Here is a 142,540-nt window from a genome sequence, read left to right on the forward strand (position 1 = left end):
CTCCTGAAGATCTTTTACTAGAACCTGGTTGTTGTTCTAGTTTTTGAATTCTTGTTTGAATATCTTTTAATATTCCAAGAATTTCTTCCTGGTTTTCAAGGATTTTTTCAACTCGTTGCGGTACAAAATATAGCATATTGCCATAGTTTTGTACTGTTTTCTGAATTTCTCTAAGATCTAAAGAGAGCTTAGAAGAATCTGGTATAATTTCCATAAACTTATTAGATTGAATCATAAGTTTACCTGAGGGTGCTGATGCTTCCCTTTCTGTTTCTGATATCTAACAGTAGTTAGATTCCCTTGTTTATATTCCAAAATATTGGAATAATTCTTCTAAATTATTTTTGTCGAACCTAAGTTCGGATTCATAATTTTCGAAATTCTCCTTCTAAAACATTTCGTTTCTTTGTAACAATAAATTTTGTGTTTGAAATAAATTAACCTAAAGCTCTGATACCATTTTGTAAAGCGCGGGGATCAATAGAAGAATTTTAAGGAAGAAGGGGTATTTTTGTCTTTTTTAAACTTTTAAGGAGTTTAAACAAATATTTTTAGGTGTAGAGAGTTGGAATAAATTTGAGTTGGGTATTAGAGATTTATTTACAATTTACGGTTATAATAATTTATATTATTAAGAAAATTGAGACCCAAACATTTAGTTATAATAATAATAACCGAAAATGCCCTTACTGTTCTCCATTCTTCTTCCAATCTTCCACCTCTGTCGAACAGCATCGATTTCTCGCTGATTCACCGATCGAGCAGATACAATCTATTCAGACATGACGATGATGAATCCTCAGCCGTTGCATGTAACTCCGCTCTCTTCTTCTTCGCCCCCGTTTCTCATCAAGTCCCATTTTCAATTTTCAACGCCGTTGTGTTATGTGTGAGCGCATGCAATTTTGTATTTTGTAATCTGTGATAAGAATTCTCAATTTGTTCTTTTTTCTTTTGCTTTTCGTGCTGGTCTGTGGGGCCTGAATGGTTGTGATCGACTAGGGTTTTGAGTGACTGGGAAGGGAGGTTTTAAGTGATTGACTTCAATTTTATCGAGTTCAACAATCGAATTTAATCTTTTTATTGATGTTTTAAATTGGGAAAATGGCTTGGGTTATTGGATCAGGCGTGTTATTTTTATTTTCTTCTCGTGAAACTGTAGCAGCAGCAGGAGGATGAAGAGATGCTGGTACCGCACTCTGATTTGGTCGAAGGTCCCCAGCCTTTAATTGAAGGCCCTCAGCCCATGGAAGGTGATCTTTTTCCATCAGTGCTAGCGTTTTTGCTATCTGTCTGTTTGCTTTTTATTAAGTACTTTCCGGGTTTTTTCTTTATTTTTAGTGAGATTTTTTATGACTTTCATTCCGACATGCTGCACGTGGTTATTGGGTTTTTCAGATTCCAGTATGTGGTTTAACCATAGTAAGTGAATTTCATTGTGTTTTGTTGTATGTATATCTTAAGCGCTTTCACTTTCCCAGTGGCACCAGCGGACAATGCTGAAACTGTGGAAAACCAGGCAAATGATGAACCTCAGGCATCTCGCTACACGTGGACCATAGAGAACTTCTCTCGATTGAATGTGAAGAAGCTTTATTCTGATGTCTTCGTTGTTGGGGGATATAAATGGTATTTAATAGCTGAAATGCCACTACCTCTCTTCTTTTATATTGGTTCGTGTTTAGAAGGAAATTTATTTTGCTGATCTAAACCTAATAAAAGAATGATTCTTTAGCTCTCTGTCGCTATGCACTTTAAAACTAGATTTCGTGTTTATGTTGCTATGCGTTCATTAAATGTCCTCGTTGCCTTTTGACATGCATTGGTTTTTGCAGGCGCGTGCTTATTTTCCCAAAAGGAAATAACGTTGATTACTTGTCGATGTATTTAGATGTTGCTGACTCAGCAACCTTGCCATATGGGTGGAATAGATATGCACAATTTAGCCTGGCTGTAGTTAATCAGGTGCATAACAGATATACAATGAAAAAAGGTATTTATGATTAATCACCTGTTCATCTGTTCTTTTTGCGGCCTATTGTGTTTGTCTATTCACATACAAACAAGCACTCTCGCATACTTCTGTATATGATTGTTGATGTAGTTTTTTAGTACTTGATTGTTTTCATTGTGAATTTTATTTTATTAGTGTTTGTAATCGGTGTCCTAATCAAACCATCCTTTTTTTGTACATATATTCTTTTGTTAGCTAATTGATTCTTGAAATGAAAACTGGAAAATAATTTCTTATTTATAATTGACGTTACTTGTTGGTTAAGTATTTTGTTTGAATTATTTGCTCGGTTGTTATACCATGGAACATCAATATTGATTCAATTTTCCTCTGGAACAAAACATTTTCTGCCTGAGTTATGATTGTTGTGAACCAATCCTTGTTTGTGGGTATCACAGACACACAACACCAGTTCAATCAAAGGGAGAGTGATTGGGGTTTCACATCTTTCATGCCGCATAGTGAGCTCTATGATCCGAACAAGGGATACCTTGTGAATGATACTTGTGTTATCGAGGCTGATGTTGCTGTTCGTAAGGTCATTGATTACTGGTCCTATGACTCAAAGAAAGATACAGGCCATGTTGGATTGAAGAACCAGGGAGCAACTTGTTACATGAACTCTCTCCTCCAAACTTTGTACCATATTCCTTACTTTAGAAAGGTATTAATAGACTTTTATCATTTATCTAATTCTGATTTCCATGTTTCTTAATTGAATGGGCTTGTTATTGGGGGAGTCTTAATAAGCCTCACCTGAATGATGTTATATCAGGCTGTATACCATATGCCAACAACAGAGAATGACGACCCCACAGGGAGCATCCCCTTGGCTTTACAGAGCTTATTCTATAAGCTACAATATAATGACACCAGTGTGGCTACCAAAGAATTAACTAAATCTTTTGGATGGGATACACATGATTCCTTCATGCAGCATGATGTGCAAGAACTTAACCGAGTTTTATGCGAAAAGCTTGAAGACAAGATGAAGGTAAGTGGATCTGATGTGACCACCTTTCTAGATTTTTATTTTCTGATGTACTATCTATAAAAAGGTATGATGTAGATATAGTTGTTTTACTGGAACAGGGAACTGTTGTTGAGGGGACTATACAAAAGTTGTTTGAAGGGCACCATATGAATTACATTGAATGTATCAACGTAGACTTCAAATCCACACGAAAGGAATCATTTTATGGTATAATCTGTTTGTTAGAGTAGCTCTTTATCTTTTAGTGTATTGTTTATTAAATGTTATTGTATTTGTGGCAGACCTTCAACTTGATGTAAAAGGATGTAAGGATGTTTATGCTTCCTTTGACAAGTATGTTGAAGTTGAACGGCTTGAAGGAGATAACAAGTACCATGCTGAAGAGCATGGTTTGCAGGTTTTTACTGATCTGATTGATAAATGTGTAATCCATAAATGTTACTATTTATCTTTTGTTGTCCGGGACTATAAATTTTTAAATTTTTAAAAGTGTTATAAAGAGGAGTTGGAAAGTTGACTTGGTGCTTATAAATTAGACGGTGGCTCGAAGTTATGTTTCTTTAGAGAAATCTTCTGTTCTGCTGTTTGAACATTTTTTTCCAGCAGGATGATTTTTCATTGGTGACATACCAATCATGGATGGTTGTTGAAAAAGCATAATGAATTGCTATTTAGGATTTTGGCTTATCTAATGAACATTTATTCGAGGTTTATGTTTTATGTTTATGATTGTTCTGAAACTTGATCAACTATGTTATTTGTACATAATTTATCTCTACAATCAGTACTCTTTCTAAAACATGAGCTGAAAATATTTTTTGGACATTAGGATGCGAAGAAGGGGGTGTTGTTCATTGACTTTCCTCCAGTTCTGCAGCTTCAGTTAAAGCGTTTTGAGTATGATTTCATGAGGGATACAATGGTTAAGGTTAGCGAATATAAATTTTGAAGTTTCATTGTTGTTTTATCAGTGTTGATGTTTGATTATCTTTTGCTTGTTTTTACTTTTTAGAGTAAAATTTGTTGCTTGTGTTTTCTTCATACAGTATTGTCTTGTTTACCTCTTATGTTATGTGTACAATTATTGGCTTCATCCATGAAATTCATCTAAGAGGGACATGAACAGTTGTCGGTTGTCAAGTAATTTCATGTTCAGTAGTCATGTCCTTGACTCTACTCATTGATTGATCCCTGATCTCTCCCTCCCCGCATTGAGTATTATATTACAATACTATTTCAGCCTCAGTTTCCTGGTTGTGCTGGTGGCTGGTGTTCACTATATATTCCCAAAGTAATTTCAAATGACTGTTACACTTAGCATCCATGGTTGATGCTGTCTAAATCTTACTATCCAATGTCATTTGATGCGATTTGTGTGAATGTAGTTTGACCATATGTTTTTCCCATCTCCTTTCTGCATTTTTTTCGAGGCAGATTTTCTCTGAGAAACAAGCTTCGTCAGAAGTTTCTCTCTTTTTCTTATCTCATAGATGTTATCTTAATTTGTTGTCTATTAGATGACTGATGATATAATTACACAACTTTGGATTGATTTGATTTTAAATTTTTCCGTGACATGATGCTTCCCTTGTATGCAACTTCGGAAAAATTACTTCATGGTTGCAGATAAATGACCGCTATGAGTTTCCATTGGAACTTGATCTTGATAGAGATAACGGAAAGTATTTGTCTCCAGAAGCAGATAGGAGCATACAAAACCTCTACATGCTTCATAGGTGGTTGTGCCTCCTTTGTGTTTTATCTGTCTGACTAACTTTATCTATGTTTTCAACCTTTTCGCTCTCTCTTTTCTTGTGGGTATCAATTGCAACTGCTTACTTGGCTTGAGGAATATGTTTGAAACTCTATAAAAGTCGGCCTTCTCCTTACATGAACTGTATTGCATGATGTCTCAGTTTCTCATTGCTTGTCCTTGCTGCCTGTAGATTTTTTTTGTTTGTTGGCTATTCCAACTTGAATTTGGGTTGGAGTTACTGGTTAATGACCTCCATTACCTACTACCTAGTCAATTATAGCCTTTGGTTATAGATCGCAGACATGAGTTTTGTGTAAAATGATTTAAAGTTTATTCTTCTATTCAATAGCCATATCTGGTAAACATTTTGGGGCAGCCTTATTGACTAGTATATCGTTTGGTGTGTCAGTAAAGACTTGCCCAACTTTGGCGTTGCATCTTTATGTACGACTTTTAACGATATTTTACCTTTTCAGTATTGATATCATTTCCTTTTAGAGTGAAAAATGTAATTACATTAGTTGATAACTTGTCAGGTATGCCATCAAATGGTAATATTACTGGTCTTTGAAAATGATAATTCTGTATTTTGGCTCGTGTGTGACTAGGCCCTGGTAAGGTCGTCCATGACATTAGCTACAATAATTAGGCTGTTACTTGTTTGGATTTTGAACTTGGCCTTACTTATCTTTTCTTCTCACTTTTTTCCTCCCAACAGTGTTTTGGTGCATAGTGGCGGAGTGCATGGTGGACATTATCATGCTTTCATGAGGCCGACACTCTCCGATCAATGGTACTGCACGTGCTCGTGAAAATTTTTCCCACCTCACCCTACCCCACCCCTGCGCCCACACACACACACACACACACACACACACACACACACTTTTCCATCTTTATTTATTATATGGACACAACGTATGTGCAATTTTTGTAATTCATCCATCGGTTCACCTTGTCTAAGTTGCTAGATGACTACACTCTCTTTAGTTTGATAAAATTTTTAGGCATTGAGATTTGAAACTGCATGGTGATTCTCCTCATAGGTACAAATTTGATGATGAGAGGGTCACCAAGGAAGATGTGAAGAAAGCATTGGAAGAGCAATATGGTGGTGAAGAAGAGGTGATATTTCTCTCTCTTTATTTCAACGTCTTGCTTTTCCTTTCTGATCTGTTGCTTATCTTCACTTTTGTCCTCCAGTTGCCACAGACAAATCCTGGATACAATAACACTCCATTCAAATTTACAAAGTACTCAAACGCATACATGCTGGTGTATGTACGAGCGAGTGACAAGGATAAAATAATTTGTGATGTGGATGAAAAGGATATTGCTGAACATCTGAGGGTAATTTTTTCTTTCGTGAAAATGGATTTGTCTCGATCGAATAATTGTTCTGCGTAAGTGTATCACTAAACATGCCATAATGTACTTTCCCCAGATAAGGCTGAAAAAAGAACAAGAAGAAAAGGAGGACAAGAGAAGATATAAAGCTCAGGCCCACCTTTTTACTATCGTTAAGGTTATATTTTCATTCTTAAGTAAAATTGACTGTGGCATTTATAGGGACGGGTTGTTGAAGCAATTTATTCATGTTTGCAGGTTGCTCGTGATGAGGATTTGAAGGAACAGATTGGAAAGGATATATATTTTGATCTTGTTGACCATGATAAAGTCCGTAACTTTCGAATTCAGAAACAATTGCCATTTAACCTTTTCAAGGTACCTTTTTCTCATGTTCAATATATTGAATAGTTTATTAGTGTGATCTATTTCTTTTAAAACTTTTGAAAATGAATATTTGGGTGCAATTAAAGCTTTTAGACGGGCATATAGCATTAGCATATGTGGTTGCACTCTTTACTTTCTGTAAACCTTGAGGGAGGGGTCTACGAAAGATTACATAAACTGAGGTGAGGTTGTTCATTAGTATTAGTACCTCCATGATTTGAATTCAAAGATAAGTCTTCATTGACAGGATGGAAATATAGACGAACCCAAGCGAGATCTGTGGAATTCAGTTGAGCGAAAGAGAATCCCACCATGTTTTAGAAACACGGGGTCGCGCACACAATTTGTTGTGGGATGCTATTTCTCTATCGGCTGCTGAAAATATGGAAAAAGAAAACACCATGCTATAATGTTCATGCCATTCTAATTTCTACAGTAATTTGAAATGCATCTTGACATGTTTGTTCTCGGCACTCCTTGTCAGAGCTAGCCACAAGTCCACAATCAGCAAATATAGATTGAGTTTATAACTTCTTTGAGGAATTTTGCCGCTTCAATTCTCAACCTTTTATGTGTTTTCTTATAAAGCTGCAATAATTTTTATGATCCTGAAATGAGACTGCCAGTGTATTAATTGTTTTTTTTTCACTTTTTTGTTATATTTTGTATACCTACTTTACTATTGTCAATATATTTATATAATAGAACAATGCTAATGATCTGATGTTAATTTGAAGGAGGAAGTTGCTAAAGAATTTGGTATACCAGTTCAAGTCCAGCGCTTTTGGATTTGGGCCAAAAGGCAGAACCATACTTATCGCCCAAACAGGCCATTGACGCCACAGGAGGAGGCACAAACTGTAAATATCAATACAATTTATTTTCTATTTTACCACTTAATAAAATCACAGAGAAAATCCTTTCTGAGAATTCATAGTGTGATAATATGTTAAGTGAATTCAGGACTTTAAATTGTGAGATACGTTTATGATATTATCAAAATCCAATAGGAGCGGAGCTAAATGGATCAGACCCAATGTGCAAGTTTTGCTTAGAAATTATCTGGGTGGAGTCATCAAACTCTACCAGTCAATGTTACCTGAAACGGCAACCAAATTATCCACCCCTGTGAATACTTAAAATCACTAACGGTTGAATTACTTATAAAATCTACCTTGAATTGTGTGCTAGATGTCCAAACAATATTCCTTTAGTCTGATGGAAGGACAGCAAACTATTCTCTTTCTGCTTTTGACTGTCTCTTAATTCACAAATTACCCTCACTTTCCACAATTATAGTTCGTCAATGATAATGTTCTATTTTCATTGCCTTCTTTGTATGCAAAGATGCAACCTACATCTCTCCCTGTTTCTTACCCTAATTCATCAAAGTGATGCCACCTGAATATATTTTATAGGATGAAGGGCATTATGCACGTGTGAACGTTTTGAAAAGTCCTGTTTCAGCTTTTTTATTTTGATGGTTTTGATTCTTGTTCAACTATCCCTCGTACCCATGTGGATGCCATCACTGCCTTGATATGCGATACATGTCGGAGATGGTTTTTATTCCTAATTTACATTTAATTTTACCATGTTTCATCTATTTTTGTGAGACAAACACTCTGTAAGATACTTAATTCCACTTTCCTTTTTTTGTCAATCCTCTAAAATATTATTCAACGTTTTCACAATTATGTTGTACAGGTGGGAGCATTGAGAGAAGTTTCCAGTAAGGCCCACAATGCAGAGTTGAAGTTGCTTTTGGAAATAGAGGATGGATTGGTATCTTTTTTACAACATTTTATATGACCTTGATTGTTGGCATTTGCATGTGAACGTTGAAGGATATTTGTTGTTCCTATTTCACGCGCATTTCCGTTGATGAATTATAGGGTTTACATCTTGTTCCTCCACCAGAAAAACATAAGGATGACATACTGCTGTTCTTCAAGTTTTATGACCCTGAAAAAGAAGAGCTTCGGTATTTATTTGAATGTATATGTTGTTTGTAATTTTTATTTCATTAGGGGTACCAATTTAAGTTGATTATCACAATTTTCAGATATGTCGGGAGACTTTTTGTGAAAAGCTACAGCAAACCAATTGATATCCTGACAAAATTAAATGAATTGGCTGCATTGGCTCCTGATGTAGAGATTGAACTCTTTGAGGTATTTCTGGTCCTCTATTTACTCTGTGCCATTGGTCATATGCTTTGCCTTTTGCCATTTAAGAGTATTGAATTATACTGCGCAACTAATGTTGTTGGTTGCATTGTCTCTAGGAAATTAAATACGAGCCATCTGTTATGTGCGAACGCCTTGATAAAAGAGCTTCATTTCGGTTTAGTCAGGTATTTTATGTTGTACGCTAGTGGTTTTTTTTACTCAATTGGGTTCTGTTTTTTTTATTGTTGTTATGGCTGTTATTTTCTTACTCTTTTTTCCTCCATATCTCCTCCCTAGATTGAAGATGGGGACATTATTTGCTTCCAAAAACGACCTATCTCCGAAGGTCAAGAGAACATCAGATTTCCTGAAGTTCCAATGTTTTTGGAATATGTGAAGAATCGCCAGGTCAATTTTGTACATTTTAGACGAAATTTTATTTATTGATTGCAACACAGGGTGGCACAATTTATGTGCGTTGAATTTTCATTCTGTTCTGCTGCTTCTGTGCTGTGCAGTGTTTCTGAAAAGCTACTTCCTCTCCCCCTCCCCTTCTGAAAGAAGTATTCTACTTCAATCTGTAGTTACTTTTTGCTTGAGCTAATTTCATTATATATTTACCCTTCTGCAGGTTGTTCATTTTCGAGCTTTGGAGAGACCCAAGGAAGATGATTTTTCCCTGGATTTGTAAGTTTTTTTAGACCATTGTATTGACAGTTGGGACTGCAAATTTAAATGTTTTGATTTATTCCTTGAAAGCTTCAGATAGAATTATTATCATGTTTGGCTTAAATCGACAGAGCGAAGAATCACACTTATGATGATGTTGTGGAAAGAGTGGCCAAGCACCTCGGCTTGGATGACCGGTCTAAAATTCGGCTTACTTCTCATAATTGCTACTCTCAGCAACCAAAGCCCAATCCTATCAAATATAGATCAGTGGACCATTTGCTAGACATGCTTGTTCACTACAATCAGGTAGCTCAGCAGTAAACTGTTCTGCCCACTTGTATATATATTTTTTTGAGGGGGTGGTGCTGCTGCTGGGGATTCTGAGACTGGTTAGACACTTAGACTGGGTGTTTTTGTTATTGTTAATGGATCGTTGGTGTTTGATTTCTCGTGGTAGATCTCTGATACACTCTATTATGAAGTGCTGGACATCCCTCTTCCAGAATTGCAATGTCTGAAAACTCTGAAAGTTGCCTTCCATCACGCAACAAAGGATGAGGTGCTGATATTGCTGTGCTCCTTACTGATAAAGTCATTTGTCTGCTTAGGTTTTAACAAATCATTAAACTTTACTACATTGTCTTTTTCAGGCTTTAATACTCAATATTAGATTACCAAAACAAAGCACTGTTGGAGATGTTCTCAACGAGATTAAAACAAAGGTGGTTGTCAGAGATTGCCTTTGCATAATATTTGTTTTTGTAGCGGCACTATATTGATGGGATCTCACATCTTATGCATCCAATCATAGGTAGAACTGTCTCATCCAAGTGCAGAACTTAGGTTGCTCGAAGTTTTTTATCACAAGATTTACAAGGTAATTCATCTACCCTGATATTTGCAATGACTTGTTTAGAAAAGTTTTTGTATCTTTATCATAAACTAGTCAAGATATTTTTCAACAACTGATCTGCATGGTTCCTGAAATTCTGTTTAGAAAGTTCTCCTTGATTTGCATTGGCTTGAATAGATGTTCCAGTCACTAATTTTCTGGAATTCTTAATATCACATTGATTTTATTGTCTTTCTGAATTTATGTATCCTTTGAATTTATTCTGGGTTCCGCTTTCTTAATTTTGCAGATCTTTCCTATCAGTGAGAAAATTGAGAATATAAATGACCAGTACTGGACACTACGTGCTGAGGAGGTAAATTCACATCTCAAAATCTCTAACTATTTTGTTTTCACATTCTATTTGTGCAGTTGCCTGCACTGCTGTGAATCCTATTTTTAACTTTCAAAGTTGAAGCTTAGCCTGCAACATTGAAGATGAGTTATTCAGTATTATTTAGCAGATGAATTATGAACAATGTCTGATTAAGTGTAGGTATACGCAAGCACAACTCTTTTGAAAAACCTGCCATGTGTTTTTGGAGATGTATCAAGTCTCATTTGCAGTTTTTTTTGCTGCTTTGGTGAAAAGACTGACATTGCCTATTGTTTTTTGTTTATTTATGTGGTTCGTAATTTCTAAATTTTGTCCTATTTCAGATTCCAGAAGAAGAGAAGAACCTTGGGGCCAATGACCGGCTGATCCATGTTTACCATATTACAAAGGAGAGTGCCCAGAATCAAGTGGTACTAAAGCATATCCTGCAGTAGTTGCCATATAATGCTGTTTGGTTTTTTCTATAGAGAATCATCGATCTCTGACAATAATGATCTTGAGTGATGCTAATATGCAATTTTATGCATGGATGTAGATATTGAACTTTGCAGCTATTTAATTATTTGTTTGCATTATATGGAACAGCAAGTCACGAATTTTGGGGAACCATTCTTTCTTGTCATCCATGAAGGTGAAACATTAGAAAATGTTAAAGTACGGATTCAAAAGAGGTTACAGGTTCCAGATGATGAGTTTTCTAAGGTATGCCCTTTTTTTTTCTAAGGTATGCCCTTTTTTTACATTTGAACTACAGAGATATTTGTTAAACAATTGTACGTGATATACATTCCTTTTTTTCTGAGAATGAATTCCCTTGGTTTTTTCAATTGCTAAAATACTATTTCTGAAAATGGGATTTCTTCCTTCAGTGGAAGTTTGCCTTTTTGTCACTTGGACGCCCAGAATATCTCGAGGATTCTGACATTGTATCCAGTCGTTTTCAGGTAATTTTCATAACCTGGTCTTTGTTGCTTGATTATCAGTATTTTTTGTTAGTGAATTATTTGACTTTTTCCTGGATGATAAATCAAGACTAATAAGTTTTGTTTTTCTCTCTTCCAGAGGAGAGACATTTATGGCGCTTGGGAGCAGTACCTGGGGTTAGAGCACTCAGATACTTCTCCTAAAAGGACTTACGCTGCAAGCCAGGTAATTTCGTCGGACTGCTATAGCTGACAGATTTTATACGATTGTCGCTTACCTTTTGTTTTATTATGATTGTGTTTCAAGGCTATAGACAAAACTATAGAGAAACTTCGTGTGTTCGTTAATGAACTATCTTTTTGAGTTTTGAACTAATTCAACGTTTTCCCGTTGTGATATCGACATATCGTTAAACTGATAATATTACCCAGATTATGATATGAAGCTGATATAATATTTTACCCTTGTGACCATCACAGAGCCGCCATACATTGGAGAAACCTGTGAAAATATACAATTAAGTGGGAAATGCACCTGAAAATATGCTTACTTCGATACTGAAACAAGAAAGCGAAAATCTTGAAGTGTGGATATTCAATGGAGGAAACAAGCAGAAAGATGCATGATGCTTGTTCCTTCTTTTCATCTCCAAGGGATCATTGGTTCTTTTCAGTATTATCTTGTTTCTGAACAGGAATTGGATGAAGGGCTTAAGGCTTAGATGTACTTTTATTTTTTGGTGGTGGGTAGATATTATGGTGCTTCGTTATTAGATTTTGATTGATGGGGTTGTATAGTAGTTATAGGTAGGCCTCCATTAAGTGCTTTTTTCCTTTCGTCAGAGTTTTAAATCTTTTTGTTTTGATTGTATTTCATGTTTTTATAGAGGACGGTATCGGTATATGTACAAGAGACAGTTAATGTTGCAAATAGAGAGAATACAAAAATTAGACCCTTTAATGCTTAGTATATCTCCACTCTCATATTTATATAATCGATATCCACTTTCCCTGGTGAGACTCGGAAGGTATTTCTACAGTGGCCTTTTGATACCATTAAGGCACGAGCAATGTTTCAAGAGATATCCAGGTGGTGGACAAATCGTGTTGTGTTCCACAAATTTGGTTGGGATTTTGAGTGATTTACTCTCTAGACCATTAAATTATACTCCATGAGCTAGCTCCTAAATTGATGAGTTCGATTTGCACGAGAAGATATTTGATTTGTGAATGAAATTCAAATTATACTTATTTTTAATGCATTCGAAATCTATCATAACAGCTATCGCAATTGCATAAAGTGGATTTGAAAATCACATTAATTTTGTTCAAATATGAAATCAATAGATTTGAAAGTCAGTACAAACTAAAATCTATGGGACTTTTTGCTCTAAAGATAACATAATGATTGCTACGTAATCATGGCTCGTTTAGCGCTTGATTTTACGAAAGCCTGATTTGATTCGAGCATTGTATTTAATTGAAAGCATGAGAATTACACGCGAAACTCATTCTGCATGTAGTATTTCCCACATAATTTATCGTGTTTGATAGATGTAACTAATTATTCACAATATTTTGTAACATCTGATAAGTGTGCTTTATTTTCACTAGCAATAGCATTACCTACACGTGATACACATGTATAATTTAATATATTGTTTAATTGTTAATTTTATATTTAAAAAAGATTTTTCTCAAATATTTGATTTGCTTATGGTTTTTTTACATCTAAAATAACATTCATATACATATAAAAGTAAAATTTAGTTATCTATCTATAATAGTTTGTTGGGAAAAATATGAAAAAGTTGATGAGAAATTCTTGTAATTAATAAATATATATAATTTTGATACACTAATAGATTCAACTATTATCTATATTCTATTATTAAGTGTGAGACTGTTAGAATAACTCCCTTAGAAGAGACCAAAATATTTAATTTCATAATTACCCTTGTTACCCTACTAAAAACCTCCTCAAGTTACTCCATATTTTACATAGAAAAAAATATAAACAAAACTTCCTTTTTAAATCGAACAACTCTTATAAATTGAAAATAATTTCGTGTTAATTGTTTAGTATTATTTGATCAAATTAAAAATAATAACAACACATGCAACGTGTATGTATCTTTTATTAGTATATTATATAGATATCGATTACAACTAGAGATGCCCCTCAATAAAATGGATAGATCACATAAATTTTCAAAAATAATGGTGATAAAACCCTTTCTTGCTAGAGCAAAGGAATTTTAAATTTGAAATTATCCGGCATCAAATCGGGTATCATCGGGTCGTATTAGTTGGGTCTGGTACCCGATTTGGGCATTTTTATGATTACATGTATATCATAATTACCACTGGAAATTAATCTGAACGACTCGAACAAAATGATATACTTATTAGCAAGGTCGTTGAAGGTTGGCCAGAATTTAAAAACAATATATTATATATATAAATATAATGTCAAAGATTGTGTACAAAGCGCCTGTAGCTCAGTGGATAGAGCGTCTGTTTCCTAAGCAGAAAGTCGTAGGTTCGACCCCTACCTGGCGCGTTTTATTGCACATTTCCCATTTTATATATATTTTAAACTCGAATGGAATCCCAGGACTCAAAATCAACAGAAACAATACATTGCGATAACTTGAAAAAAATGGATGTAAACATAAATGAACTGTCCTTAATCCTATATTGCATTTTGTAAACATGGACACGAACTTTCTACATCACGGGACTTCTGTTTACTGTGTTGAAAGGAAGAAGAAGTATCTTGCCTTTTTCATTATCCCATCATTACTCACCTTTGAAAGACCTCTAGTTTTCCCCCGATGAAGTGTCAATTAAGTAATCCGAAGGCATGTAAAACACGAGAAGATTCCAAATTCACGCATGCAGGAAACAATGTGGTTCGCAAAGGCATTTGATAGCATGCAACAGCTTTCTCCGTGGGTCAACAGCATCTGCACCTATGTCTTTAAGCTTTTTCATGTTAAGATTTGCCAGATGAAATTTTCCAACACATTTCCCCTGAAAAATATTAATAAATCTGCTTAGCCCAAGGGAAACTAGCCAATTTTCCAATCCTCGGTCTTTTCAGTTTTTCCCGAGATACGATGCTCTCATCCTTTGATTTGGTAACACTCTACTTACATCATACATCATAAAGCCTTTACTCGCTTTTGAGGCTGCACAAAAGCCGATATTTGAGCCTTCTCCAAATCTATGAGGTGGTGAATCGTCTAAGAAAATTCTGTGAGATGGAGTTGGTGGCTTTTGGGGTGTTAAAGTGGGTTCAGAAGGATGAACTGTTTTTGTAGATGGAATGGTATGCTCGGGAGATAATGTCATGGGTTTCTCTGTTTGATTAACTAATTGTTTTGCCGAAGGGGTCAATGATGGGCATTGTGACTGGGGATTTCTTTTCTAGGCGTTTCTTGTAGCTTACCCTCCCTGCAATAGGAAATTTGGACAGCGTCTTAATAGGTAATGCTGGGATTATAATTGTGACTCGCTGTTTCTTGACCAGTGCCCAATTGCCATGATCAAGTGGATCAACTTCGGACACACCTTGAATTTTCTTATTCTTAGCAACAACTTGAACATGTCTTTGTTTTGGCTTCACCATTGGTTTTGACCTGCATATATTGAACCATGTCAGGAAACAATTTCCACTCGAAGAATAACAACTCATAACTGAAAATATTCAGATGACTGGTAATAAGGCTGTACAGTTTTATTTGTGTTAAGCGGTGAGTATAGTGACCATCATGAGCACAAGGTCATTTTTAAGGATGAAGAAATTGTCATCGTTCAATATTGTTTGGCCCAAGTTGTATGGTTGTTGGTCAATTTATACACTCCCTTTAATGTACGAATTTCGGGCAATATACTCTGAGGGGAACCCAAATCTTCAACACTTCATTATATGTGGGAGAGAATCCCAAGCTTATCAGTTACCACATAATTTATTTTGAAGGTTTGGCCTTTTTAACTGGACAAGCCTCCAAAGCTTGTTATTCTCTTCACAGTAGCCTGTGCAGCCGATGTAAATGTAGTGCATGTGCAATGTTAAGAAATACTTCCTCATGAAAACTAAATATAAAACAGGTTTAAGTCATGCATTCAATCTGTATGGGTTTTAATCAAAGAAAGTACATGTTTTCTTTCACAAACACATCCCACGTCATAAAACAAAACAACGTTTCTATCAGCATCGAATGCACACATTATACCAAAATGGTTAGCAATATCTGTATCCGCGTTCCGTAAGCAGAACTGCAATCGCCAGACATATTTTATACCTGGAAAGGAAGGTGCTCCAGAGCGCCGATAATCACCGGGATAACGGTGGAACAGCCTTTTCTCTGGAACGGAACGTATATTAGCTCTAATTGGAGAGGAACGGCCGATTTACCCAATTTTCATAATTTTGCCCTAATTTTTCCGCCGTGGCCCGTGGCTGCTTGTGCCTATAGAAAGAGGCGTAGCTTAACATACGGGAAAAGTGCAATTTTTTAGTTTTATATATTTGGTATTTCACGATTTTGGTATTCTTTCTCTATTTTAATTTCAATTTTAGTAATATATTTTCAAATTATTTTAGATATTTTTAATTATAATTACTGACATGACAATGCACACAACCACGTAAACATTACAAATATGTCATATCAACGTCATATCAAAAAAATATATAAATTATCAAAATAACAATGATAGATTACCTAAACTGCAATTTGATAATTTAAAATCAAAATCGCAAAAAGACAAATATAAACAAATTTCTCATTATATATTTTGTTGAATAAATAGAGCTATTAAAAATATGAGATTAAAAAAAACCTATAATCGATAGTTTGAATAATGAGTAGGTTTCTTGTAAGATGGTCTCACGAATCTTTATCTGCGAAATAGGTCAACCCTACCGATATTCACAATAAAAAGTAATACTCTTAGCATAAAAAGTAATAATTTTTAATGGATGACCCAAATAAGAGATCTGTCTCACAAAATACGACCTGTGAGATCGTCTCACACAAAATTTTGCCTTGAAAAAATATGTTAGATCAACTCATCCACGAAATATTATTAAATAATTAAAATAATGCCTAATGTATTAATTGGGTCAAAGTGCCTTCTCCAAATAAAACGGGAAAAGCTTTTTTCATGGTGAATAAATTACTTTTTTGTTGGTTAAATATATACCTATGGAATCAATTTATATACTAATTTGACGATTAACCAAAAAAAAAAAATTTACACCCCAAAATAGTTTTTACACCTGAAAAAAATATGAAAGTAAATTTTAAACGACAATCACATATCATAAATAAAATATAATTTACCTGGTCAAAGACAATGGCAAAATCGCACGTGTACGAGGAAAATCTAGTCACGTGACTACTCCAACACCCACGTGCATTACATGCAAAAATAGTGAATCCCTCATATATATATATTCTCCGTCGCCAGCCGAGAATGCCGGACGTTACTTCTCCCAGTTCGTATCAATCTCTACTTCCCCCTCAATCATCTTCCGCAAAAAATTCTAAGGGTAAAAGATAGAACCCGATCGAAGCCAATCAAAATCTTTTCGGAAATCTTTGTTTTTGAATCGGACTTTGGAATCTATAAATTTTTCTTTGAGAATACAATGTTAAATAATCTGCCAAGATGAAATTTGGGGAAACGTTTGCGGAGTATTTGCAGGCGCATCAGGAGAGATTTATCGAGGAATCGACTCACGTTGAGTACAAAAGGCTTAAAAAGGTTCTCAAAAGTTGCAGGAGATGCAGGGATCACAAGGATTCTTCTGAAAATAATGGAGAAGACGATGCTTTATCTCTGTGTTGTCAATACGAGTCTTGCCCATGTTAGTAATCTCTCGATTTTCCTGATTTATCGTTAATACTTTTTAATTTATCGATAATTTTGTGTGTAGAAACATGTAAATTTTGGGTTTTGAGTTTATTTGCTGGTTTCAGTTCATGAATGGGGGTTGTGAAGAAGAATAGATGGACATGAAATGCTATAGATATGCTGCTAGTTTATTTCTCGTCCGTGTCACCTGAAAAGCAAACGAAAATAAAATCGAACGCACTACTTTTTATGTTGTTCGGCTCGTCTCCGAGTTAGAATTCCTTGAACTTAATTATCGGGCTCTGTTGCAATCTAAATTGAACTCAAGCTCATGTAATTTTAGGCATATTTGAAAATATAATTTAAAATGTTGAAGCTCGGCATGCTTTCGGCTAGGCTCAAGTTTGATAATTTCAAACATGAATCGAGCAAGACTTTAGCGAACTTGAAAAACTTGTGAACCATTTAGCGTTACTATGCCACCAAGAATTAGCTGCGTTTTCGGATTTCAAAATTTTTATCAACTCATTAAATATGAAAACTGTAAAACGTAACAGGGGAAAGAGGGATTTATTTTTCACAGAGGTCCTTCCAGATAAACTTGGATTTGTCAGACGAATTACAGACATGACTTGTAGTAGCTCATTGAGCTACAACTTGGTTAATTTACTTAACTAATGACCAAGATTGAACTTCCTTTTGATGACCCATGTTTTTTAATATTGCACTTCTAATATCTCATGATCAAAGGTGCTTCGGTCGTTTATAAGCCATAAGCGCAAAAGTAGGACTTAAAACTACTGGCAAATTTTTTATCCTCTTATATGACTGAGGTGATTTTTTTTTCTTTCTGAGCAAGATTGGAACACTGGACTTTAAGAACTGATGGAAAACAGAGTAATGAATGGATACCCTGCAACAAAATAAGAAGTTACAACAGAGCCACTGACCTGAAACACAATTTAACATTCTCCCCATGTTTTAGCATTTTTTTTCATGCCCAAGGCTTGTAATGAGTTGGATATCACATTATTTATTGTTAAATATACATAAAAATGCTTTTAAGAATTTTTATTCACTGATTGTGTTGAAGATAGGAAACATGCATGTGTTTCATGGTTTATGATGTCAATTTTTTCCAAATTTTGCATATTTGGCTTTTTTATTACATGATTATTTTGCATCTAAAAAGTTTAAATAACTAAAATTTTTTGTCATCTGTAGTATGTGACCAGAAGTTCTTTTCTGAATTGACAAAGGAGGTTTCGGACATTGCTGGGTGCTTTAGTTCGAGAGTTAGGCGCCTTTTCAATCTTCAAGACCATGGAATGAAAAGATACATCACAAGCTTCTGCCGATGTTTTACGAGCCCCCATAATGGCAAGGCACAGGAATGTCAAATGTTAGTCGAATATGTTATGATGAATGCTGTTGCCATGCGGAAAATCCTCAAGAAGTATGATAAAGTAAGCAAGAATAAGTGTGATTTTATATACAGAAGCAATAAGATTTAAAAAACGTAGAGATGATATCTAATTGGGTTCTGCATTTCTTCTATTTCTGTATGTCCTAATGACTTTTGTGTAGGTACACAGTTCTGATAATGGCAGGAAATTCAAATCTAAAATGCGGTCAGAGCACATGGAGATTCTGCAATCGCCGTGGCTGATAGAACTTGGGGCTTTCTTTATCAATCTTAGTGAATCGAACAATGAAAAGCTTGATGAACTACTTAATCCATTCTCTTGTGATTTAAGTTCTTCAGATCCTGTTATGACGCTGACTCTTCCAGACAATGTGAAATTAGAATACAGTCTAACATGTGCTATTTGCTTGGTAAGGTTACTTTCTGGATTAGGATTTTATTGATAACGGTGAAAATAATTTCTTTTGCAGTAACCCGAGTTTCAATTTTTATAATGTATAGGAACTTGTTTTCAAACCATATGCATTGGGATGTGGGCATCTCTTTTGCAAATTATGTGCTTGTTCTGCAGCTTCTGTAATGATCTTTCAAGGCCTCAAGGCTGCAGATTCCAATTCGAGATGCCCCGCCTGCAGGGAGGTTAGAAATGTGCATACTTGTGGTATTAAAATTCTGTTTATATGTCTGTTTAATTATCATTTCCATTTTACTAGACACTATTAACTTCGCTGGACTGCACTATTTGATATGTCATTTATCTCCTTATTGGTCGACTAATCCACATTATTTCTTTATTCTTTATGGCATCTATGCTGGATGTAAAATATATGTATTCTAGTAATAAGATCTTCAATTAGATATCTGGGGAATAATAATCACCTTTACCGCTTGTGCACCCATCAATATAGCACGACAGTTGAATCTAGGCATTTGGTTTGCTTAACAATTCAGAAGATTAGAACTCACACATATTTTTTGCTGTAGCTGCTGGTATAACGATAAACATTTTGTACTATAATTGTTGTAAGAACCTAAATTGGGCATTAGATTTCCACAAATTGTAAGTTAGTAGAACAATCGTCGAGGGGCTCTTTTGTGTAGCAACAACTANTTATCGTCGTGTTTGGCATCGCTTCGGGGGTGTAATTCCCCAACACTACACCTGTTGTCATGCAAGGATAAGCAGTGGCGATTTAAAAAATTGGAGTTGTAGATGATATCAACAATAATTTTTGGTACATCATCGGTACTGGGTTCCTACAATTACCTACAGTTTTTAAGCCATTAAATGTCGGACTATAATTTTTGGTACAACGGCGCTTGGTCCTAGAATTTTGAAGCCATAAAATGCTACTCACCAGGCTCGTTTTGAAATCTTGATTCTTAATGCAGGCGGGAGTGTATGGTAACGCGGTACACATGATGGAATTGTCTTTGCTCTTGAAGAAACAGTGAGTACTTGAAACCTCACATGGAGTACATATTATTTCATTCTTTTTGGTTAAACCTGACCCATTTTTATGCATTCAATTGTGTAGCTGCAAGGAATACTGGAATGAGAGATCGGTTTCCGAACGAGCTGAAATGGTGAAGCAATCCAAGATCTACTGGGATTTGCAATCCAAGTATATGATTGGATATTAACGTTTTCACAATCCATCTATTAAATTACAAGCGGATTCCAAATATTTCAAAGAAAATACACCGTGGATAAATCTTGTTACAAAGATTGTTGAAGGAAAAAAAAAAAGGCGCAAGTCATTTATCTGTGATTTTTTTGGTGTGTGAGATGAAAAATTGATTACACACAAGATATAACTTGAAATTCTTTGACAAGTTTTCTGACGTTCATTACTGGTGGTTCTTGAATTATATTAAATAAGTTGGCCTTGCTGTGTCTATATATATTCCCACCAATCCTTAGTTCCTTAACATTTTACCATTGCAACCCCTTTTTCTTTTGAAGGAAAAAGAGTATATATCATGTATTTGTTGGTCTCACATGTAGCAATTTGAGATAATAAATATGAAATTAAAGAATAAATTGGACACCGAGATTTACGTGGAAAATCCTTAAAAATTATTAGGATAAAAACCACGGACAAGATGAAAAGAATTTCACTATAATATTTTACGGTACACAACCACTCACTGTGTTTTTAAATAGAACATACACTCTTAATACAGGAGAACAAAACACCTCACAAATATTTATAGAGCTCCTTCATAACTGTGGAACGCGTTTTCAGAAACATGTTCCGTTCAGAAGCAAATAACATGTTCGAATTCTCCACTTTCCATTCAAAGAAGTCTGCCCCAACTTTAATGTATTTAATGCATTGTATGTGCTGTCATTCTTTGTCGACGGTATTCACAAACCAAAAAAGACTGTTGTTTGGTGAACTTGAAACATTATATAGTATTGCACGCACTAAATTATTCAATTTTATAAAATCATCAATAGATTATCATATCAAACAACCAAAATTAAATTTTAGTTGAGACGTAGTCGGAAATTAAAGAGTGAAAAAATGATACTTATGATGCATTTAGAGAGATAGCTAGGTTTAAAATCCACGGATTTCAATTATACTTTTATTGATAACAATGAAATAATAAATCAAATCTTAAATTCATACATTACTTATTTACACATTAATTACACAAAGTAGAATGTATTTCAAACGATGAACTTAAAATCCATCATAATTAACATTAAACACTATATAAACATGTAATTGTGCATTTGAAGTTTATATTTTTATTTATCTAAAACAATAAAAATATATTTGAGATCCATTAATCCAAATGTAACGTAAGAGACAATAATATTAATTTGTACATACTGAACTTGAGTTTTGTGGTCTTGTAATGATGTGCATTTGGGGAAGAAGTTTGTTAAAATCGAATTTCGAATCTGAAATGTCAGTCCAAAATTTGAGATGAAATAAAACCACAACAAAGGAAAGTCATTACAAAACTAGAAGAAACTAACCAAGCAAAGACCGTATGGGCCATGATCGCAATGTGTTACTAGGTTGAGTGGATTTGAAATTGAAATATAAAAAATATTTGGTAACACGAGATATTTCAAATTTAGAGATCTCGTTTTAATTTTGAGTCAAATAAATATAATTTATTTGAGACGAAGATTTGACACGAAAACTATATATACATCGAGCTAGTGACTATATAACCAATAGGGGGAAAACAACAAATAACTAAAATAAAATATATTGCCAATTACACTATTTAGTTATATCCTAAGATCATGCCCAATGATCCCACATTTTGCTGATTTCTTCAATTATTATTAGAACGAAGTGTCTCAGAAAATTTCAGTCATTTCTGCACTCAATATCCTCATAATCCACGAATCACATCAAGTGAATTCGAGGATGTTTCAATCAATAAGCTCTTCTCTTTCTTTGCCTGTGTGTTTTTGTAAGCTTTGTCCAGCTCTTCACAAACCAAATCAATTGTTGGACGACCTGTGCTTGAATTCGCCACACACAGCACTGCTATCTGCAGTATGGACTCAAAGTCCACTGTGATCACATCCCCTTTCATCCTTTGATCCTGGAAATCTGTTATAGGCCGTTTCATCATGTTCACATCCTTTGCCTGCACAGATTTTCAAGAATCAGTGTCTGTAACAAGGGCAACAATCGATGGCTTGGCCGGAAACTCGATCTTGAAAGAATATGTATTTTGATGTAACAAATTAAAGCTACCTTTCGCGTGAGTTGGTCTCTTGCATCCAAGTCTAGAGCAATCACTCTTTGACCGGACAAAAGTTGGAGAATCACAATTCCAAAGCTGTATATATCACTAGCACTAGTCAACTTGGCATTGCTCATGTACTCTGGATCCATATAACCTATCGTCCCCCGAACATCTGTATACACTTTGCTCTCTTCCATTCCTAGCATCTTTGCCAGTCCAAAATCTGATAGCTTAGGATCCATATTATGAGTTAGCAGGATATTTGTAAGCTACAAAGGCAACATTGTCACTAATCAGATCCGAACGAGCCCAAATGAGTTTTTACTAAACCTTCAGAAACAACAAGATGTACCTTTATATCTCTATGGACAATGCAGCCATCTGCGTGAGTATGAAGGTATTTGAGAGCGAATGCACAATCCCTCAAGATTTTGACTCTTAATTCCCATGTTAGGACCGTGTCTTTCCCTGAAAGTTCATCAACACTTAGCGCTCTTATATTTCTTCGCGCAAGATTAAATATCATATGAAATGTGAAAAGAAATGTACATACTCAGGAGTCGCTGAGCTAGATTTCCATTAGAACAATATTCATACACCAAATAATGTTCCCCATCTTCAACGCAGTAACCAAATAAGCACACAAGATTTGAATGCCTCACTCTTGAAAGACCTTCGATTTCTCTGGTGAAGGAATCTGAGGTGTTACTCTTGTATATCTGCTTGATTGCCACTATTTGTCCACTGGGTAGCATACCTTTATACACCCTCCCGGCACTACCTCTTCCCAGACACTTCTTCTCGGGGCTATAATTTATCGCGCTCTCAATCTCAGCTTTAGAGAAACGGTACAAGCCGGAACACGAGGTCGAAATATCTTTGATCTTGAGAGGTTTTTTCTCTTTTTTTCGGTTCTTTATCACGTATTTTATCAGGGTGATGACCGCGGTTAGCCCAATCAACGCTAGAACTATGGCTAAGAAGGCTTTCGCTAGACTATCTGAATCAAATAGCAAGTTTCGGGTCAGATTTGCTGTTCCATTAGTTAGAACTTTCTGATTACAAGTATAAGCTCTCGTGAAATGAAATGAATTCTTCACTTACTTTTGATCTTGATATAGTCCTCTTTTTCTGCTCACAAGCAAACAAGTATGTCAGATCAGCAATTAATATAGAAACCTATAGATGAACACGTTCGTGTTCTTGGGGACGGATCGAATAATTCGGGAGAAGGGAGAGAGATGTTAAGGGAAAGAAAGAATATTGAGTAGCGAATCTTGCAGTTTCAGAAAAATTATATACAAAATTTGGAAGAAAAGAAAAAGAAAATTATATCGTCACCCAATTCCACTCGCTGGATCCTCGCAACATGGGAAAGGAGGATTCACCTGGTAAGGCCAACGCAGGCAGGCATCTACTGAAATCATCAGTCTCAGAGGAACCATTCAATTTCTCAGCTATTACTGACACAATAAGAGCAACGAGACAGGTAGCTCTCTCTGTATTATTTCTTCCGTCGGCCTTCAAATCACCTAATAACGAATTCGTAGCATTTGATAACGCAGACGTACAGCTTTCACAGGCATGATCAAATGATAATGAACTGAAAAGGGAACATTGATATCTAATATATTTGTCGAAAATCCGCAGCTGAAGCGTGGTGCACAGGCCACTTCCATAGTAGAAACCATCAAAACCACAGTTATCCGCCGACACGTTTGGCTGTTGCTTAAAGGGTCCGGAACAGTCATTCCAGAGAACTTCGTCGACGAAAATGGCTCGCGATGGATTTTTAAGTGCTTGATGGGCTAAGCCAAAGGAGAGAACGATGAGAGCATTTTGACAGCACGTTGATACAGGGAAGCCATTCCAATCATCGAGATTTTCTTGAACTTGAGAGCATCCTCCGACAGGTCGATAGGGATATGAAGAGAAATCAAGGCTACAACCTGTAGTATTGATCTGGAACGAAGGGAGCGAAGAAGATTGAACATACAAGAGAGTTGTGAACAAGATATTAAGAAGCCTAAATTTCAAACAACTTTCTTGCATTTTTTTTCAAAAAACAAACGTAATTGATGGACTTGATATCACATCATCATAAATGTGACACGGAATTTCAAGAAATGCTCTAACAATTATGGCAAACCATTTTCTTTTTTAAAGAAAGAACAACAATGGAGACACATTTTTATAGGCAATGTGTTCCTCGTAGAAATCGAGGATGGAATTTGGATATTCTGAATTGATTAATATATCATTGCTTAGTGTTGTACACCTGATTTGGTTGGCATATGCAATTTAAGATCGATTCGCGTCGATATGTAATCGTAATTGTAAATGTAATATCTTAATTATAGAAAATAGAAAACAATTAGAGAAATGATGAGTCCTAAGATTTTCTTTTGGCATGGCTAACAATGTGTGATACATAGACACGCATATAAAATGATATACTCTCCAGTATAATTCAAGACTAGGCTTGCTTGAAATCGAGAGGGTACACGATCTTTTCGAGCTCGCTCGATTAACATTTGGTTTGTTTTCAAATTTATCAAACTCAAACTAAAATTATTTGCTTCGATAGCTTGCAAATTTTAATATTTTATTAATATATTTATCATTCTCTTGCTGTAGTTTGTAATTGTTGTGATGGGTCGCACGGTACGTAATTTGATTCAAAGCTTAATTCGAATATAAGATACAACTGTTTTGTCTATGCTATGCCCAAATTAATATACAATATATAAGATTTTAGAGATTCTAAAATTAATTTGCTTTCATCCAAAACTCTCATATTTCATTTGGATGGATTAAATTTAAGAAACAATTTGAATAATGAATTTAAAATGATATGTATATTCGATGTACATGAAATTCACCGTAATTATTATTAAAATAGATTATCTTGATATAGAATAAATTTGAAATTCACTTGAATTTATCTTGATATAGAATAAATTTGAAATTCGCTTGAATTTATTCTTATAGCTTCCATTTTTAATATTGTTAGTCTTTTGGTTTGAAATTTTAGTCGTTTTCCTATATAAATGCTTACATGACACTAAACACACAAACGATGTTTTACAATCGCAAAAACAATCCATGTCTTCCAATATCAAATACACAACAATTTTTTAACCAGTTTTTCTGCTAGAAGATACAAATTAATATCACAAACTAAATTATTCAAACTCACATTATCAATCTTGACAGGTTTCATTTTCCGCTGCATACAAATTGTATCAAATGAACACAAAACATAACAATTTCTCAACGGAAGTAGCAGATGAATGATGCGCTGCCAATGGGAATGTAAAGTAATCTGGTAACCAAAAGTCCAAAATATGCACAAATACGAGACTGTTAATATTTTGGGGGAAAATAAATTTTTTTAGTCCATTAAAGTTTCATATTTTGGATTTTAGTCCACTAAATTTTCAAATATTTGTTTTGACACACTNTTTTTTTTTTTTTTTTTTTTTTTTTTTTTTTGCTTTGATCCTATTTCGTTATAGTATTGATTTGACACTGGAAAATGACGACGTGAAATCGTAAATTGGAACTTGTTCGATGTCACACTAACAATGTATATACTTATCTACTTACTTATAAATATACCACTTTAATTGTAAATTTCCTTATATGTCATTTATCTGGCTTAGCAAGTTGTATTTTTATATGTATTAACTTGTAATTTTTTTGCTTATCTTAAATAACTATGACTAATTATTACTTATTATTAATAATGAGCATTAATATTTATTGAAAACATTGAATTTATTCTTACTTTTTCTGTCTTGCGGTTCTACATGACTTCTTTTTGTTTTTTTCCCCAGGGTTCGGTTAATTCTTGTCATTTTTCACAAAATTTGAAGATTATATCCCGATAAACCAAATTTAACAAAGGTTTAACTTCAAAACCATCCCATAGTCCTATGTTTGGTTTAAATAAAAGCATTGTATCCAAATCCAAAAAAAACCAGCATTTCTAATTAATAACCTCTATCTTATAACTAGGCATTCTAAAATAGTTAGTTCAAAAAGAATAAATTTATATATACAAAAAAAAGGAGCATTAGAAGACAAATATACTAAGAAAAATAGATGGAAATAATGCAGTAGAGAAAAATATATAAAACATATTTTTATAGGAAATGTGTTCCTCGTAGAAATCGAGGGTGGAATTTGGATATTCTTAATTAATTAGTATGTCACTGCTTAGTGAGCCACTCTTTTAGCAGCCCATCAACCCCAAAACACCTAAAACAAAATAAAGTTAGAGATAATCACACTACCACTCGGATATATACAGTTGCTTGATTCTTGAGTCTACTCACTTGTAGTGGCTAGAATGCAGTAACTTCTACTGCATGTAGTTGTGTAGTACTCGAGTGAAGTGAAACTCTATCTGCAGCCGTTGATGGAGAGGCGTTGATTTCATCAAACCTTTCTTGATATCAGCTTCAAGTTCTCTAATCGGTATAGCAGCCAAGAAACTTTTTATGTACTCTTTGCAGGCCTCTTTACCTAGACAAACAACCTCGTTTTCTTGTTCGATCGAAGATTTCCCTTCTTCCGAAACTTCGGTGGAGTTAATAGGTTTATCTTCTGGTGATTGACCAGCACTCGCCTGTTTATAGATGGCTGTGTTCTTGTCAAATTTCAGTATATAAGCCTGGTTGCATCCCTCATACAGTCGCTCCCCTAACGTGTCGATAATGTAGTAAGCATCTGTTTCAACCTTTAGAACGAAAAAATGATCGTTCCAACTAACTATGAAAACTCTAGCCTCGGCGTCACTAGAGGAATGGTTAATCTCATCCCATATACTTTCAAACGACATTGCACCTTGCAGAAAATCGAAGTTTCCTCCCTCCACCCCATCTGGAAGGAAAAACCCGATAAATGATTTCGCAGGAACTACACAAAGATCACGGACTTTGGCTTCAATGACAGTATCCAGATCAAAATGCTTATCAGGGAACCGTTCCATGTATGAAACATTGACACAAAGATTTCTCCATTCCAAGGAACCTTCTCTGATCAAAGAATCAAACTGTGATTTAATGGGCATGAGATTATGGTTGTTCTGTAGCCAATCGGCAATAACAGCAACAAGAGCTGTACATGCACTTTCTCCAGCAGCTCGTTCGCTTCTCTGATCGATGGAGGCAAAAAAGACTTGTGTTTGAATCTTCATATGCCCATCCCTGCTTGTTATTTCTTTCTGCTCCCATGTGCCAATGGTAAAGCTATCATCACCGAACTCAGATACCGATGATCGATTTGCGTTGGAGTCTTCGTCAGATTTGTGCCACTGCAAAGAAAGTGCATAGCTATTATTTGCCTTGACAATAGCAAAAAATATTTAAATGTCAGATAAAACCATAAATTTCACATTTGTGCCTAGAAACGTACTTCTGAAGCAAAAAAATAAATAAATATATGTCCCTAACACAAAATTTCTTACCCCAAAAGAAAGAGATTCGTCCGAGCTGAGCTGCCGACGGTCATAGTCTATATCATCTCCACCATCTTCTGCATAAGCCTTTTTAAGTAATGGCTCCTCTTTTGTCTTAGGAGACCTAAAGCTCAGCTTCCTCTTCCTCCAAGGCAAAATGCTACGTTTGGGGTTCTCTATCGATAATTTCTCATGTACGGAAAAACTCGAATCCTCTATGCGAGAGCAGCCGACATCTGACCTACGTCTGTTGCTGTAGTAAATCCAATCCTCAGCTTCGTTACTGATTCTAGAACTGGAATAATATGATACGCCAGCGTAATTAGCATGTGCCAATGTCCCATAGCTAAATGACTTTCGAACCATGGATTCTTCCTTATTTTCGTCAGTTTCCCCGTCCTCAAAATCTTCAAGAGAATCGGAGTCAAAAGGGTAGGCATATTCACCCTCACTCTTGACTGAGCGCTGACCGTCACTACCCTCCTCATGACATGCCTTTTTAGCTTTACGAGTAGAAACATACTCGGTAAATAATTTTACCTTCCTAAAACCAGCTTTTAATGCAGAAACCTCGTCTTTCTCGGCAGAAGAAGTTTCTGCAGATGCTGCAGGAGATGGAACAGTTATTATTGGACTTTGCAACAGTTCTGTCGGTTCATGTGTGGCTCTAAGTTCCAATAAGCCAAGAGATATCTGAAACATAATTGAAGATTAGTTACTTACATGGGCAAATTTCAGATCATGATTTAGTGTAAAAAATCAGTTACTTACATAGAGGAAGGGACAATGCTCGACCTCGCCACCAGATAATGTCAAGGGAATTTTGATGTCAATGGCTTGCTCAGTATTCCTAGACAGACAATCAGCAAGATTAAGGACTGCTGATCCAACAACAGAATATCTATTCTTCACCCTTTGATACATCCCCTGATAAAAATCCAAAGAGGTTTAGTTTTCATATCCCCAAAATTTAATTTTTTAAGTTGGCTATCATTCACTCGGTAGCCCTATGCTGACAAGTGCACGTAAAGAGAGAGAACGAAACAATCTGTAGGTTCCATAACCATTGGCATCTCAGGCCATTTGATCATGCTTTAACCAAACGACCAACTAAATTAAATGGTAAAAAAATGATAAAAGAAAAAAGCACAATGCACAAGATTTTGGCCTCAGAGATTTCGATCAATGAAAAGCATTATCCAATTGCAGAATCTACTATCTCGAGATAGATAGATAGATAGATAGACAGACAGACAGAGAGATAGATAGACAGATAGATAACCACCATTTTAATAATCATCATAATTCATCTTTCAAATAAGAAATATATGTGACAAACAATACAACAAATTTGACATAGCAAGATCCATAAAGAATTAATCAGAGTCACAAGAACAAGAGCATGAAAGAGATATACAAGTAAAATAGCAATTGAAAATATTAAAGAATGAAATACAACCAGAAAAGATCATGGACCCTAATTATATATATCCTCCTATGATAACTGGAGAGAAATAACGAATAACCAAAACCAGAGTCACGAGAATGAGAGCATATGCAATATATACATTGCAGCAGTACTACACGCAAAACCAGTCAAAACAAAAATAAAAATTTATCGATATATCTTAAACCAATTAATTAACCCCATAGCAAGTTACTTTTTTTTTTTCTCACGTCTGTGTGTTTCAAAGAAGACAGCAATTTCTCAAATCAAAGCATCAAATGCAGATGCAGAGGAAAAAAGATCAAAACCCCCAACTGAAGTTGAGGGATTACACAAGTAAAATTACAGAAATTAATTAATCACACAAAAAAATGATAATAATAAGAATAAATAAATAAAATCCATGAAAATACACTGAAAGGCAAGAGAAAATAGCCTACATGCAAAACAGTGAAGTTGATCTCCCAAGGATGAAAAGCATTGTCCTTGTAACCAGAAAGGGTGCAAATGGTCTGAAACTCCTCTCCCCACTCCACCAACACGGCACCGTTTAGCTCATCAACCCTCCTCACATTCTCCTCGCGAGTACAGTTCCTTTTCACACTTCTCCTGAACGAGCCCAGAGAAAACTTCGGACCCTTCCATCTGATCTCCACTGCGAGACTACCATTCTCCTTCTCTGGACTCTCCTGCACCCAATCGCCACCCTCAAACCTCAGCACCGCAAGCTTCACCTCATATTTTCTTGAAATCAGCGGCGGCCAAGGCCTCCACCGCATCATCTTCACCACCATATTGGTCAAATTTCAAGAAACAGAAAAGGAATCAAGAAAGACTGAAACTTTGGAACCAAGATTCCTCTCTCTATGTGGATTTGAAAAAAAAATCCTTTAGAAAAAAGGATGATCTGCGAATAGCGATGGATTTTCTTTCCCAAGCAGAATGCTGGTGGGAAAGAATGGTTTTTTTAGGACTCCACAATAAATTATTTGGAGGATTTCTCTCCGGAATTAACGAAAAGATGGAGAAGAATATGCCGTTATTAACCTGGCTTTTCAAGGTATAATAATCGCAGCGTGCCTATACATACATGGAGAGAGAGAGAGAGAGAGAGAGACATAGTGGAAATGCGAGGAAGCAGCTAAGTTGACTTGGTTACCGAGTTTTTGGATCATTGAAGATCGCATTCAAGATTCGGATTAGTTACGGGCTTTGCCAAATCTTCCCATTTTTAGGAAATGATTATGATAATAATAATAATAATAATGATAATAATAATAATAATAATAAATAAAATGGAAAATATCGTCAGAACTTCAAACACAAGATAAAGAAAAAATAATTAAATTTACGATCTAATGAGTATTTTCCTAGTTTATTTTAGTAAAATGATAATTAATTGTAAGGATGGGGCAAAAAAATTAGGACATATATTGTAGTTTTCTTCGTTGTTTAAGCAATCCATTTTACAGAATTCTTAAAATTATTGAAATATCTTAATCTATATTTGAATTTTTAAATAATTTAATACAATATCTAAATTTTATAGTGTGCAAAAGGACAATTTTTTGTATTTCAATTTACTCAATAGGCTCGATGATAGATTATTCAAATATAATTGATATACTGACTACTTATTATAAAAATATAAAGGAATAATTATATAATAATCCCCTATTTTTTTTTATCAAATCCAGATTCAATTATTTTATGTATTTTACGATATAATGAGCATTGTAATTACAGGATCACCGAGCCATTTATGATTTATTATGAAAAATATTATTACATATTACATATATAAAAATATATAAGAGCGCATGCACCCTATAATGATAATTGCCTCAATATTTTTAACGTGCCATAATTGAAAAGTGTGTTGCTTGTATTTTTCCCCAAAAAACAAATTAGAAATTCATACTTATTGGAACAAAAAAAAAAAAGACAAATTAGAAAATTTTCATATTTTTGACGACTGATTTATATATTTCCCAAATCAAATTAATAGTGCAGGAATTTGATTTGTAGACCTCTCAATTTGGTCTGAATCTTGAAATTCTGAGAGCACGAGGTAAAAATAACATGAGAAATGAAATTTTGATGATAAAATCAAGGATTGAGTTTGGGAATGATGTTCCAAATGTTCAACTTAATTTTGTTTTTTAATTATATTAAGTTTGTGATATAAACGTTATATCACAAAAATTCCAACGAAACCGTCTCGATCCGATTCATGAAAAAATATTATTTTTTTTTATAACAAAAGTATTACTTTTTCAATATAATTATGAATCGGGTAGACCAATCTCATAATATAGATTCATGAAACTATGTCTCACATGACATATGCTGATATAATATAGATGGAGCTTTTCATTTGTAAGAAATAAGTAAAATATCATAATCCCTTGTCCACTAAAAAGATGCAAGAAACCTACCACAAATTACACCTATGACTAGTCAATGTAGTATGCCGACCACCGATGAACTCGAATCAATCTTGAAATCAGACACATCCATAAATTAAACCAGCTAATTATTGTGATCGAGTGTCAAAAGTTGGAAGGATTGACTTCTTCACGTGCACATTATTTGGAAGCACACAAAACAAGGGAAAGGGGGGATATTTGCATGTGTAATGTGTATAAGGATAAACATATATATTTTACACGTCCAACGAGAAGCACACGTTCGAGCATACGAAAACACAGCCTCGCCAGCTTTAATTTAGAGCCTTCGAAAGTGGGGAAGTTTGTGTGGTGCGATTGTTTCGAACTTGTCACGTTACTAGCAGATTTTTTTGGTGAGGTTTTAATGGAGGAGGGCCCCTTCTATTTCAGTTCATTTTAGGCCGTGTACCAACATACCAATCTATACTGTCTTTCACCTTATTATTATTATATATACTTCTCTCGTCTCGTCTCGTCTTGTTTTTATCTATTTTTCTATTTAATTTATGATTATTGAAAGGACGATTGTACATTATTAAGTGGTTATGAGTATTAAAATATTTTAAATGGTTTATAAGAGTAATTTTTAAAAATATATAAATATAATACTAAAAAAATTAAAAATATTTCGGAGAGATTAATTATCCAACAATAAGATTTTCAAATTCTAAAAATAGAAAATAAATGTCAATATCAATTTCCCATAGAGTAGAGTATCCGTATCCTGTCTTTCTTGCATATCTCTCCTTTTGTTTTGTGAATACACAGTTTAAATATCTTAATAAGATATATCGGTTCATCCAGCTAGCTGCATGTCGTTTGAGTGAAAACGTAGATACAAATCTTTAACTCAGCCCGATATATGGGAAAAAATTTATTTTTATTTGTAAATATAGATCAAGTCAAAATGTCTCACAAATATAGATCAATAAGACAGTCTGACAATAAAATAAATTAGTAATTGAGTTTGTAACAAATATCAAATTGGAGTAAGTCGCAACGATTAAAAGAAAATTCGAACAAGAATGGTGCGTTGGAGTTGTAAAAATATTAGTATGTAACAATTTAATGAAAAAGATTAATGCGTTGTTTGATCTGTTCAAGTGAAATAAATAATGATTATAAATTGGAAAGTAGCCTTTGCGCATGGTGTTGGGATCTAAGAGCATTTCGAGAAACACAATCGAGAGCACCAAAATAAAAAAATATTATTAAATACAAATTGGCTTGTACGATTGTGACATTAATGCATGCCAACAGCCACATGACAAAATGTTTGGTAATTAATTTAATAGTTAAGAATGAGACCGATACCCTAATCCTCCAGTATCTATGTTCATTTTACAAAAAAAATTAAATTATTTACCAAGAATTTGTTTATATATAATTTTTACATATCTTACGTCGGTTGTATTAAGACTTAGATATATAATTTTAAATGGGCTTCTCGTCATCGACATTCGCCATATTACCTTATATAGTGGGTTGGGTCAAGTAAATGGGCTAGCTACTAGACCCAGTAAATCCAATATTGATTTCATAAATAGGCTAGAAATATTATTACACTGTCTGTTATTAGGGTAAAGAACAACATCCTAACTAGTATTAATGGAGTCAAGAATTTAGCTTAGTCGGCTGGAATAAGATGGAAGTGGAATCAGCATGCCTTCCCACATCAAAGTGAATAAAGTTGAAAATTGAATGTATTAATTGATACTAATATATGAATATTATGTATGGTATACACGTAAAATATTTAAAAATTTTAAAGTATTTTGATATAATATGATGTTTAATATTAAAGAACAGAGATCTCAAAATTTTATATTTTTGTCACAAATTGTTTGACGTTACATAATCAAAATATTAATTTTATTCAATAACTCGGTGAATGTTTGCAATTGTGAATATTACTAATATTCAAAAAATTAAATTAAAGGTTAAAAAAAGATTCAAATATTTATTCAAGATTATTTGAACCTAAATAATCAAATTAAACCCCCAATGAGAATTTTTTATTAAGCCGAACTCTAATTGAAATTAGAAAATTTTGAAGTTCGAGTTTTGAATGTTTCAAGTCATCAAATCTTGACTAGTAAATAAATAAGCATGGATAGACTGTCGTAGTCAAATACAGTAAGTAATATACGATACCAAATGTAAAAGTATATTTTTAAATTTGAGTGGGTTTTATATCGCTAATCTTGTGATCATACTACAAATTTGCTCGGGTTGCACGAATCAAACGAACAAGAAAAACACGAGGAATGTGTATATATATTATTCATGGATCACACACCAATGCTGGAAGTGTCACAATCAACAATCCACAAAAACAAGAGAGACGAACATTTTATGAAAACAAAGTGAACATGCATGACACGCAGACACATGCAGATGGAGAGGAATCAACGTCAAAGACTGAAAACAGTCAATGGGCTGTGTGGGAGCTGAAAAAACCTCGAAGGCAGTTGCTCAACATTTGAAAGAGGTTGGAGAAAATACGGCGTTTGACTCCTCCTCGGACGGGAACCTGCCCGGTGCGCCTAATATTCTTCCGTTTGCTGCAGTCTGTGGACTGCAGTGGCTTCACCTTGTTCTTGCTCATCTTCTTCATTGATTGGGTTAGGTACCGAGGATGATTGAAGAGACGTGGTGTCGTATTTATACATGGAGAAATTAATAAGGATGTTAGAGATTAGTTTGTCTATTTCTTGGGAGATGTCTGCGGAGGTCAACGATGTTGGTTTCTGATGAATTTCGGCTTAGAATAAACACAACGAGCCAAAAATAGTTCCATAGTTGCAAGCACAAAGTAGTCGACATCACAACCGCCGACCCCTAATCATTCCTCCTACTTGTCCATTCTATTGCCTTTTCATGTTTGGTTTTGTTTTCGATTTGTTCTATAATTCTTTGGTTCTAATTGCCTGCGCTAAAAATCTTGTCGGGGTGATCCTACTATTCTAAAACATCCATCTATTGGAATTATTTTACAAGTTATTGGAATCTAAAATGGGACTNTTAATGTTTCAAGCCCATTATATTGAACCACACTGCTCTATCCATATACGTGTTAGGTAATGATATTGATTTTTTTTTTTTAATTTTCATCCATGAAAATTTCTTCTACACATAAAAAGGAACCGAACATGTGATGAAAATCGTCCATAACTGTTTCAAGTGGGAAGTATTAAAATTCTTTCCTTATTTTTATATATGGCCTTAAGTTCATGAGATCAATTTACTTGGTGCAACAAACGGCTGGGAGATGATCTTATTTTTGCATTCCTAGAATGGTTTTTTTGTATTTTTATTGGCGAGTTCTTTTCCCTAATGTGGAGGTGGAGAATTTGGCGTTATTTGACTCCGAGCACAAACCAAGTTATTTGACTATACAACCAGTATCTAACATAAATTTGGCCAGGTACCAGAAGCTTTGCCTTCGAACACAAATGGTTATTGGAAGACGACTTCTCAGATCACTTCAAACAGAGTTGGGCAGGTCTTAGTGGAGATTTCAATTTCCCTGTAAAGCTCCCAAGATGTAGTGGAGATCTCAAATTTTGGACAGGTGACCTTTTCAATCAGTTGGGGAGGAAAATAAATAATCTTTGTAAGGAACTTAATCGTCTAATAATGTGTTCTCATGTTGTTAAAATTAATATAGGAGTTACATTCTATTCTAGAAGTGTGTATAGAAGGTTAATTTTGTCATTGCACAATTGAAAAACAATGCCCTTCATCCACACATTTATAGATAACTAGGTAAAGACACGTGCGACGCACGTGAAAATAAATTTCTGTTGTCAATAATTGTTGTTAAAGAAATGAGATCGGAAGAGATTAATTTATAGAAAAATATATATTAATGATTTTCATGTTATTTTAGTTAATAGAAAATGAGTTTACAACATGTACAACCAAATTTGTACAATAATTCTTACAACACAAAAAAATCAATACAAAAATTTTATTTATCAAAATCTCATGATAATTTAAATATAAAATCTCATTAGACAATAAGAAAATCTCACGATATAATTGTTGTAAATATCGCAGTAGGATATATTGGTTGTTCTTTTAACATTATCCGTAGGAAATTCAATGTAATATAATTTGTACAACAAGTATTATAAAATGAGTGCAAAAGATATTTGTTTAAAAATTTTGTGTTATAAATCTAAGGTTATTCTTCAATGGAAGGATTTCAATACATGCAAATGTATTTTTGTTATTTAGTGAAGTGACATCGTAAACTTCAAATCTAGTCATTTCATGTGTATATAGTAGTATTTCATGTTACTTATGATAAATTTCAAGTCCACCCAATAATGATGTAATTTGAAATTCATTCTACTTTATATAAATAATAATATGTAAATAAGTCATGTGTATATTCAATATTTGATCTATTGTTTCATTGTTAACAATAAAATTATAATTCTAATCCATGAAGTTGAAATCAATTCATCCAAGCGCAATCTAAATAAATTAATAATTGTTGAAAAACATATTAGTAATAATCTTATAATTTTGTATAAATTAGACACTGAAGAAAATATAATATAGAATTGATATCATAATAATAATTATAATTAAATTTGAGAGAAGAAAAAATTATAATACATACTGTTGACCACTTATTTTACCACGTGTTACTGATTTATGAAAAATAAAAATACAATATAGATAATATATTCTAAATCTTAAATTAAATTATTGTGTCAAATGTTTTCTTCTTTTATATTTTCAATTTTTATTGCTTTCACGATTTTTTTTGTCACCAGCTTTTTCTTCTTTGTGAAAAAAACAATATTCTCATTATCTTCATTAGCAAATCTTATGGTGTTGTCGACATCAATCATTTGCATTTTCATATCTGTATTTTTTTATTCTTTTGTTGGAAAACTTTTTTTTTTAATAATAATTTTGATGCTGAAAATCTTTCTATGCAATAATTTAATTATCCTCAATATTCATTCTTGTGTTGTTATCGTCTTCTATTACTTATATTTCAATATTTTTATAATTGAGACAATTGATGATCGTCTTTTTTCTTCTTTTAACTTAATCTACAAGCAAATAAAACCAATAAATTTTGGTTATTTCTTCATCTAGATAACTGAAAAATATGATTTAATTAATATGATATTAATTTATCAAAAAGTGTTCAACTCTTAGTGATATAACAGATTTATGCAATATATTATTTAAATATAAAAATTCAAAATTACGATCAACATATTTTTTTTATTTCATACTATATTATTGGAAGTATTAAATTTTTATATATTAATTTTTTTCTTGAGAAACTTCTTGCATATATAAACTCATTCAAAAGATTATAGATTTATAAATTAAAACAAATCATATTCAATTTTATAGTTTGTGAAAAATATATGTTCACTTCATCTATAAGCAAATAAAAACCAAATAATTTTGACATTTCTTATTATCAATCATAAATATTTATTAGGTCATCTTTCTTCTATATCCGATAATACTTCGTATCATTTTTGTGAAATGTAATTAACTGTCGAACCTTCTTCATAACACCGACCCACATGATTTAATTATTTGGCATCATTATTTTAATTGATCGTTTTAAATTAAATAATCTCAATTAATGTAAAGGATATTTAACATCATGTTCTTACACAAATTATGTTTTTTTTTGTGGAAAAAAATTCAATATATTTACAACTAAATAAAACAAAAGAATTTTGGTATTTCAATATTGTACAAACTAACTGTTTTGGGAAAAAATTATTTCACTTCATCTATAAACAAATAAAACCAATGAATTTTTGTTTTTATTAATATTCTCAAATTAATATTTTATGGAAAAAAATATGTTCAATTCATCTACAAGAAAATAAAAACCAAAGAATTTTGGAGTTTCAGTCTTCTTGGCAACTTGATCCTTACCTAACATACGTAGATTGACAATTTTGACATCATCATAATAATTGATTTAAAAAAAAACATCCTCACCAAATTAAAAATAAACTCCTTGCATATATAAAATCATTCAAAAGATTATAAATCTACAAAATAAAATAAATCACATTCAAACAAATATTTTAGTGAAAAACATTTGTTCACTTCATCTACAAGTAAATAAAAACCAAATAATTTTGACATTGTCTATGGAGAAGTAGTGAGTAATGCTAATGAATAATTTTTATAAAAATTTATTTATCGTAATTTTAAAAATTTACATTCAAAGATATATCTTTTAAGTTTACAAAAAGCTGTAAATGTTTTGTCAATATATATCTCTTATAAAAATACTTATTCGTTAATTGCAAGAATATTTCATAAAGTAATTGTTATAGTTTATAGCCTTTAAAAGAGTAAAAAAATAGATAAAATTAATACAAATATATTTATGCAATCTTATATCGTTAAATTTTAGTAATAAACCAAGACTTTGAAAAATATTAGTCGACTTTTTTTTGATAAAGAAATAGAGATAGAATAAATACCCACGAAATATTTATTAGGATTATCTATATTTATATTTGATAATTCTTGTATTATTTTGTAAATGTAATTAAATGTCGAACTTTCTTCATGACACCAACCTTGGTAAAACAAAATGAAAATTAGTTTAATTATTTGGCTTCATTAGTTTTATTATTCGTTTTAAAATAATTAATCTTAATTAACGTAAAATAAAAGATATTTAACATCATATTCTTATACAAATTAATTTTTTTTGTGAAAAAAATATTTTCACTTTATTTACAAGCAAATAAAACCAAAGAATTTTGGTATTTTAATCTTCTACAAATTAACTTTGTTTTTGTGAAAAAATCTACAAATTAAGTTTTTTGTGAAAAAATTCTTTTCATTTCATCTATAAACGAATAAAACCAATATATTTTTGTATTACAAAAAACCCAAGAATTTTGGTATTTTAATCTTATGCAAATTAACTTTTTTTTGTGAAAAAATCTACAAATTAAGTTTTTTGTGAAAAAATTCTTTTCATTTCATCTATAAGCAAATAAAACCAATATATTTTTGTATTTCAATCTTTTCAAATTAATATTTTTTGTGAAAAAAGTTTGTTCAATTCATCTACAAGAAAATAAAAATCAAATAATTTTAGAGTTTCAACTTTCTTGGCAACTTGATCATTATCTAGCATAAATGTAGTTTGACAATTTTGTCCTGATCATAATAATTGATTTTACAAAAATATCCTCACTAAATTTCTCCTGTATGTACAAACTAAGGACAAAGTTGATAATACACAATAGAAAAATTTTGACCTTGGTTCACACTTTTATAATATGTATAGATATATAGATATAGATATAGATATAGATGTGGTAAATTCTTATCAAAGATAGTAAAGGAGGATTTTGAATTTGCACTATTGGCAGGACTTGAGTGTAGACCCGATACTTGTTTATCTCGTACAAAGAGAATACAAAAAAACAACTAAATTTATCTAAATGAATTAGAAAAACTATCCGCAATCAGCGAGACTCGAACATGAGGTCAACAAGTATAGTAATGTTTTCCATACATATAAGATTCAAAATGCTTTATTTAAATTTATCAATTCTAAATTTTTATCTTTTGTGGTTTCCAACTAGTGTACACATTCAACATAATTCAGTCAATTTTGAAAATTTTAATAGCACTGATCAAAAAATTAAATTTTATTAAATAAATGCATAATTTTATTAATGTAGAAAGTCAGGTAATGTAATTTTGTTACTATTGGCTGACTCTAGCAGCTCGTAGCTAGTATTTTTGCTTAAATAAATAAATAATTAATATACTCAATTACATAAAATAAGTCTGCAAGTCATACGTAGGTGCATTATTATACCGTACACCGTACATGTCTATGATGCAAATATCGACCTTCCGTATCGATGTAGGTTTGTGGAAGCTAGGAGGTGGTGGGTGGGTTGACTAATACTAATTAATTTGAAAACTCACTTAATTTATAAATTATCTCAAAAATATTTTTTAAAAAATAATATATTTTATTAAAGGTGCATGTTCAAGATTATTTTCCCCAACTAAACTTATACTAATTAAAAACAGTTACTTTTGTAAATTTTGAATTTTGATTGGAGTTAAGTTTCAAATTACAATTCAAAGACATTTAGGTTAGAATTTGAGTGTTAAAAAAGGGAAAATTATATTTTGGATCATGTAATTTATACGTTTTATAATTTTTTTTGGGTCATATTATCGCTTAATTCATAGTCTTAGTATGCTAACTTGCATTTTTTTCAATTTTATTCATAGTTTTAGTCTGCTGTTTGCACTTTTTACAATTTTAATCATTTTAAACTGAATGCTGACATCAGTGACGGAGTCAGGAATATGGCTCCACCCGTGCTAGAATTTTAAACTCTAAAATCTTTTAATATTTTAAATTGATCTACCCGATCTAATATTATATTAATCCAAAATTATACAAAATTTACATATAAATTTTTTTAAAAAAAATTGGGCCACAGTGGCTCCGCCCCTGGCTGACATAACATTTTTCGATGACTTCATAATTTTCCGATATCAAGTCATCATTTTCTGGTACTACGTCAAACGCTATGATGAAAAAAGAAAAAATCGAAAAGATGCAATTGATGGATTATATATGCCTCTAAATCGACCAAAAAAATAAAACAAAAAATGAAAAACATGTAAGTTACACAACTAAAAATTTAATTTATCAATATTAAAAAGTGAAGCCATTCAATAGAGATTGGAGACTAGTTAATATACTATGACATCAAATGTTTTAGTATCCGGTGACCCCGATCTTGTTATGTTATATATTAGGTCGAGTTGCAGAGATCAGATGAACAACAAACATTAGGACTGTACAAGTATGTATATATATCTGTGTGTGTGTATATGAATCACAAAAGACGTACGAAACAAACGTTAGCAATTTACAATCCAAAGAAACTGCAGGCGAAAGTTTGAAGAAAAAGAAAACACGCACACACAGAGAATCTGAACAAGAATCGACATTAAATTAACGACATGAAAGGGTCAATGGCCTGTGACGAAGCGGACATAGCCCCGGAAACAGTTGCTTGACATACGAAAGAGGTCAAGGAAAATTCTCCGTTTGACGTCTCCTCGGACGGGAACTCGGGTGCAACCAAAATTCTTCAGCTTGTACGTGAGAAGCAGTGGCTGCTTCGTCATGTTCATGGAATTATCACAAGAATCAAGCATTCTTTGGGGAGAAATGATGCAATATGGGAAAGTTGGGTTTGGTATATGTGACGAGGAGACATGGTGTTATATTTATGCATGGAGATTGGAGATCGAATTGATTTCTCAGTCAATACGTCTATTTCTTATGATGTTGATAAATTTCTGGTGAATTTCGTGGCTTGAAATATTGTGAAATCTATTGTTGAAGAGGGGGTCGGTGTGACAAATTAATTAGTAAACATAAGGCAAACCCCTATACTTTCAGAAACATTATTTTTCTTAGTTTTTTTCGAAGGACAATAATAATCAACGAGCATATTTTATTGGAAGAAACTTTATTCACATTCAAGATCGATTAGCAATCGAAGGGATGTGATTGGGCGATTACCGTTCAAAATAATTTGTAAAGAAAGAAATTTAAAGAAAAAAATCCCGTCTAATATATTCATTTACAAGTTTTGATATTACATGTTGTCAAATTCAATGTTAATATAATATATATATGGTAATTTTAGTTCTTTTTACGATGACATGAAAATTAAGTGGGTCCTACTATAAGACTTTAATGGCAAAAACTTGTGTGAGACGGTCTCACGGGTCTTATTTTGTGAGACGGATCTCTTATTTGGGTCATCAATGAAAAAAATATTAATTTTTATGTTAAGAGCATTACTTTTTATTGAAAATATCGATAGGGTTGACCCGTCTTACAGATAAAGACTCGTGAGACCGTCTCACAAGAGACCTACTCGACTTTAATATATGCAATGACGTATTAACACTCATGTGAAAAAATTACACGAATAATACTCAAGTTTGACAATTCAAACGACCAAAATCACAAAAAGACAAAACACATGAAACCATCTAATTTAAAATTTTAAAGATATCATGTTAACAATATTAATTTTTTTTAATTTGATGTAATTAGGAGAAGATTATTGCCTCTTACGATCGATGTCATCATCACAACAATCGGTGTGGTTAAATATCACGAGTCCTCACTATCAATGGCTTCGACGAAGCAATCCGAAATTTACTGTTTTTTTTTTTTATTAATTTAGCTTCGATCATTATTGGAGTAATCCGTCAGCATGCTTATATGAGCTTAAATTGGCAACCGGCAACCTGTATGCTTCAAGTATATATATTAATTTTATTAGAAATGAAATATTTTATTTATTAATAGATTCTAATTTGTGTTGTCAATCCAAACACCAATAATAATTATAATATCCTATGTACGTTTGTCTGAATTGAATATAGTTTTTTTTTTATTATTTAAAAAAATGCATGACATTCATGTGAATACGTCACACTATTGCTGTCAAAAAATTATCATGATTATTTTATAAGGTTTAAATAATGACGCAAGAATAAATGTATAATTTCCTTTTATAAACATTTTAATAATCTTAATTAATTCTAAACACATTAGTTAAAAATGATTAAATAATCAACAATAATAGGAACATAATAGATAGTTAGGCGCCAGATATTTGCAGAGAGTATTCAGGTTTCTAATCAAGGTATCAATGCTTACATTAAATTATAGATATTCAACATAGATATTTCTCCAATTAAATTTGATTAGTTCTTAATCATCAGCTATTTTTCTTAAAATATCAGCTGTTAAATTAATTCAGTGGAGTTAAAAGTGCCCTCAATTCCTCAAATAAATGGAAAGGAGACTTGGCTTTATTGGGCCTACAAGTGGTCCTGGGTCTCCCAATTCTTGTTTTTTTTTAAAAGTTTGATTGAAAAATTTGAGTCTTTTACATTGCGATTCTAAAATAAACAAACGTGGGATTTGATTTATTTTAATTTCAGAATATGAAATTTATAGAATGCTTAAGATATATATGTATAAATATATGATGTATCTACTATTTTATACCATATTTGATGTCCAAAATCATGCTTTACTTTGTCATAATGTTGGCAAATAATTATTTTGACTATTTTATAAGGTTTAAAGAATGAATTAAGACCGCGTTTCCTATCGCAAATATTGTAATAATGCTAAATTTTTTTAAAAAAATTATTAAATAATCAATAATTTCATTATTTTGAAAACAACTTAATTTTGTTGTCATATAACCGGAAGCATGATTATTAGTTGAAAACAAACTCCTTCAACATATATAGACCCGTAGTTTTTTTCCATTAAAAAAAAAATTAGACCAAAGAATCATGCATGTTTGACGGCCTGCCTTCTTTTGTTCAATCTTTATTTAGTGCAGTTTTCAGTAAAGAAATGAAGGGGAACTTCTGACTTAATCTATCTAAAGCTTAATTAGGTCTTGATATGCTCAAGACAAGGCGGAAGAAATTGTCACTTTTCTTGGAAATTTCTTTCAATTCAAGGAAATCCATGAAATAACAGTTAATGGATTGGGGGATGATCTTGCCGAAATGTCCCAAGGAAAAGCACGTGCAAACTGTCTCATGTCTGGGAGATCCTCAACCCACTCCAACTAGTCCCAATTTGCGGATTGAGAAAACCTCAACTCAATCCAACCAATCCGAAGTTGCCGGTTAAGCGAGCTAACTAGTCAAAAATTCAATTTTTAGATAATCGGGAACCGAACTGTGTCCCAACCCTCAACCCATATGGACTGACCCGCATTCAAAAGAGTTGCTAAAATTGTGATCAGTCCCATGTGTATTGTGGCCAATGGAAATGTGAAGATGGTCAAATTATGTGACCCAAATGGGAGTTTTTCATTGGATGACTTCAAGTCAATAAATTTGTTTGAAATGGTATATAAAACATCTATATCACATTTATATGAATCAGTAATGTACGTGATCAGAATAAATTTATTTAAATAAATTGTATGAACACTTACCTCATATATATTACGACGTAATTATTTTTTATGTCTATTAACTGATATCATATATCTATGCTAGCTCCTATGCATCATCTGATGTGAATCTTGGCGTCTATATCATTGATCCACTTACATGCAGTAAATATCGTGAAACATTTCTAGATTTACCCCATCAGTACCCTCTGTTTTTCAATTAAAAACGGGAAAACTGAAGTCGCGCCAAGCCGATCGAGGTCTATACCCATCAATGAATGTTGATTCAGCATCGACTTTCGAGTATACTTAAGGTTTATATATGCCTCGGTTAAAGGTTTTCACCAGCGTGGCGATGGATATTTAAGAATCAGACAGAGAGATTATTAATTTTGATGATTCCAGTATACATTAGCTTTCTGTGAATCGATTTGACACAAAAACACGAGGACTGTATTATTATATATGAATATTACAGAACAGCTGGCTAGCTATGTGCAAAGAGCGGTATGACTCGATCGATAAAACATACATGACACTTGACACAGAACGAACAACCACACCTCAAAGTACCGGAAAACCCGAAGTTGTAAGTATACGGAAGCAGCCCGGACATTTAACGTGCATGAAAGCACAACGTCGATCATCCATAACTTACAACTGATAGCGTCTTCAATCTCGTCCTGTGAAGAGACGAACAAAACCCTGGAAACAGAATCTTAAGAAACGAACAAGTTGGGACATAATCCGGCGCTTTATGGCTCCTCGCCGTGCATAAGAATACGTAGTGACTTTCTTGATTTTGGTGATATCCATGCCCGTAGAAAGCAGTAATGCTACCGACTTCTTCTTCTCGTCGGAATGATCAGAAACAAACATTTTGTTGTCTTTGGAGCCAGAAAAGGTATTCATATTTTTATATATATAGAGATGATATTTTGATCATGGGTTTTCGAAAGGTTTAGTACTGAATAGGTTGTGATGAAAATGTAAAAATGGTGGCTATATTTAACGAGGGCCGGGGAAGGGATAAAGGTACTCTACCCAAGTTTTGGTCCTACTTCTACGAAGTTTCCTCAATGATATTTATTACCAGATCATTTTTTCCAACCCGGCCACTTGCTGATTTCCATGTAAAAATAACATTATAGAAAACTAATGACAAAACAATAACATAATAAGACATTAATGACAACGACGTTTGATACGATATCGAGAAAGATCGACTGGCTTAATAATCAATTATTCAACGAGTATATAGGATAATAGTGGAATACTATGAGCAAATAGGGGTAGTATATATTATAATATAGAGGTTGGAAAATTTAATTGCAATTCACGTATATACTTGTATAAATATTGTAAACACAACTTAAGAAGAGAATTAATGAAAGATTATAAGTTTTTATACTTGCAAGAGAAAAAAACAATCTCGAGAGGCTGATTATAACTTACCATAACAGAATTTAAATATATTTGATCTCGAACTGATCTTTCATCATTAGTCTCAAATCATGATTTGTTCATCCTCATTTAATTGATCTTTACTCTTATATGGAGAGGGAGATTATGGGATGGATGTTTAGAGAAACACTCAGCAAGTGAGAATCGATCGTACACAGCAAATACCAAAAATACATATACATATCAGAAACATAATTTCGATTATAAGCATGATGAATCTAATACGAACAAAATTACAAACATAACACTGAAAATCGTCTCATTTTCAATGGTTTACTGATAAGTCCTTTATATGTTACTCCTCCAATGGGTGATGTCAAATAAACAGTTATTATATCTCACTGTACCAGGGTCATATCAAATCAAACAACGAAATTTCATTTGTCATTTTTAACTCAAATTATCGAACAGCAAACAGATTCAAAGATACATTACAAAAGTCCTTTTAAAACTGTTGTTAATGTATGAGAGAAAAATTTTAAGTGTTGTGAAGTGGTGTGGAGAAAAATGGACTGAGAAAGCCGATATTTATAGACAATTGACGACGATTTTTGTGCGACGGTTTTAAAAATTCGTCGCTAATTTAAAAATTGCAACGAGATTGTTTAAAACGGTCACCGTCGCTAAAACTTAAACCGTCGCTAATTCAATATTGCGACGGTTTTGTTTAAAACCGTCGCTAAATAAAGCAACGGTTTAAAATAAACCGTTGTTGTTTGTTCAAAAAATAAGCTAATGGACAACGGTTTTTATTGTCCAAAAAAAACACGCTAATAGACACCGTTGTCTTTGACCCTAAAAAAACGCTCAAAGACAACGGTTTGACCCAAAAAAAACGCTAAAAAACAGCAAACCGTTGTCTTTTGCTTAAAAAAATGATCTAAGACAACGGTTTTCACTAAAACCGTTGTTAAAAAGTATACGACAACGGTTTTAGTAAAAACCGTTGTCGTATGTGTGTTGTTGATTAGGAAATTTCTTGTAGTGATAGCATATCAAATAGAAACAAATATATCATATCGATCGAGTTTTTCACAAACACACGTAAATGATTTTTGAAAAACATTAACCCCACTTAACTGATTAGTTATTGAATTCAAACATTCAAACTCTATGCCTTCTTGGTCATTCAAGTTTCAAGTTCCAAATTATTTGCTCTTCACATCCCTCCATCATTATTAAAAGTTTCGTTCTTGGAACTTGAGTTATCTTGCACTTCAAAGAGGTCAGAGTATTTCTTGGCATTTTCTCTTCGAGTTCTCAAGTAGCTTCTCTTTCAGTATTGTTATATCATTGTACTTTGACATATGGAATGATTAATTGTCTAAGTACTCAGTCTTTGGCGTCCGTTATTCGGATAAGAAATTTCTCATACACTACAAGAAAAAAAGCCTACGACAACGGTTTTTTCCCGTTGTCGTAGGCCTTTTAAAACCGTTGTTAGAAGCCATGTGGTTAAAGGGTGTGCTCAAAGACAACGGTGAAAAACCGTTGTTGTAGACGTCAAAAGACGACGGTGAAAAACCGTTGTCGTAGGTATATAAAACCGTTGTTAAAGGTCCTGTGGTTAAAGAATTCGTTAAAAGACAACGGTTGTGGAGGGTAGTGGTAGTTACAATTTGCGACGGTTTTTTAATTAGCGACGGACATCATCGTTAACCGTCACTAAACTTAGCGACGGTCGTAATTTTAACTGTCGCTAAATAGCGACGGTTTAATACATCGTCGCAACATTTAGCGACAGTGTTTTATAAACTTCGTCGCTAATTGTAGCGACGGTTTTGTATGCTTTCCGTCGCTAATTTATTCATTAAAATAAAAAAAAAATTTCACTTTTAATATTTTAATAAATATAAAAAAAACTCACAATCTAATATGCAAACTATATTTTTTATTTAATGTCGAAAATACTATATTTTTTATTTTAAAAATTTATTAAATTTTAAAGAGAAAATCGGAACTAAAATTGTGTAAGGGAGAAAAATTTTAAGTGTTGTGAAGTGGTATAGTAGAAAATAGACCGAGGGTGGGGATATTTATTGACAGTTTGTGACAGTTTTGACTTTAACCGTCGCAATTCGCAACGGTTAATTTTCTAACTGTCGTCGATTTAAAATTAGCGACGGTTTTACATAAACTGTCGCTATATTTAGCGACGGATATAAAAAACAGTCGCTAAATATAGTGACGGTTAGGTATAAACCGTCGCTGATTTTAGATCAGCGACGGTATTACCAAAATTGTCGCTATATTTAGCGACGGTTTACAAATACCGTCGCTAAATGTAGCGACAGTTCTTGTAAAACCGTCGCTAATTGTAAATCGACGACGGTTTTACTTTAAACCGTCGCTAAATTTTGCGACGGTTCTACTTTAACCGTCGCAAGATTTAATAAATTAGGGACGGTATATTACAACCGTCGCTAATTTTAGCGACAGATTTAACTTAAACGGTCGCAAAATGTAATATTTACAACAAATTTATAGAAAAACCAGTTGAAAGACAACGGTTTTTTACAAACCATTGTCGTAGCTTGAAGAAAAACACTAATAGACAACAGTTTAAAAACCGTTGTCGTAGCCCAAAAAATAAAACGCTCATAGACAACGGTTTTTAAAAACCGTTGTCGTAGCCCAAAAAAAACGCTCATAGACAACGGTTTTAAAAACCGTTGTCGTAGATATATCAAAGACAACGGTTTTAAAGAAACTGTTGTCTTTGAGCGGATTTTTTAGGCTACGACAACGGTTTTTATTAAAACCGTTGTTAAAAGTAAAAAGACAACGGTTTTAATAAAAACCGTTGTCTTTGTTGTGTTGTTGAAAATGAATTTTCTTGTAGTGATATTTCAGTTTTTTATTCAAGTTCCCTTCAATCAGTAAGGTTTCAACTTCAAGAATATGACCAGGATCCGGAATATATCTTTTTAGTTGCAAAACGTGGAAGACATTATGAGTTCTTGGCACATCGAGTGGAAGTGCTAATCTATAAACAATAGTTCTCACTTTCTTCAGAATTTCAAAATATCTGACATAAATAGGATTCAGTTTTCCATCCTTGCTGAATCAGATCATAACTTTCATGAGTGAAACTTTCACGTGTGCTTTCTTACTCACTTCAAATTTTACTGGTCTTCTCTTCACGTCAGCCCAAATTTTCCACATATGAGAATAAGAATAACTGAGTTTTTGTCGACAAATTTCCTATATCAATTTTCTCAACTGGATTACGAACTTGGTGGGCTCTGATATCACTTAAATGTCAATCCATGAGACCTAGGCGTGTGACATTAGCGTTGTTTAATAGTTTAACATTAAAACAACAAGCATCGTAATACAAATCTTGCAAAAACCAGTCTATTTCGTAATATAAAACATTATCTTTACAATGGAAATATGAAAATGCGGAAGCGAATTATACTTAACATAACAGAATTTAAAAAGGATTGATCTCGAAGTGATCCTTCGTCATCAGCCCCAAACATGGCTTGCTCATCATCATTTACTTGATTTTCATTCTTATCTGAGGAGAGAGAGTAAGGGGTGAGTTTTTGAAGAAACATTCAACAAATGGATGTCGATCATGCACAACAAATACCAATGATACATATACATAATCATAATTTCGATTATAAACATGCTGAATCTATTACGAACAAAAATACAAATATAACAATGAAAACCATCTCGTTTTTCATGGTTTACTTATCAGTCTTCTATATGTTACTCATCTGATGGACGATGCTAAATAAACAATTATTATATCTCACCGTATCATGATCATATCAAATCAAATCAAACATTGAAATTTTATTTTCATTTCTAACTCAATTATTTCAGTGTATTTCAAATATTTCAAACATGCTTTCAAAAATCATATATAATATCAAACAACAAACAGATTCAAAGATAATATCAAATAGAAGCAAATATATCACGTCTGTCGAGTTTTTCACAAACATACATAATGATTTTTGGAAAACATTAAGCCCACGTAAAGAAAAATATATGTACAAAAGGCCACTTACCTTTTTCTTCTTCATACTTATTAAACTATTAAAATACATTAAATCGACCCCCAATCATGCTAATTTTTAAATTAAATAATGCAAAAACTAGCCAAATAATATTTATTTAATAAAACTTGATATTGTTTTGATCAAAATTGAAGGATACAAATAAAATCTCATTAATCTTGTAATTATACTAATTAATTAAAAGTTTATAATTATCAATTAGGTCACAATTTAGTCCAAAACATACCTCAGTTCTACATGTATTTAACTTGGCAAATTGCCTTAGTTCTTACCTGTATTATTATTGCATATGAATGTTATAGAAACAGCTTGCAGAAACATAAATACACAACATGCATGACACATTATATTAAAGAACGAACTATCATACCTCCATTATTTGACAGGAAAAAAATAAAAAATAAAAACAAAAATATGCAAGGAGCCTGGACATTCAACATGGAAGAACATCATTTTTCATATCCATAACTTTCGACATATCAATGATGCATGTCCGTCTAGTCCTGTAAAGATTGGAATAAACCCCGGAAACAGATACGCTAAACTCCGAAGAAAATTCGGGTCTTTATCCACCTTTGTGTCACGCCCCAAGACCGGGGTTAATCGACACCGACATTGTTTTACAATCACACAATAGAAAACAACAAACATCGTAGTAAAATATAAACCAAAACCAATTTATAACTCATTATCAAATGTGAAATTGTCTTTACAACGATAATTCTCGAAAATGATAAAAACTATACGGAAGCGTTTTACAACTTAATTAAACATAAGCTTAAATTAAACATCGTTGTGCGTCTATCACCAGCTCCAAAACTAGTCTGAATCTTCTTCCTCGATCTGTTCTTCGGACTTATTTGGGGATGGTAGAATAAGGGAGTGAGTGATATGATCGTCATTCAACAAGTGGAGGTTGTTCGAATACATACATAACAATATACATGAATTTCGAAAAAACACATATCATGCGTAACATGATTCATATCATCAACATAAGCATATTTTGGACTAGGCACTGAGATTCCTCTACTTTCCATGGTTTACTGATATCAGTCCCTAATTTTACGCCTCTGAGGGGGCAAGACCGTATAATGATTATAATATCATCGTGTAAGGGTCATAACATATCTCATATTGGGATTCCGGCCCACTCATATCCAGTTGAATCCTCACAGTGCCAACATATAAAACATACAATAATCTGTGATCAAGAAAAGGGTAGAAGAAGAATTGCACTCGACCAAATTTTTGAAAAAACGAAAAATCATATTTTTAAAACAAGTCCACTTAGCTCAGATCTGGATGAAAAAACGTGGAGAGGTTCCGTGCACTGGGATTTTCGAATCTTTTCCTGGATCTGCACTATAGCAGCGCTTCGACACTCGACAGAACTTGGGAGAGCAAAAGCTCGAAAATTCCTAGAGAGGACTAGAGAGAATTTCGAAAATATAAAGTAAAATTTAGGTGTGATTTTCAAATGTCTAATTTCCAGCATCTGGTAGATCTATTATTTTGCAGTACAATTATATATTTGCACTTAAATTCTAAAATTTTTCCTATTTAATTTGGTTCGAATTTAATGGTAATTTATCAAAAAAAATAAGACTCTTGATTTTTCCTGAAAACTTGGTAGGCAAATTTTTGAATTTCTCATGTCTGTATTTCCTTATGGTGTGGAATTTCCCTATCTACATAATTTTGAAATTATATATAAATACATGAAAATTAAAAATTCTCAGATTGCATTATCCTCTTTCTTGATCTTGATCCATGTGTATCAATATTATCTCAAATCTCATACCTTTATCATGTATTTTCTTTTCAAATTAAAATTTATGTCTCAAAATTTACCCGTTTATATATCCAATATCTCCTTTTTAATTTCTTCGATCATGGCCTATTTTTATTTATCCCAAGATCAAAATATATGCACAATATCATCTTACATCTCAGGCTCCATAGATATTCTACACATGATTTAATTATCCCACACAACTTTAAATATACTTGACAATCTTAAAAAAATAATGAGATAACTAAATAAAAATCTTAGATAACCTAGTACAACTTTAAATTACAAAATAATATCACGAGTTTAGAATCGTGGGTTTTTACACTCACGTGAATTCGTAGGTTTTACACTCGGCCTGGAAATAGCGGGTAAGAATTTGTCGTAATGTTGTTTTTGAGTTTGGTGGTGTGCTTGTCCTTGGAAAGTAATAGTGCTACTGCCTTCTTTGTCTTCTTTCCGTCGAAACGATAAAAATCAAACATTTTGTTGTATTTTGAGCCTGGAAAATTATTCATATTTGTTTGTATTTAGGCTATAATATGATGATAGGTTTTCAAATGTTAATTACTGAGTAGAATGAAAAGAAAAAGTGAAAATAAGGTCGATATATATCAGAAAGAAGCTCTATTTTTTGGCCTTTTTTCCTTTGAATTTTCCTGACCAACTTTTTCAAACCTGCATTTATTAAAAAAAAATTAATGACAATGACAATAGAGAAAAAAGTTTGATGTAGTCATTGTTGCCAACGCAGCATACATGAATTAATACTTTTGCTCTGTGTAATTGATCACGTTCACACGTCTCATTGATTTTTTTCCTACAAATTTGGGGTAGATTCTACAAATAGTCTCGAACTCAAGATCGCGACCTCATCAGACGCTCATGCCATTACGCCAATGGCTCATTGATTTTAGCCTAATATGATGAGCTAATTGTGTTTCGGGTCTTCATTGACTAGTTAAGACCATACCAGCTAACATGTAATCACCCTTTTATGTTTAGTTTTGAGTATAATAATTATTTGATATTTTCTATAAACGAGTGAATATATATGTTATAACATTAAATAAAATTCTTGATGGGCGACCAATTATTCTAGTATAATTTTTAAGTGTTGAATGTTTCATCATATACTCTTGAATCTCATCTACCCAATACAATATGAATATAGAAATTTATTTTGAGTCAACTATAATTATATCATGCATGTATCTCTACAAATAGAATATTGCAAGAAAGAAGGTGATACAATAAAGATGATTTTTTTTAATCTCTAATTAAATATCCATCACGATTCATATATATTTTATTATCAGCATATTAAAATTAATTCAAACATAAGTTTGGACCCTTTGAATTCCGAAGCTAAAAGCACCTCCATGCTCGTCGAGGTGCAAGGTAAAGTTATTCTTTTTCCTTGGTGAGGATTCAATCTAATTGATAATCCACTTGGGAAATGAGGCACGGGATTGGTTTTGTTTCGAAAAGTATACTTGTATAGCATGCATGCAATGAGAAAAAAGATTGTGCTTAATTTGTTTCGTATGTCAAAAAGCCCTTATAAATTAACAGCATTTGCTTATTCGTACAATCCAACCGTGTCTGCATTAATTTCTTCAATATAAAACACGCCATAAAGTTGGCTTTTTCTTGGAAATTTAACATCAAGCAGTTATATATTTAAGATAGATTTGACCATATATATTTTTTAAAATTCAAAAGAATGCAGAAAGAATTCTGAAGTGCAAAACCAATTTCAAACTTTGACATGGTAGCAACACGTAACTTTTTCTATAAAAGAATACAGTCACGGCAGTTAGACCCATGGCTTCATTGTGAAGACATTGCAATATGGAAGTGCATCAATCTTGGAGGAGATTCATGCAGCCCAAAATCACTCTCTATTTGCACTTAAGAAAGCCAAAATCACTCACCATTACACCATGAATCTCGGATGTATCTCGAATCAAGAAGAGCCCACGTTCATTTGGGAGAGAAGAGTGTAATCATCCCTTTGACTAAGCCATTAGCAACATTAAGAAAGTGATAAAAGCTTACTTTGTAGGTACCGTTTGGTTCATGGTATGAGATATATAGTATGAAGATAAATAATATTTTGTATTGATAAAATAAATAGAAAATGATAGTTAATATAGTGTTTGATTTAATTGATTTGATTGATTAAATTTGAGATAATATGATATTACCATTTTGTCATTGTTGAAAATATTAATAGAATATTAATAATATTATTTATTAAGGGTAATATCGTAATTTTATATTATTGATTTGATTGATGTGAGATAAATTATTACGAATTTGATTGATGTGAAATAAATAATTAATAATTTGATTGATCAAGATAAATAATACTTGTACAAAACAAGTGATATGATAGGACTATTTATATTAGTACTTACAAGTACTTGAACTAAACAGTACCGTAGTTGACTATCCAAGCCTATATAAGAAGAACCTAGGTGGTAGTAATCTCACCTCACATACTGCAAAATCCCTCCCCGTAGCTACAGAAATTCGAAATATAGCTGCTGGAAAATATGCCAAATTCGAAGCATTACAGCAGCCAAGTTCGAAGCTTTGCCGCGACCTTGTTCGAACGGAGTTCATTTTAGCACGTCTTTCTAGCGTTTTAATCCAAACGAAATCATGTAAGTGGGTTTTTGATATTATTATATAAAATTGCACACTTATGTTTATTTTAAGTGGCTCTTTATATGTATATTCTTTCAATAAATATGGTTCACTGGTTTAATTATTTTTAAAGTGGACTTTTGAATATATATATATTATTATATAAAAGATTTGGCACACTTATTTTCTTTTTAAGTGAGCATGATATTTTTCGAAAATAAATTAAATATGACTTTGAAAATTCGATCGGCATGATATATTCGTTTCCATTTGCAGTATGAAATCCCCTGAACTATTCGTTGTTCGATATCAGTTATAATATTTGAAAGCATGTTGAATTATTTGAAATGCACAGTAATGATTCAATTTAAAAATGATAAAGGAAATTCCGAACTTTGATATGCTTTGTTTAGGCCCTGATGCGATGGGTTATAATAACTGTTCCTTTGGCCTCGCCCCTTAGAGAAGTAACATATAGGGGACTGATCAGTAAAACCATAGAAAATGAGATGATTTTCAGTGCTATATTCGTATTTGTGTTAGTATTTGACTCAACATGCTTAATATTGAGATTTCGATAATTTATTCGTATGTATATCCTTGATATTTGTTATGCATGATCGGCCCCCATTTACTGAGTATTTCCCAAAATACTCACCCTTTACTTCCTCCCCACTCAGATAAGAATGAAGAGCAAATGGATGAAGAAGAGCAAGAGCAATTTTGAGGATAGTAGAAGATCTCGAGTTATTCCAGAAGTTTTAAAGCTTCGTTTATGTTTATCGCTTCCGCACTATTAAAACATTTTAATCAGTTTATTTTGGTATTTAAGTTGTAAAGACGATTCTTTTGTTGATTATGATAAATAAACTGGTTTTGGTATATACTGTACTACGAGGTTTGTTGTTTGACGATTATGTGATTGATGAGCAACGTCGGTGTCGACTAACCCCGGTCTCGGAGCGTGACATTCATCAATGTTAGCCAAAGAAAAGGTGAAGTACGATGTTGTGATGGTCATCTGATGTACAAGTATTTCAGCTCGCACACGACGCAATCAACATGGGGTACACTGTCATTTGTAAGTGTAATAATATTTGTGTATGTGTGCGCACGTGTTCATCTAGTGCACATAATGTGCACCTTTAAATAAATTTCTTTGTGATACGATCTTGTACGTGTCAAATAATTTTTGTTTAATCACGTTTTTTTATTTGTGTTCAAATGTAGTGATGTCAGATGACTCAAATATGGCGTTAATGAAGTGTGCCATAGAAGATGGTGCGTTCATGTTCATCCAAAAGCCAGCCACCATGGACGTGTTGAAGTACCTTTGGCAACATGTGCTCCGGGAAAATGCCCGAAAAGCCAAAGAAAGTGCTAAATTTAGAGAAATGATAGGCATCATCCAGAGTTCAAACTTCATCTTAAACGGTGGAGGGAATATTATCCATCCCAATAATATTGAAGCCAACATCAATGTGTATGAACTCGGATCAAGAAACATGGTGTATCGAAAGGGTGGTTTGGAGCATGACACCCGGGATAGGAGCAAGAAGCCGAAGATTTGCACGGAATGGAATCAACAACTTCACGAGAAGTTCGTCGAGGCGGTCAAGGAACTTGGGGAAGGAAGTATGTATTCTCATCTTCTTGCAGGAGATTGGCACATGCACGTTGTTTTTTAATTTGCCATTCATCTCCATACACTAATATTCTTCGAGAGAGATGGGTATCATTCATCTCCATAAGCGTATAAACTTTTAAATTTGTTTATTTTTACTGAGTACGTACTCATTTTATGAGGGAAAATACCCGAAAATGCTAATTAATCTAGCAATAGTTTTAGTAAAAACAGTAGTGCGAAATCAAATCTTTGCGATGGATTTTTTTAGCGACTGTTTTTTTTAAAACCATCGCTATCCATGAGTTTCTCTTGTAGTGCACCATCTCCACTGATCGCCCCAGGGACGTCGTCACCAGTGGATCTGATGGTCCAGATGATAGCATCCATCTTATCACGAATCGTTTTCTTCTGCTTAACATTATTAGCTAACATGGAGTTGAACATGTATTTGATGTTTTGAGTAGGATGTTTTCCAAGAGACATTCTTGAGCTGATGAATGTGCCAGGTTTGAAGAGAATGCAAGTTGCCAGCCATCTTCAGGTTTGATTGCTTTCTTACTCCCATGCTCAAAATATTTTCAGTTTTCAGTTTATTTATTATTTTAATTTTATAAATAATTTATTCAGACAATCAAATTTTCATGGATAGTTTATTTTTAATAATTCATTTATATATTTCAATAATCAAGTTAATTATTTGTCATTAATTTGCTTAAATTTTGCTTCTCGTTCAATTGCTTCACGGCACTCCATTTAAATTTATGCAGAAGTGTCGTCAAGGTTGGAAACCTAATCAAGAAAGCAACCAACATGGTTCAGTATCTTCGAAGAGCGACGATTCGAACGGCCATTCCAAGCCGAAAAGGCATGGATATCATACCCTCGTATAGCCAAGGGTGCTCAACCTAAATTCCTCGTCAGAAATAAAGAAAGAAATGAACAAGCTCCTCCCACAAAAGTCGTAGAAGATTCTATCGGTTCACTTGAACCAAACAACATGACACAGAATAATATTTCAAGCAGCATAGACAACATGAAACAGAACATTGAAAGATCTGCTAATGTTTCAAACAACTTGGTCATGAACGTGAATGAAATTCCCAGCAACAACGTGAATGGAGAAACAGTTGTCGAGTCTAACCATAAGGGCCGGACGATTCCGTTCGACGATTCCGTAGATTTCGCCCTTGATAATTTTGACGGAGTGAATCAGATGGATTATAACTTTGAAGGGTTTGGTCTTGATCAGATTTTTCCCCAGGTTGGTATTAATTTCTACCTAGTCTATTAATTGTGTAATTGATATTAGAATTTAGTTCTAGAATAATATATATAATTTCTTTTTCCCCCAATTTTTTAAGGTTTTCTTAGAAAGTGTCATCATTCTAGAATATTCCAACAAGGATTAAAATTATAAATTAGGATAATACAAGAATCAACTCTAATCACCCGTTTTTAGTTAGATTTAGCCTATTAAATTTTAGTTTTAGCTCAGTTTTGGCTAAAATTTATTATGCTGACAGACTTCTGATGTGCCTGATGAAGAACCTGGAAGCTTTTGGCATTCATTCCTTTCAAACTTTGAAAGTCATGACTAAAGATTAGGACAAGAAGACCATGAATCCTCGGGATCTTTTTATTCAATTCGTGTGTACAAAAAACGAACATGAAAGAATAGATATATGGCATTATAAGTTTTTGATAGTAAATTATACTGTGAATTATTTCAAATTTTTTGGTTTTGTTCTGTGGATTATTCTTGGAAAAATCTAAGATTTTCACGTGCTTGAATCCCATGAAGTCATTTGAGATCTTTCCAAAACAAGAGTGAGTTGAAACCTGAGAGAATTCTATAAAGAAAGAGTGAAGAATTCTATAAAGAAAGAGTGAATTGTGGACGAAATTTTGTGTGTGTGTATACTATCTATACTTACTATATTATAAAATTTAAGGTCATTAGAATAATCACTTTGATATGACTCATCGGACCAAAAATCTTTTCAATTTTACGTCAATAATCTATATAAATAGATGACAAAAACTTGTGTGAGAATGTCTCACAGATTGTATTTGTATGACAGATTTCTTATTTAGTACAACCATGAAAAAATATTACTTTTTATGCTATACGAGTATTACTTTTTGTTGTAAATATGCGTAGGGTTGACCCGTCTCACAGATTAGGATCCGTGAGACGGTCTCACATGAGTTTTATGCACTTATTAGTATTTTTACAATTATGTTATATATAAGCAACAAATAATATTTTTATATTTATTATATTATATACACACAATACTTGTGTCACGTCGCTAGTACATAATAAATAATTAATCAATGAATTTTTTTTACTTAAAAAAATCATAAAATAATATTCAAACTAGAAAACTTTTATGTAATAATTCGTCTTAAAATATCATCATATCTTCTTAACATGGAGAGTTTCCAACCACAAATCTCTGCTATTACTCCAACAGGTGCACTATTACGTGTTCGGCATGTATATAGAACTAAGATCCGAGTACCGAATATGGTAAGATAACCTTTGCAAGAGGTACATGCTTTAAGTAATAATATTGGTTTGTAATATCTTGTAATAGGCGATTTCAGGCTATGGAATGTTCGAGGGAATAACCAAAAGATCAGTCGCATAATACCACTCACTTGTGGTTGATCCGGCTGGCGTCTCCTGCATATCCTATGGGGATCCTTTGTACAAGTTGTTGCTAGAAAGAGATCTCTTGGCTCAATTCAATGCTTGCAGTCCCTACCTACTTAGCCTCTAATTTACACCATCAGGTGGCCTAACGAAGGCGGGAGAATTCATGAGATTAATCTTTCTTTCAAAGATCTAATGTTAATTTCCAACCAAATCATAAAACATCTAGCTAGACTCAAGAAAGAAATGAACTCCAAAAATTTAAACTTACACAATGCATTCACATTTGAAACTGTAAAATTAGAGCGTTAAAGAACAGATTATAAACTTAAGCTGCGCTTATATGTGAAAATGAAGACAGCTAATATGCCACACAAAACCATATATATTTGTGAATTAATGATCGTTATATATGCTACAGAAATACACGGTCCAACGACTGAAATAAATCATAGATAGACCACTGGACCAGAGTTACATCCCAACGATGGAAAACTGACATAAATAATCTCTTAATTATCACACAGAATTACCATAGAAAACCGTCTTAAATACACGAAAGAATTTGGAGAAGATTTGGCGTTTGATGGATCCTCGGACGGGCAATGCAGGGAATGAATCAGTGGCAACATTCTTGGATTTAGTTGGTTTGTCTGAAGAAAGCAACAATGTTGGCACTGTCTTCTTCTTGTTCATAAAATGTTCAGTATCATGCATTTTTTGCCGGTCTTCTGTTGTGCGGTCTTGATAAAGGGAAAAGGGGAATTTAATAAAGAAATAGAGAATTTTAGACAAAGCGTACCTGAAGCTTAATTAATTAGGTCTTTATATATAGTTAAGCTATGGAGAAGAGACCTTGTCAGATGCTACTTTTTTTTCCTTGGAAATTTCCTCGTTAAAAAATGGGGTCTACGGACCAGCTAGTGGCCGAGACGCCGACCAACGGCATTTCATTAATCACGATTTGAATGTTGAAAGTTCAAATCATTTTATCTACAATGTAAGGGTTTTGCGATGGATAGTCAAAATTCATCATGGAATAGGGAATCAATATGACAGAAACTTATCTACTGAATTATTCAAATCTATTTCACCATCCGATCCCCATAATTGGATTGATCATCTTCCTCGATTGCTTCTTCATTTTTATCTGAGAGATATTGGTGAATGAGTTATATGGTCGTCACCCGATAAACAGGAAAATCTTCATGACATTTAAATTCATTTTTCAACGGAAATTTAAAAATAAAAGTAGTATCGTGTATATACAGATATTCATAATTTAATGGATATCGAACTTATGCATTGAAGTACATATTATGAATGTCATGGCTAACTGATATTAATCTCATATATTTTAATCATATAAGTAGTGAGACATAAATCAAGTATAACATAAATAAGATATGTTCAGAATATATATTTATATCATTTGTTCATACACATAAGTGCTTCAAAATAAAGATTTCAATATCATACTTTAAACAAATAATATACATTATTGTCAATGACTAAACTCTATGTTCAGTCCTTCCCAGCTTTCTACAAAAGCTAGTGTTGGGTTGTGGAAATGTTAGTAATCTTTGTGTTTTTAACATATTTATTTAAATTAAAATTTACTGTCACAAGTTGAAAACTAGAACTCGAATTTAGCAAATGGCTAGATAATGGTAAACTACATTATTTCAATAACATCTCATAGCTAATTGATCAAATTGACAAGCGGGTAAAATGACTAAATAGAAAATCGAATTTGCAACAAATCATTTATCAGATCGGTCAGTCTAGTTCGGATGTTATCTAGGTGAAATAGTGGTTTCAAGATCAAGCTGGAAGTCACGGATACAACAAACAACTTGATTTGATCATGTCTGATATTTTGGTCATGTCTCTAAGCTCGATTATCATAATGAAATAATTTAGCATGCGTTAGAGACCACTATAATGATATACAAATCATCTTCTAAAGTCAAAGTCCTAATCAGAGCTTTAGAATATGATAAATCGTGATGAATTTTCTGGTTCTGCACACAGATACCGCTGCTTGCTAGACTTGACCAGTTCTGATATTTTGATGATAAATCTCTCATAAAAATTTGGAATCGAGTGATTATTGATTCTATGGAAAAATAAAAAAGGGTTACAACTTTTATGTTTATCACTCTGCCATAAATCAACGACTCAAGAGATATAATCATTAGACATGATCAGAAAACTTTCAACCATTCTTCGGACTTTTTTCAAGCAGTTCTAGTATTTCGAGCATGTCTCTCTCATATAAAATTTAAATTGAGTGATTTTTTATTCTATGAAAATCTAAGTGAAAGTGATACAACTTTTATGAAGGAGTGAGTGGGGGATTCATCCGTGGATTTCGTGTTTCATAGTGTTTTGGGTCTCAATTTGCTCGTGTTTATTCATTTGCAACCTAACCATTCATAAGCCAAATTTTTATGAAGGGTGTCGTGATTGATCCGAAAACTCTTAGGTTGTATTTAGACTTAAATTTAAAGAATATTTAAAAATTCATGAATTTGAAATGGTGTATAGTCGTTTGTCAATTGAAATCTTTTTAATATGTATGAATATGCATGGGAAGACAAAGGATTTTGAAATATCTCATTAAAATTTTTTGGAGCAAACATGATTAATGAATTTGGTTCGATCGAAGAATTTCCATCAAGAGAGACACTTAATTTAAGAGTATAATTAAATGGATAATAAATGAGAGGTTGATTAGGAGTGACACAAATTCCAGTTGTACACAAGAGGCGGCCAGCTTTGAATACAACATATCACCCACGAGTATCCCTCGGCCTTTTTCCTCATCCAACGACGGAAAATTGCTTTGACCCAAACCAACGGCTAATATCACTCTGATAGAGCTATGCCAACCTCAATATCATGCACCCAATTTCTATTAACATACGAAACGTGCTATTGGTTATGTCTTTTTAAATATTTTATTTATGTATACAGAAAATCGTCCATAAAAATAATATTTTTTTTCATGAAATATGTACAATCAGATATTTATCTCATAAAATTGATTTATAAGACGTTTTCACCATAGTTTTCTTATATAAAAATATATAACTTGTGTATAGAATTAATTATTTACAAGTGATATTATTTATATTTTAGTTTATATAAGATGCTACTCGATTTTATTAATAAAAAAATTTTGATTATATATAAATCTAATATATTATCTATATTATTATATAAAAAATAAGACATCATGGCAACCATCTTGAGAAACACCAAAATATTTAATCTTTTTAAAGTAGGAACAATTTAGTGTTAAATGATTAGTATCATTTGATCAACTTAAAACAATGTGTGTATTAGGGATGTAAACGAGTAGAGCCGAACAGTATCAGATTTGCTCGACTAATTTAAGACGATCTCAAGCTCAATTCGAGATTTTATCATGAGGCTCGAGTTCGGCTCATATTGAAATTACTAATGTCACGAATAGATCGAGATCGATTTGTTAATAGGTCGTTTATCATGTATAATGAGACTGACTCGAGTTCGGCTAGTCAAGAAAGCTCGTTTTCGAGTTCGTCGAGCATTTTAAGCCAAAAATGTGACGAAGATATGAAAATTTAAGGAGATAAACTTCTCATTTAGTCTTTTAATACCATCTTTTACTCATATATCGATGTGAGACCATATAGTTGTCTTCCAATGGTTGAGTTATTGCACACTTACGGCCCAACAAACTAACTGAGCTCAAGCCACATAAATGAGCCGAGCTCGATCTCGCGAACATTTTTATGAGCTTAGGAATCAAATATCCTTAAGCTCGAGCTCGACTCAATAAAATTGTCGAACTCGAACTCGAACTCAAATTTGAATTCGACTCGATAAACTTAACGAATGATCTCGAATAAACTTTTTACGGATTCAAGTTCTTGAATTCGTTTTTATCCCTACATCTTCCACTATAAAAACAATAATAATTGGAGCATTATCCTAATTTACGCTGCTCGCTATCAAGATAGGTGATGACACGTCAAGAAGAGGACCAATCAGGTTGCTCCAAATAACCACGTCAGCTTCCGCTCGACAACCCCATGGCCCCAACATTCCGGTTTAGTAACCCCCCACGTTCTTCTACAGTTTTTCTTTCGGTTGGTTTTATTTGAATCAATAATTTGTCTTCTCCGTTTTTACGATATCGCCCTTGTACTTTTCACTGGCAAAAATGTTATTTTACGCCTTTACCCTCCCTGTAACAGCCGCCATGACCAATATTTGACTTCTGGAGATGCTTAAATATCCAATTTACCCTCCAAAACGACAAAAACCAAGAAAATTAGAAAAATATATTATTTTAACATCGACTTACCTTGAAGATCAAGTATCATATCATCTCATATATGAATATTTGAAAGTTGGGACAAACCACAATTTTAAGCCACGTAACATCAATTTCATTATAAAAATCTAAATGTATAAAACTAAACATCAAACCGATATATTATATTTTTCATATTTTCTACCGTCGAACGCATAAAACTCGACCGAGATGAACTACTATACCGATTTTATCAAGCAAAAAGTTAAATTTTCAAATAACATGTCGTTGTCCTTTTGCTACTATCATCGCAAGCTGAGCACATAAATGGCATAAAAATAAATGACTCAGTATGAAATTGTTGGTTGCTTGTTGATTTCACCATGAACTTATCAAGTTGAGTAAATATCCAAGAGACTAAGTACCTTTGATGCATCTTCTCCAAGCATAGGAACATTCATTCTAAGTAGTAAATTTCGGAATTTGTATATGCAGAGGACAACTATCAATTTTATTTATAAAAAAAAAAGTGTCCAAAAAATTTTAAAATATTCGACACATTTTTTTTATTATAACCTAATTATTTTTATTTGATTGGTTTGCAAATTCAGATTGTGATATCCCATAACATATAGATATTTAAAAATATTTGATAAATACTACATGTATCAACAAGATAATATTTTTTTAAATAGTGCATAATTTAAAAAAGTTTGCTCTGCATGACTTGGTGCAAACTTGCCAATTCTAAAAGGAGTAACCTCCTATAAATTTCCCTACTAAAATGATTGGAATTTAGAGATTGGGGACAGTCGTCGAATCTGATATTATATAGATTATTTTGGTTTTTTTAAGAATTTGTGTTGCTTGTTAAAAATGAAATTATTATTGGATATGGTTGGTTGACTGGTCATTACGGTAATTTCGCTTGCCTCGCTCTTCCCTCTCACGTAGTTTTGTCGAACTACACACGTCACCTTTTATAGAAAACATTATTCAAATTCCACTCATAATTCTACTCTGCGGCACAGTTTTGCGCTTCAATACGATCTCGCCATCATCAATCCAACTTCCTTAAAACAGGTTAATCCTTCTGTTTTATCGTTCTTAACTGCTTCGAATCTTGTTCTGGCTCTGGAATGGGATCAAATTTTTACTGTTTTGATCATTGTTATTCTAGATTTTGCTCAAGTTTCTTGACACCAACTTGTTCAAGATCCATGGGTTTTCCATTCTGATCTTTCTGGAATCTCTTGTTTGAATCTGTGATTGTTAAGTATGGTATTTCTCTAGCATTCGACCCAATGCTCTGTTTGATTTTACGGTGTAAAATCTTGAACTGGCTTTGTTACTACTGGGAAAAAAATCAGTTTTTTATATGTACCTTGTTAACTAATATTCTGGATCCAATGTCAGTAACTCAAGACTTGAAGTTTCTTTCTTGGGTTTTCTTATATATATCTTTCAGATTTGCCGACTTCATTTACTTGTTGCTTTAATTCAGTTGAAAATGGGGTGATTTTTTATTTTGGGTCATTGATTATTGTACTTTTGCGGATCTGTCTAGGATACTTTATTCTGGGATGGAATCGAATAATGGAGCTCAACTTGATGACGAAAAGAAACTCAACACAGAGAAAATTAATGGGGAAGGGTCAACTTTGGTTGAGACAGAAAATATCAGCCACAGAGAACCAGTTTCTGGTGGAAAAGAAGTGTACAAAGATTTGATAAACGAAAAGAAGGGTGTCGATTCTTCTGGTCCAGAAGCCAAATTGTCTGAATTTGTATCAAAAAGTAGAGCATCAACTCAAAGTAAACGAGATTCCAATGGTAATGGTCCAAAGAACAAATCATCCAAGAATCAATCTACTGGCTCGAAAGGATCGGTTGTGCTTGGCCGTAATACCAAGCCTAGTTTGAGCCAGAGCCTCTCGTTTCCAGCCAAAGGCCGCCACTCCGATGTTATGAAAAGAAGCATTGACACGCATCCAGTGAAGTCGCAGAAAAATGGTGCAAAACCAGAGCATTTTGAGGGCGTAACAAGTTCAGGGAACGCACCAAGGATTCGTCAATCTTGGGTAAACCTTAATTTCTGCATGTTGTCCCGTCATTTTTCTTGCATTCTCAGTATATTTTCTGACAATTGAGCAATTGTATGTGGCTGACTCAGCCAGTGAAACATGAAAATGCGAATGGAAATGCGGCCAATCCGGGTTCTGCTGGGTATGTGGGAGTGGCCTTTCTTTATATTTCATTGGTTTTTGTCACTTTAGAAGCTCGTCATTTAATGGAATGCTTCTTCGAATGATGCTCTGACTGTTGATTTTTTGTTTATATTCGAAGATTGGTTGAAAAGAATTCAGACCATATCAACAATGCGTTGCCTGTTAAGGAGGAGGAGGATACTGGTTCCATTACTTCATCGTAGTGTTTCAGATTAGACACCATTATCTTCCTTTTTCTTGTCTTAAATTTTTTCCCATAGAACAGTAACGTCGATTAATTTGCATGATTTGAACAGAAATGCTACTCCTCAACATAAGAATAATGTCTCAGCATTCCCATTTAGATTGGAAGAGCGTGCTGAAAAGCGAAAAGAGGTCAACCATGTGCCATACATATCTCCGTATTTTTTTTCAAAAAATATTGAACCTTCCGATGAATAACATGCTATTGATCATCAGTTTTATTCGAAGNGTATTACTTTTTATGCTATACGAGTATTACTTTTTGTTGTAAATATGCGTAGGGTTGACCCGTCTCACAGATTAGGATCCGTGAGACGGTCTCACATGAGTTTTATGCACTTATTAGTATTTTTACAATTATGTTATATATAAGCAACAAATAATATTTTTATATTTATTATATTATATACACACAATACTTGTGTCACGTCGCTAGTACATAATAAATAATTAATCAATGAATTTTTTTTACTTAAAAAAATCATAAAATAATATTCAAACTAGAAAACTTTTATGTAATAATTCGTCTTAAAATATCATCATATCTTCTTAACATGGAGAGTTTCCAACCACAAATCTCTGCTATTACTCCAACAGGTGCACTATTACGTGTTCGGCATGTATATAGAACTAAGATCCGAGTACCGAATATGGTAAGATAACCTTTGCAAGAGGTACATGCTTTAAGTAATAACATTGGTTTGTAATATCTTGTAATAGGCGATTTCAGGCTATGGAATGTTCGAGGGAATAACCAAAAGATCAGTCGCATAATACCACTCACTTGTGGTTGATCCGGCTGGCGTCTCCTGCATATCCTATGGGGATCCTTTGTACAAGTTGTTGCTAGAAAGAGATCTCTTGGCTCAATTCAATGCTTGCAGTCCCTACCTACTTAGCCTCTAATTTACACCATCAGGTGGCCTAACGAAGGCGGGAGAATTCATGAGATTAATCTTTCTTTCAAAGATCTAATGTTAATTTCCAACCAAATCATAAAACATCTAGCTAGACTCAAGAAAGAAATGAACTCCAAAAATTTAAACTTACACAATGCATTCACATTTGAAACTGTAAAATTAGAGCGTTAAAGAACAGATTATAAACTTAAGCTGCGCTTATATGTGAAAATGAAGACAGCTAATATGCCACACAAAACCATATATATTTGTGAATTAATGATCGTTATATATGCTACAGAAATACACGGTCCAACGACTGAAATAAATCATAGATAGACCACTGGACCAGAGTTACATCCCAACGATGGAAAACTGACATAAATAATCTCTTAATTATCACACAGAATTACCATAGAAAACCGTCTTAAATACACGAAAGAATTTGGAGAAGATTCGGCGTTTGATGGATCCTCGGACGGGCAATGCAGGGAATGAATCAGTGGCAACATTCTTGGATTTAGTTGGTTTGTCTGAAGAAAGCAACAATGTTGGCACTGTCTTCTTCTTGTTCATAAAATGTTCAGTATCATGCATTTTTTGCCGGTCTTCTGTTGTGCGGTCTTGATAAAGGGAAAAGGGGAATTTAATAAAGAAATAGAGAATTTTAGACAAAGCGTACCTGAAGCTTAATTAATTAGGTCTTTATATATAGTTAAGCTATGGAGAAGAGACCTTGTCAGATGCTACTTTTTTTTCCTTGGAAATTTCCTCGTTAAAAAATGGGGTCTACGGACCAGCTAGTGGCCGAGACGCCGACCAACGGCATTTCATTAATCACGATTTGAATGTTGAAAGTTCAAATCATTTTATCTACAATGTAAGGGTTTTGCGATGGATAGTCAAAATTCATCATGGAATAGGGAATCAATATGACAGAAACTTATCTACTGAATTATTCAAATCTATTTCACCATCCGATCCCCATAATTGGATTGATCATCTTCCTCGATTGCTTCTTCATTTTTATCTGAGAGATATTGGTGAATGAGTTATATGGTCGTCACCCGATAAACAGGAAAATCTTCATGACATTTAAATTCATTTTTCAACGGAAATTTAAAAATAAAAGTAGTATCGTGTATATACAGATATTCATAATTTAATGGATATCGAACTTATGCATTGAAGTACATATTATGAATGTCATGGCTAACTGATATTAATCTCATATATTTTAATCATATAAGTAGTGAGACATAAATCAAGTATAACATAAATAAGATATGTTCAGAATATATATTTATATCATTTGTTCATACACATAAGTGCTTCAAAATAAAGATTTCAATATCATACTTTAAACAAATAATATACATTATTGTCAATGACTAAACTCTATGTTCAGTCCTTCCCAGCTTTCTACAAAAGCTAGTGTTGGGTTGTGGAAATGTTAGTAATCTTTGTGTTTTTAACATATTTATTTAAATTAAAATTTACTGTCACAAGTTGAAAACTAGAACTCGAATTTAGCAAATGGCTAGATAATGGTAAACTACATTATTTCAATAACATCTCATAGCTAATTGATCAAATTGACAAGCGGGTAAAATGACTAAATAGAAAATCGAATTTGCAACAAATCATTTATCAGATCGGTCAGTCTAGTTCGGATGTTATCTAGGTGAAATAGTGGTTTCAAGATCAAGTTGGAAGTCACGGATACAACAAACAACTTGATTTGATCATGTCTGATATTTTGGTCATGTCTCTAAGCTCGATTATCATAATGAAATAATTTAGCATGCGTTAGAGACCACTATAATGATATACAAATCATCTTCTAAAGTCAAAGTCCTAATCAGAGCTTTAGAATATGATAAATCGTGATGAATTTTCTGGTTCTGCACACAGATACCGCTGCTTGCTAGACTTGACCAGTTCTGATATTTTGATGATAAATCTCTCATAAAAATTTGGAATCGAGTGATTATTGATTCTATGGAAAAATAAAAAAGGGTTACAACTTTTATGTTTATCACTCTGCCATAAATCAACGACTCAAGAGATATAATCATTAGACATGATCAGAAAACTTTCAACCATTCTTCGGACTTTTTTCAAGCAGTTCTAGTATTTCGAGCATGTCTCTCTCATATAAAATTTAAATTGAGTGATTTTTTATTCTATGAAAATCTAAGTGAAAGTGATACAACTTTTATGAAGGAGTGAGTGGGGGATTCATCCGTGGATTTCGTGTTTCATAGTGTTTTGGGTCTCAATTTGCTCGTGTTTATTCATTTGCAACCTAACCATTCATAAGCCAAATTTTTATGAAGGATGTCGTGATTGATCCGAAAACTCTTAGGTTGTATTTAGACTTAAATTTAAAGAATATTTAAAAATTCATGAATTTGAAATGGTGTATAGTCGTTTGTCAATTGAAATCTTTTTAATATGTATGAATATGCATGGGAAGACAAAGGATTTTGAAATATCTCATTAAAATTTTTTGGAGCAAACATGATTAATGAATTTGGTTCGATCGAAGAATTTCCATCAAGAGAGACACTTAATTTAAGAGTATAATTAAATGGATAATAAATGAGAGGTTGATTAGGAGTGACACAAATTCCAGTTGTACACAAGAGGCGGCCAGCTTTGAATACAACATATCACCCACGAGTATCCCTCGGCCTTTTTCCTCATCCAACGACGGAAAATTGCTTTGACCCAAACCAACGGCTAATATCACTCTGATAGAGCTATGCCAACCTCAATATCATGCACCCAATTTCTATTAACATACGAAACGTGCTATTGGTTATGTCTTTTTAAATATTTTATTTATGTATACAGAAAATCGTCCATAAAAATAATATTTTTTTTCATGAAATATGTACAATCAGATATTTATCTCATAAAATTGATTTATAAGACGTTTTCACCATAGTTTTCTTATATAAAAATATATAACTTGTGTATAGAATTAATTATTTACAAGTGATATTATTTATATTTTAGTTTATATAAGATGCTACTCGATTTTATTAATAAAAAAATTTTGATTATATATAAATCTAATATATTATCTATATTATTATATAAAAAATAAGACATCATGGCAACCATCGTGAGAAACACCAAAATATTTAATCTTTTTAAAGTAGGAACAATTTAGTGTTAAATGATTAGTATCATTTGATCAACTTAAAACAATGTGTGTATTAGGGATGTAAACGAGTAGAGCCGAACAGTATCAGATTTGCTCGACTAATTTAAGACGATCTCAAGCTCAATTCGAGATTTTATCATGAGGCTCGAGTTCGGCTCATATTGAAATTACTAATGTCACGAATAGATCGAGATCGATTTGTTAATAGGTCGTTTATCATGTATAATGAGACTGACTCGAGTTCGGCTAGTCAAGAAAGCTCGTTTTCGAGTTCGTCGAGCATTTTAAGCCAAAAATGTGACGAAGATATGAAAATTTAAGGAGATAAACTTCTCATTTAGTCTTTTAATACCATCTTTTACTCATATATCGATGTGAGACCATATAGTTGTCTTCCAATGGTTGAGTTATTGCACACTTACGGCCCAACAAACTAACTGAGCTCAAGCCACATAAATGAGCCGAGCTCGATCTCGCGAACATTTTTATGAGCTTAGGAATCAAATATCCTTAAGCTCGAGCTCGACTCAATAAAATTGTCGAACTCGAACTCGAACTCAAATTTGAATTCGACTCGATAAACTTAACGAATGATCTCGAATAAACTTTTTACGGATTCAAGTTCTTGAATTCGTTTTTATCCCTACATCTTCCACTATAAAAACAATAATAATTGGAGCATTATCCTAATTTACGCTGCTCGCTATCAAGATAGGTGATGACACGTCAAGAAGAGGACCAATCAGGTTGCTCCAAATAACCACGTCAGCTTCCGCTCGACAACCCCATGGCCCCAACATTCCGGTTTAGTAACCCCCCACGTTCTTCTACAGTTTTTCTTTCGGTTGGTTTTATTTGAATCAATAATTTGTCTTCTCCGTTTTTACGATATCGCCCTTGTACTTTTCACTGGCAAAAATGTTATTTTACGCCTTTACCCTCCCTGTAACAGCCGCCATGACCAATATTTGACTTCTGGAGATGCTTAAATATCCAATTTACCCTCCAAAACGACAAAAACCAAGAAAATTAGAAAAATATATTATTTTAACATCGACTTACCTTGAAGATCAAGTATCATATCATCTCATATATGAATATTTGAAAGTTGGGACAAACCACAATTTTAAGCCACGTAACATCAATTTCATTATAAAAATCTAAATGTATAAAACTAAACATCAAACCGATATATTATATTTTTCATATTTTCTACCGTCGAACGCATAAAACTCGACCGAGATGAACTACTATACCGATTTTATCAAGCAAAAAGTTAAATTTTCAAATAACATGTCGTTGTCCTTTTGCTACTATCATCGCAAGCTGAGCACATAAATGGCATAAAAATAAATGACTCAGTATGAAATTGTTGGTTGCTTGTTGATTTCACCATGAACTTATCAAGTTGAGTAAATATCCAAGAGACTAAGTACCTTTGATGCATCTTCTCCAAGCATAGGAACATTCATTCTAAGTAGTAAATTTCGGAATTTGTATATGCAGAGGACAACTATCAATTTTATTTATAAAAAAAAAAGTGTCCAAAAAATTTTAAAATATTCGACACATTTTTTTTATTATAACCTAATTATTTTTATTTGATTGGTTTGCAAATTCAGATTGTGATATCCCATAACATATAGATATTTAAAAATATTTGATAAATACTACATGTATCAACAAGATAATATTTTTTTAAATAGTGCATAATTTAAAAAAGTTTGCTCTGCATGACTTGGTGCAAACTTGCCAATTCTAAAAGGAGTAACCTCCTATAAATTTCCCTACTAAAATGATTGGAATTTAGAGATTGGGGACAGTCGTCGAATCTGATATTATATAGATTATTTTGGTTTTTTTAAGAATTTGTGTTGCTTGTTAAAAATGAAATTATTATTGGATATGGTTGGTTGACTGGTCATTACGGTAATTTCGCTTGCCTCGCTCTTCCCTCTCACGTAGTTTTGTCGAACTACACACGTCACCTTTTATAGAAAACATTATTCAAATTCCACTCATAATTCTACTCTGCGGCACAGTTTTGCGCTTCAATACGATCTCGCCATCATCAATCCAACTTCCTTAAAACAGGTTAATCCTTCTGTTTTATCGTTCTTAACTGCTTCGAATCTTGTTCTGGCTCTGGAATGGGATCAAATTTTTACTGTTTTGATCATTGTTATTCTAGATTTTGCTCAAGTTTCTTGACACCAACTTGTTCAAGATCCATGGGTTTTCCATTCTGATCTTTCTGGAATCTCTTGTTTGAATCTGTGATTGTTAAGTATGGTATTTCTCTAGCATTCGACCCAATGCTCTGTTTGATTTTACGGTGTAAAATCTTGAACTGGCTTTGTTACTACTGGGAAAAAAATCAGTTTTTTATATGTACCTTGTTAACTAATATTCTGGATCCAATGTCAGTAACTCAAGACTTGAAGTTTCTTTCTTGGGTTTTCTTATATATATCTTTCAGATTTGCCGACTTCATTTACTTGTTGCTTTAATTCAGTTGAAAATGGGGTGATTTTTTATTTTGGGTCATTGATTATTGTACTTTTGCGGATCTGTCTAGGATACTTTATTCTGGGATGGAATCGAATAATGGAGCTCAACTTGATGACGAAAAGAAACTCAACACAGAGAAAATTAATGGGGAAGGGTCAACTTTGGTTGAGACAGAAAATATCAGCCACAGAGAACCAGTTTCTGGTGGAAAAGAAGTGTACAAAGATTTGATAAACGAAAAGAAGGGTGTCGATTCTTCTGGTCCAGAAGCCAAATTGTCTGAATTTGTATCAAAAAGTAGAGCATCAACTCAAAGTAAACGAGATTCCAATGGTAATGGTCCAAAGAACAAATCATCCAAGAATCAATCTACTGGCTCGAAAGGATCGGTTGTGCTTGGCCGTAATACCAAGCCTAGTTTGAGCCAGAGCCTCTCGTTTCCAGCCAAAGGCCGCCACTCCGATGTTATGAAAAGAAGCATTGACACGCATCCAGTGAAGTCGCAGAAAAATGGTGCAAAACCAGAGCATTTTGAGGGCGTAACAAGTTCAGGGAACGCACCAAGGATTCGTCAATCTTGGGTAAACCTTAATTTCTGCATGTTGTCCCGTCATTTTTCTTGCATTCTCAGTATATTTTCTGACAATTGAGCAATTGTATGTGGCTGACTCAGCCAGTGAAACATGAAAATGCGAATGGAAATGCGGCCAATCCGGGTTCTGCTGGGTATGTGGGAGTGGCCTTTCTTTATATTTCATTGGTTTTTGTCACTTTAGAAGCTCGTCATTTAATGTAATGCTTCTTCGAATGATGCTCTGACTGTTGATTTTTTGTTTATATTCGAAGATTGGTTGAAAAGAATTCAGACCATATCAACAATGCGTTGCCTGTTAAGGAGGAGGAGGATACTGGTTCCATTACTTCATCGTAGTGTTTCAGATTAGACACCATTATCTTCCTTTTTCTTGTCTTAAATTTTTTCCCATAGAACAGTAACGTCGATTAATTTGCATGATTTGAACAGAAATGCTACTCCTCAACATAAGAATAATGTCTCAGCATTCCCATTTAGATTGGAAGAGCGTGCTGAAAAGCGAAAAGAGGTCAACCATGTGCCATACATATCTCCGTATTTTTTTTCAAAAAATATTGAACCTTCCGATGAATAACATGCTATTGATCATCAGTTTTATTCGAAGATTGAGAAGAAAATACATGCCAAGGAAGTTGAAGTGAGCAATCTGGAAGCAAAATCCAAGGTGCTTGAGATCAGACAGGAAACCGATGTGCTGTTAAGTTCTCATACCTATGATGGAATTTGGTTTGTTTCATGATTTTATGTTCTTGTGATTGATATGTTAGGAGAATCAAGAGGCAGAAATTAAGCAATTGAGGAAGAGTTTGACTTTTAAAGCTACACCTATGCCGAGTTTCTACAAAGATCCCCCTCCAAAAGCTGAACTCAAGAAGGTATGTGAGACCCATTAATCTTTGATGATCAAACTAGTAAAACTAGTTCAGCGTGATCCTTTTATTTTGTTTTTTCATTTGATCAGATTCCAACTACACGACCCGTATCTCCTAAGCTTGGAAGGCGTAAAAGCACTGAATCCACTGCTAGGAACTCGATTGAAAATGGAGGTTCCACTCTCAGTCCAATCGTAACTAAAGAAAATCAGGCGTTAGATAAGTCTTCTGAGGCAAATGGTGATAAGGGCAATGTGGTTTCGGTAAAGAAATCCATCAAAAGCTTGGAATCCAAACCTCGTACACGACAATCTTTGGCTGCTAAAAAAGTAAAGAATGGGGAGACAGAGAAAAAAGAAGTGCAAATCAATGCACCTAGCTCAGAAGAAATCCGAGAACTAGAGAATCAGGTTGAAGAATGTCCAGAAAATAATTTTTCCAATGAAAATGGAGAATTTCTTGGTTCAACAACTTCGGTGGCAATTGCTTCTGAAGTTGTTACTCAAGGTTAAAAGGGATTTATTCATTTATTTATTAATCAAACTTTAAATTGGGGTTCTTGCACAATGTTCAGACTTTGAAGTTTACCTTTTTGTTGTGAATATTGTTGTTATATGTTAATGTTTTGAGTCGTATAAATATGTTGTTTTCAGTCTATTACAGTGCTATGTAAAAAAGAGATGCTGAATTTTATCATATTTTCATATTCTTATAATTTATGATTTCCTTTTTTTTTCACAGATTTTCTTTTTCAGTGTCATAAATGTAATTAACTTATGTACAAATGCTTGGAATTAAAGCAAAAATATACAAATTTTGGTACGAAATCAAAAAGATAGTTCTTTTATTGTTTATTTTGTTAAAAGAAAATGAACCGACATTGATTATTGGATCTGTGTCTCCGTCGATGGGCCAACATTGTTTTAGGTTTTCTTGCTGGGCTGGATTTTGGTCCAATTCTTGTGGATTATACTGTTGGGCCCGAAAGGTGAATTTTCTATACTTAAAAATAAATGAAACGTGTTAAAAAAAAAAAAGTTAAATCAAACAAGCCCTGATGTTTGTTTAATTTCATAATTTTGACGAGGCAAAAACTTGTGCGAGACGGTTTCACATGTCGTATTTTGTGAGACTGATCTCTTATTTGGGTAATCCATAAAAAAATATTATTTTTTATACTAACATTATTACTTTTTATCGTGAATATCGGTAGAGTTGACCCGTCTCATAGATAAAGATTCGTGATACCATCATGTGAAAGACTACTCTTTTGACAATGTCAATATAAATAGATTCCTTGAGAAATTTAGCGGGATCCATAATAGAGATTGCACAGCTGTGAGATGTGAATCGAAGAGAAATTTTCAGAGGCATGATTTATTATTTTAAGCTATTAATAAGTTGAAGAAATTAGAAATGTAATTCAGATTTGCTGGTGATGTTTGAGACTTTTTGAGTCGCCAATAAAAGAATAAAGTGGACGAATTGTAAAGTCCCCACAAACTATTAATTCCATGCGAGACAGCTAAGTTCTTATTTATTATAGCGTGATTAAGATTTAAACGTGTAATTGATTATTAATTAAAAAAAGAAATGTATTTGGTCACATCGAAATAAAATATTTAATGAATTTAAATGAATGGATGGAGTAATAATTAGTTTAAAGCAAACTGATCGTGTACCAATAATTGATAATGATATGTAATAATAATATATATATATATATAATACTATATTTGAAAATGACTTTAAAATGGTGGTTAATACATGGTTTTTCCCGTAAGGTGCAATGTCCAATCTCTGTACTCCAAATATCAACAAAGACGGGATTTTATTGTCACCAGCATGAGCCTCGACCCATATCTACTCACTATTATGCATAAGATTTATCCAATCCAACCACTGGAATTTCTATTTTCCCAAAATTAGAACCAAAAACTTCTTACACTATAGATTTTGACAACAATCCTGGTTAATACATGATTTTTCACGTAAGGTGCAATGTCCAATCTCTGGCCTCCAAAAATCAACAAAGACGGGGGATTATCAGACCATTCAAAATTAGTAACTTGTTTTCTACATTATAAAGTCAAGAATTTTTTTTTTAGGACAAAATGTTAATATTTCGATTGCTTGAATATTGAACAATTTCATCTAAGCAAGATTTAAAATCTCAATATGCATAGTCTCATTTAAATAAAACATTTTTTGCATAAGTAATTAAAGTCAATCGTGCATTATTAATTATATATATACATACATATGTATATATATATTCAAATGATAGTTTGCACGATTCTTTGACCACAATATAAAAACATTAAAATAATTAACGAATTAATTGTTCTTTGTCCCTTGAATTTTTTTTTAATTGCGATTGATTTGTCTTAATATCATGAATAATTGATAAATACAAAAAACATCAGTAAAATAAAGAGAAAAGGAAGGAACTTAAATATTTTGCAGAAACCGTCGGCAGGAGGAAAAAAACACTTAATTACAAATAAAAAAATCGACATTTAATTACAGTATTTAAATCAAAATAAAAAATAAAAAAAGGAAAAAAATAATTTAAAAAAAAACGAAAACAAAAACCTCCACTCTGAGGGTTCAAGCGTTTCCTGCAACGCAAAGCACCAACACCACACGAGTCACGACCATTTACGGCCTTCCTCTAATCAAGAACTGCATTTTTACATAAATAAATAAGTTATTTTCTGAACATATTTCTATGATATAATATTTTAAATTTAAATAGAAAAACTGAATATTTCACTTACCTTTTTCTGAAGCACTTTGCATCCTTTTAAACTTTTATTATTATTTTTATTTTTATTATTATTATTATTATTATTATTATTATTATTATTTTCCTCCACATTTCCCAAGTATGAACTTTTTAATAACAGCTAGAGACACGAGAGTCTTGTCCAACAGCCCCAAGCAATGTACACGCCATTTCTAACAATTTTCCTGCACAAAAATTCAAACAAAATAGTAAGATTCCACCAAGAAGATACAAATATATACAATAATTTGATTAAATAATTAAATCCCTTTTCAATATTATAAACTAATACCCTATTCATCTAAACTTACAAAGGAAACTACTTAAAAAACAAATTATAAGATTTTTTAAAGATTAATTGTATCATGCAAATATGAAATAAGAGCTCTTTCGAGTTCATAAAACATAATTTAAACTCTGATTAAAATCTTATAAAATATTTCAGTGAAAACAAGGAAAACCAACTTTTAAAGATATGAAATTTCAGAAAGCTTAATTATAGAGCTTTTACTTTACTTCACAAACCCTTGTAAATTTTATGTGCACATTGTTTTTCCAAATATATTAACATTATTATCCGTGGGGCCAATCTTTAAATTCATTGTCACCGACGAAATGAGGAGAAATAAATTTGATGCCAACTTTATTTTATACACATAAATGAAATATTAAGATATATTTTTCTGTCAACAGCTATACATAAATTCATTGAAAGCCACAGCACACCAAATTGAACAGCTCGTCAAAAAACAGGCTGGTCTGAAACTGATGCCTTAAAATCAAGAATTGTATTATGCCACACAGCTAGCTAGGCTGAAATGGTTTTTATGACATTATGCGTGTTCTATACTTCTATTATTGTTTTGGCAAATGCTGACTAAGTGAATGATTTACATGTAACCTAGGCATTACAACATGTTAATGTTTTACAATCATGCAGACCAAGGATCAAAGAAACATTCTTTGCTGCATGAATCTCACGTTGTAAACAGGAAGAGACCGAGTTGCTATTTTTTACATATAGGTCCCTTATGTATTAAGGAACATTAACAAGCGATAGAGCCTCAACAGAAGCCCATTGATTGTGTGCACCAAATTCTTTTAAAATATCAAGAAGATTGTTTTTGGTGTTCCTTACAGCATGGGATCGAGTCCCCAACCGACAAAAGCAAATACCTAACAATCTTGGCCATTGAGGATCGAATATTTCCCCAAACTATCAACACAAAAATATTTCTTTCAGCCTGTCATATCTCGTCCCTTGGTTTCTAAAAACGAAAACCCCAAACAAAGTAGCATTTTTTTGGCCTACAAGGGTATTGAAAGTGAAATATGGTGATTATTACAGCCAGCCTAATGTAACCCTGAAAAAATACCGAGACTTTTCTTGCATCCAAAGGTATTGAGAACCGGCAAGAAACGTAAGTTTTGCGGTGGTTAAACCTAGGCATGAACAGGCTCGTTAGCAGTTGAGACCCACTATTAATGGACTGGTGCCCAACACCAAAACGATGGAAAAAGCCAAATAACATGGCAGCTGTAAAGCCTAATGCTAGTGTTCCTCTTCGACTCATCCATCCACACCGAATTATGTGGCAATTATTGTCCCATCGGGGACAACCTGAATCCTAATCGATTCACAGATTAGGGCCACTCAGACACTACCAATTATCTACAGCTAATTAATTAACGAAAGGGTAGTTAAGAACAGTAACTAATTAAACATCGTACCTCTTCTTGGTTTGGAAGCAACTTTAGCAACAGTGGCAGCTTTAGAAGGAAGTTTGCTTTCTTCTGTTGGAAACAGGACCCCATCAATTCCCTGAACAGAGATCCTCCCGTCTGTATAGATATCCGGGTCAAACAGGTAGGCGGATCCTTCTCCTTGCCCGAATTTGACAGACCCGTCGGCCTCCTCCGCCGCCACCTTATGCGGCAGTCTCAATGTGTCGTACTTTACCTTCCCAAATCTCCTCACCGCGTTGTACATACTTTCCTCTGTTTGGTATTCGGGAATCAGGTGATAATACATGATTTGCTCCGGGGCACCGGGTTCACTTAATTGGTCTGTAGTCAATTTCGCCATTGCTTCATCGTTTGGAGCTAATACTGTGAGCACGTAACCTTCTGAGACTAATCTTCCCATTTCTGAAGCCAGCGAGGTGAGATTCACCAAGATATCCGCCATTTCGTTGTATCCTCCGTAATGCAAGAGGGTTTGAATGAAGTCTTTGACCTGACTCTCGCCGTCAAAGTGGTGGTGCGGTCCACCAGGACCGGGAGCCGGTGCCGGAGCCAGGGACGGACCGGGAGCCAAAGCGTCGAAGATGGGCAATATCGGAGAAGAACCGACTGGTACAGGCGGCGCAGGTTTCTTCAGCCTGTGGGTCCTTGGGTCAACTTCCGGTGCACCTTCTGGTATTACGGCGGAGGTCGCCCTCAAGCTCCGCCGCGCGTTGAAATCTTGTTGAACAGATTTCGGGACCAACAATCCCTCAATGCCGTGAATAATTCCATCTGGACGAACTATATCATCTGATTTGACAACCTTCGCCATTCCCACAATTTTCTCACCATTCGTCTCGGTCAGTTGAATCTTCTCCCCATTCGCATCGCGGCAGAGGCTGGCGTGATGAACAGACTTCTTTTTTACCCCCACGGGCCAATGTTTGGACTCAATGCGAGCTGGAATCATATGAAACAGAAGAAGATTCTGCAGGGATTTGAGATTTCCAGGCTCCAGCAAGAAGCGCTTGAACTCCGGGTCCAAATCCCGTTCCAAAGCCTCATTCTTAGGAGCAAAAATAGTGATATTATGCTTAGAAACGGCCTCTTCAAGAGTCTGCAGCAAGAGTGCTTTCTCCACAAGTTCCGAGAGCTCGGTGTAGTGAGAATCCAAAAGGGCTACAAGAACCGAATTGGAATTGATTTGTGCCGCCGCGTTTGAGGATTTGGCCAAGAGATTTTCAGGCAATGCAGAAGCCGTGATTGCCAGAAAAGCGAAAAGGGTAAAGAAAACAAGATTGGGGACGCCATAGATCTGAGAATCCATGGCGTTTGAGGTGTCTCAGTGTAGAAGAAGAATGGTTGCGTTCCTTTGCGTATTTGTGGAGAGTAAGGAACAGTGGGGTTGGGTTTGTGTAAGAGAAATGTGGCTTTAGCTTTGGGGAGTGGGCTGTGTAATGTAAGCAGAAAGGGTTGACGTAATATTTCCTGTATTTACTGTTCTCTCATTTTGTTAAACAACAACTTTGACTAATTCTCAAGATTTTATAATAAGTTTCTATTAAATAAAGATTTTATCCGAATGAAAGTTCTAAGAAATATAATCATAAATTATATTTTTTCAAGAAATATAAAGGATAATCTAAGATAAAAAGTTGAAATTTTTGTTGCGTAAAATAATAACCGAAGAAAAATAAGACAAAAAAAAAGGGCATATGGAAGACAGATTGGAAGTGGGACCACGCGGAGTTAGCAGTCGGTGAACGGCTCAGTAAGCCGTCCTCGTCGCGTTTTAAGCCGATACCCACTCCAAATCCCCACCGACAGCCCATGGTGTTTTTATTAAGGATTAAAAAAACGATTTTTTTTCTTTTGTTTTTTTTTTTTAAAGGATTTTTTTTCTTTTGTTAAATTTAAGAATCATCTGTCTTCTCTTTATTATAATAATTTATTTTCTTAACTGTCAGTTATCTTGCTATTCTATTTGGGTTCCTGCTGAGCTGTTATTTAGATAAATGTTTTTAAAATCCGATCAAATCGGTCAGTTCGATCAAAAATCAATCACGAGTCCGATTTGAAGATCACAAAAAAATCATTTTATCAGTCAAAACGGTCAAACTCGATCGTAAATCAGTGGGATCGATTCACGATTTTTTTTTAAAAATTATATTTAATTTTTGTTATATAATAATACAATATAAAAATAAATGCATATCGGTGGCTTAGCAAGCCGTGTAAGAGGTTGGAACATTTTAAGGGAACTCGTGAGGAGGGGGATCCAATTCACGACCAAAAATGATTTATGTCCACGCCCCTATAGAAGCGCGTGACAATAACGCTTAGTCACGCTTCAACTAGGACGTCTCGGCCAACTGCCGATGCTTTCTCATATCTCAATTCATATATAAATGCAATATAAAAAATGCGAATCTTTTTTAATATTTTTTAAAATTTATATGTATCTATGAATATATTGTCAATGCTAAGCGACTTGCTTCGGTTTTTGGGTATTTCGTTTTTCTTTTTTGTTATTCGAGACATTATGCACCAATTTCCCGACAGTTCGAGTGAAATAAATCAAGGTAAAGATTTGTGTGAGACGGTTTCATAGGTCGTATTTTGTGATACATCTTTATTATTTGGGTCATCCACGAAAAAGTATTACTTTTTATGCTAAGAGTATTCTCTTAATTGGGTCATCCATGAAAAAGTATTACTTTTTATTGTGAATATCGGTAGGGTTCACCCGTCTCACAGATAAAGATTCGTGAAACCGTCTCATAAGAGACCTACTCATAAATCAAAGCTCTGAATCATGAATTACTCGGTGGGTGTTTGGTTTTAATCTTACATATAGTATAGAAATGTAATTATTCAGAACTCCCAAATTGGATAAATGACAATCTCATAAATTCGATAAATGACTATCTAATTCAATGTCTCATCAGACACTAAAAATTTAGGTTTCAAGTTAGATTTTGTGTTCGAAATCTAATTGTAATGAATCGAAATAACTTTTATGAAAGAAAACACTTTGAAGTCTCTCATCCAAACCTCGAGTGCATTTTACAAAATAATTTTGTTATAGGTTTAAATAGCAAATGATTATGGGGTTTACGTGAAAATTTTTTTTCCATCGTTTAGTGAAGCTCAAAACTATAGATTTGTGGCCGGTGGGCGTTGGTCCAAGTGGCATCTTGAATGTCATTTATTGATTTTGGGTGGAATAATTATTAATGGTTGAGTTATATATTTACCAACAATCATAATTTGATAAAGCGAAAAGCGTTCGATCTTATAATTAATATCAGAGTCAAGGTCACGAGTTTGATTCTCATTGATTGCAATGACTGCAACGGAGAGAGATTGTTAAAGTGCAATAATTGTTCATGATGGTTACCACCAGCGATAGCTTTTAGTAAAACGTTCTACAATTGATATAAGAATCAAGATTACGAGTTCGATTCTCGTTGGTTGCAACGAATACAATTATCGAGAGAGAGATTGTTGAGTGTAATAATTGTACATGTTGGATAGAGTAATCGAAATGTGGTTTTTGTGCTGCTGAACAATTTAATAGATTTGAGTTGCATCGTTATTTGAAGCTATAACTTTTGATAAAACATGACAAACGTTCGAAACTACAGTTGACATCGACTCCTGTTCCAACCTTCCCCTCCTCCATTGTAAATCACAAAGAAGAAACCAAAATTTGTTTCGTACTCTCGTATAATGTGGGAAGAAAGGGGTTAATTTATGTCACCATATGGATCACATCTTATTGGGCTTTGGGTAGTTGGGTTGGGACTTATTACTAATTATTTTATTCTTCTCACAGCCCAAAGGTGAATGGGTAATCTTTTCCCTGTCTCGAGGAACTAAGCTTGAAAATGTAGAGAGAAAATTAATAACTTCGTTACAATAATATATTTTTTCACATAATGATATCCCTATATTACTAATACTTAATTTAATTTAAAAGGTTAAATAATGTACTTGTTGGCCAATTGTGGGAAAAAAATGACTTTTATTTTAGTTAGAGTTTGTTACAATTAGATCTCAAACCTAAAACCTCGTTCCAAACATGAGACCAGATGAATTACAAGCAAATGGCGAAAAATATTAGACTGAAGTTTCAGTATTCTTGCCCAAAACAAACAAAAGCCCAACCAAATTGCCTCAATGTTAAATAGGGTGTAATAAATGTTGAGATTCGAACAATTTGCATAGTAGGTAATACCATTACCTCTACATAAGTAATGCATTGCCCGAGCTGTCCACGACATAGCATGATCCGACAAAAGCACTGCTCATAGAGCGAATTCTTTTTCCATTTACATTACATACAAAAGCATCGGATATAACTTAAATTTAAAGTCTGTAATTTGAGAATATGCCTCACAGATTGCCACTGTATTTGAATTGTGCTTTGATCCCACTCCAAGTCCAACTTCCACAACATTCACAATTGTCACGTTCATTTAAAGTCTGTAATTATCAGACTGACCACGCTTGAAAACCTTCTGATGTTCTATTAACGGCCTTTGCTCTTAAAAGTGTGCAGATCATTCAGTCCGAGGACTATTTGCTAAGTCTCTAGCATTCTCGTGAAGCACATATCTGGTTCAGAAAATAGTCTACTCAACTTACGCGATTTATCCTACTAACATTAATATATATCTTAAATTTCAAATTTTTGGTAGAATTGGGTAGTGTGCCACGATTTGGGCATGTGATTGGATAAGTTGGAGCCAGAAGATGTGGGGAGTATTGATGAGAGAGGACAAAGGGGACCATTTTGTGGAGGCTCATTCTGCAATATTGCAACCATTTTCGAAACCACCTGGACTCCCCGTCCGACGCTGACCCCTCAAAATTCAAAGTACGGCCCTTCAATTATTATGTCAATCAAAACTCTTTCTTTTTAACCTTTGATCAATTTTCTAAATAGCGTAGCAATTTTGGGGCAAATAAAGTTCCAACCAACTTTGAATCAGAATCAGAATCAGAATCAGAATAAGAATCAGAATCAAAATCAAAATCAAAATCAGTCCCAGTTGGGTCAAATCCGATTGATATTTATTATTTTTTTTCCTTTCAAAATTTTAGTTTTTTACCTTTATTTAATGAGTAATTTTAATATAATATGAAAACTTGTTGAAAATAATTAATGTGTTTAGATTACATTTACTTGGGGTTATTAGCATATGAATTATGATATAGCTATTAATCCTAAGGGTGGAAAAACTGCCGAAATCTTTGGCATAACAAAGTTATCATACCGAAAATTTCAGGACGATATGATAACAATATCAAAATTTTTGATACAATATCGATATGAAATTTTGGTATTTCAGCATATATCGAAACACCTAAGCAATGTTTATAAAATTTTAAGATATAGTATTATTAAGTAATGAAATCATAAATAAAATAAAAAACAATTGTGTGATAGAAGTATTTTATATTTTCCTATCATGTTCTTCTATTTTAATACATTTTTGTTAAAAGCTTTTGTAACCATAATGCAATGATTTTTTTTTTTTAGCAATCGATTTTTTTGATATAAACTGTATAATACCAATATTTCGATATACCGCAAAAATTCAGTATAATCGATATGCAATTTGTACTATATCGAAATTTCAATATGATATCGGCATAATTTTTCTCATATCAAGAATTTAGGTACAATATGAACGAAATTTGTTGATATATCTTACCGAACCATCCCTAATTATTATCCATTAATACAACGTTTACTTGCAAAAATTAAAATGCTCTTAAACTTAAAGGCCGTTAATAGTTAGATTTGGACATCATTTTTCACCCTTGATTTAGTAAGAATAAATTATTATTATTATTATTATTATTTCTCCAATGGAAGTCTGTAGTTTCTTCGCCTTCTAGAATCAGCAAATAACATTAACTTGTCTTTGTGTGTGAACAAAGACGTTCCTGTCAAGATATTAATTAATGATTAGAAAGGAGAATATGAAAACAAAACACAATTTATTTTTGATAATTAAGTTTACTTAAGAGAATACTACCAGAAGATAATCGATTATGTATGGTCCATTTAATGTCAATTGTCACATTCATCATTATGATCTCGGTGACTATTGACAAATACACCTTTTTTTGTAGAACACACGTGACACGTTCTTTTATGTTAATTTTTTGAGATTGTATATTTTATTTACGCCATTTATAAAAAAAATATTAATTTTTATTATAAATATAAACACAGTTAATATATTTCAAAAATAAATATATTTTGTGATAGATATGTATCACAAAAGACATACTTATTTCCTTTGGGAGAATCGAAATTTAAGACTCTTACCGTCGACAACATTAATTAGAATGTTTTTTTAAATGTGAATTTCTCACATTTAACATGAAAAAGGATTACAAAGATTAATTCCATCACGAAAAAAGATTTTCTCTAATAGTTTTTTCAAAGGGCAAGAACCAAAACGATATGTATCAAACACTTTCCCAGTAAATTAAGCAGCAATTTTAGAACTTTTTTTTTACAGTTTCATTTTTCACTTCTTTGAGAAGAACTCCTCCAGAATCCAGCGCTGTAAAATTTTTCCCACATCTCCTTCTCCAGCTCAATCACCTCCTTGTTGTCCCCCGTTTCCAGAGTATTAACCATGGCTACCGAGTGCATCTGCACCTCCTTTTCATCGCAACCGCACTTCCGTGGCTGCAGAAGCCCTTTCTTCATCAGCTTCATGCGCCGCTTCCGCCTCAAGGCCTTCCGGCATAGCCCCGCCGGCAACTTGTACACAGCCAGCAAAAGAAGGTTGACAATCCCGCAGGGACAGCAGCAGCACACCGCTACACACTCCGCTGCCGTGCCTCCCGCAACCTCCGCCAGCCTCACCTTCCTCACGCCGCCCCGTGACCTGCAGTCTGAGTTCTCCAGCAGCGGCTTCCGCCGGTCAACCATCGAACCTGGCGGACGCAGCACGATTTGCCTTGTCATTACTATATATATATATATATACTCGATCAATGTCCTCCAATCTCACAGTTGTTTTTCGATCTCTTCGACAAAATCTCGCAATCTGCACCTCAAGAATCACAAAAGCATCCAAATTTAACAAATCCGACCAAAAACAAAATCATCCCATTTCCTGATCACCCGAATCAAACGAGTTCATTAACAAAATGAATGACAAGAAAACTAAAATAGAATACCTGGAAATGTCAAAACACATCTTAATTAACAAAAGTTGCGGAGCGGAAGCCTTGCCATGCTCAGGCTGGGGGGATACGGGAAGATTCGACCGCCGGGCCACGCAATAAACTCGTGCCCCTTTTTTCTTGGATGATGGAAGAAAAGTTTTCGAATGTTTAGCAGCCACCGATTTGAAAAATTCAACCGATCGGTTCCCCTACTCTGCAGCTATCAGGTTCTACTATTATTATCTTCTGTTGTTGGCTATATTAAAACTTTAGATTGAGGTTATTCTGGTAATCCCACAATTCAACAATTAATTAATTTTTATGAAATCTCGTCCATAATAAATACAGAAATTTTTGGATTGCTGAGAATATTCTCCTTTAATGCAAATAAATTGAGTTGCAGAAACTAATAAAAGTTAAATGATTCTATTAAGTCATTTTCTAAACACAAAGTTTAAAAGTTAATGGAATGCAATAACTACTCACCAAGTAAAAGAGTGGGTCTCATGTGAGACTGTCTCACGGATCTTAATCTGTGAGACGGGTCAGTCCTACCCATATTCACAATAAAAAGTAATACTCTTAGCATAAAAAGTAATACTTTTTCACGGATGACCCAAATAAGAGATCCGTCTCACAAATACGACCCGTGAGACCGTCTCACACAAGTTTTTGCCCAAGTAAAAATAGTTAGGTTAACTCATATTATCAAACAAAAAAATGAGAAAAAAATTGCATTTTTGGTATCGTCTTTTTGTTTGTTTGTTTTTTTTATCATACGTTAGTTTTACTTAATTTACTGTATTTGTTTTGTATTTGTAATTTTAATTTTTTACGTAACGTTGTAATACATGAGATGAAATAATTAAAATTAGAAGATATGTGATAAAAATTGAAATTCTCTATCATATAATATCAAAATCGCAAATAAGTTACATGCTTAATTACTTCATAAAACTTCATAAAAATGCTTTAAATCTTGAAATTCCCTATCATATAATATCAAAATCGCAAATAAGTGACATGCTTAATTACTTCATAAAACTTCATAAAAATGCTTTAAATCTTGTCACATATGTACCATTTACGAGTCCCATACAATTATAGTTTTCAAGGCACATTGTATTACAATTATATATGTTATTTGCATGTATTATTTTAAAGACAAAAACTTGTGTGAGACGATCTCACGGGTCGTATTTTGTGAAACGAATATCTTATTTGAGTCATCGATGAAAAATTTTTACTTTTTATGTTAAGAGTATTACTTTTTATTGTGAATATCGGTATCCGTCTCTAAGATAAAGATTCGTGAGACCGTCTCTCAAGAGATATATTATATTTTAAATGCATCCGACACAATATAACACAAATCTTTTTAGATATGCTTTTAAAACTTTTTTGGTAAAATTTACACATAATTATTTTTTATTATTATTATAAACATGTATTTGTTTGATAGCATCGGGCAGCCTAATTCATGTGTCCTTTCATACCAGCTCATCACATTATCCTTAATTAAATACGAATCACGACTCAACCATCCCAACTTTGCAAGGGTATGATTTGTGCTTCAACCTACTTTTATTCTCTCCTTTCTTTTATAAACTCAAATGTCCAGACTTTGTTCGACCAATTTTGGAGAAGACGATCTTTCTTCCTAATTTGTTTAAGAAAAACTTAGATTCAGTTACAATCTATACACGTTTAATGTCGACTCTCATTTAGTTTTCATCGCATTGATCCCTTCAAATGAGAAGTTTGTATTAGTCAGAACAAAGTAACGTACATGTTAATTAATAATCGGGAAAGTCTCTAGTGACACGGTCACATAGATTTATATCTTTGAGATTGGTCGATCTAATCTATATGTAGAGTGAAAAGTGATAATTTTAACCTAAAAAATAATATTTTTCATGGATTATATCATATATGAGATCTGTATCATAAAAGTAACTCGTAAAATAATTATACAAAAGTTTTTCAGATAATACTCACGTTTGAAAGTTGGTGAGACAACAGGCTGTTCTTTAATTTTTTGATAATTTAAAAGAATCATATAATTTTGACTTTATTATTAAATTACGAATTAAATTAAACGGGCTACTTTCTTTAAACGCATCTTCTGATCATATGGCTCAAATTGCTCCTTTATGGGTCACGTGAAATGAATGGAGCCAATTGTGTTAATGGAAACAATCTATATATTTTATATTTAGTGAATTTTTTTTATGTAATTTACATATTTTCAAGAAATCAATTTATTCATAATTTTGGCCCACTTGTTGTGCTATTTTTAAAATCTTAATCAATTGTCATCGGAGTGGTGACATGACATCAAAAATATTATAAATATCTTGTGACATGTCAACATTTTTTGGTAACACTTCATCATTTTTATGATGCAAAAAATTGCAAGTTGGACTAAGAATAAGAATTAGTCAATAACATAATTAAATATATATATATATATATATATATAAATTACATAACAAAAATATTGTTATCCTTTTATCTATTAAAAGTATAGCATAATATTTTAATCCTTGAAATTATAATTATAATAATTTATATATAAAAAAATGATTTTAACTTTTTTAAAAGTATTATACAAAAACTTCAATTTTTTCATTTTTTTTGGAAAGGAACAACTTCAACATCTAAATACTCTTAAACAAATGGTAAATAATTTTGTCTAGCTGGTCTTACATTTAAAAAATTATATTATATTAAAATGCATTTAGATTAACAGAGTTTGAAAACATAATTAATCTTAAGTAAACTAAGATCAAATCAGCCTATCCTCAATTAATCTAAACAATATTTAACTATTTATGTTTTATTCATCTTTATTTTTTTTTTAAATGTTTGACATTGACATTTTGCTGAAAATGTGCGGAGACGGTCCATCTTTGTCTACATGAAAATAACATCAAAATTTTATTTTTTTTTTACTTTTTTTAATGAACCACAGAACCAGAAACAATCAGGATTCCATTTGCTATATACTACTAAGATCAATTAATTTAATGGCCCTTTTAGTTTTAAGAAACTCAAGTAAGACGATTTCACGGATCAATTTAGTGATGCATATATTTTATTTAGATCACTCATAAAAAAATTACTTTTTATTTTAAATATGAGCAGAGTTGACTCGTCTCACGAATAAAGATACGTGAAACTGTTTCACAATAATTCTAGATATTATACATATTTTCGAATAAAAAGCTCTCTTTCGAATTTTGTCCTTTTGTCACAATTTGGTGTATTTACAGTTTACTAAATCATTGTACGATCAAAACAGCTGGCCCTCGTTATATAACATTGATATATATATTGATTGAGTGGGGAAGCGTAACATCAAAATTATATGCTAGCATTAGACTTCTCACAATATACGTCTTTCTATTCCATCTCATGTTTAGGCGTCGATTGAGTAGAACTTGTGATAAACATGCATGTACTTGGCTCATCCAAGACAACAAGATTTTCACCAAAATCAAAATCAGACAATGTTAGAAAAGGGTAATAAAATTTCTTTATGATCGAACAAGTTAAAAACATATCATCAAAGTTTTGCATTATTCATTATTTGTTCAAACATATGATAACAGTATGTATTCTACACTTGTCAGCTACAGAAACGAAACACATCGATCATGTTTTCTTTGCTTTGGTAACCAACGATAATCTTCTCCTTCTCCTTCCCATGAATTTAAGTACTTCGTCTATAAGAACAACAGGAGCTGAAACCAAGAGTACCAGCAGCCATTCGTTTAAACTCAATGGAACGATGCCGAACACGTTTGCAAGAATTGGTACATAAAGTATCAAACAATGCAGGCAAAGAGAGACCAACATGGCTAAAAGAAGCCAAGGATTCCTCCATGGCGGCATCCGGATCAAACTGTTGTCTTCTGAGAGAGCGTTCAGAGAATTAAACATTTCAATGGCAACCAAAACAGAGAGGGACAGTGTCATTGGCTTAACCTTCCCAATGGAAAAGTAATCACAAGGATTTGAAAACGTTATCAAACGGCCGCCAACAACCGTGTATGGGGAAGCTGTAAAATTTGACCAAGAAGAGCATTCTCCCCAGTGGCGAAGTTGAGATAGTTCGACTAGCGTGTGCCCATCTTCAACTAAATTTATCCCTAGGAATGAAGCCTGAGTGTACCACAAGATGAATACTCCCACGGTAGCGATGCCAACGTATGAACCAATCACCTGGTTGAATATAAATACATGAAAGATGAATGAAAAAAATGTCGTCATTTTAAAAAAATGACAGTAACTGTAAAATGGCTGACCATATAACGGAAGAAAACCCAAGTATTGATAAGAGCATCATCGCTTTTCCGGGGTGCTTTTTGCATTATATCAACATCAGCAGGGTTGAATCCGAGGGCCGTAGCAGGTGGGCCATCTGTAACCAAATTCACCCACAGCAGTTGCACAGGTATCATGCATTCTGGTAATCCAAGAGCAGCGGCGAAAAATATGGATACGACCTCTCCAACATTAGATGAGATCATATACCTGCATAAAAAAACATTTTGAATGACACTTCTGGATAATTATCAGACACTAAAGTACGAGTACATTTGAAGATTTGCCATTTTTCCTGCGGGCTTATTATGATATTTCTGGGCAAGTTAAATAATTTTCAATTTTAGTGGTTGGCTCAACTTAATCCAATTATCATGTTATCCTTGATTATTTGCTAATACAGTAATGTTCAACTAGAGAAGGACAGTATGTACCTTATAAAAGCTTTCATGTTATTATAGATTGAACGACCCTCTGCAACTGCTGACACGATAGAACTAAAGTTATCATCGGCCAAAACCATATCTGAAGCTTCCTTGGCAACCTAACAAGAAATGATGTCCAAAAAGAAAATAAATAACAGAAAAAATTTGAGTTAGCTAGTAATAACACCACCATTACCTCAGTTCCAGAAATTCCCATTGCGATTCCAATATCAGCAAGCTTCAGTGCAGGTGCATCATTGACACCATCCCCAGTCATTGCGACAACTTCTCCCATGTCTTTTAGCATCCTCACAATGTCTTGCTTATGCTTAGGCTCGGCTCGAGAAAAAACCTTGCCACCCGGTTTTGACAAGATATCAAGTCGTTGTGAGCGAGAAAGGGACATGAACTCTTTGCTGGTGAAGCTTTTTCCTTGAATATCCTCATCCTCAGAAAACAACTGAATTTCCCGACAAATAGCCTCAGCTGTGGACTTATTATCTCCAGTGATCACCATGACCTTAATTCCTGCTCCTCGGCAATCGTCAATTGCTTTCTGAACTTCCCCACGAGGAGGGTCCTATTATGTAACCAGTGAAGGGTATAAAAAAGATATATAGGTGTTATCATGAATAATTAGTGTACAGCATCAAGATGAAACGTACCCTTAGGCCGACTACCCCGACAAAAATTAGTCCACTTTCTATAACAGAGTAAGAGGAATGATCAAGTAACTTTTTGTGGGCTGGGTGATTATCAGTATAATAGTCTGAAAGTTCCCCCAGTTCTTCTTTATAAGCCAAACCTAAGCATCGCAGACCCTTTGAACTCATGTCCAGGTGTCTCAATAGAAGCAGTTGCTTGCAGGGATCGTCGATGGGGATGATAGATCCATCAGCAAGTTGGACATGGGAACTACGCTCCAAAATACTCTCAACCGCACCCTGTGTGAATATTCAATATTTTGGCACCCCTATCTCATTAGATCTTCTATCAAAATGGTTATGAACTCACGTATATATATTTTACCTTGACAAGAAGTCGGTTTTGCCCGCTAGGCTCACGGACGATAACGCTCATTGATTTACGGACACGATCAAATTCAAGTGTAGCAACTTTTTTCGATCTTTTGTTCCACCACTCGCAACACACTAAAGTTAAAGTGATTCAATATAGAGTAATGTTGCAGAAAAAGGTCACCAGAATTGATGGGATATGATCACTCACCTAGTTTAACTGTGTTGTAATCAATCAAATAGCTCGACAAAAGCTTCGCCTTACGGATCTTGTTCCTTGCGTCACTCACTGGAACTCCCATCTTTTCAACTAAAACCTTAAGAGCTGCTTCAATTGGCAATCCTGTCGCTTTGAATAAACGACCATCACAAAATATTCCAGCATCATTGCAAACTGCACAAATTTCAGCAACAGCTTGCAAATTGGCATCCATATCACAGCATTTCCAGTCAACTATTCCTCCATCGTTGGGATCATAAGTTGTACCTTCAACGCGGAAAATTCTTGTTGTTGTAGCATCTTGTCCCAATGTAACAAATTCTGTCACAGACATCTGGTTCGTAGTCAAGGTACCAGTTTTATCTGAACAAATAACAGTTGTACATCCTAAGGTCTCGACACTTGGAAGCTTCCGTACTATAGCATTCCTTTGGGCCATTTTTCTTGTACCAAGTGCTAAGCAGGTGGTAATAACAGCAGGAAGACCTTCGGGGATGGCAGCAACTGCCAGGGCGATTGCTATCTTAAAATAATAAGTGCATTTGTCAAAAGAGAACTGGAAATTAAGAGGCCATCCATCCACGACCTCCCATGTGAGAAAATATTTGTAATTTATTATCCAAACCATGAGACAAATAAGGCCAATTGCAATAGTAAGCCTATTACCAAATTCATCTAGCTTCTTTTTCAAAGGGGTCTCATTTTCTTCCAACGATGCCTCATGTATTTGTGCCTGTATCTTGCCGATTTCGGTACACATTCCAATGTTCACAACGATGCAGATGCAACTACCATTAACAACTGTAGTTCCAGCAAAAACTATGTTTTCTTTGTCCTGCAACTCACAATCATCCAAGAATATGGGGTTGGTTCCTTTCATCACCGGCATTGCCTCACCAGTCAGTGAACTCTGCTCGACTCGTAAGGTCGATGTCATCAAAACGGCAACTCGCATGTCCGCCGGAACTTTATCCCCAACTCGTAATTCTACAATATCTCCTGGTACAAGTTCACGTGCGGGTAGATCTGGCACCAAATATCCATCTCTTAATGCCTTTCCAGAATCACATTGCATTTCTTTTAAAGCTTCAAGCGCTTTTTCGGCATTACCCTCTTGCCAAACACCAACAATAGCATTAAGGATCAATATCAAGACTATCACAAAAGGTTCTACATATGCTTCGAACCCCGACTCGCCGTTCTCAATTCCATGCAAGTAAGCCAGAACAAATGAAATGAAGGCTGCGACTAAGAGTATCTTCACAAGCATATCATCGAATTGTTCGAGAACGAGTCTCCAAAGGGGTTTTCCTTTCTCTTTCTTAAGTTCATTCCAACCGTATCGCTCTCGCCTGTTCTCCACCTCGCTGGTGCTTAGACCCTTTTCAAGTTTCACTTCGTACTCTTTCAAACATTGCTCAACAGACCATGACCATGCCTTGAATGCTTTTTCATCAAAAGTTTCCTCCATTGTACTCCAAGACAAGAGTTTACACAACTTTCCTAAATCTCATCCCCAAACTCCTATGAAACATCCATACAGTGGATCATCTGCATATAATGGAAAACATAAAACGTAATCATTGCAAAACAATATAATTCGAAAGGGAACAGCCCAATTTATCAATTGACAAAACACTCACCAACACATTATGGCCTAACGAATTGGTAATATAACACGAAAAGAGACGTACAGTTACAGATTTAATTTCCCAACAACTGAACTCAATAAATGTATATCTGTTTCTCAAAAAATAAAATAAATAAATGTATCTCTGTAAACGCGCAAAATTATGACAATTTATTGCCTCTCCATCCTACTCTCATAGAGAGGGGGGACAGAGATCGAAAAAAGGTGGTTGCTCATGATTTAACGTTACTAAATAAGCGAGAACTCAAACGTGCACTAAATTGAAAACATATCAAAGCAAGCAAGAGTACACATTCATACCACCCAAGTTCCCACTTACAGAATGAAAATGGCAGACAGCGTGAAAAAGATTCAGTCTTTAGCATGATTTGGAAAAAAAAGAAAGCGGTTGTGCGTGAGAACCAAGACAAGTCGGTTGGCTTCCAGACAAAGCAACCACCAAAATAATAAATGAATGGCAGATACACTAGCCTTATTTATATATACTAGAAATAATGCACGTGCGTTGCACATGAAAAACATATGTTGAAGTAATTAGAATTTGAAATAAAATTAGTTAACTCAACAAAAAATAAAATTTACTGAAGGCCCTTAAGACGGTGTCTGAGTTAGTGGAATAGGTGGATGTTTGGAAAATATTCCGGAGTTCGATTTCTCCTGTTAACACCTTCTCGGACGAGCTTGTCGCACATGGCTTGCTCGGTGAGGTTTATCTGGTTAGCGTGATTTGTAGACTATTAAGTTTATCTGGAAGTTTACCCAATATACACCGAAGGAATGATAATAATATTGTAAATTTTTACAATTCGTGTTAATTAGTATATGTAACTAATTTGGAAAAAAAACATATTTTTTTCATTTTAAAAAAAGATTTGGACTGCTAAAATTTTTCTCATATCTATTTTATCATATTGTTTTCTTTTGTTATTTGTCATATTCTCTCAATAATACATATATTTTTTTATAATATTCAATTATTACAATCTTTTTTGACAATCAATGATATGCAATTTTTTATTTACAATATTGTTTGATTATTATTCTCTTTCATGTAAATTAACAACAATTTCTACCGGATGCTTTGACTTTCCTAGTCACCTTTAATTTATTAGACACTTATACTTGATAACATATAAACTACACATTATTATTAGGGGTGAGAAAAATTTCGGTTAAATCGAATTAACCGATCGAACCGAGTCAATTCGAAAATTTGGTTCGGTTATTTCCGAAATTCGATTTTCAAATTAAAAAAATTCGGTTATATCGGTTAATTTGGTTCGGCTACGATTTTCAAAATTTTGAAATCGGCTAACCGAATTAACCGATATAATAAATACTATTATTTAATAAATTTTTATTATTTATCAATTTTAATATATTTTTTAATTTTAATTTTAAAATCAGCCTTAATTCTAAAGAAAAATTTGTGATGTATATGATTTTATGTTTTTATACATTTGTGTAGACTGTAGTGTTCAAAAAAATTACATATATAATTAAAGTTAAATCACAATTTTTTTAAAAAACTAATCGGTTAATTCGGTCACCAACCAAATTAACCGATTTTAATTTTGTTCAGTTTTCATTGGTTATGAAAATTAATTTGATCGGTTCGGTTATTGCTAAATATTTCGGTTCGATCCGGTTATGACTAATTTGGTTCGGTCGGTAACAGAACCGACCGAATGCTCACCCCTAATTATTATAACAATCTATCATCATATAAAAAGTACTCATGGATTGATTTAATATTTCATATTAACTCATAAGTATAATTAGCACAATCAAATTACTAATGTCATATTGGTATTAGTTCCAGAAAAATAATATATTTAATTTTTCTAATTGTTTAAATATCTTAACGGGAACATTTGTGTACCCTTATCTTGAGAAAAATTCATTGCATTTATAAAATTTGAACGATAAATATAACTTTATAGTGTACATTTAATTTGAAAACTGAATTCATTGTATGACAAACACTTCTTCTATTTCTATTTTTTTGTGTAACCTAAAAGAGTTAATATTTTTTCTCTTTTATCTTCTCCAACTCACTGTAAAAAGTTATAAAAAAATATTTATATCTAGAAAAATATTTTTATCTATTGTTTTTCTTGTCTATATATTTTGTTATATGTAAACATATATTCTACTTCATTGTCTTAATTGTCATATATCTTTACTATATAATTTGTGTATATTGAAGATGAATAAGTTCATTTTATAGTTTTTTATTACCTGGACTTAGGTTGATATATTAATATGTGATATATATAGATATAAGAATTTTCAAATTCAATTTATTCACAATGATTTTTCATAACAAAGGCCAACTCAAAATAATAAAAATTAAGATTCATAATTATTTTAAATATGATATAAAAATAATATGTGGAAACTTTTTTTGACATTTTAGTTGCAAAATAAAGTAATAAATGCATGTAGGTGCACTATTTCACTGTGGCAATTATAACTTTATTTAAATATTTTATTTCTCACTCAATGATAAAAATTTGTTTATTTCTTATTTTGATTTTCGACAAATCCAATATTTCATTTAAATGTTTTTGTTAATAATATTTACATGAGTTTTATTGTATATTTATCCAATTTGAAAGGGATAAATTATAATTCAATATATAATCATATTTGAAAACTCTAGAATGCTTCTATATTTAAAAACCGAGTAACATATAAGGGATCAATTCAAAACTAAAAATAGTTGCAACATGTTTCTTCTAACTTTACAATCGAATAATATATGATCGAGCGTTTGTCGCTTTACCAAAAGCTATAACTGATGGTAACTATGCAAGTCAAAATTTTAAATTATACAACATCTCAAGTGTCTACCCACTGTGGACAATTATTGTACCAAACAATCTATCTCATAATATGATTATTATAAATGATTTTTTCTTAATTAATTAGAAAATTTCCAGCAAATGTGTTGAATTAATTAGAATGTTTTCAATATAGTATGTCGATAAATATTTTTCCATATGAGTTATTAATTGAGTCCTTATGAACATTTAAAAAAATGTGTCTTTAGTTATAGTAATGATGTCTTATAATTTAAAATATTAAATGAAACAAATTATCGAGATAAAAAATTAATTAAGAATTCAAGAATATGTGATTACTCAATTAGTTTAATTGACACGCTATTTAGTTTGCTGATTTAATAGATGTTAAATCCACAATCATTGAGTTTGAAAAGAATTTTTGTAGAATAAAATACAATTATAATAAATTACTTGATTGTATATGTAATAAAATTTTGTATATTTCATATATGTTTGATTTATTTCATTTATAAGGTTGAAATTTTATATATTAAAATATAAGATTTGTTATATATCTTAACATCGATAAATTAACTAAAAATTTAAATATTAATTTTAGCTACCATATAATTCTGGTTTCGCCCTAAACTTTTGTGTATTCGTTTGTTTGAATTTATTATTTCTACTAAGACCCATAATATGTCAAACATGAAAGTGAATATTAATTTAAATAGATGATAATATTTATATATTGTAATAAACATATTTACCCCTCACGATAATGATAAAACTAACTTAAAAATAATATGTTGACGAACATATTGTCAGGGATCCAAAAATACAACTCAAATGTCAACTTTGACACTCAACTTTGAGTGACTGCCTCATCAACCCATAATTTTTGGACAAGATAGTATGTAGGACCGAGCGCTTGCCGCTTTAACAAAAGCTATAGCTAATGGTAATGGTGCAACTCAAATCTTTTAAACCGCACAGCAGCTCAAGCACCACGGTTCGATCGCTCTACCAAGCAGGGACAATTATTGCACCCAACAATCTCCCTCCCAATAATTGCACTCTTTGCAATCAATGAGAATCGAACCCGTGACCTTTGCTTTGATATCAATTGTAGGATCGAGCGCTTGTCGCTTTACCAAAAGCTATAGCTAGTAGTAATGGTGCAACTCAAATATTTTAAACCGCAAAGAAGCTCAAGCACCACGGTTCGATCGCTCTACCAAGCAGGAACAATTATTGCACCCAACATAGCAACATCACAATTTTGAAATCAAACTGATATTTTCATTATATCAAGAAATCATTATTGAAAATCGATAATATTAGATAAATAGATATTTAATATAAACACGTGCGAGCTCATTTAGGCTCACCTTTAAATGAGTCGACAAAATTTCAACCCAACTCAATTAAATTGTTTGGCGGTACAGTCCAAACCGAAAGACTCAACCCAAATTGACGGCTCAAATCACAACGATCTTTTACCGTGTTTTATTTAAATAATTTTTAAATATAAAACGCAAAAAAATTTCGGTTGCAAAAAACTTTAATTTAAACACATAAATTCTAGAAAACTGTCACATGAGGACATGAAAAAAATTAATAAGAGACCAAAGAAAATTCACAATTCGATAATGAGTTATTTCTAAACTGTAATTAATTAATTTAATTTACATAATGAAAAGATAAATAAAAAATCTAAATAATTGGATTAAAAATAACATATTATAATGTGGGTAGACATAAAAAAATCAAATACTAATTTATATAATGAAAAGATATCATTGGATAAAAATAACATATTATAATATGGATAAACATAAAAAATCAAATACTAATAATCACACATATTTAAAATATGAATAAGTAAAAAGAAAAGACACATTTAAAGTAAACAATTAATGTAAAAAAAAGTAATTAATGAGGAGATAAAGGTATAATATTAGATATATATATATATATTTAATATAAACGCGTGCGAGCTCATTTAGGCTCACCTTTAAATGAGTCGACAAAATTTCAACTCAACTCACTTAAATTGTTTGGCCGTACAGTCAAAACCGAAAGACTCAACCCAAATTGACGGCTCAAATCACAACGATCTTTTACCGTATTTTATTTAAATAATTTTTAAATATAAAACGCAAAAAAATTTCGGTTGCAAAAAACTTTAATTTAAACACATAAATTCTAGAAAACTGTCACATGAGGACATGAAAAAAATTAATAAGACACCAAAGAAAATTCACAATTAGATAATGAGTTATTTCTAAACTTTAATTAATTTAATTTACATAATGAAAAGATAAATAAAAAATCTAAATAATTGGATTAAAAATAACATATTATAATGTGGGTAGACATAAAAAAACCAAATACTAATTTATATAATGAAAAGATATCATTGGATAAAAATAACATATTATAATGTGGGTAGACATAAAAAATCAAATACTAATAATCACACATATTTAAAATATGAATAAGGAAAAAGAAAAGACACATTTAAAGTAAACAATTAATGTAAAAAAAAGTAATTAATGAGGAGATAAAGGTATAATATTAGATATATAGATATTTAATATAAACACGTGCGAGCTCATTTAGGCTCACCTTTAAATGAGTCGACAAAATTTCAACCCAACTCACTTAAATTGTTTGGCGGTACAGTCCAAACCGAAAGACTCAACCCAAATTGACGGCTCAAATCACAACGATCTTTTACCGTGTTTTATTTAAATAATTTTTAAATATAAAACGCAAAAAAATTTCGATTGCAAAAAACTTTAATTTAAACACATAAATTCTAGAAAACTGTCACATGAGGACATGAAAAAAATTAATAAGACACCAAAGAAAATTCACAATTCGATAATGAGTTATTTCTAAACTTTAATTAATTTAATTTACATAATGAAAAGATAAATAAAAAATCTAAATAATTGGATTAAAAATAACATATTATAATGTGGGTAGACATAAAAAAACCAAATACTAATTTATATAATGAAAAGATATCATTGGATAAAATTAACATATTATAATGTGGGTAGACATAAAAAATCAAATACTAATAATCACACATATTTAAAATATGAATAAGTAAAAAGAAAAGACACATTTAAAGTAAACAATTAATGTAAAAAAAGTCATTAATGAGGAGATAAAGGTAAATTCACATATAAAGTCACATATTTATATATATTTATTTATTTATATAGATAATAGATTAAAATATGAATAAGGAAAAAGAAAAGACACATTTAAAATAACAATTAATGTAAAGAAAGTAGTTAATAAGGAGATATAGGTAAATTCACATATATATATATATATATTATATATATATATACACACTAGAAATAATGCACGTGCAACGCACGTGAAAAACATATGTTGAAGTAATTAGAATTTGAAATAAAATTAGTTAACTCAACAAAAAACAATAATACTAGTATTGTAAATTTGGACAATTAATGTTAATTAGCATATGTAACTAATTTAGAAAAAAACATATTATTTTTAATTTTAAAAAAAGATTTGGACTACTAAAATTTTTCTCATATCTTTTTTATTATATTGTTTTCTTTTCTTATTTGTCATATTCTTTTAATAATGCATATATTTTATTATAATATTCAATTATTACAATCTTTTTTTACAATCAATGATATGTAATTTTTTATTTACAATGTTGTTTGATTATTATTCTCTTTCATGTAAATTGACAACAATTTCTATTGAATGTTTTTACTTTCCTAGTCACCTTTAATTTATTAGACACTTATACTTGATAACTTATAAACTATACATTATTATTAGGGGTTAGCAAAATTTCGATTAAACCGAATTAACCGACCGAACCGAGTCAATTCGAAAATTCGGTTTTCAAATTAAAAAAAAAAATCGGTTATATCGGTTAATTCGATCGGTTCGGTTACGATTTTCAAAATTTTGAAATCGGCTACATTAATTAACCGATATAATAAATATTATTATTTAATAAAATTTTTAGTATTTATCAATTTTAATATATATTTTTAATTTTAAAATCAGCCCTAATTCTAAAGAAAAATTTGTGATATATGTGATTTTATGTTTTTATACATTTGTGTAGATTGTAGCGTTCAAAAAAAAATTACATATATAATTAAAGTGAAATCACAATTTTTTTTTAAACTAATCGGTTAATTCGGTCACCAACCGAATGAACCGATTTTAATTCGGTTCGATTTTCATCGGTTATGAAAATTAATTCGATCGGTTCGGTTATTGCTAAATATTTCGGTTCGTTCCGGTTATGACTAATTCGGTTCGGTTTGTTCGGTAACAGAATTGACCGAATGCTCACCCCTAATTATTATAATAATCTATCATCACATAAAAAGTACTGATGGATTGATTTAAATAAATATTGATTAAATGTTGTCATTTATTTGCAATTTATAATAATAATATTTTTGACAATAAATCATTTTTTACTGACTCTTATGACACTTATTTTGATATTTCATATTAACTCATAAGTATAATTAGCACAATCAATTTACTAATGTCATATCGGTATTACCTCCAGAAAAATAATATATTTAGTTTTTCTAATTGTTTAAATATCTCAACGAGAACATTTGTGTACCCTTATCTTGAGAAAAATTCATTGCATTTATAAAGTTTGAACGGTAAATATAACTTTATAGTATACATTTAATTTCTCTTTTATCTTCTCCAACTCACTGTAAAAAGTTATAAAAAAATATTTATATCTAGAAAAATATTTTTATTTATTGTTTTTCTTGTCTATATATTTTGTTATATGCGAGCATATATTCTAATACATTGTCTTAATTGACATATATCTTTACTATATAGTTTGTGTACATTGAAGATGAATAAGTTCATTTTGTAGTTTTTTGTTACCTGGACTTGGGTTGATATATTAATATGTTATATACATAGATATAAGAATTTTCAAATTCAATTTGTTCACAATGATTTTTCATAATTAAGGCCAACTCAAAATAATAACAATTAGGATTCATAATTATTTTAAATATGATATAAAAATAATACGTGGAAACTTTTTTTGACATTTTAGTTGTAAAATACAGTGATAAATGCATGTAACTGCATAATTTCATTGTGGCAATTATAACTTTATTTAAATATCTTATTTCTCACTCAAGGATCAAAATTTGTTTATTTCTTATTTTGATTATCGATAAATCCAATATTTCTTTTAAATGTTTTTGTTAATAATAATTACATGAGTTTTATTGTATATTTATCCAATTTGAAAGGTGAAAACTGTAGAATGCTTCTAAATTTAAAAACTGAGTAACATGTAAAAGATCAATTCAAACCTAAAAGTTGATGCACAATGTTTCTTCTAGTTTTACAATCGAATAATATAGGATCGAGCGTTTGTCGCTTTACCAAAAGCTATAACTGATGGTAACTATGCAAGTCAAATCTTTAAATCATACAACAGCTCAAGCGTTCAATTATTGTACCAAACAATCTATCTCCTAATAATTGCACCAATTGCAATCAATGAAGATCAAAGTCGCTATCTTGGCTCTGATACCAATTGTAAGCTAAAGCGTTTACTGTTTTATCAAAACCTATAGATTATGGTAACAGTGCAAATCAAATATTTTAAATAATACAACAGCTCAAGCACAACATTTCAATTACTCTACCCAACATGATCAATTATTGTACCCAACAATAAGTTTATGCAAATAACATTTTACTATATCATATAAATTTATAAAACATTTGAGTAGAATATATACTTGATATTCTACATAAGTAGTAGAGAAAAAAAAATATTTTTCATTTATTTGAAAATTTATATTTTAAAATAAAAGAAAAATCAGAAAAGTTGACAAAATCCCGAAACCCAAATTGAAAGTTGAATTAATACATTCATATTCATCATTAAATTTTACCATTTAATTTTAATAGATTTAACATGTTTATCCACTAAAAATATTGAAAGAATTGTTTATACAATTTAATAAAAAAGTCAAAGTACATCATTTTCTGATTCCGAATAACGATCACATTATTATTACGTTACAATGATAAATAAATTATTATTTTTAGTTTATCATCACAGTCTTTACCTCAATAAACACATTTTCGAATGTAGGATGTTAAATTTAATATTGACAATAGATAATTATAGTATTAATTCTAACATTCTTTTTTTTATTCTTCTCAATACATTAATTTTTTTAGCTTCAAATATATTAATCTATTTATTATTGTATACAAAGTATAATAATTATTTGGTTAATTAATCACATTTAAGATTAGATGTTTGGAAAAAAATTCTAATATATCTTTAAAGACCAATAGATGATGAAAAATTAAGAAAATGTAGAACAATACGGTGCATAAACTTTCGCTTTGTACAGTGACAAAAGATAAGGTGAAACCAAATGAGATACTTACATATATGAGTCTCATTCAACTTAGCACATTATAATATTTTTATTAACCGAATTTGTCCTTCGTTTTTAGTTCACTAACTTTGCAGTGTGACTCATTCAAGCATTAACTTTTTATTTTTTTAGTACATAGTGACCTCCACTCTCACCGAATTCAATTTTTAGAAGTCTGTATTAGTAGTTTATATATAATAGACAATTATTTAATTTTTATTTTTTGTCTTTTGATTAATTGTGTAATTTTTTATGTTCTACCTAATTCATTTTTAGAATTTTTATAATCATGATTAGAAGTGTTGCACGCATACAATATAAAATTAATATATTTTAAAATGTTAATATTGAAGTGCCAAATAAATGTATTAAATCATTATTTAAGAACTTTTAGAAAAACAATATATATCATAATTCAGATTTAAAGATTAACATATAAATAAAGAATTGCGATGAATATCTTATAAAATAAATCGTGTTAGCTCAAAAAGATTAAATATGATTATTGTAAATGAATTTTTCTTAATTAATTAAAAAAATTTCAGCAAATGCGCTGAATTAATTAGAATATTTTTAATATAGTATGCCGATAAATGTTTTTCCATATGAGTTAGTGATTGAGTCCTTATGAACATTTTAAAAAAATGTGTCTTTAGTTATAGTAATGATGTCTTATAAATTAAAATATTAAATGAAACAAATTATCAAGATAAAAAATTAATTAGGAAATTCAAGAATATGTGATTAATTACTCAATTAGTTTAATTGATACGCTCTTTAGTTTGCTGATTTAATAAATGTTAAATCCACAATCACTGAGTTTGACAAGAATTCTTGTAGAATAAAATACAATTATAATAAATTACTTGATTGTATATGTAATAAAATTTTGTATATTTCATATATGTTTGATTTATTTCATTTATAATGTTGAAATTTTATATAATATTATATAAGATTTGTTATACATCTTAACATCGATAAATTCACTAAAAATTTATATATTAATTTCCGCTACCATATAATTCTGGTTTCGTTTTGTATATTCGTTTGTTTGAATTTATTATTCCTCATTTTACCAAGACTCATAATATGTAAAACATGAAAGTAAATATTAATTTAAAGAGATGATAATATTTATATATTGTAATAAATATATTTACCCCTCACAATACTGATAAAACTAACTTAAAAATAATATGTTGACGGACATATTTTCAGGAATCCAAAAATACAGTTCAAATGTCAACTTTGACACTTAATTTTGAGTGACTGCCAAAATGTCTTAACAACCCACAATTTTTGGACAAGATAGTAACATCACAATTTTGAAATCAAACTGATATTTTTCATTTTATATCAAAAATTCATGATTGAAAATTGATAATATTATATATATAAATATTTAATATAAATCGTGCGAGCTCATTTAGGCTCACCTTTAAATGAGTCGACAAAAGTTCAACCCAACTCACATAAATTGTTTGGCGGTGCAGACCAAACCAACAGACCCAACCCAACCCAAATTGACAGCTCAAATCGCAACGATCTTTTACCGTTTTTTATTTAAATAATTTATAAATTTAAACCGCGAAAAAAATTTGGTTGCAAAAAAACTTTAATTTAAACACATAAATTCTAGCAAACTGTCACATGAGAACATGAAAAAAATTAATAAGACTCCAAATGCATAAAAAAACCAAATACTAATTTATATAATGAAAAGATATCATTGGATAAAAATAACATATTATAATGTGGATAAACATAAAAAATTAAATATTAATAATCACACATATTTAAAATATGAATAAGGAGAATGAAAAGACACATTTAAAATAAGCAATTAATGTAAAGCAAACAATTAATAAGGAGACAAATGGAAATTCACATATAAAGTCGGATATTTATATATAATAATATAATTGATATATTACATGTACGTTTATGAAGGGAAAATAATAGGGATTGAAAATGTTAATGTTACACGGAGGGCATACTGGATTGAGATTCCAAAGGATATGATAGCGTGAATGGACTTCAATTTTTGCAGCAATCTTTGCTTTTGAAGTGGGAATGGGGACACCAAGTTTTCACTATTTCTTTTGCAAAATCACAATTTTTAGGATAAACATGAGATTATTATTATTTTTGTTTTATTTTGATTGAATAATATCTTTTTGTTTTTTGTCAAAATGAAAGTAGTAACACTCTGTCTATTTATAACTCGTTCAATCATTTTCTTTTTTCTACACGATTATAATTGTCAATTCAATTTTTGACCAATTCACAAAAATAATTATTCTTACAACTTTTGACAAAATATAATCAGTTTATGTAATTTTATAAAATAATGCGAGCACAAAAAGGAAATACAAAATGCCTAAAATATTTTTTTGAGAACGATTTTGTGTAAAGAAGTTGCGAATATGATAGCGACTACACACACATATATATGTTACATCGCACGCATGAATCACGGTTCAAGATCATGATATGTGTAATGAATTTTTTTATACATGTTATGATCTTGCTCGACTTTAAGATTTTGTGTTCGAATAAGATCACGACATCATGATCATGGTCCATGTAGCCATGTATCGAACAAATCCTCCCACTGTGTGCCATTGACCCGTGACCCACGGGATAATCACGAGTCACATTTATTTTTCCAGTATTTTGTAATGTGTCTAGTCTATATAGTCTATAACGAGACGGAGAAGAGCTATTCAGATTCGTAAATTTTTATAAATAAATATTTTAAGTTCGAGTGTTACGGAATTATATAAAAAAAATTATGAGCAATTTCAAATTTTGAATATTATATTTAGTTTCGCTCTCTTCGACTTAGTGATTATAAGTTGGAGAAAATAATTTTGTAATTAGATTAATTTTACGAGATATATTGTTTTTTAAAAAAATAATAGATGAATTAATATGAATATAATTTACCAAAAAAAGGAAAAAGAAATTGAAGTGCCTGAGCTGTCGACTGAAAAGTCAACATTACCAGCAAAATAAAGAGAACGATTATTGAATTCCTCGGTTATTCTGCACTATTTAACATATTTGCCATAAATTTGGAGGCCCATAATTTTTAGTATTTGTATATGTAAAAAATAATAATAATTTCAGAAAAATAAAAAATAAAGAATTCCTCGATTATTCCCGATACTTTATGTGCTAAATATTTATTCTTTTTTTTTTAAAAAAATATCACAAAAACTTTTGTGAAACAGTTTGCAAGACAAATCTTCTATTTAGATCACTCACAAAAAAAATATTACTTATTATTGTAAATATAAACAGAGATGACATGTGTGAAGCAATTTACTCGTCACAAAAATAAGAAAAAATAATATTTAAAATTAACCCCACTCCCAAATATCTTATTCTTAGAAGAGGAATGACAGCTATTATGTAATTATAAAATTTATATTTAAAATTGGAAATTGTATTAGCTAGCACCCACCACATGATGAAATCTTTGGTTCGAAGTTTGCGAGGGATTAGAAATGAATGTAGACAGTTGGGTTCATTAATTAAACACTGGGGATTTGAAATTGATTTAACTAAATATTTTAAATGATAAATTATCCACTGATCATTTTATTGTAACGGATAATAAGTGATTTGTGGTTGACGGGATGGGATATATGTTATGCCATCTCCAACGGGAGCAGCCATATGACGCTCCAACCGTTACCATACCTTGACACAGCACCATGCCATTGTGGCGCGGTGCCGTAACCGTGCAAACAAAATGGTACAGTGTTACAGCTAGTCGAACTCTTGTAACTTCTTTTCTTTATTTATTTATTATTATTTTCGATTTTCATGGACAAACGGCAAATCTCAAGTTTTTGCGTAGAAGAAACATCGAGAACCAAGTTTTTTGAGATGTAATCAAGTATAATGTTATAAAAAAGTGAATGGTCCTCACGTCGAGATCAAACTTCAAAATTTACAAACATAAAAGAATATATTATGAAATAAAACGTAAAATTTTTAATTTTATCAAGTCAGTTAATCAATTTAAAAACACGTGAACATAAAAACTTAAGAATAAAGTAATAAATCTTGGGCATATTTTGAATATCAAAAGCAACTGCTACATAATATTTTGGAGTTTTTTTGTTAAAAAAATTATAGTATCAAATATTTAATATTTATATTTTATAAAAATAATAATAATATTTAACATAAATTTTTTTTAAAAATTATAATTAATTTTAAATTTTATCTAAAACACACATATAATTATACTTAATATTGCCTATTCAAAAAAAAATTATACTTAATATTATAAAAAAAGTATTATCAATTGTTGGAAATGACTTAAACACCAACATTCCAAAATTATATATCTTTATATATGTATAATATTGATATTTTGTCTATCAATTATACTAAAATTATATATTTATTATATGAGAGTTAACTTATCGACAAAGATTAACATAATTGATGACCAATATTTTTTACAATTAATTAGAGAATTAATAATGAGAGTTTATTCTGCAATTTTGATAGAAAATAATTTTGGTCAATTTGTTCATAATGGAATGGAAAAAATAGATATACATATTTTGGTGTCTTGACGGTTTATACCATATACCTCGACTTTATATACACACACCAATTTAGGCCGTTAGATCAGACAACCAAATTCTATGGCATAGCCTTAATCCATACTCAGTCAAAAACAAACCCAAATTGTTCCCCAACAAAAGCAGATGATGCAGCTTAGATCCGCTATACATAATACATATAGCAACAACCAACATATATACGTAGATATATTCGTATTGCATACATTTGTTCGATTGAATCCAGAAAAAACTCACAGGTCCATGAGCTCCGTCGAGGATTCAGGAGGCGGTGAAGTAGAAGACCGGCTGAAGGAGGAGGTGGAGGCACAGGAAACAGGCGGTGGAGAAAGACAAAAAGACGAGTCCGTATACGAGTCTAAGAGCCATTCTCAAAGGCGGAGAATGAGAATTTTAGGGCAACGTGCGGAGAGTGAAGAGGGATTATCCAGGATTAGGATTTGGTATCTGGATTCTTCTTCCCAAACCCAATATTTAATTTAAATGAGTAAAGGAGAAAGAGTGGCAGCCAATTAGTTTATAATAATTTTGACTTTTAAACTCGATGCCTTCATCTACCCGTACACGTGTCTCCTTCATACCAAGTCTAAACCAAACAAATCATAAGGTAATGTTTGGTTGTCTTGATAATCCGATGCCATCAAATATTTGATTGTGATTTTATCTGTTGGTGACAACGATAAAATCATTAAATATAAAATTATAATATTATTTTTAATATCTTCATTTATTTGATTATTAAAAAAAATGTAGTTTGTTTTCTTATCTCAAATTTAAATCAAACCAAACCAAACATGTGGTATTATTTATTCAAAAATATTCCATTATTTTTTTTAATGAAACCCCATCAACCCAACTAAATTTTTGAAAAATAAAGAGCAATTACTTAATTTTTCATGCATAATTTATCATTATAGAGACACAGGACGTTATCCACAAAGCCAACAAAAAATTTGTGAGGGTGGTACGATTCTTAATTTGAGTTGTCGTATCTAAACGAGGAATCATTGTCTGAAGTGATGCTAATCCATCCCCAACTCCACCTTACCTTCCCGGACCAAAATCTACTAAAATCCAACACATTCCTGCACCAGATGCCCAACCAAATTTTCCACTCCCTGTCACCCCGTGTTATTGTCAACCTCTGAGTCAGAAATAAATAAGATTTCTCTTTTCTGATTTATTGTCCGAAGTTCAGTCTTTCGTGAAATTTACAAGAAAGTGGAATTTGGGTATTTCAAGAATTACCTCTCTAGCGACTGCGGATGTCCAGAGTTGGATAGTGTCATCCGAAGTCCCGAATTCTTGATTTTTAACCTTAAAGAATACGAACAGTTGCAAAATGGACATCCTAAGTTTTGGGCTTCCCATATCCCACTCGTCCATCAGTCAATGGAAGACTAAATCTGTTTTCAGACGAGAGCCCGAGAATCAAAACCATCGAATTGTTTGTTTTGATTCTTTAAAACGGCAAAATTTCAATGACTACCAGTTTCTTGATCCGGGATTTGTCGTTGGCAGGGCTAAACGTGGAAAAAGAAGCAATCGTTACAGGTTGAAATCAGTGATTGATGCAGAAAAAACGGTGGAAAGTGAGGGTCGAAAGACAGAAGGTGATTTGAAAAGTAATTATTTTGATGCCATCGTTATAGGTTCTGGGATTGGAGGATTGGTGGCGGCAACTCAGCTGGCAGTGAGAGGGGCTAAGGTGTTGGTTCTGGAGAAGTATGTGATCCCAGGAGGAAGCTCTGGGTTTTACCAAAGGGATGGATTCACATTTGACGTTGGATCATCTGTTATGTTCGGTTTCAGCGATAAGGTTGGTTGATTATGAGCATAATTTTCCATCATTAATGTATGATTTATCCACTGTTAAATTCTTAAATTGTTGAAGGGGCTGACTTGTAAGCAGGTTTAGACTTAGTTATTTTATTGTCGCGTCTTTACGTTTCATTTGAAAATTTTGCATTCATAATCAATACTACTGTGCTTGCCATTGTTTATATATTATGCTTTTGAATTATGTTACTTGGAAAAGATGGTGCGTTTTTTTATTTATTTTGTATTTGATGATTAATATATGATCTACAAAATTATGGCCGAGACTTGTGAGAGACCAAAGAAGCTTTTGAGTAGTAAAGCCAGTTCCAATTATTTTGATTCCAAAACAACAACAACAAAAAAGAAATCTCTGAAGTAGCTTCAGCTGATTCCCATAGCAATTGCTTCCCATCAAATATCGTATTTGTGTCATAGTTTGCAACATGTAAGAATTCTTCACTGTAACTTAACTAGCACTATTTTCCGACATTAAAAAAGTGGTTATCTATTCAGACTCTTGGAAAAGTTGGATACACTTTTGCTGGCATTGACTTTTACTGTGTTGTACATGATCATAAATTGTTTAAGGTGGTTCAACCACTGGGTTGTGCTGCCTCAATTGTTCTGTCCTTGCTTCTTTTGGTTGTTATAGATGTGATTATCACAATTTATATCTTTTTCTGTAAGTGATTATCGTTCATTAAACAGATATCATGAATCCTTTCAGGGAAATCTAAATTTGATTACGCAAGCGCTAGAAGCAGTTGGATGTAGGATGCAATCCATACCAGACCCAACCACGGTTCATTTTCATTTACCTAATGGTTTTTCTATCCAAGTGCATAGGCATTATAGTGAATTTATCTCAGAACTTGTCGCTAAATTTCCCCACGAGGAAGAAGGAATTCTCAAATTCTATGGCGAATGCTGGAAGGTTTGTGTTGATTAAGATGATTTTTGGTGGTTCACTCTGTTGATTTAAACTAACACTGAAGTTTCAATGTCCATTTTGGTAGATCTTTAATGCCTTGAACTCGCTGGAGTTGAAATCCTTAGAGGAGCCTATCTATCTGTTTGGACAATTTTTCAAGAAGCCTCTTGAATGCTTGACTCTGGGTAGTTTATATATTTTTTTCTGTTTCTGTGTCTGCAGTCTATTTTATTCATCACCTTGATTCTATATATCATTTTGATTAGGCTATCACCTTATCTTGATCATCAAAAGGTTTGCATGTCAATTGATTAGAGCAGAGCCCCTTCATTATTGTGTAAACCTGTGATTTAACCTGAAAGTACAGTGTGAAGTAAATATAGGAAACCCATCTACGCATGACCTCACCGGTGAGTCTTGAAACAAGAACATTTTTGAGCTAGGTTGAATAACCACTACTCTTGTTCAAAAGCCTTTACCAAATTATAGAAGTAAAAGACCATCGGCGTTAGATTTATGTTTAGGATGCGTGGTAAATCAAAATGGCATCACAAGACTCATCAATTATCACACTGCTTTCACATATAATTTTTGTTATGCATTAATGATTTCTGTTATGAGCCGCCGAAATTTGCCAACATCTGCCGTTGATGCATGTTTATGTTGTTCATCTCAGCCTACTATCTGCCTCAGAACGCAGGTGATATAGCTCGGAAGTATATTAAGGATCCTGAATTGCTCTCCTTTATTGATACTGAGGTGTGAATGTGAAGCTTTATATCAACTTAATTGAATCTTTTTTATAGTTATTTGATTTGGATTTCTTTCTGACAGTGTTTTATAGTGAGCACAGTCAATGCTAATCGAACACCTATGATCAATGCAAGCATGGTAATCTTGTTTAAAAGTTTTTGTGCCTCTTTCATTTATTCGTATCCATCACGTTCCTATTTTGTTTTGCGTTGAATTTGAATAGCAGAAATATAGTAAATAGAGAAATCAACACAAAACAAGATTTAGATGATTCGGTCATAAACACCGATGTGCATGACACAATTCCCAAATGGGTAAAACTCGTTTTGACCTTAGTCTTCACTACAGCCATCACCTCTTTGTATAATTGAAATTAGATTGTGACAAATATATTAGAAAATCTTTTCAAGCTATAAAACCATTGAAAAATATATGATAATTTTAATAATATAAAATCCGATTATAGAATGTATTATTTGGTTTCTAATATTCTTTCTCACAGGTTTTATGTGACAGACATTTTGGGGGAATTAACTATCCTGTTGGTGGAATTGGGGAAATCGCAAAGACATTGGCAAAAGGTTTGATTAATCATGGGAGCAATATAATCTACAGGGCAAACGCAACCAACATTGTGATCGAAAATGGACAAGCAGTAAGATTGAGTGCAATCTTTCTTTTCTTTGCGGTGTTTCATGGTTATTCTCGTATCATCTTGCGTGAGGAGTTACATATTTTGCTTCACTTTCTTGTAGGTTGGGGTTAAGCTATCTGATGGAAGGGAATTCTATGCTAAAACCATAATTTCAAATGCCACTAGATGGGATACTTTTGGTATTTGCACAAAAATTTGTGTGATATTGAAAATCAACTTCACTTGTTGCAGTTGTTCATAATAGACTTAGTAGTATTTTGGTGAAAGTTATTTGATTTTTTTTATATAGAAAAGCTCTTGAAAAAGGAGGCTTTGCCCAAAGAAGAAGAACAATTTCAAAAGGCCTATGTTAAAGCACCATCTTTTCTCTCTATTCACTTGGGGGTTAAAGCGGAAGTTTTGCCACCAAATACAGATTGCCACCATTTTGTCCTCGAGGTACAATGATTATATCAGAGGATCCGAATTAGTTTTCCTCTTATTTATTTTCTTGATTTGTTCCGAGTTTGTAGGATGATTGGAAATGTTTAGAAGATCCTTATGGAAGTATATTCTTGAGCATTCCAACAGTTCTTGACTCGTCATTAGCTCCAGAAGGAAAGCACATCCTTCACATTTTTACAACTTCTTCCATTGAGGACTGGGAGGTATTTGACTTAATTTTTCCCCCAAATAAGAGCATTATATTTTCCCATGATCAATTCCTTTCTTCTTTTATACTAGTGGGAACCATGATGACGACTCTTTTATTTTAGGGTCTCTCTCGGACAGATTATGAAACCAAGAAGGAACTCGTGGCAGAAAAGATAATTAGCAGGCTTGAGAAGAAATTATTCCCTGCACTTCAGTCATCTATTGTTTTCAAGGAGGTATGACAATTTCTTCCCAAACATTGCCACAAGTTTACTGATTGCTCAGTTATGTATCCGGATAATCTAATTATATATTGAAATTGTTGTTCTGGGAAGTTGCATCTTCTAAACTCAATCACATGACACTGTATGTATATATACACGTATTAATTTACTCAGTGTTCTTGTCACTTCTTTTAGTTCAAATGTTGGGATTGTTCTGATATCTCGCTCGACTTCTATATATGACAGGTGGGGACCCCAAAGACACATAGGCGGTACCTGGCTCGTGATAGTGGTACCTACGGCCCCATGCCCCGCAATACCCCAAAAGGCTTATTAGGAATGCCGTTCAATACAACTGTTAGTTAATCCATTTGTCACTCATTGCGACTTTTCGAGCCATGAATGGAAAGTTGTTATTCCTATCAATCTTAGTTTTTAACTTTGGACATTTAATGAATTTTTTAGGCTATAAAGGGCTTGTATTGTGTGGGAGACAGTTGCTTTCCAGGGCAAGGTGTTATATCTGTTGCCTTTTCAGGAGTTATGTGTGCACACAGAGTAGCGGCTGATTTAGGTAAGAGATTTTATTAGTTTCTTTATTTACTTGGAAAAAGTGTTCTCTGATGCAAATAGTCAAAGGAGATAAGGATTTATGTAATCAATGCATATGCGCTTTGTTTTTATGCTTTGAGGACGTAGAAGAATACTCTTTTCTCTGAAAACAACTTTAAATTTCAATCTATTGCGGTAATAAGATTAAGAGAACAAAACTGGAGGTAATTGATTTTCTCAAACAATTTATTTTCCTGAAACCGTTGCAGAATTCATAGCTTGATAAAAGATCATGAATCAATTAGAGCTTCACGAGCTTACAAATATATGTCTGACCACCAAAAGGATTTTGATGGATTGAAAAATTGATTTGCTTGCTTTGCTTCTTTGGATTCAGTTGATTTATGTTTTCTTCGAGATTTCATGTAGGTTTTGAAAAGAAAAATGCTGTTCTCGATGCTGCTCTTCTTCGGCTACTTGGTTGGGTGAGAACTCTGGCATAATATTCCTTTATGAAGTCGAAGAAAATATGTGGCTTTTGAACAGAAAACCGTTAGTTGCTCCTGTATGGTCACGAGGAGCAAGAGCATGCCATCAAATGTCAACCGCTTCTTTCGCTCTCTGTTGATAGAATGGTGATAAATGCAGATAGAGGTACTAAATGGTAGCTTGGGTTTTATATATTCTAGCAAATAACCTTTTATTGGAGCCTTTCAAAAATTTTATCAGCTACTTTACAAAAACTATACGTGGAATGGCTAATTTTCTAGGAGATGTCATTCAATTCAAGCTAAAAGTGATATGACAGCCTCATTGTACAACTTATTAGATGAAGAAACTTGGTCGTCAAACTTCCGTGCACACTATTGAGTAGATCATGCTAAATTTGTCTTCAACGACTTCACAATGGATACGTTTTCCTAACCTAAGCCAAACTCTGGAATTAGAACCTCTTTTGGAGGCAAAAAAGTTCCAATATCTAAGGACGTAATTATGCTTCTTTTTATCTTCTTGTCCTGATGGATCGTCAAAAGTCATGAAACCAAAAGATTGGTTCTTCTGTGACCATCTGTGATTTGTATGGATGCCAGAACATCTAAGCTCCTGGATGGACCGTCATTCTTCTCAAAGATACGTATGCTAGGAGTCGGTAGCCAAAGACCATGGCTAGCAGAACTCCAACTTCCTCATAACCACTGTCTATTCTGACCCCATTAATTGAGTGACTGATATGTTGGTATTGCACTTTGAGTAGAAGCTTGTAAGTGTGATAGTTAAAGGAGAGATAACGAAGCCATGATATGAACACCGGGACATTCTACAAATTATTGATCACATGTTATTTTCTGAATTTGATGCTTTTTAGATGGTAGAATGGTACGACCATTGTATTTAAAGTTTTGGAACTTACCTGCACGAAGAATCCCCCAGCCAACATGAAGGTCATCACAGTGACTGAGGCCAGGGTTGTTGCCCTTTTCATATCCAATAGTGTAGCTCCGATGGCTAGCCCAAGTCCCTATTTCAAAACACATGTTAAGTAAATCTTGTGTTGGGAATTATCTTGTTGAAGTAGTGATGATCAGGTAAATGGAAGAAATGCGCACCTGAGCTGCTATAATGCAAAGAAAAACTGTCACCATTGTGAGGAAAAAGGAGCCGGCATTCATTTTTAAGCCTGCCATAAAATATACAACAAGAAGAAAAAGTACTGGCAGCAATAGGTCTAGTGGAAGATCACTTGTGGTTCTAGCCACAAAATATGCGCTTAACCTATACATGTCAGCTGCTCGCTCCTTGCTTAGCATGGCTCTTTCCTGAGGAAACGTAAATATGGCAGTGAAGACTGGGAAAAAACCCCAGAAAACAGCTATGAAGAACAGTAATCCTGCCTGCAATAAAATATCTTTTAGATTGTGACGGATACCTTGTTTCTAGGGGGATTAAGTACTAGTAGTACTGTTTTAGTGTGGGTAACTTCTAATCTGTATATTATCGATTTTGAAAAGTTAAAATATATTACCTGATCTTGAAGTTCTTTGGGATTATCACTACCAGATTGCCACCACAACAATCCCAAAATAGTTGCTGTTGTCAGAACCTGAGTAATCCTCAACCAGCTGAAATAGTCATTCTTCCGTTCTTTAAGTCCTCTCCAAAATAATATGGAATATTGTTCATACCAGCTTGCTCCATATTCTCTCTTGGAAGAACTTAGTTTAGACTTCATTTCTTCATCCATAGATACTGGCTCCATAATATTTTCCTTCTCATGCACAGCAACTCGTGCCTCATAGGCCTCCACGAGATACTGGATGAGAAAAATTTCTTTCTAAATAAAGAGCTTGCAATGTTAACTCGTTATCTTTTGCATTTTTTTTAACTACGTAAAGAAAATCAACCAACCACCAGTTTAAAATTCTCATTTGTTGTGTCAAAATATATTTTACCTCATGTATAACTGCAGGGTCAATCTTTCCACCCTTTGTTTCTGCTTTGAAGTTTCCCATTTGCACCTTGTCTTTGAATTCTGATGGGATGGAAATATCTGTTACATTTCCACTTGCTAGGTCAAGCATGAATTCTGCAGGGTTCATTGCTATAAGGGGGGAACATCCTATAGTAGAAAAGTAAGCCATTGCTTCTGATGCCTTTCCGAAATAAAGCAAGCTCCCTTTACCAAGTAAAATCAACTTATCAAATTTAAGGAAAAGTCGGCTTGATGGCTGATGGATTGTGGTAATTACTGTTTTTCCAGCCTGCCACAGTATTGGACATATTATACAAGGAGTTATAGTATTGGAATCCTTAAAATGAAAGAAACGATGTGTTAAGATCCACAAAAATAAAATTGGAGAACTGTAGTGAGGGTCATGGAAAGAATTCACAATTGCTACCTCTGCTATGTCATTTAAGGTCTCGATTATCCTTGAAGCCGTGGTAGAATCCAGGCCAGACGTAGGTTCATCAAGGAACAACAGTGATGGATTGATTATTATCTCGTTTCCAATGCACACGCGCTTCCGTTCCCCACCTGAAACACCCCTAACGAAGGAGCCACCAATTATTGTGTCTTGACACCTAGTAAAATTAAGTGTTGCATTGATCTATATCAGGGTTGTTGAAAAGCTTCAGAACCATTTACATCTTTTTTCTGTTTAAGGAAGTACAATATGTCTTTAACTTAAAAGTGTCAGAGGAAACCGCTGTAGTTACCTCTCAAGTCCCAGCTCGAGTATAACATCCATTGCTCTTTTTTCCTTTTCCTCTTTTGTTAATGTCCTTGGAAGTCGTAGTCGAGCCGCGTATGTAAGTGTTTCTCTTACCGTGAGGTTGGGGAATAGAACGTCGTCTTGTGTCACGAACCCAATCCTGTTTCAACAAGAAGATAACGTATTTCAGTATAAATGGGTTACTGTGGTTTTCTATGACCACCCATTTTTTTTTTATCCCTCGTAGTCTCAAATTGTTAATATATGAAATTCTGGTGAGTTGAGTGTTAACTATTGTTCCCGTGACTTTCTTGTAGCTCTATTCTTACGTACGTTTTTCGGGTAGAGCTGCATAATATAATATACACGTACAGATCTTATGTTTAAGTATGTTGAACTGATTCAAGATACTCACCTGCTTTTTAGTGATTTCGAATATGGTTGATCGTTGTAAGTTATCGAACCGCCGATTGAGTGCTCTGCTACTCGCCCTCCGAGTAGACTCAGCAGTGTCGTCTTCCCGCTTCCCGATGGTCCCATCAATGCTAAAACTTCCCCCGGAACAACTGAGCCTGTGATTCCATTTAAAATATCCTTCTCCACCGTTGAAGCTATTCCTTTGATAACCAACTTGTATGTTACATCCGTGAACTGCATCCATGGTTGAAAATAGACGTTTTAAGGTGGACAAACCCGAATTTCACTAATCATACTCCTTTGTTACTTTCATCTCTACTACGACCTTATAATCTTGTCATTTTTGGTGGTTTTGTTGGTCCTTCGAGTTTTTAACACACTGTTTTATATAACTCATTATTACGGTGTCCGTTCAATTAATTTGGTTCTTGTTTTAAGGGGGATCGGAGTCTTGTACAAAGATGCCATGTAAAATGAAATTCTGTACAAGACTGAACCTGATACCATAGCGATATGTTCAATAAGTCGTATTGATCTGTAAAATACCGTGGATTCCTTCCTGCCCAAATACATAATATCAATCAATCGTGGCTCGACTATTGAACTCGGGATTGAGTTTAATATGATCATCAGTTAATGATGTTTTTGACATAAAAAAAAAAAAAAAAACGAGAACGTCTTGTTCACGGGGTCGTGTTACACACCTTGAGGAAGACTGGTAATGTGGGACTTGCGTGAAATTTCTGCCTACGCCTACCTGCCTCAAGATCTTCAGCTGCTAACACATTGTACAGGAATGTTACACAGAAATATACATTTTCATGCTTTGCAAGAAATTCAGACTACACGTCAATCACGACAATGAATCAGATAGACACCTTGTTGTGTTTCCTGTTTTTTCAAACAAAAATAATTAAACAATTTTTTTATCAGTTAGCAATTAAATTACAAAAATTTAAGTAAAACTGTGGCATTTTATCTAAATGAAACTCATTTTATCTACTTGTACAAAAGAATTTTAATATTACGAACCCATATATTATTCAACACAAATATGTTACGTATAAAATTATATAATAAGATTCATATATTTTATAGGTAATAATATAATATATTACAACTATTCTATATCAAAAATTATAAATAATCGAAAAACTGAAATGTTTAGTTGGTTTTATATTTGAATCGAAAAAATGAAATGTTTAGTTGGTTTTTTTTTTTTTCCATTTCTAAATACAACTTCCTCGAGTATATTTATAATAATAAAGCTAATATATAATTAAATACAGTTAATACTCTACAATAATTAATTTATACACATGCAAATGGTGAGTAATATAATTTTCTTGCATCTACTGGTTGGTGTTCAAGTCTTTCGTTTTGAATTATTTACCATATCATATTTGGTAAAAACATTTTTAAACAAACAATTTAGACATAATGTGATTACTACATGATAAGTTTAGGTGGACATGATTTTATTTATTTATTTATTTATTAAAAAACAAAAACAAGCAATTTCTGCACCTTGTAAGAAAAAAGTGACTGAAATTTGAGTTAGGTAACATGTCTAAAGATTGAAAAAATCAAAATAATTAAATTAAATGGAATAAGTGATAAGCTTGTGTATTTCAGAGTTCAATTAATTAATTTCACATTTAAATGATCGAAATTTTGGGCATATAATAATTTAATAATTCACATATATACATTTAAGCAAGTATTTGTTGTTTGGACAGGATAAATTGCCTGGAGAATAGGGTAGACGACGAGACTTATGGAGGATAATAAAATTATTATTCCCCAAAAGATTTATATTATCGGAAAATTTGTGAACCACGTTGCTTAGGCCTTTTTACATGGGACTACAACACTGAAATTAAATGCTTCCGTGTCTAAAAGTCGAATTTCTAGAAAATTCTTATTACTAAAAATAATCCAACCGAAGGTAATCAGTAACTTTGACCCTCAAATAATACATTTTTCCTAAATTTGGCTTCTATGCTAACATAGGATTTGATAAATATGGCGACACNATACGTTTTTTGTGCACATTTATGTGATCATCAACACGATATGTTTGCGGATTATATATTTTATGACCATGTAATGTGCATTAACATTTCTTTATAATTATCACTTGTACTCATATTTAAAATTAAAGGACTTACGTGTTTCATCATCGCTGAATGACTTCAAATCATCAATATCATCTGGTGGAACGGTAAAGCCAGTGAAGGAGAAAGAGAAGCCTAAGCTGGCGCTGGAAGCTCTGCTCAAGGCGGCGCCGCTGCTCAAATCTTCCATTTCGATTTTCATCTGTGCACTTCTCGACTTCCGAATGTGTGTGTTCTTACCAGTACTTCCGCCGCTTCGCCCAGGTGAAGCTGCCAAGAAACTCCTGCTTGACTTTCTTGACAGATTGCCACCACCCTCTGGACCACCTCCAGACGCCGGCACCGCAACTCCCGTCGTCGCTGCCTCGCTAGACGAAAACGCAGACTTCATTGGAGCCAGCGCCGCTGCCATCGCCTCAACTAGTTGATCGGATTTTGTTCGTAGAAGACCGACTGTGGAGTTTGTTTTCTCCATCGCCATAATAGCTGTGTATCGTTTTCTGCATGCAATCATGAGAATTCAAGATTGTATAATTTCTAAATATATTTATTATTACATGGGGATTTTACAACAAAAAATAGGTATCTTAATGTTTTCCTAAAATCTTCATATTTTGTTTGTGATATTCAATTAATGAAAAGTAGTACACTGACTTACAGCTGAATTTGGAGTGAGGTTGCGTAATGACATGAAAGGAAAGGAAAGAGTCTCGATCTGAAGGGAACTCGCGCGCTTGCATTTTTTTTATAAGGGCCAATGAATCTTCAAGTTACACAAATACCCCTCATTTTTATTGGGAGGGATTTACATTTTAAATTTTTATACTTTAATCATAATATATAAAAGCATATCGTATATTTTAAAATATCAATTATTTTTCTACGGTTGCAAAAATTACACTTGAAGCCCAAATTATTTTTAAATTGAATTTCAGTCAATTTAGAGTCCAAATTTAAGTTTATAATTGTTTGTTCGAACTTAATTGGGAAGTTTATATATATATATATATATATATATATATATATATAGTGTGTGTGTGTGTGTGTGTGTGTGTGTGCGCGTGCGTGTGTGTGTGTTCTCCTTTCGAAAGAATTTTTGTACTAAAATATTTTTATTTTGATGCAAAAGATCTTTCACAAAAATTATTTATAATACCAAAATTCAGAAGCAAAAGGTTAAGTTCTTGATCAGCTTTTTCTCTTACTTGAAAATTAGAAATGAAAAAAAAATTCAGCTCTTTTATTTTTTAAACATGTTTAAAAAATTCAGTATAGTGAAATAATCTTTTTAATTTTTAGTTATTTTAGTTCAAAGCGCTGACATGATAACAAAACAAGTCGTCAATTTCCGATCATGACCTCATTTTTTAGTGTCACGTCAATAATCCGATAAATATGATTGAATGAAAAAAATATTCAATGTCAGTACACAAGATACAAATTTAGAAAACTTGGAAATTAAAATAATTAACAAGATTTGTGTTATATAGACTTTTATCACAACCTTTTTCTAACTATTTGTCAACTAGTCATGACTTTTCAAGTGTACTATTACGAAAACAAATGAGCAATCAACTTCAGTCCAATGTCATTCATCTCTACCGTAGACGTGTTCGGACAATTTTTTCCATCCCCATTAATCATGGCAAACAAATTAGTCACTGTTATCATCGTCCAACCCCGCGTTTTCCGATGATGTCCTTAGAGTTGCCAGATCCAACGGGCCCCAATGCGTTTGGGATCATGGGATCCATGTTGGGGCCGTCGGATACGACCTTATTGTGTGTGTGTTTTTTTATTATAAGTGTCATATGAATATCAAGTGTGTTAAATAATTATTAATTAAATTAAATAGGAGCGTATCGTCGGAAGAAAGGATGAGACGATCGGTTTGTCGCTCAGATTCATTCCTCCCCCGTCACAACTAGCACATCAAAACGAGGTAGTAATTTGTAGCAGTAAAATGTTTTGATTCATTTTGTGTTATAATAATTTCTGGTTCATGGTGGAATGAATTATCTCAATTATGTAAATACATGGTTTACTTGTGAAACATGTACAATTAGGTTTAATGTCTATCCAATCAAACTTTTGATAATATTAATAGGTTTTTGTTTTATACAAATTAATTATAAATTAGGTGCTAGCTTGCCCTGCCTGGACGTGACATTTACATGCTGTCAAGAATCAGATTGCGGCCAAATTTCATCCGAGGTTTCCTCATTTATAGGGCATCTATTTGGTTCTTTCCTAATCATGTACCACTTCTATCTTTTGGCTTAGCTTCACATAACAACCACAATCATTGAAACACACACAAACAAAAGGTAGGTTATGGTTCACTTTAATAGAAAATTTAAATATACATAAGTTAGAATTTATGATCTTGTTAAGCTATAAAATTTACAAATTTATTTATAAAAATTATATTAAAATTTAAAGATTTTTCTATTTTGATGACATTAACAACAACAACGACGACGACAATAACAATAATAGTCCAGCTAGGTTTTTAACATTTAACTATTACGTGAGTTTGAACTCACATTTTTTTCAATGCAGTATCACTGATAATAAACTTCTTAGAATGACAATGTGATGAGGTAGGGTAGGGGCGGGGTAGGGTAGGGGGCAGGGCGGGCGGGGTAGGGTTCCCATCCCCGGCTCAATCCGTGGAGATAACTCTCCATCGGACCATCATTCTAGGTTTTATCTAATTGACATGAAAATTCTCATCCTGACTTCGCGAACATTAAATTTTCATCCTAGTCATCATCCTCGCTTCAAATAATTTAGAAATGATAACGAGTCTCGGATTTGTCATCATAATCCCCGACCTGACATTAATTAAATCACTATCTCCATCACTGATTTAAATAGCGGTTGAATTAGCCAAAAAAAATATTCTTCAAATTCACTTAAAGAATATTGATACAATAATCCAATTATATACATAAACACTAATATTAAAACAATACAAACTTTTCTAATTCATGGTTTTAATAAATAAAAAAGATAAAGCTACATAATTATCATGAAGTCACGAGTTAGATCATTAACGAGATTTGAATGAGATAAATTTGAATTTTTTTGTAAATTATCAAGAAAAATCATTATTATTATTACTAGTAATGATATTATTATCCGAGACCTCATGGAGGGTTCGGGGAGGATGATAATATTCTCATGCCCGTACCGATTTGCTTTGGGCCATCTCATTTCGGATTTTTCCCGCGGAGAAAATTGTCATCCCACTTCCAAATATATTTATTGAAAGATCCAATATGTGCACTTTCTTTCGAGTCAAAATTTGCTAAATAAAACATATGTTTCGTCATAATTTCATCATTCTCGTCGTCATGATCATTTTACATCTTTTAATCGAGATTACCGGGGATGAACATCTCACAATCATTTTCCATGGAAGAAAATGTCTTAAACGGCTAGCTAGTTGTTCCATCACCAAAAAATATTATTAAGTAAAGGAGACTATCATTCATACTTCAGAAAGTATTACTAACAGTTTACCTCATTTTTATATTTATTAGTTTACTTTCAAGATTAAACAAAAAAAAGAGTTATGTTAAAAAAAAATTTCACTTAGAAATTAATATCTTTAAAAAAGACGACGTGGCAGCTTAGCTAGATATTGATTATGATGCATCGCCAGATGTATGCTCCGTATAATATATACCCTAAGATATAATTTAGTACACTAGATAAGAGAGGCATTGATAAATAATCTTCTTTATCTCAAGTTTGATGTTTTTTAGAAAGCCCATGATAATATCATGAGCCTGTGATAAATAATTTTATACAAGGATAAAATATCCATTTTATGAGATGTGATAATTTTAATTTAATGATAAAAAAACACCACAAATGACTTAATTGCCCTCAATATATAAAAATGGTTTGGTTGGGTTTAAGACTAATTAGTATATCACATCCCATATACGATCAAGTTCTAAATTAGTATCACTAGATGATAATTATATAAATGATTTTTATAAATATATGCTAATAGGTAGAAATTAAAATCAAATAAATATTTTTATTTATTTTTATATATTATATAATATGATAATTATATAAATGAACTCGAGATAATTATATAAATGATTTTTATAAATCTCAACAAAATTATTAGTATCACCCGATTAACCTTAAAAATTGATATTTGACTTGGCTTACAAAATCAAAGGCTCAATTATCATATTATATAATATATAAAATTAGGTAAAAATCAATAAATCATGCAAGCACTGTCGGCACATGAACAGATAAGAAATATGAACTCAAACAACAACTTTGAAATTATAAAATTTATTATGATAAAGATAATTTTGTCATTACAATCTAATATATAAATTTAATTACTTTTATTAAAATCATACCNATTGAAACATATGTCGGTGCTCTATACTAAATTCACATTGAATCTATATTTGAATTTTTTATTGATTTGATTGGAGTTAAAAATGGATAATATTACATTTAAAAAATGGAAAATATTTAATCTTACTTTTTTTCTGAAAGAAAAAAAGTCAAATTAAACGAGATTTAGCTAGATATATATGTATACAGGTGGAGCCAACTGTGCTTCCCGGTGGGCAAAAAGGGCGGTGCCGGCCAATCCACGTGATAGGGACGGTGGCCAGCGTCTGATACTAAGCTAACTCCGCCACACACCTGGTAACCAAAATATCACGTGAATTAGCTAGTCACGATTGCAACATACATAAATATATTATTTATTTTTATCTAACTTTACATTCTTGCTCAGCTACTCCTTCGTTGGAAAGTTTTGTTTCATTCATTTTCCCATAAACTTTTTTTTTATAATTTATTTATTTATTGGGTTGTCATAATAATATTAATAATAACAATGGATGATGTTTAATTTCCAATTGGCTGAAGATTCTAACATTTGTCAAGCACGCATGCGATGGCGTCGGTCCCTATATATATTGAAAATTAGAATAATTTTTTTAAAGATTTATGTATACGTATATGCATGCATGCAGCATCATGTTAAATTAAATATGATTCTTTAATTTTTTTGATTGATAATTAGAAGAATTTTTTAAAGATTTGATTATGTGCATGGTATATCATCGATTTAATATACTTGTTGACTGACTGTACATCAAACATTACATATTGATTGATTGTTCTTTCGTTAGAACGATATCACTTTCCAACAATCATCGTCTCAATAATTACATATATGTGATATTTTTTTGCTAACTGATGATCCTTGTAATTACGTCATGAATGTGCATATAATTTAGATTTCTAAGATTATCTTACTTTCATATTTTCCTTTTTAATTGAGATGAGACTATATTCGATCCCCTAGGTAAGTAATCTTTTGATTCTTGATATATAGAAAAATTATGTGTATATTTAATTGTTCATGTGAATGAACACAATGCATCATATGCAACGAAAGCCAGATATTGAGATGAGTCTGAGCGACATCCAAGTATGTTTTAATATATGATGATTAATTGATCATATGGTGAATTTCACATATTTTTATTTTGAATTCAGATGATCAAATTATGAAAATATATCGAGGATAGCACTTCGAGTGCCGACGGAACCTACATATTGTGTCATGACTCATGCAGTTAAATTTTGACAACTAAGTGAAATTTCAGAAACAAAAAAGTACTTGTAAATAGATGTACTATGATAAATGTACAACGTGATTGTACCAAAAACAAACTAATTCCAAAAACGAAAAGATCACATAAACGAGTCGACAAAATCAATAAAATGAAAAGTTAGTACATGTCTGGTTTTGTTAAAAAAATCGTAGAAAATAGTGACAAGTGATAAAATGAAAAGTAGTAATCAAATTAAAGTCAATATATAATTGGCCATATACTACAAATTAGACGTACGTGATCATAACATGCACCGTGTCCTAAAGCCTATCGTCAATTTTTTTATGATTAGGAGATATCACATTAAAAAGTTGACACAAAACCTTAAGGTTTACAAATATGCGTGTCGATAANCGTCTCATAAAATACGATCCGTGAGACCGTCTCACACAAATTTTTGTCCTCAAAGTACTTGATGAAAATTCGTAAATTTTTTTATAGAATTATTCTTTGTTTGGTAAACTCTCTTGATTGACAGTTTCTTCCTATTTGTTCGAGTAGAATCCGAAGTATCGATCTTATTGGGTAGAATATCTTCCCGACTATATCATTTAGCGATCACTCCGAAAATATAAATATGCGTCCCATGAGGTAAATAAAATATCGTTATGTCTTGGGTATACATGCTCGAGTCGAAATCAACATAAAGTTTTGGTCCAATTTTGATTATTGCAATAGCAAAGTAAAATGAATCCTAACCATTCATTATTTCAACGATAATAACAATCAAACTAGAAAATAGGATGAGAAGTACTGATGGCTCCAGTTTACAAGATCATCCTTTTTCGTCTGGGAAATTAAGGAACTTGTGGTCTTGTGGAAATATTTTGGTGCTAAAAATTGTCCGAAAACTAACAGAAATTTTATTGTTGTCTAGACTTTGGGTCAAACTCAACTCCTGAAAGCTAGCTCAGGTAGGATGATGAGATTGGAAATAAACAACTGGAACATGAAGTTTACACCACATTTCGAGTGGCTTACATGACAATCTAACATATAATGATGAGTCTAAACTCTAATACTATGTTAAGATTGAGAATTTACACCTGACTCAACCTGGAAAGCTAACTCGAGAGATGATTGTCTAAACTCATATATTGTGTATCTTCTTCTTGGTATAACTTCCACGTTTAGATGAGTGAGATGCATTCATTTGGTAGAGCATCGCAAATGCTGTAATATTATTGTATTCTAAATGGTAAAGGCCGACGATTATATGGTTTGTGTATTGGATTTAATGTCACTATATTTAAATGGAATAATTTGCCATAAGAGCATGTCCACTATATTTTATTTGCAGTAAACTTAGTGCTTGGGCTTGTAGGGCCGAGCGGTGACGGAGTAGGTTGGGCCTGCCTGACTGGTTGAACTGTCAAATCCGATCCAGTTCCACGCTGGCCCATAAAAATAAATCCAAAATCTGTCCTCGTTATTTTCAAACAACCTTTTTGATACACATGGTCTGGTACTTGCTCGTCAAAATCGCATTCAGCGCCGATTGTAAAATCAAAAAAACGTATATAACCTCCTCTATAAAGTTTAATGATATGTAAAACTATAATTTTTATATGTTGTTTATCTGTAGTGTCTATTTCTATGTGATTATTAAGCAAGCAGTCATCTATTAGACGTGATGAAGTATATTAAAATTGCACATCTATTATGTAAGTTTCACCTCAGTGATGAACACAAAAATGATGTACAATTGGTGAATTAACTTATCAAAATTGTGTAAAACCAAGCATACTCTTTACAAATCTAACAAATATGAATTAACATAAATCTGCACTCCATGTTTCACATAAAAAAATTATGCACTCTATGATCTCACATATTTTTTTATAGATGAAAATCGGTAAAAAAAATATTAAAAATAAGGTACTAATATATGATATTTAAATACCGACTATTTTAGATTTAGTACAAAAGATAAGATTTTAAATATAAAATTAGAACAATTATATTAATATCAATAATTATTATATTTGTTTGATACTAAAATATCATATATTAGTATCAGATGTGAAAGAGATATATTCAAATATAATATATTAATATCATATTTTCAATGTTTTGTACAGATTTTTATTTGAAAGAAGACATGCCATTAATATAAGTATTTTTTTACGCATGTTTGGATATTCAAAAACATATATTATTATCAAATGTGAAATATTGACATTCAAATATCATATAATATTTTCAAATGTTTGTATCAATTTTCATCCAAATTTTTTTTTTTTTTTAACTAAAAAGTGCTAAAACAATTTTTGTGGACAAGGGATTATAAACACATATTATATTTAACAGGACTGACCATAAACCCAAATTTAGGTTTGGGGATTTAAAACAATTTACCCTAAAATATTATTTAAAATAGATTTGTAAAATAAAATATATTGAATTCCAGAAACATTGGTGATCAAATTCAATTGCAAATGGAGAGAATATCCCCAGAAAGTGACAACTACTCCATGGCGCAAACTTATCTTCTCACCGACTACTCTCAACCTTAGAACCCTGATCGATCCCTTGTTTATACATAGAGACGCTCCTGTTTCCATTCGACATACAAAAATGGTTTGCTCAGCTGCCACTTCTATGGCTGCTCTTCTCCCAGCCAATCCTAATCCTATTACCAAAGCTTACACTTCTTCAAGATTATCCCCCAATAAATTCCCGTCACTTGTCCTACCTTCTTCATTTGCTGGAGTTCGCAAATCTTCTTCCTCGGAAAAATGCAGTTTTGTTGTCCGTGCTGTAAGTCTTCCCATGATCACTCTTTGATTTTCTTGTTCTTTTTCACAACCATGTTTTTATTTTTTTTGCCTTTATTTGTAAATTTGCGTCAATCTTGAAATGGGTTACAATTTTTTGGGTTTTCCTGTGAGTTTGTTTTGGGGAAGACCCTCTACTATATTTGGACTCGTAATTCTATTTGTGAAGGTCCGAATTTGAGATGATTTTTGCTGCTTATGTTATCCATCGCTGTAATGAGTTCAGAATGTAGTTCATGGATGTAAGAATTCAAATTTTTAATCTTAAAATCTTCGACTTAACTATAATAAATAACTACGTTATTTTTGTCTAAATAAGCCTTTGTATATATAGTTTGTGATCAAATTTTGTGGAAGTTTGAGGTGCTGTTCTTTAGATTTTTAGAGCAAGTGAATATCTTTTTCATAAACTTTTATCCATTTCCAATTCAAATGTATTACCTGTGACCTGCGCTTATGGTAATTCTTGAATGGATTATCTTGATTTGACAGAGTGAACTTCCACTGGTTGGAAATAAAGCTCCAGACTTTGAGGCAGAGGCTGTTTTTGATCAGGAATTTACTAAGGTGAAATGATCAAGAATGCCTTGTTTGACTGTGGACATTATCTCGACGTTGCAGAAAACTAGTGGGACAGAGCTTTTTGTTCTTGAAGAATTTTTTTTTGTAGGGAAAAATAGCATGTTTTCTTGATGTAGCTTCTCTATCCAAATACAGTCCAAGCGGCTCCTGAAGTGCTCTTTACAAAAAAGTATCAGTAGTTTAATGTTTGATTCATTGTAGAATAACTTTTATTTTAAAAAAATAGAGAATTTAAAAGAGAAGCCCTAAGTCACATTTTTTTGGCCTTTTGATTTTGGTTTACCTTGGAGTTTTGCGTTTAACTTCTTGTGTTGGTTCGATTAGACCTACGTGTTGCATGTTCCATTTGTGTGCCTGCATAGGCACCTCCTTGTTTCCCTTAATGGGAGTGACATGAGTCGGTGATCCTTCCTTTAGAGACTACCTTCCAAGATGTTCAATAAAAGGTTTATGAAAAGAAACACTCAGAATTGCCTTAACCTCTTTTTTAACCTTTGAATGGATTGTTTGAAACAAGCTCCTCCACAGCTCAATCGTTTTTGTAATACCTCATGTGCAACATAGTGCAATGTCTCCTATTCATATGTAAGGATATTATTACTTACCAAGATTAATTTTTACCGCAGGTTAAACTCTCAGAGTATATTGGGAAAAAATATGTTATTCTCTTCTTCTACCCTCTGGACTTCACGTTTGTTTGCCCCACTGGTGAATCTGATTCTTGAACCTGCGGCCATATCATTTCCCTCATCTTTGAACTAGTGATCTTTTCTGATTGATGTATGTTCGACTCATTCATTATTTATTTTACAGAAATTATTGCCTTCAGTGACCGATACAACGAATTTCAGAAGTTGAACACTGAAATATTGGGTGTATCTATAGACAGTGTGGTGAGTCTTAAACTTTTTTTCTTGTATCTACATAAGTGAATATCTATGTATACATTCCATATTGATTTTATATGGTCTAGAGTTCCAGCTATGAGTATTTTTCGTAATCAACTCGTGTTTTATGCTATCCTAGATGAATTTGTGACCCTTTTTGTGTTAATTGACTTGTACACTTATTACTCAACCTAATATGTAGTTTTCGCACCTCGCATGGGTTCAAACAGACAGGAAATCTGGGGGTTTGGGTGATTTGCAGTATCCATTGGTTTCCGATGTGACAAAATCGGTTTCACAATCATATGGCGTGTTGATTCCAGATCAGGTACACAATATATATTACTGATTTGTGGCATGCAATTCATAAATCATGTTTTAAGCATGGATTACGAATCCATAAATTATAAGTTGAAAGATTAAGTTGTAATGGTGAGAATCATTTATTGAGCGATCCATTTTAGTATCATGATTTTACCATATTCTCAGGATCAATGATTAGGAAAGAGCAATGATTCAAGAAATTCTGATCACTTGTTCTACCATTTCAGGGAATTGCATTAAGAGGACTTTTTATTATTGACAAGGAAGGGGTTATCCAACATTCTACTATCAACAACCTTGCAATTGGCCGAAGTGTCGATGAAACGTTAAGAACTCTTCAGGTGACGTAAAATATCGGAACAAAATGAATACAGTTCTAAATCTTTTGCTGCTTTGTCACATATCCTATGATTAGAAAGTCTTCATAAAACATGATAAGAATCTTGTGTACTGGATAAATATTCAGTCGATATGTTTGTTAATCGAAATTATATTTGTATGTTTAATTTCTTGTGCAGGCTTTGAAATATGTTAAAGAGAACCCAGACGAAGTATGCCCTGCTGGATGGAAGCCTGGGGAGAAATCCATGAAGCCGGATCCTATTCTCAGCAAGGAATACTTTGCTGCTATTTAACCCGAGAATTCTTTCCAAGTCTGAAAGAAGTATTGGTGTTATTGAGAGGTCATTTGAATTTTTTTTCCTTTTAACCATGTAACTATAGCATTCTTGTGTTGAGTTCTGAGAATGATCTGGCTTTTATTGTTACGGAAAATGTAAATGCCTCTTTTAGCAATTTGATTTTATCGAGCTTATAAACCAAGAATTCGTATCTTGGCATACTTGATGACAATTTACGCGTCACCACTTGATAAATATTCAGTGATAGCAACATTAGAGGTATTTGAAAGAGAGAATAAACTTTTATATCTTAAAACTGATACGTATAAGTTGTTTAGGAAATTATAGCTAATCGGATTTAACCGATTTCAGATTAAAAGTTTCTATGAATCTGTATCTTAACATGTCATTAAACAACATATTTGAAAAATAAATATAATATTTGTCATATATAGTACGACAAGTGACGATGATTAAACAAGTACCCACAGAATTCTTTTTAAAAAATCAGTTCCGGAAAGCAGATTCTGGATTAGAGAGGACTTGATCCTATTATTGAACTGGATTAATTCTGGTTCCAGATCAAAGTTTTTCACAACCAATTCAATTCATTAGAACATCGGATTTAATCCAATCTTAAACCACATTAACCGACTTCGGATAAAACCAGATTATGTGGGATTGGTTCCTAATCAACCCAATCCGATAACCATGACTGATTATAGCTATGAGATCTCAAATATTATTAAGATGTTTGGAAAAAACATTAAAAATAAGACACTGAACAATGCAAATACCTATTATTTAATATAACTTTTTATATATATACATTTATTTTTATTATCATTTATATGATAATAAGCTCACCTCCAACTCAACAAGAGAGGGTTTCGTTTACTTGACAAAAAAAGTTGACAGTAAATACACTTCCAGGGATGCAGATTTAACTCCCATCTAATAAACAGAAATAGATCATGTCAAAGATATATTCATCCCATATTACCTATGTCATCATCACAATTTTGTTCAAAAAATCTAGCGTGAAGATCTCACTTTCAAGTTATACCACCTGAGATGTAATAATGTCAACTTAGTTCATCTTAACATCAAGCTACATTCATGTTTGAATCAACAAACATCGTTCTGACAAAACAATAACTCTTAAATGCTAACAAACTCAATTAGGATACCTGCTGCTGCGGTCCCTATCACGCTCTCGTTCCCGCCCATATTCTCTGTCTCGATCCCTTTCTCTTAGCCTGTCTCGTTCTCTAGTTCTATGCCGAACCCTCACCTCGTCACGCTCTCGGCCCCGATCTCTACTTCTTTCCTTTCGGTCCCTTTCACCAGTACCTGTCAATAACATAACATTGTCAAAAGGTACGATAAACTGACAATGTAACTCACGCAACACAAATGCCTTTGCAGCGATAATGCTCTCTTCATTTGCCCAATACTATAAACGACATTCCTTAGTAGATAATCCAGGCATTGTACATCTACCCTCATGGCCAGATCTAAATATATAGAACAACTCAAATCTTCATACCATTTTCTGAAAACCACCAATTTCCCTTACAACAAGAAGTCAATGTGTGTGAGCCAAGATTATGTATAGATTGTTTGGATAATCACCAGCATTTTGGTTTATAAGTTGCTTGGAAGGAAGGAGTTTGTAGTAGCATTCTTTGCCTGCGACTGATACAATAGATCGAAGAAAAGAGGATATATGATGCAAACATTTCGTTATTATAATATTAACAATTTTAAACATCTAAGAACATTACCGAATGGTCTACGAAAACAACTACAAGAGTAAACATAAGTACTTTGAAGTGAAACAACGACAGTACCAGGCATTTTCAAGTAAAAAGGAAGTTTTGCAGTTTCTCTCGGGTAAATTCAAGTTTGCCTTGACCCCAAAGACTCACATGTAAAGCAGGTGCACATTCTGGAGCACTCCAACGGGTAATGATCTATCAAAGAGCAAATCACCTGAACATGAAAAGGATCCCTAGTGTTCAGGGAATTCTTTATGAAATCCTAAAGCTTGGAAGCTTGGGACTACATTCATCCCGAGCAGAAAAATGTTTTTACTCTATAGTTGTCATAACCTTGATGCAAACTTTACCACAAGTAATTGATAAAGAAGAACAAATTATGTGGCACAATGATTGGATATCCTCTCACTAGTAGATACATAGAAAGATAATGCTTCAGACAAGAAAATACTTCAAAAAGAATTATATAAAATAACTTTCCTAATTCTCGCCAACAGTGAAATCCAATATCTTCTTAAAGGACAGGGCATAATTAGACATCCAAATTTTTAAGTCGGAAAACAACAAACCAAGCCAGATGCTGTCCATTCAGATAAATATCATTCCCAAAAATACATTCCCAATTTATGAAATCATCACAAAGAAGCAACTAGAGTCTAGACATGTTGAAGTCTAACAGATTCCCAGAGAATCAAATGGCCCTATGCTAAGCTGTTTGCTTGGTTAAAGATAACTATCTCTTCACTCCTTTTCCATCATATATTGTTTAAGATATTCCGTTCATAGGTCTCTAATTATTGCACCACTTAAGGTGTATAAAATGAAAAATATAAGATGCCAACCAAAACAACATCCACCTAACTTGGGGACGTAAATCAAATTGTGTGCTTACGTAGACCAGCACAAATTGCAGAGTAGGCATCCACAAGATTTGGTCAAATGACTCAAATTCATTTGTCTCCCAAAATGTAACATTTCGAACTGACAAGATGTATTCAAATTCAATCACGAGGGAACACAAAATTCACTGAATCATAAATTACCTAGTTCTTCAACCTCCCATCCAGCACGTCCAACACCAGGAACTCCAAGAGCATTCTCAGCTTGTTGTGTTTTAGAACGGAACTTCTTTTTAAGATTTCCAAATTCATCGTACATCTCACCATCATCCTGATATCATGGAAAGCAATATGATTAATAGCCTTGGATTACATGCACCTACATATCTCGGAGAATATTTACACTACCTCTTCAGCCTCTTGTCGGCGTCGCTTGGTTTCTTCTATTTCTTCTTCATCTAGTTCTTTGTAGCCTCCGCCACGCCCTCCTCTAGAAGTGAATCAAAATATGTTACCAAGATCATCATTCTGCTAATTTGTGAGGAAGAAGGAAAAATTTCATCCACCCATATATACATTCCTCTCCAACTCAAAAGATTTTACACATGATGATAATTTGAGGGAGGAAAAGAACAGCAACATAAGTAATCAATTATGTATTCATCTCTTTGTAACAAGATCAATCAACGAGAAATTAACAGAGTTTACAAAGTGCTTCAATATCATACAGCCCATATAGTTGTATAAAATTACAGAGGAATATAAAGCAGACAGCCAAAAGGCTAAAAACATCATCCACATACCTCACACCCCCCTCGCTATGTCCAGGTTTATTGGTGTTGCAGATGTTACATTTTAGGCGTTTTGCCCAATTAATGTTTCCACACCTGAGGAAAACAGGCACAAAGTTATTACTTTCAATGTCCGAAGAAACATGCAAGCCAACAAAAAAGGCATAGAAAGAGCCATCTTACTGCGAGAGTCGAAATTAGTTAAAATTAGCCAAATCCTGCACGTAATAATCCAATGCAGTACAAATCTAACACTTGAATTGTTCTCAACAACAAAAAAATTGCCATCTGTATTAGTGAGTGTTGAATGAAAAGCAACGACTCAATTTATGCATAAAAAGAAAAGGAAACACCACCAGGCGCCACAAGATTTCTAACCCTCCTGACTAAAATTAGTCAATAATCCTCATAAAAAATAATTATACCGAAAGTACTGCACCATTCTTCAGAAATACAAATAAATATCTCAACAGTTAATAGGATGTTGATTGGGCTACGTCTGTTTCCAGTGACCTAAACATAAGAATGAGTAAAGATAATCACATTAACTGGTCACTGGTGTGTCAGAATGTAAGAATACATCAAGAAACGAGAAAATCCTGCCAATAGTGAGAACTCTTGGTTGCTGCTGAGGCAAAAATCGATATAAGCCAGATATAAAGAAAGTCTGTCAATACTTTTTCTTGGATATTTTTTTCTCTCCATGTAACACTTCTCGCCTGCACCACATGCCCATTTTCATCACCAAATATCCAGCAATGAAAAGAGAGTTTTGCATCAATTCCGAGGAGTATTTTGTCGCTCTTAATGCATGTCGTCCGAATAACTAAGAAATGTGAGATTCAACGTTCTTATATTTAGTGAAGAAACCAGATGTTCTTCTCTATAAGTTATAGAAATACGCAAGGAGAAATCTACTCAACCTCAACTTTCATGGACCAATTGAAACATGGTTGAATAATATGTTGGCCAAAAGAGAAAACCAACTCTATTGATTATCATTCCCTACTTAGAATGCGATATACTATAGTTTATCGGGAGAAATTCTACTTCTTCAGAATCAAACGAAGTAAACCATTAAGAGTACAGTAAATGAAGATTCGATTTTACTTAAACACAATAAAAGGCAAAATATGTCTCACATGGGGCAAGCCCAATCATTTGGACCAAAAAGCCCTCCTCCAGTACCACCGACTGCGTGATTCTGACCTCCTAATTCATGCCCATCTCGGCCCCTACCTCGACCACCTCCAGTGGCACCACTGGAGGACGCTCCAGCAGGACGCGCAGTTCCACAGCGGTTGCACACACCTCGAAATGCAAAATTTACATTGCCACAACTGCTTCCACCAAAAAGTATAGTCCACAACCAGTTTTTAAGTGAAATATGAAAGACCACAGGGCTTAAAAGAACAAGAAAGAGCCGCTCACCAATAATCACATCACAGACCTTGTATTTGTACATAGCCAATCTCCATCTTGCTGCCACGCTTTACCCCTGCCTCTTCCAGCCCCATCATTCAAATCCTTAGCTGCTTCCTCAAGCCCATTCGAATCACTGCCCAGAACTGGATCACCAGCTTGATTCCCAAGGTCATCTTTGCCCTTTGACTCTGCCGGAAAAACTCCAACTACAGCTCCATGGAAATCTTTGTTGTTAAACCATTCAACAGCAGCTGCGGCTGCATGAGGATCCTCATATGTGACTGTGGCATCACCTTTGGGCTCATTTGTCATTTTATCATGGTACAACCATATCTTCGGACGCCCACTTCGTTTGTCTTTCTAATAAGCAGAAGAACAGCCAAAAAAACCCAAAGATTGAGATCATATTATCAATCATAAACATGTGTACAATCACAAGAGCACACAAGAGCACATACATTTTTCACTTTTCAGGTATATTCATATCAAGTGACCACAAAGTTCTTCTTTTGATGAAGAAAGCTTTCGAGATATATTCTTAAAAAAGAAAAGATTAAAAAGTAAGAAAATGTGATTTTGGTCTTACTTTTGCTTCTCATTAAGCCATGATAAGAAATTAAAGTAAAAAAACACTCTTTTTCACTAACACATCTCAGCATTAAACCTATTTAAAAAAGAACACTTAAATTCCGGACTTAATAAAGTACTTTGCATACGATGTCATGTATTGTAAACAATAGTAGATCAATAGGATACCTTAAGCAAGCCAATGGTACCAAAGTGCTCCGCCAACATATTCTCATCCGTCCCCGGGGGCAAATTACAAACGTAAACAACCCCGTTCACGGAGGCTCCTTTACCAGAATATTTCGACATTTTACTCCAATTTCATGAAGCACAGCAGCTAAAATAAAAAGTACCTCCTGTATCCACCCCTTGGATTGCGGAAGCTAGCAACCACAACATACGCAAATATAAAATTTTTACAATTTCAAAAATAAGAGAGACCATTTAATTCATAACCATTGATACGCATCGCTGATGGTCAGCGAATCAGTGAACCTAATGATACCCGCCAAGCACCATGTTCCCCCGCGATTCATGACTGGGCTGTTAGGGTTTTAAAGTAAAAAAAGTGCAAAAAATTCGTATAATGAAAGAAGTAGAACCTGATCTCTCCGGTACGATGCTCCGCCTTCGCCGGTGTACGCTGTCGAGAGGATGGAGAATGGAATGAAATTTGACGGAAAGTTGGGGACAAGAGAGGTAATTTAACGTTCCATTGGAGGTTGTTTCGGTCATTATTTAGTGGCTCGGCCCATCTAATCTTGTTCAAGTCCAACAGCAAAAACTTGCTGTTCGGCCCATGGCCACAAATGGGCCTAAGTCGTAATTTTGTAAATGTTCACATTGTGGTATTTCAGTCTAATTATCTGTTTGGAATATTAATCATTTTGATCCAGAAGTTGCTAATATGTATTGGGTCAATTATAAGCCCAAAAATAAAGTTGCAACTTTATGGATTATGGTCGGAAAAGAGGAACGAATTTATTTATACAGGTGATTGGTAGGATTTTAAAATATAGGTGGCGTTTGGTAGAAAATTATTTTACATAGAAACTTGGGTTTACAAAAAAAATATGTTAATAATACATTTTAAACTTTCATATCCGAATTTTATTTGCAGATGTTGAAAAATATGGATAGAAATTAACATCTCACACAACAAATCGAGTATGTTCTCGTAACATCACACAGATATGGTAATTACGTTACGATTGATTTATATATATAAAAAAATTACGATTGATTTATATTTTAAAAAAAAACGAGTTCACCGTTTGATTATGCATGTTTCAATCGATTCCCAATGATATTTCGAAATAAGTAAGAATTTTCCATATTAATTATGTGATGATAGTGGGCTTTTAAGTCTGGTGAAGTTAACATAAACATTACATGGAACAAATAATTAAATGACAACTTTTTAACAAAGGGGTGTGTTGTACGGAATTCATCTCCTTTGCATTAAGAAGGTTGTCATGTCAAATAGCAAGTATGTTATCGTCTCGTATGTTTATATTTATGAAACGAGTTAATCCGACTTATATTTAATATGAAAAATAATATTTTTAATATAAAAATTAATGTTTTTTTAATGATTTTTATAAATTTAGAGATTCATATCAGGAAATTAACATGTGATACTGTTTCACAAGAATTTTTGTGCAGATCAAATTTTTCCTCGTTAACTTTACTATATATAAATAAATATTATTATGTCTTATGTCTAATAAAGTTGCTTGGCATAAGCACCACTTTGCATGGTTTTTTTAGAGTAATATGATATTGTTCCAGATCACCAAGATATAATGTAACTATCCGTATTATTGACTCCAGATCACCAAGATATAATGTAACTATCCGTATTATTGACGAGATTTGGGTGTCATACGTACTTATCTCATGCAAATAAAATACAAAAAAACAACTAAATCTACTTAAATGAATTAAAAAAATCTACCGCAATAAACGGAATTCGAGCCTGAGATTAAAAATGTCTTAGGGCCTCAATCTTAGCAATTGGGCAAAGGCCTCATCCGCTCTTTTCAAGGTCTTACTTATTTCACCAAGACAATATGAAATTTTGATCAAGTGATAAATATTTGTTAAGTAATCTAAATTAGAAGTTATATTTATCAGTGTAATTAAATTTATGAACGTACTTCATAGATTGTAAGCAGCTTATGTATGCATAATATATATTAATTAAATACTATGACCATTACATATAAACAACAATAATAATAATAATAATAATAATAATAATAATAATAAATTTTCCGTTTATAATCGATTCTAATATTGAAAAATTCTTTCAACGTTCTATTTTAATATAACATGTGATATTTTATTTGTTCCCAATGTATATTGAATCAAATAAACTATAAAATAATTCAATAAACAGCTCGAACTCGAATCCGAAAAACATACATATATTATCCTATTTTTTTTATAAAAAAAAAAATCCATTCAAACTCTGACTCATTTACATCTCTAATGCAACAATATATATGTAATAATGGAGAGTGGTGTTGAGATTAATATAGTATTTACATTTTGCATATTAATTTTTGTATTGTATGTCTACGTATGTATAGCTACAGGGAAACACACACAAATTATATATACCAACGCTTTTAATCACATGGCTGCGTAGAGCAAAAGATGCCTATTTAATTCGAAACTCGAAAGGCATAAAACGGCAGCCCTTTTGAGTAAATAGATAATGCCACACATTACTTTTAAAGGTTCTTTATGTTTTAGTGCTTTACTTTAACCAAAAGAAAAGTAAATTAATGGCCTCTTAATCCTCTATTATCTAATAATTAAATATAATTTCTGCATTTGTTGATAGTTTTGAAGATATTAAGTGATTAATCTTAGTCAAAAAGAAGAAAAGACGTATTACCTCCTTTTATTTTTTATCGTACCCGCCTAGAATGATGGTTGGATAGAAGCCCAAAGGAATCCAATTCAAACACTAACATTAGTATTAATATATAATAAATATTCATATGCACATGTTTTTTTTTTTTTGAAATGAACTATAATAACATTAATTCGGGAAGTCCCGAGGTACGAGGTTTACAAGCCACGTGGGTAGATCATCATTAACACAACTAATGGAGCTATTACAAGACAAAGCTTTGCGAGCTAAAATGTGAGCCACTTCGACGGCCTTTCTTCGCACATGTTGAATGTAATGAAAATTTGGAAGCTCTAACATTGATTGGATTTCCAAGGCAAGAACCCCAGCAGATCCAAGATCTTCTACGTGGGAAAGTACCATCCTAACAGCTTCCAATGAATCAGAAAATATACAAACATTTGATAGCCCAATCCGGATACAAAAGTCCATCCCGCTTCTGATTGCCAACAACTCCACACAAGTAACTGAGCCTGGACATCTGATAGGACTAGCTTACGCACCACAAACCTTTCCCATTGTATTACGCACCACTGCCCCAACGCTAAATTTGTTGTTTATAATATCAAAGCCTGCATCAACATCCAACCTAAAATAGTTTGGTAGTGGTGGTACCCACTTCTCCTCCATAAATATCTGAGCATCATTATTCCCAGAAGAACCATCCAAACTATATTTTCGAAAATTTTCCATCATAGCATAAGCCCAGTACACATTTATCTTAAATTTCTTCCCAGCAAATTCATGGTTGATCTTTCAAATTTCATGCCAAATTGCCCAACAGAGAGTAGCAAAACATTCAAAATCCTCTTGCTTGAAGGTAGCCAAAAGAAATAAAGCACAATCTAGAAATGAGGCTTCTCGATGCAATTTTAAACACTGTCAAAATTGGGTGTTCTTCCACACAATTCGAACAACCGGCCAAAATAATAAGCAGTGACTCGTAGAAGCATGAAAATATTTACAAAGAAAACAAGTACCTTCTATGGGGATGTGATGCAATGCTAAATTGACCGGTGTAGGCAGTAAATCATGAGAGGCACGCCACAGAAAAATGCGGATTTTGGGCTGGATACGTAGCTTCTATAGTAAGTTCCACCAAGATTGATTTGGATGTGAAGATTGAAAAGGATGAGGAGCCAAGCTGCTTCTTTTCCTATGATAACCATCTTTAACAGTGTATTTACCACTTTTGTTGAAAACCCAAAATCTGGTATCCACACTACCATTTCTGTTTAAAGGAACATTAAGAATGTCTTCAGCTTCATGAGATGGAAAATGCTGTCTCACTAATGTCTCATTCCATGATCCTGAGCTTGTAATGAAATTCCCCACTTCGCATTATCATCCAGTAGATTATTCCCTTGGCATTGAAAAGATGGAAGGGTTGGGATCCAAGGATCTGTTGTATGCACGTACAATTGATTTTTCGTAGATAATTATTTTAGAGTTAATTTTTTTCATATAAAATTAACAAAAACAATATTGAAATATTTGTAATTATTTTGTGGTAGTTTATGATTATTAGCTGGATAAAGTACGGTATTTTTTTAAAAAAAAATAATGATGCCACTATATTTAACTTTTTCATAATGATTGGCGCTTAATTCGTCATATGCAACTTTAGTTTGTAGAGATTATTTGCCCTTTCGCATTACTTTTGGTTCAATGAACCATTAGGTCTAAAACAAAGAGGGTCAAAAAAAAAAAAGGAAAAGAAAAGAAAAGAGAAGGGGAGATCTCTCGTTTCTACTTTCTAGTGCACATAATATATTTATCCCTTCTCTATTGGAAATTTTTACAAAACCAAGATTATAATTTAATTTTAGAGTATCTCTCTTGTGAGACGATTTCACGAATCTTTATATGTGAGACGGGTCAACCCTATTGATATTCATAATAAAAAGTAATAATCTTAGCATAAAAAGTAATATTTTTTCATGGATGACCCAAAAGTTTTTGTATAAACGATTTCACAAAAGTTTTTGTATAAACGAATATATCATTCATACAAGAGAGAAAAAATAATGGCTATTAGTTAGAAATAAATACAGCTATTGGTTTGTTCATATTAGTTAAATTAATTGTGAATGGGTTAATTAATATAGAGATCGATCGTCCCTATATATATTTCTGAAAGAATTCAAATCTGAGTACGTGCAATTATTTGCAGATAACTTTTGTATTAATTCAACCAACTTATAATCTTGATAATACGGGACAAAAAAAAAACCGAAATTGATTAATAAGATTAAGGGATTCTAACAAATTAATATTTCAATCTATTTGGTTCTAGTATTATCGGATTTATGATGTAATAATACGACTGCTTGTATATATATGTGTGTATATGCGTGCATGTAAAGGTAGGTATAGTGTGAGGCTTTATTCTTTGTGTTTGAGTTGAGAAGAAGATGGAACACAGTTCCCGATTCCTCCAAACAGACAGCCCCCACTCCTTCCTTGCCTTCACTTTTCAGGTCCTCGTATTTTGTGTGATTTGTCCACCTCTTCTTTCTTCACATTCTTCTTAAAGGGTCATTCCATAATATGGATCTAATTTTTAAGATGATGTTCTAATTATGTAAAAATAAGAGTATACGTGGGTAAAATAAAAAAAAAATTTTTGTCGTGTAATAAAGACGTGGTTGGCAAGTAAATGAGCCAAAAACAAAGAAAAAGTGACGAGACAAATAAGTTTGAGAATAATTTGGGAGATAATGGTAAATACTGAGATTATTTTAATTACTTTACATACAGCATATCACATGAGAAAATTTTTGAAAAAAGTTTAGTATGACAGAATGTTTAGTTCTCTTACATGTGGTATTTTACTTTTTGTAATGGAGACTATGAATTGTATTATAATAGATATAAACATAGCTATAAATTGGTTTTATAAAAATTAAAATTGCGATTGAAATAATTATATCAATTTTATTTGTTTTAAAATTTTGACCTCCCTTCTTTCAATTTTTATCTTATTTTTAACTTTCAAAAGATATAATATTTACCGATTTCGTCTATTTAGTGTGAAAATTAATAAAAATTACCTAAAGTTAATGGGTGTTAATGGCACTGCCATTCAATGAAAAGTAAATATTTAAAACATCATATATATTTGAAAAAGGGGAATGCAACATCATATATTATATATATCTGTGTGTGTATTTATTTATTTATTTAAGTTGGAGATAATGGTGATGGTAAAAATTTAGGTCTATGCGTGTAACTTTTTTGCATAATTGGAGATGAATAAAAAAAGTATTTAGTTAAAAGCTATATCATGACTACTTAGGTGACTGCAAAAGAAGGAAAAGAAAAAATATTATATAGAATTTATAAAGATACGTACATATTTTGTAAAGTTAGAGGTGGATGTGATTGATATCTATGTTCATATCTTTGCCAGTCATATATACAAATAAATACATTATTTAAAGTAAATGCCATTTGCTGCATGAAAGGCAGAGTCCCACTATGAACACATTCCATGTCAATTCATAGATAAAATTGAAATAGGTAGCTACGAAGTAAGAGTAAAGCTGAGTTGCCTTTGGTACTGCTGTTAGCTATTCGATACACATGCATTCCACTTTCCCCTGCAAAATATAATCCACTTTGGAACCCAAATTTTACCTCGTCTGCAAGAAAAGAACACAACCCTTAATTCCAATTCCTTCTTTTTCTCAACTCTTGATGATTATATTTCTGTTCTGTATTACTGTATAAATCTTAATCTGCTCGCAAGTTTGTCTCTGTACTAGGTTTCTGTGATCTTCTGATCTTGATTTGAGTACTAGTTTTGTATTATATTTGCTCTAGTTATGTTGTCAAGAATTTGCGCGCTTAGCTTTTAGTCCTTGTCAGATTCCTTTTTGTTGCTGTTATTGTTGAAAAATCGATCAAGATTTTAGCCAAGAATAGTAAAATTCCCAGACAAGAATGAGAGCTGGAAACTGTGCGGTGCAGCAAGCGCTAACTGCTGAGGCAGCAGGCATAGTGAAACAGGCTGTGACGCTTGCTAAGCGGCGTGGCCACGCACAGGTGACGCCTCTACATGTGGCTAATACCATGCTGGCGGCTTCGAGTGGATTGCTTCGAGTTGCTTGCTTACAGTCCCACTCGCACCCTTTGCAGTGCAAAGCCCTTGAGCTTTGCTTTAACGTGGCACTTAATCGGTTACCAGCTTCTTCATCGAGCCCCGTATTAGGCCATCATCATTCGCATTACCCCTTGATTTCTAATGCCCTTGTGGCGGCTTTCAAGAGGGCACAAGCCCACCAACGCCGTGGATCCATTGAAAATCAGCAGCAGCCTGTTCTAACAGTGAAAATCGAGCTTGAGCAGCTGATTATCTCAATCTTGGATGATCCAAGTGTTAGTAGAGTGATGAGGGAAGCTGGTTTTTCGAGTACTCAAGTGAAAACCAATGTCGAAAAATCTGTTTCTTTGGAGTTTCGGTCTCAAAACTCATCTTCTACATCCCCTCGTTCAACCATTAATAAGTCGAAAGGAAATACTCTTTTAACCCTTCATTCTGCATCTCCTTTGGCAAGCCAAGATGAAGAAAAAACATCAGAATCAATCCGAAACGAAGACTTGAATATGATAATCGAGACACTACTATCGAACAAAAAGAGAAAGAGTTTTGTCATAGTTGGAGAGTCCATTTCTAACATAGAAAATACAGTTAGAGGGCTGATGCATAAGGTTGATAAAGGTGAACTTCCTGAGGCCCTGAGAGAAGCAAAATTCATAACTCTCCCACCATTTTACTCTTTCTGTAATATTCAAAGAAAAGAAGTTGAGCAGAAAATGGGAGAATTAACTTGTCTTTTGAAGAGTCGTGCTACAAAGGGAGTTGTTTTATACCTAGGAGACCTCAAGTGGATCAGTGATTATAGGGTCAATTTGGAGCAACAAAGCAGCTACTACTGCTCTTTGGAGCACATGATAATGGAGCTTGGGAGATTAGTTAGCGGAATTGGAGAAATAAATGGAAGGTTTTGGTTAATGGGAATTGCTTCATTTCAAACTTACATGAAGTGTAGAAATGGCTCGAATTCGCTAGAAGCTATTTGGGGTTTACATCCTGTTACAATTCCTGCCAACAGTTTAGGCTTGAGTCTACTTTCCGAGAGGTACCCAAAAAAAATATTTTCTTAATTTTCATGTTTTCTTCGCCAGATTCATTATTTTCATGATCAAATCAAAAATCATGAATATTGGTTGTTTGCGTTCAATCAGGGATGAACAAATTGAAGTTGGACATTGCAGAGGTAAAAATGGATCCTGTAAACTTCTGATCATAAATGGAGAAGAAAATATGTGTTTCAACCCAGATTATACAACAAAATTCGAAGCCGAAACTGGGAAGGTGCAATCCGACGTTCCCGCGTTATCAAGCCTACCTCCTTGGCTTAAGAATGAAGGCAAAAGACTTGGTAACAACGATCAGGTAATAATCTTATATAACTTACCATAACTTTTCAACTAATAAAATCTTTGGTGCATCTTTTTAGCCGGATATAATCTTTCACTTTTCCTGTACGTAGTTTTACCGTATCTCAATAGTTTTTGCGAAACTAGAATTAGTCAGATTGGATCTAATAGTTTTTGTTCACATATCCAAACTTTTTAAGTAAAGTTTCTTATTTAGGAACAAATGCTACTTTAATTTTTTTCAACATTCCATGTCTAAAACTGATGTGTTTGCCTTTTTTTACCTTGCTTCTGATGATTTTCAGAAAGGTGATTCGAGTAAAGAATTTTACGAGAAATGGAACTCATTTGACAGTTCATCGCAAAGACATCCTAAATCACCCGAAAGAACCTTAACTATCTTCTCTTCATCGTTTTC

At 32.8% G+C, this 142,540-nt stretch overlaps 14 protein-coding genes, 1 long non-coding RNA gene and 1 other non-coding gene across 36 annotated transcripts in view; 8 read left to right on the top strand and 8 right to left on the bottom strand.

Annotated features, from left to right (window-relative positions):
- Nucleotides 1-672: 672 nt before the first annotated feature.
- Nucleotides 673-12,460, top strand: LOC140985271 (ubiquitin C-terminal hydrolase 12-like). 4 transcript variants are annotated; one of them, XM_073453079.1, is made up of 32 exons: nucleotides 673-812; nucleotides 1,166-1,253; nucleotides 1,482-1,629; nucleotides 1,836-1,993; nucleotides 2,413-2,678; nucleotides 2,790-3,008; nucleotides 3,107-3,215; nucleotides 3,290-3,405; nucleotides 3,838-3,936; nucleotides 4,635-4,744; nucleotides 5,483-5,557; nucleotides 5,811-5,889; nucleotides 5,968-6,114; nucleotides 6,209-6,289; nucleotides 6,370-6,489; nucleotides 7,236-7,358; nucleotides 8,206-8,283; nucleotides 8,394-8,482; nucleotides 8,564-8,672; nucleotides 8,786-8,854; nucleotides 8,967-9,077; nucleotides 9,301-9,356; nucleotides 9,470-9,647; nucleotides 9,799-9,900; nucleotides 9,992-10,063; nucleotides 10,153-10,218; nucleotides 10,484-10,549; nucleotides 10,894-10,980; nucleotides 11,156-11,272; nucleotides 11,440-11,514; nucleotides 11,633-11,719; nucleotides 11,974-12,460. In XM_073453079.1, the coding sequence occupies exons 1-32, from the start codon at nucleotides 783-785 to the stop codon at nucleotides 12,013-12,015; spliced, it is 3,372 nt and encodes a 1,123-aa protein (XP_073309180.1). In that variant the 5' UTR covers nucleotides 673-782; the 3' UTR covers nucleotides 12,016-12,460. The 4 variants fall into 4 exon arrangements, with proteins under 4 accessions (XP_073309180.1, XP_073309198.1, XP_073309189.1 ...); XM_073453097.1 differs by having other exon boundaries at nucleotides 5,977-6,114; XM_073453088.1 differs by having other exon boundaries at nucleotides 1,169-1,253.
- A 1,523-nt stretch (nucleotides 12,461-13,983) lies between these two features.
- Nucleotides 13,984-14,056, top strand: TRNAR-CCU (transfer RNA arginine (anticodon CCU)). The gene has a single exon. It is a non-coding gene; the product is annotated as a tRNA-Arg (tRNA).
- A 35-nt stretch (nucleotides 14,057-14,091) lies between these two features.
- Nucleotides 14,092-15,977, bottom strand: LOC140962503 (uncharacterized). Its single transcript, XR_012172568.1, has 3 exons — nucleotides 15,804-15,977; nucleotides 15,232-15,534; nucleotides 14,092-15,137 (listed from the first exon to the last, which is right to left on the bottom strand). It is a non-coding gene; the product is annotated as an uncharacterized lncRNA (long non-coding RNA).
- Nucleotides 15,978-16,974: 997 nt separating this feature from the next.
- On the top strand, nucleotides 16,975-20,688 carry LOC140962561 (probable E3 ubiquitin-protein ligase BAH1-like). The gene is made up of 6 exons (XM_073421541.1): nucleotides 16,975-17,374; nucleotides 18,586-18,827; nucleotides 18,949-19,197; nucleotides 19,289-19,426; nucleotides 20,180-20,238; nucleotides 20,326-20,688. The coding sequence occupies exons 1-6, from the start codon at nucleotides 17,176-17,178 to the stop codon at nucleotides 20,429-20,431; spliced, it is 993 nt and encodes a 330-aa protein (XP_073277642.1). The 5' UTR covers nucleotides 16,975-17,175; the 3' UTR covers nucleotides 20,432-20,688.
- A 1,307-nt stretch (nucleotides 20,689-21,995) lies between these two features.
- On the bottom strand, nucleotides 21,996-24,577 carry LOC140962628 (probable receptor-like protein kinase At5g38990). The gene is made up of 6 exons (XM_073421599.1): nucleotides 23,902-24,577; nucleotides 23,618-23,644; nucleotides 23,067-23,513; nucleotides 22,866-22,981; nucleotides 22,522-22,782; nucleotides 21,996-22,411 (listed from the first exon to the last, which is right to left on the bottom strand). The coding sequence occupies exons 1-6, from the start codon at nucleotides 24,563-24,565 to the stop codon at nucleotides 22,151-22,153; spliced, it is 1,776 nt and encodes a 591-aa protein (XP_073277700.1). The 5' UTR covers nucleotides 24,566-24,577; the 3' UTR covers nucleotides 21,996-22,150.
- Nucleotides 24,578-26,638: 2,061 nt separating this feature from the next.
- LOC140985261 (uncharacterized) lies at nucleotides 26,639-30,528 on the bottom strand. The gene is made up of 4 exons (XM_073453061.1): nucleotides 29,865-30,528; nucleotides 28,749-28,904; nucleotides 27,987-28,670; nucleotides 26,639-27,833 (listed from the first exon to the last, which is right to left on the bottom strand). The coding sequence occupies exons 1-4, from the start codon at nucleotides 30,216-30,218 to the stop codon at nucleotides 26,880-26,882; spliced, it is 2,148 nt and encodes a 715-aa protein (XP_073309162.1). The 5' UTR covers nucleotides 30,219-30,528; the 3' UTR covers nucleotides 26,639-26,879.
- Nucleotides 30,529-64,011: 33,483 nt separating this feature from the next.
- LOC140985309 (uncharacterized) lies at nucleotides 64,012-65,121 on the top strand. Its single transcript, XM_073453128.1, has 4 exons — nucleotides 64,012-64,509; nucleotides 64,602-64,654; nucleotides 64,775-64,855; nucleotides 64,953-65,121. Exons 1-4 carry the CDS (start codon nucleotides 64,012-64,014, stop codon nucleotides 65,095-65,097), a joined length of 777 nt encoding a protein of 258 aa, XP_073309229.1. The 3' UTR covers nucleotides 65,098-65,121.
- A 6,446-nt stretch (nucleotides 65,122-71,567) lies between these two features.
- Nucleotides 71,568-73,667, top strand: LOC140985293 (uncharacterized). 2 transcript variants are annotated; one of them, XM_073453109.1, is made up of 7 exons: nucleotides 71,568-72,065; nucleotides 72,158-72,210; nucleotides 72,331-72,411; nucleotides 72,509-72,587; nucleotides 72,672-72,770; nucleotides 72,847-72,954; nucleotides 73,041-73,667. In XM_073453109.1, the coding sequence occupies exons 1-7, from the start codon at nucleotides 71,568-71,570 to the stop codon at nucleotides 73,461-73,463; spliced, it is 1,341 nt and encodes a 446-aa protein (XP_073309210.1). In that variant the 3' UTR covers nucleotides 73,464-73,667. The 2 variants fall into 2 exon arrangements, with proteins under 2 accessions (XP_073309210.1, XP_073309217.1); XM_073453116.1 differs by having other exon boundaries at nucleotides 72,672-72,743.
- Nucleotides 73,668-75,382: 1,715 nt separating this feature from the next.
- Nucleotides 75,383-78,926, bottom strand: LOC140985316 (fasciclin-like arabinogalactan protein 17). Of its 4 annotated transcripts, none has more exons than XR_012176743.1 (4): nucleotides 77,471-78,926; nucleotides 75,799-75,924; nucleotides 75,732-75,765; nucleotides 75,383-75,636 (listed from the first exon to the last, which is right to left on the bottom strand). XR_012176743.1 is itself a non-coding variant. In XM_073453151.1 (2 exons), exons 1-2 carry the CDS (start codon nucleotides 78,789-78,791, stop codon nucleotides 75,851-75,853), a joined length of 1,395 nt encoding a protein of 464 aa, XP_073309252.1. In that variant the 5' UTR covers nucleotides 78,792-78,926; the 3' UTR covers nucleotides 75,764-75,850. The 4 variants fall into 4 exon arrangements, 1 of the variants encoding a protein (XP_073309252.1); XR_012176742.1 differs by having other exon boundaries at nucleotides 75,796-75,924; XR_012176741.1 differs by having other exon boundaries at nucleotides 75,732-75,924; nucleotides 77,471-78,925.
- A 4,958-nt stretch (nucleotides 78,927-83,884) lies between these two features.
- On the bottom strand, nucleotides 83,885-84,974 carry LOC140962688 (uncharacterized). 3 transcript variants are annotated; one of them, XM_073421837.1, is made up of 2 exons: nucleotides 84,677-84,974; nucleotides 83,885-84,430 (listed from the first exon to the last, which is right to left on the bottom strand). In XM_073421837.1, the coding sequence occupies exon 2, from the start codon at nucleotides 84,423-84,425 to the stop codon at nucleotides 84,009-84,011; it is 417 nt and encodes a 138-aa protein (XP_073277938.1). In that variant the 5' UTR covers nucleotides 84,426-84,430; nucleotides 84,677-84,974; the 3' UTR covers nucleotides 83,885-84,008. The 3 variants fall into 3 exon arrangements, with proteins under 3 accessions (XP_073277938.1, XP_073277854.1, XP_073277778.1); XM_073421753.1 differs by having other exon boundaries at nucleotides 83,885-84,549; nucleotides 84,677-84,969; XM_073421677.1 differs by having other exon boundaries at nucleotides 83,885-84,543; nucleotides 84,677-84,963.
- Nucleotides 84,975-88,231: 3,257 nt separating this feature from the next.
- Nucleotides 88,232-92,756, bottom strand: LOC140985331 (calcium-transporting ATPase, endoplasmic reticulum-type-like). 4 transcript variants are annotated; one of them, XM_073453164.1, is made up of 8 exons: nucleotides 92,625-92,756; nucleotides 90,646-92,205; nucleotides 90,448-90,569; nucleotides 90,084-90,362; nucleotides 89,615-89,998; nucleotides 89,428-89,537; nucleotides 88,975-89,203; nucleotides 88,232-88,891 (listed from the first exon to the last, which is right to left on the bottom strand). In XM_073453164.1, the coding sequence occupies exons 2-8, from the start codon at nucleotides 92,123-92,125 to the stop codon at nucleotides 88,322-88,324; spliced, it is 3,174 nt and encodes a 1,057-aa protein (XP_073309265.1). In that variant the 5' UTR covers nucleotides 92,126-92,205; nucleotides 92,625-92,756; the 3' UTR covers nucleotides 88,232-88,321. The 4 variants fall into 4 exon arrangements, with proteins under 4 accessions (XP_073309265.1, XP_073309285.1, XP_073309271.1 ...); XM_073453184.1 differs by lacking the exon at nucleotides 92,625-92,756 and adding an exon at nucleotides 92,355-92,608; XM_073453170.1 differs by lacking the exon at nucleotides 92,625-92,756 and adding an exon at nucleotides 92,298-92,608.
- Nucleotides 92,757-107,156: 14,400 nt separating this feature from the next.
- LOC140985389 (prolycopene isomerase, chloroplastic-like) lies at nucleotides 107,157-112,404 on the top strand. The gene is made up of 13 exons (XM_073453244.1): nucleotides 107,157-107,990; nucleotides 108,720-108,926; nucleotides 109,009-109,108; nucleotides 109,600-109,682; nucleotides 109,758-109,814; nucleotides 110,179-110,331; nucleotides 110,432-110,510; nucleotides 110,621-110,769; nucleotides 110,844-110,978; nucleotides 111,087-111,200; nucleotides 111,435-111,545; nucleotides 111,654-111,762; nucleotides 112,170-112,404. Exons 1-13 carry the CDS (start codon nucleotides 107,514-107,516, stop codon nucleotides 112,241-112,243), a joined length of 1,848 nt encoding a protein of 615 aa, XP_073309345.1. The 5' UTR covers nucleotides 107,157-107,513; the 3' UTR covers nucleotides 112,244-112,404.
- Nucleotides 112,405-112,490: 86 nt separating this feature from the next.
- Nucleotides 112,491-118,261, bottom strand: LOC140985354 (ABC transporter G family member 22-like). 6 transcript variants are annotated; one of them, XM_073453202.1, is made up of 11 exons: nucleotides 118,145-118,261; nucleotides 117,541-117,986; nucleotides 116,074-116,144; nucleotides 115,368-115,603; nucleotides 114,957-115,112; nucleotides 114,638-114,821; nucleotides 114,191-114,499; nucleotides 113,764-114,051; nucleotides 113,348-113,632; nucleotides 113,152-113,259; nucleotides 112,491-113,058 (listed from the first exon to the last, which is right to left on the bottom strand). In XM_073453202.1, exons 2-11 carry the CDS (start codon nucleotides 117,965-117,967, stop codon nucleotides 112,837-112,839), a joined length of 2,286 nt encoding a protein of 761 aa, XP_073309303.1. In that variant the 5' UTR covers nucleotides 117,968-117,986; nucleotides 118,145-118,261; the 3' UTR covers nucleotides 112,491-112,836. The 6 variants fall into 6 exon arrangements, with proteins under 6 accessions (XP_073309303.1, XP_073309311.1, XP_073309295.1 ...); XM_073453210.1 differs by having other exon boundaries at nucleotides 113,348-113,557; nucleotides 116,074-116,147; XM_073453194.1 differs by having other exon boundaries at nucleotides 116,074-116,147.
- Nucleotides 118,262-125,585: 7,324 nt separating this feature from the next.
- LOC140985421 (2-Cys peroxiredoxin BAS1, chloroplastic-like) lies at nucleotides 125,586-128,525 on the top strand. Its single transcript, XM_073453290.1, has 7 exons — nucleotides 125,586-125,921; nucleotides 126,431-126,505; nucleotides 127,147-127,228; nucleotides 127,334-127,413; nucleotides 127,610-127,735; nucleotides 127,959-128,072; nucleotides 128,250-128,525. Exons 1-7 carry the CDS (start codon nucleotides 125,739-125,741, stop codon nucleotides 128,364-128,366), a joined length of 777 nt encoding a protein of 258 aa, XP_073309391.1. The 5' UTR covers nucleotides 125,586-125,738; the 3' UTR covers nucleotides 128,367-128,525.
- Nucleotides 128,526-129,319: 794 nt separating this feature from the next.
- LOC140985398 (transcription initiation factor TFIID subunit 15-like) lies at nucleotides 129,320-134,462 on the bottom strand. Of its 4 annotated transcripts, none has more exons than XM_073453255.1 (9): nucleotides 134,357-134,462; nucleotides 133,944-134,137; nucleotides 133,213-133,547; nucleotides 132,905-133,102; nucleotides 131,775-131,858; nucleotides 131,380-131,461; nucleotides 131,176-131,302; nucleotides 129,987-130,049; nucleotides 129,320-129,704 (listed from the first exon to the last, which is right to left on the bottom strand). In XM_073453255.1, the coding sequence occupies exons 2-9, from the start codon at nucleotides 134,061-134,063 to the stop codon at nucleotides 129,529-129,531; spliced, it is 1,185 nt and encodes a 394-aa protein (XP_073309356.1). In that variant the 5' UTR covers nucleotides 134,064-134,137; nucleotides 134,357-134,462; the 3' UTR covers nucleotides 129,320-129,528. The 4 variants fall into 4 exon arrangements, with proteins under 4 accessions (XP_073309356.1, XP_073309370.1, XP_073309365.1 ...); XM_073453269.1 differs by having other exon boundaries at nucleotides 129,560-129,704; nucleotides 129,901-130,049; XM_073453264.1 differs by lacking the exon at nucleotides 129,320-129,704 and having other exon boundaries at nucleotides 129,711-130,049.
- A 5,682-nt stretch (nucleotides 134,463-140,144) lies between these two features.
- Nucleotides 140,145-142,540, top strand: part of LOC140985430 (protein SMAX1-LIKE 3-like) — a 3,395-nt gene continuing 999 nt past the window's right edge. The window contains exons 1-3 of the mRNA XM_073453300.1: nucleotides 140,145-141,821; nucleotides 141,928-142,138; nucleotides 142,428-142,540. The exon at nucleotides 142,428-142,540 is cut by the window's right edge and continues 999 nt beyond it. Coding sequence (XP_073309401.1) covers nucleotides 140,623-141,821; nucleotides 141,928-142,138; nucleotides 142,428-142,540 — 1,523 coding nt within the window. The 5' untranslated portion in view covers nucleotides 140,145-140,622. The remainder of the gene's footprint in view (nucleotides 141,822-141,927; nucleotides 142,139-142,427) is intronic.

This window comes from Primulina huaijiensis, chromosome 1, assembly GCF_012295235.1.
Source record: "Primulina huaijiensis isolate GDHJ02 chromosome 1, ASM1229523v2, whole genome shotgun sequence".
Lineage (NCBI taxonomy): Eukaryota > Viridiplantae > Streptophyta > Magnoliopsida > Lamiales > Gesneriaceae > Primulina > Primulina huaijiensis.

Bases quoted from the DNA above. Each gene is read 5' to 3' on its own strand.
- LOC140985271 (XM_073453070.1), top strand. From the start codon at position 783: ATGACGATGATGAATCCTCAGCCGTTGCAT. The intron at 9,357-9,469 runs GTAAGTTTTTTT...TTAAATCGACAG, and splicing joins GATGATTTTTCCCTGGATTT to AGCGAAGAATCACACTTATG. The intron at 11,515-11,632 runs GTAATTTTCATA...TCTCTCTTCCAG, and splicing joins TTGTATCCAGTCGTTTTCAG to AGGAGAGACATTTATGGCGC.
- LOC140962561 (XM_073421541.1), top strand. From the start codon at position 17,176: ATGAAATTTGGGGAAACGTTTGCGGAGTATTTGCAGGCGCATCAGGAG. The intron at 19,198-19,288 runs GTAAGGTTACTT...TATAATGTATAG, and splicing joins TAACATGTGCTATTTGCTTG to GAACTTGTTTTCAAACCATA. The intron at 19,427-20,179 runs GTTAGAAATGTG...TTCTTAATGCAG, and splicing joins GATGCCCCGCCTGCAGGGAG to GCGGGAGTGTATGGTAACGC.
- LOC140962628 (XM_073421599.1), bottom strand. From the start codon at position 24,565: ATGCAAGAAAGTTGTTTGAAATTTAGGCTTCTTAATATCTTGTTCACA. The intron at 23,645-23,901 runs GTGAATCCTCCT...GCTTGTGAGCAG, and splicing joins GCCTGCGTTGGCCTTACCAG to AAAAAGAGGACTATATCAAG. The intron at 22,783-22,865 runs GTACATCTTGTT...TTGCCTTTGTAG, and splicing joins TTGTCCATAGAGATATAAAG to CTTACAAATATCCTGCTAAC.
- LOC140985261 (XM_073453061.1), bottom strand. From the start codon at position 30,218: ATGGTGGTGAAGATGATGCGGTGGAGGCCTTGGCCGCCGCTGATTTCA. The intron at 28,905-29,864 runs GTAGGCTATTTT...GATTTTTATCAG, and splicing joins TCAACTTCACTGTTTTGCAT to GGGATGTATCAAAGGGTGAA. The intron at 27,834-27,986 runs GTAAGAAATTTT...CTTTCTTTGCAG, and splicing joins ACGAATCTCTTTCTTTTGGG to TGGCACAAATCTGACGAAGA.
- LOC140985309 (XM_073453128.1), top strand. From the start codon at position 64,012: ATGGAATCGAATAATGGAGCTCAACTTGATGACGAAAAGAAACTCAAC. The intron at 64,655-64,774 runs GTATGTGGGAGT...TTATATTCGAAG, and splicing joins GCCAATCCGGGTTCTGCTGG to ATTGGTTGAAAAGAATTCAG. The intron at 64,856-64,952 runs GTAGTGTTTCAG...TGATTTGAACAG, and splicing joins ACTGGTTCCATTACTTCATC to AAATGCTACTCCTCAACATA.
- LOC140985293 (XM_073453109.1), top strand. From the start codon at position 71,568: ATGGAATCGAATAATGGAGCTCAACTTGATGACGAAAAGAAACTCAAC. The intron at 72,588-72,671 runs GTCAACCATGTG...ATTGATCATCAG, and splicing joins GTGCTGAAAAGCGAAAAGAG to TTTTATTCGAAGATTGAGAA. The intron at 72,771-72,846 runs GTGCTGTTAAGT...TTGATATGTTAG, and splicing joins AGATCAGACAGGAAACCGAT to GAGAATCAAGAGGCAGAAAT.
- LOC140985316 (XM_073453151.1), bottom strand. From the start codon at position 78,791: ATGGATTCTCAGATCTATGGCGTCCCCAATCTTGTTTTCTTTACCCTT. The intron at 75,925-77,470 runs GTACGATGTTTA...ATTTTTGTGCAG, and splicing joins TGCTTCCAAACCAAGAAGAG to GAAAATTGTTAGAAATGGCG.
- LOC140962688 (XM_073421753.1), bottom strand. From the start codon at position 84,461: ATGACAAGGCAAATCGTGCTGCGTCCGCCAGGTTCGATGGTTGACCGG.
- LOC140985331 (XM_073453164.1), bottom strand. From the start codon at position 92,125: ATGGAGGAAACTTTTGATGAAAAAGCATTCAAGGCATGGTCATGGTCT. The intron at 90,363-90,447 runs GTAAAATATATA...ATATTCACACAG, and splicing joins AAAACCGACTTCTTGTCAAG to GGTGCGGTTGAGAGTATTTT. The intron at 89,204-89,427 runs GTACATACTGTC...TTTTTTATGCAG, and splicing joins AACATGAAAGCTTTTATAAG to GTATATGATCTCATCTAATG.
- LOC140985389 (XM_073453244.1), top strand. From the start codon at position 107,514: ATGGACATCCTAAGTTTTGGGCTTCCCATATCCCACTCGTCCATCAGT. The intron at 109,683-109,757 runs GTGTGAATGTGA...TCTTTCTGACAG, and splicing joins TCTCCTTTATTGATACTGAG to TGTTTTATAGTGAGCACAGT. The intron at 110,979-111,086 runs GTATTTGACTTA...CTTTTATTTTAG, and splicing joins CTTCCATTGAGGACTGGGAG to GGTCTCTCTCGGACAGATTA.
- LOC140985354 (XM_073453194.1), bottom strand. From the start codon at position 117,967: ATGGCGATGGAGAAAACAAACTCCACAGTCGGTCTTCTACGAACAAAA. The intron at 115,604-116,073 runs GTGTGTAACACG...CCATGGATGCAG, and splicing joins CATTACCAGTCTTCCTCAAG to TTCACGGATGTAACATACAA. The intron at 114,052-114,190 runs GTAAAATATATT...TTTCTCATCCAG, and splicing joins ACCCTGCAGTTATACATGAG to TATCTCGTGGAGGCCTATGA.
- LOC140985421 (XM_073453290.1), top strand. From the start codon at position 125,739: ATGGTTTGCTCAGCTGCCACTTCTATGGCTGCTCTTCTCCCAGCCAAT. The intron at 125,922-126,430 runs GTAAGTCTTCCC...TTGATTTGACAG, and splicing joins GCAGTTTTGTTGTCCGTGCT to AGTGAACTTCCACTGGTTGG. The intron at 127,414-127,609 runs GTGAGTCTTAAA...CCTAATATGTAG, and splicing joins GTGTATCTATAGACAGTGTG to TTTTCGCACCTCGCATGGGT.
- LOC140985398 (XM_073453255.1), bottom strand. From the start codon at position 134,063: ATGTCGAAATATTCTGGTAAAGGAGCCTCCGTGAACGGGGTTGTTTAC. The intron at 131,462-131,774 runs GTATGTGGATGA...ATTCACTTCTAG, and splicing joins CATAGCGAGGGGGGTGTGAG to AGGAGGGCGTGGCGGAGGCT. The intron at 129,705-129,986 runs GTGATTATCCAA...TGTTATTGACAG, and splicing joins ACTTATAAACCAAAATGCTG to GTACTGGTGAAAGGGACCGA.